A 144,179-nucleotide genomic window follows, 5' to 3' on the forward strand; every position below is an offset into this window, starting at 1 on the left:
CCATTCAGTGGACATTATGTTTGCTCTTTGGAGACAAGTCCACGTCACCTCAGGTCTCTGAAATAATCCACCAGTGCTTAGCACATGGTGCCCACGTGCTGCTGGAGACAGTGCCGCAGTCTGGGTTCCCTCAGGAGACAAACACCACACAGTAATTCAAACAAGGAAAGTTAATATAAGAGTCAGTAACTGTAACAGGATTGGGTACGAGGAATTGGCTGGTAAGAAGTAAAGAGAACTCTAAAGAATATATGAATAGCAGATATAAGGAGCAGCCATGACCCCCAAGGACTGGGATGGTGCCCTCAAGGGAAGAGGCCCCCCCAGGGCTGAGATCCAAATCTTGTTGGGGAGGGCGTGGCTGTGCTGAATGGAATGGCAGAGGAGTGGCTGTGGTGTCACGCAAGCTGCTCAAGGGGCGACACCTCACTGGAGGCACTCTGCTACGAAACCCCCTCAGGGGCATGTGGGGAGAGCTGCTGGCCACACAGAGTGATGAGCGTGCAACTGCCTCGGACATTTAGAACACACCTGCCCATGCAGTGATCAACTTTTGCTCAGCCTTTCTCTATTTTCTTTAGAGACTTTCAGACTTCTTTAAACTAATGTGTGACTCATCTAAAAATACAACTTAAAAATATACATCCACTTTTTATATTGGGTCATAAAAAACAACATCAAGGCTCAAACTCAGCGGCGTGTATTCAATCACAATTTGGGAGAAACCTTTGTCAGAAACTGCATTCTTTTTCTATTGCCGTATAACATGTTATCACAAACTTAGCGGCTTGAAACAGTCCACATTCGTGCTCTCACAGTCTCCGGGGGCCAGGAGCGCAAGCATGGGTAGCTGTGTCCTCTGCTCACCTGGCAGAGACCCCTCATCTAGGTGTGGGCTGAGGCTGCAAGCTCGGCTGACACTCAGGGGTCGCTTCCAGATCATTCAGGTTGTGGGCAGAACTCAGCTCCTTGCAGTCAGAGAGCTGAAGGCCCTGTTTCTTTGCTGGCTGTTGGCTGGAGGTGGCTCTCAACTCCCAGAGGCCACCCTCAGGTCCTCGACACCTGGCCCTCTCACAAGGACAGCTGACTTCCTCAAAGCCAGCAGGAGAATCTCGGTAGAGTCCGCTACCTCTGAATGTTATATAATGTAACATAATCAAAGAAGTCACTGTCCCATTACATTCACAGGTCTACCCACACTCAGTGACAGGAGATTATACAGGGCATGGACACCAGGGGGCAGAATCCTAGAAGGCATCTCAGAATTCCACCTGCCACAGAGACTAATAGAGTCTGTGAAAATTTATCTAGAGCAAGTCTGTCTTCTCCCCATTCTAGAAATCTCTCCGATCTTCTAAATGAGCCAAGATTCCCTCCCTGCCTTTCGACTTCCACCATCCTCAACCCCTCCCCACCTGTGGGATCCATAAGGGGCCTTCTTCTTTGGGATCAACAGAAAACCAAATCCCAATCTTGCTTCGGATCACGCAGAGCTCTACTTCATTTCTGATGCCTCTTTGTACACAGTTTGCAAGAAAAGAGGTAATGGGGTGTGTTTGTCTCCTAGGGCTGCTGTAAAAAATTACCACAAACTGGGTGGCTTAGAAAAACAACAATTTAGTCTCTCTCAGTTCTGGAGGCCAGAAGTCCAAAATCTATGCGTCAGTGGGGCAATGCTCCCTCTAAAGGCTCTAGTGGAGGAGGCTTCCTTGCTTCTTCCAGCTCCTAGTGGCTCCAGGTGTTCCTTGGCTCGTGGCAGCATCACTCCAGTCTCTACCTCCATCTTTACATGGCCTTCTGCTCTGTGTCTCTGTGTCTCAAACCTCCCCATCTTTCTAAGTCACCAGTCATTGGATTTAGGGCCCACCCTAAATCCAGGATGATCTCATCTCAGAACTCTTAACTTAATTACATGTACAAAGGCCCTTTTTCCAAATAAGGCCACATTCATAGGCACCAGGGTTAAGACTTAGACTATCTTTTGGAGGGTCACTATTCAAGCAATTACACGGGGAAACTTGCTTTAGAAGTCCAGTTACATCAATTGCAAAGGCCAGATATTCCCCTTAATCTTGTTTAAGCATGACAGGGGCTTTGACCAGTGAGTATAACTAAATTGAGAGCCGAGCCCAGGTGGTGCTGCCCTTAGAGAGTCATAGGACCAGGATCCTAACCCCTCAGGACGCTGCTGCTCTGCCTCTCCTCTGCACGCCACCCCCCTGAGTGTAGAGAGGCTACTCCACAACTGGGGCACACGGCAGAGGGGGGAGTCAGGTGAGCACCGTGGATGCTGGAGCTCTACTGTGTGCTGTTGGACAAGTTACTTAACCTCTCTCTTCCTCAGTTGTCACATCCATAGTATGAGATTAATAACAATAACACCCACTTTATGGAGTGTTGTTATGAAGATTAAATGAGTTAATGTATGTAAAGCAGGGAGCATTCTAAGATGCCCCAAAATTCCCACTCTGCTGGTCAACATACCCTGCATAATACCCTCTCCTTGAGGGCCTGGCGTATTTAGGTTGAACTAGGTGAAATTGCCATTTGGGGAGGAAAACTGGAGTCTATCAGTAGCTTATACGTTTCAATGGAATGTAAGTATCATACAACTGTTGGCTACTATGGTTAGCTGTGCCACATACAGCTCTAGACCCACACACTGATGGCTCCTCAACCACAGGAAAGGAAAAGGACTCCGCCCTCCCAGCTCCAGGATGCAAAGCTCAGGGAAAGCTCTGATTGGCTGAGTGTGGGTCATGTGCCAAGCCCTTCTACAAATCACTGTGGCCAGGAGGGGAGTGCTGGGATTGGTCTAGCCTAGATCACATGCATGCCCCTATTGGCTGTATCCCAAGCCCAAAGAGCTCGAAAACACCAGTTTCTTGTTGACGAATGGTGGATAGATGGATTGACTATATAATAAACACACAGGGGAAAAATCAAAGAATAGATTCCAAGTTACACAATGGAATGTAGGCCACTTCTTCTCAGAAGTTTCTACCAGTTTCTTTCATGTGGGTTTCATTCCAGAAATAATTTGTGCATCTATAAGCGGGCATATGAATATGTAGATATACATATGAATGCCCCCACCCGTTTTCACACAAATGATTGTGTGCTGGACATTTTCCACATCTTTGTCCCGAGCATTCTCCTCTTTGCTCTGTCCTGCTCCGAGCCCAAGGTGCAGCTGACCTCTGTGTCGTGAGGCTTCTTTCCCTCTGGCTTCTGGTTGTGCTTGGCCAATGGGAGGCAAATGAGGGGGGGTATTTATTCCCCCAGTGCCTCCCTGTGGGGCCCGGGGGGTTGGTTACCCCTCTACAAAACCTGCAGTTCCTGCCAGGGGCCCTCTCCCCAGCTCCGGTCATCTCTCTGAACCCCAGTGCCAGCTCCCCAATACCCTTCCAGGCCTAGGGTCATAAAGCCCCCACCATGGCTGGCCCAGGGCCCTGCACTCTCCCTCGTGGGTTCCCCTTAACCCTCCCCACACTTTGGTAAACAGTCTTCTATGAAGCCGTCCTCTCAAACCCTGCTCAAGTGCCCCTAATAGGTGGCCCACTCTACACAATTTTCCAACTGAAAAACAAGAAAGGAATTCTCCCCCTTATTACCATCTCCTCTCCAAGAGCCTCTGCATCTTTTTAGACTGGGTGCTCCCCAGGTCCTGAAGGCAGACTGCCAGGGTTTAGTCACAGCCCCGCCCCTCTCTGCCTGAGTGACCTTGGGCAAGGTACTGTGTCCTCATCCGTAAACGAGGATAGTGATAGTACCCACCTCCTGTGGCCGGTGGGAGAACTCAGTGAGCCCTAAAGCCCTTAGCACAGGGCCCAGACTTAATCGGTGCTGGATAAATGCACTGTCATCTAAGCCAGAATGTTATTCCATCCCAAATGTTCCTGAGGCCTCACTGGACAGCATTTTCCAGGGCACTTGTGTCCACTGTCCGGCCATCCTGGTCATGTCCCTCTTAACTCCATTTTACATCAGATTTGAGCGTGGAGTTGGGGTTTGGGGTGGTGACTAACTGAACATGTGCCCAGAGGGAGCCATTCTCTATCCCAGGTCAACTGGCTCCAACTCAGTATGGGGAGTGTGGGACCCCTGCTCCAGCTTAGTGGGTACATGCCAGCTGTCCACAAGGCTTCTGGGAAGACTGCACATTAACACACCAACACACATTCAGTTTATTTCACCTGCTGGGTCTTCTGACCTCATGGAAAGCCAGCACCAGGGATGTGGGACAGATACAAGAAATGGTGGTGGATGTGGAGGGAGTTGAGAGGGACAGAGTGTGAGGGTGTTACCGCACAAAACTGGGGTTCTGTTGCCCAATGTGCATAAAAAAAGCTAATTATTACGGCATCAGCTTTTGGGAAAAGAAATCAGCTTTATTTTGCAAGATCAATCTGCAAGGAGACAGGAGGCATAAGCTCTCAGATCTGTCTCCCCAATCCAGGGCTTGGGGCACAATTTATGGGACTAAGAGCAGGGTGGTCTGAAGTGTGGAGACAGATGATTGCAGGTGAGGAGAAGTGAGGTAACTGATGATCTGCACAAGTGTAGCCAAGCTTCATGCCTCTTCATAGGACACGTTCGCAAAATGGCAGTGTTACCGTGATCTGAGGGTGGAGTTTTTAGCTCCTTGACATCAAAAAGGTCACTTATAGGCCCAGTTGATGGGTTGGTGGTCTCAACTGGCCTGAACTGCACAAGGGGTCTCAGTTCCTGAAAAACCACTCTAAATTACTCTGTTGATAAGATGGGGTCAGTTGAACCAGTCCTGGAGGGCCTGCGGTTACAAGGGTAGGTGGGTGGTTCTGATGTTCTGGGGCAGGAGGGGGACCTGGGATGACCCTGGCCTCTTCGTTCTGGTTCAGTCCCCTAGAAAAGGGGGTTAATTCTGCCTCTGCAGCCCACCTCATGGGGTTCTGGTGAGAATGCACTTTGATAACCAAGCAGAACTAATTCTGCAAAACGAGGTAATGGAGGTGGGATTTTCCTTAGGGAGTGTCTAAATGCCTTTCATTCTTTCAAAGCTAAGGCACAGAGCCTCCGGCCTACAAGTGTTTCAAGGACCTTTGGAAGTGTTTAAGGCTTGAAAAAAAATTATAGGCTGCAAATTATGGAAATAGCACAATCAAACTCAATAAATGATTAATGGATATATTCGTTCTTCATTGTTAAATTGAGTATATAGAAAAATCTCACTACATTTGAAGATCTCACTACTTTTATAAAGCTAGATTTTCTCACGTTACAAGAATTCACAAGTATGTCAGTGATTGCCAGGAAATAACAGCTAATCGTAAATTAAATAAGCGGTTTGTAGCTAAATCATTTTAAGACCAAAATCATTGGCCCTGCCCAAGTACCTTAGAATTCCATCACGCCAGGTGATCGCATATTTCCAGAGTAGTCTCTACTTCCGCCTTTTCTCTTTCTTACACATCATGAACACCAACCAAAAAAAACAAACACTTTCTTTAAAGGTGAAAGATATAGAAGCTGACAAATAGAGTGAGGTTGAAAACCAAATAATTCGCTGGGTGCCTGCAGGGACAAAGACTTCAGACGTGCATTTCAATGGGACAGACAACTCTGAAGTAATAAGGCCAAAGGCACCATCGGCTGATTTGCATCTTGCGGCTCTTTCAATCCTGCTTTTCCCCAACCCACTCCCCTGCAATCAAGGGAAAGCAGGTATTTCCCAAACCCACATCTCGTAAACGCCAGAGATTTTTTAATGTTCAGTCTCCATCGTTGTCAAAGTCTACTTTTTAAGTGCCTTAAATTGGAAAAATCTTACATCTCTCGAGGGTTAAATCCACATGGGGCCATCTGCCTACTCCCACCGTGTGTGCAGAGCACACGTCCTCAGACTCAAGCCCCTAATGATCCCATTCAGGGCCTTGTGGTCCCCACCTGTCTCCCTGCAGCAAAGGAGTGTTTTTGCTGGTCCTCTCTAGAGCGCCTGTGTTCAAACATTCCAGTCACTTGAGCGGTTGATTTTATCCAACATGTTGATTCGTTAATGAAACTTGCAACAAAGCTTGTAGTTATTAATTAAACCATTTGAGTGAGCCCTCCAAAGACAGTTAACAGTCTGCTTGAAAGCCAAACTTCCTAAGGGCTATTTTAAAAAGAAACAGCTGCAGGGTATGAAGGAGAATAAAGAGGATTCAACTCTGTCACAGGAAGAGTCCAATCAGCACGAGAATAGGAAGTGTCCTCTTTAATGAGATGAGGCCCTCTGTCAGAATATGGGGAAGCTAGTTGATGAAGAGCAAACCATCCAGTTTTGGCACCCAGCAGCATAGTACCTTAATTAGATGCTAGAACAAGATATTGCAGGCTCCTCGACAAAAATGAGACAGGGAAGTGCTTCCTCCCTTAGGCTTTGTTAATTACCAAATTAGATCATTTTCCACCCATGATGGAACTCGGCCTCTCTGGCCACTTGGCACCCCAGTGGTGGCCGTCAACAGAGAGGCACAGCCTCTGGGGCTAGTGTTGAGCTAAGAGCCACCCAGAGGAAGACTCTACATTTGTTGTGGGAGGGACAAGGACAGGGCACCAAGATCTCAGTGTAGGGTCGGATGTAAGGGGCTGCTTCCATATCCCTTGCTGGGACAGCCAGCGGGCCAGCAGTAAGGGGACAGGATTGGGTGGACATCCACCTCCAACTCTGCTGATCCAGAGTCCAGATCCATTTCCAGTTCCAGGACAAAGTCATGCTGAAGAAAGACCCACCTTTTGAGACAAGGGACAAACACCCATGTTGTAGCACGTATTAGTGCTTCATTCCACATCCCCTCTGCACAGATACATGCACAGCATCCCCTACCACGTGGTACATTTGTTACAACTGATGAACCTATATTTGACATGTCATCATCCCCCAGAGTCCATAGCTTACCTTAGAGTTCACTCTCGGTGTGGTACATTCTATGGGTTTGGACAAATGTATAATGACACGTATCCCTCACTATGGTATCATACAGAGTATTTTCACTGCTCTAAAAATCCTCTGTGCTCTGCCTGTTCATCCCCCCTCCTCCCCTCTGGCCACCACACTGATCTTTTTACTGTCTCCATAGTTTTGCCTTTTCCAGAATGTGATATAGTTGGAATCATACAGTATGTAGCCTTTTCAGATTGGCTTTTTTCACTTAGCAATATGCATTTAAGGTTCCTCCCCAACTACTCATGGCTTGATAGCTCATTTCCTTTTAGAGCTGAATAATATTCCACTGTCTGGATGGACCACAGTTTATTTATCCATTCACCTACTTCATTCTCTTTCATTACTGAAACACTATATGATTTTTTGATAGAGTGGAAAAATATCCCCCGATTTATGTTTTTTGAGTTCAGATGTCCACATTAGCAAGTTTATTTACCACAATATTCATTTATTCTCAGTCTTATAAAACTCCATCCAAATTTATCTTCTTGACCTAAGCCAGTTTGGCTGGTCAGCAATTTGATGAGGTTCTTTTGGTGAATGTGGGTGGTCTCCAGGGACGAGAGGAGGCAGGGGCTCTATGTCCCTCTTCTCCCCACAAGATCACTACAATGAAATCAGGTCTCATTCCAAATTCTGTCAAACGGACAGACACTTGATAGCAGGCAGGCCCCAAAGCAGTCACGTACTTTGTCCTTTAAGCTCAGGAAGGGCCCCCTCTCCGTCCTCGGGCTCCTGGATGGGCACCTTGCAGGAGAAGCTCTCTCTGAGGCCAACTCGGTGACACTGATGGCTGAGCACCAGCCTTCCAGCCGGGCCAGACAGTGGGGTCTTCCATGAAGTGGCAGGCCCAGGCACGAACCAGGACAAGAAGGGGCTCCCGGCTCCTGGGGAGCGATTACACGGGAGAGGCCCTCTCCTTCCTGAAGGGGAGTCCACTAGAGACTCATGGTCCACTTTAGACAGCACATTTTTAGGGGAAAATGGAGTAACCCAGGGGAGCCAGCCCAAATACCAAGGAATCTGCCAACTCTGTGGAGGACTGTCAGAGGGATGGATCCCCAAGGAGCAGGGCCAGTGGAAGTTCATTCAACTTGACTCCTGAGTCTTTTTTTTTTTTTTTTGTGGGGAAGATCAGCCCTGAGCTAACATCCACGCCAATCCTCCTCTTTTTGCTGAGGAAGACTGGCCCTGAGCTAACATCTGTGCCCATCTTCCTCCACTTTATATGGGACGCCGCCACAGTGTGGCCTGACAAGCAGTGCATTGGAGCGCGCCTGGGATCCAAACCCGGGCCGCCAGCAGTGGAGCGCGCGCACTTAACCGCTATGCCACGGGGCTGGCCCCGACTCCTGAGTCTTTTTGACATGAACCTGGAAGTCTTTTATAGCTCCTTTCTAGCATGACACTGTGTTCCGGGCCTCATCTCATACATTCCCTGCCGAGGACCCGGACTCAGCCCTGCTTCAAGGAGTCCCCGTTCCTTCCCACGGGCAGAGGTATTTAGGAGCCACAGTGTGGCTACCAGGTGGACTCTCTAACAACTGGACGGGTCATTGTTTCTAGGCCTTTTCAGTGGACAGAGATTATGATTTCATACAGATGCTTCTAGTTATAAATCAGCACTACAGGATGTCGACCTAATTTTACCTAATTTACTGCATATCTTCATTCTTCCATGCCAAAAATCCAGGTTCTTACTGACACCAAAATCGTTACTCATTTATCCCATTACCACCAACTCTGATTACTGAAAACAGTTTGGGATTTTTAAATTTTTTGTAACTTTGCTTTGTTTCTGTATATTCCACTAGGAATATTTAAATTAGTGTGTGTGTTTTTTTAAACATTTATTTTTATTATTTTTGTGTGTGTGTGAGGAAGATCAGCCCTGAGCTAACATCCATGCTAATCCTCCTCTTTTTGCTGAGGAAGACCGGCTCTGAGCTAACATCTATTGCCAATCCTCCTCCTTTTTTTTTCCCCCAAAGCCCCAGTAGATAGTTGTGTGTCACAGTTGCACATCCTTCCAGTTGCTGTATGTGGGACGCAGCCTCAGCACGGCCGGAGAAGTGGTGCGTAGGTGCGTACCCGGGATCCGAACCCGGGCCGCCAGTAGCGGAGCGCGCGGACTTAACCGTTAAGCCATGGGGCCGGCCCAATTAGTGTGTTTTAAAGTCACTCAGAATAGTTCCTATGGTTGTGCCACCAACTGCATACACAGTTAAGGTCATTGGTTTCGTTTTACTTTCAATTTTCAGGGATTTCTTTTTTTAAATATAATTTTGTTTTTTAATTATGTAAAAGATTTACAGGATTCCAAAATCAAATCAATGAAAAGGTATCAGAGAAGTCCAGCTTCAAGTTCTGCCTCCTCCATCCCATTCCCTCTCTCCTCCTATCCATAAACATGTTTTATTTTATGGTTTAGCCTTCTGCTGTTCTCTCTACCTACCTACCTACCTATCTATTAATACTGGTATTTAAGAAGGTTTGTAACTTTGCTGTAATGATTACCATATATATCTGTACGTAATACCCGTAGTCTTTTCTTTTTCAGCTACTGTGTGTTGGTTCTCTGTGATCAATACCGAAACTGGCCAATAAGCTCTTCTTCCCTCTCCATTCCCCTGTATCTGATATGAATGTCGTTTTAGTTCCAGTTAACAATTATACAGCAATCAGCAAATAGACTCTTTTCATACAGACTTTCCAGTCTCCAAACTTTTGATAGTTGTTATATACCTACATTGTCAGAGCATACAGACATTATACACTACAGCATATCCCTTCTAACCATCATTTAGCCTTAGTTCTACAGATCAATACATATTCAGTGCTCCCTACTGGTCCTTATGCTGACCGCTCCAATCTCTGAAACTCTTTCTCTATCAGGTTCCCCTGGAAGGGTTCGTTGGAACATGCGTGTTCAACGCATGCGTGTTTAAACAAGCTTCTTTGTGGCCTTTAGACCTCAAATTTCCTTGCCGGCTAGTTTCACGTTCGACTTTGACAACAGTCTAGCACTGGAGGGACATGCAAGGCCAGAGTGGCAGAGCACACTTCCCTCCCTGCTGTTCGTCCTCATTTTTCACTCCTGCAGGAACCCAGCAGACCTCTGATGGCTCCAGGGCATCTCTGCACCCAGAGGCACTCCAGGCAGCTCAGCCCACACAAACCCTCAGCAACAGCAGGTCACTTCTGCAGACTGCGCCATGTCCTGTGGTGTCTAGCTCCAGCTTCGGGGTGGGGGAGTCCTTGGTCCTTCACTGTCCCCTCTGAGGGAGCAGCTGTTAACTCCTTATATTCAATTTTCCCTTTTCTCTCTCCTGACTGACAGCAGGCCAGTGTCTCTTCTCAAATTGCAAACAAACCATGCGCTCTACTGCGTGTGTGCTCTCCTGAGGTGGCTGATGTTCTGGCTTAAAAGAACACAAACTCTTTACCTGCCTTTCCTCGGGGCTGTGGCGAGTGGAGGGTAGCCTGTGTGGGGTCTTCTGTGCGCCCCTTTTCTCTGCAGCACATCCCCCACCCCCACCCCAGCCCAGCTACTCACGCGACATGACTTCCAATTGCACTTATGCAAAATCTAAGGTTTCTTTCCTTCTTTCTCAGGTATTGAGGCATTATAGTTAAGGGGAAAAATATTTAAATTCTTTGGGGAAGTCAAGTCTTGATAGAGTTAAAAGCAACTTAAAAATTGTAAAAGCTTTTACAACCCCAACTCTGACAAGTTACTTGTAATTTTATGAATAATCTCTTCATTGTCTATTCACGGGGAGGGTGACCAAAAGTCCAGGCAAATGACCATCTCAGATAAGGTAGTTTGGTGTCTAGATGAAAAATACACTTTACACATCTCAGTGCACACAATGGAACACTTTTTTAGATAATAGCCAAGTATTTCTCATAACTCTGGGTTTTCACAAGTCTTTGAGCACCGAAAACGTTTTATTAGCACGGTGGCCAATCTGCAGAGAACCAACAAGCCAAACCATTCCCAAGTGCTCAGAAAGATAAGGTAAGATGTATAAATTAGCACTGTCGTTTTGAAGACTTTATATAAAGAAAGAAAATAGAGGATCTTGGGTGCTTCCTTCGTTCAGGGGACCATACTGCTTGCCTGGCTTGCCTCCCGGCCATAGACGCTCTCCCAGCTAGCAAAAGTGCCCAGGCCCACCTCCCACAGAAAAGATCCAGGTTCAGCGGAACACTTTCTTCCTCGGGAGTCTTAGGTGTGGGAGCAAAGAGCATCCTCATTCCTGCTGGTCCAGAGCTTCGAATGAAGAAAAAGAACAGCCTGTTTTAAACTGCCCACCCCCCTCCCTACTCTGTAGCATCTAAATAGATTGTTTTACTCAAATAGATCATTTTACTGCTATGAACGGTTTACATTTAAGGTTTTTACAAGAACAGGGTACAGAGCAGTCATTCAATAGGCTCCCGTGACGCACTGGTCCCCCTAAATTTCCACTATGAGAAAAACGCACACTACATATGGATGTGGTTAATAACAAGTTGTATTTGGTGCCAAGGTTTTAAAAATCACTGTTTTGGCATTAAAATAGGTTCTTCTCTGAATTAATGGCCTATGTCTTCTGAGTTTTCTTTTCGAGGTTTTCTAGATTTTCCTCTTCAGAACAAAGAAATCTGAAAGTGCTATCATGCCACTCTTTCTAGAGTCTCTAAATTGGAAAAACAAAGACACTTATTAGTAATTTCTCACAGCACACAATAACATTTTTATGAAACAATATAATTTAAAAGTTTTACCAAAAAAAATTGATTATGTATGATCTCTAATCACTAAATCTTACCTCAAAAAATTAAGCATTCTGAGGCCGGCCCGGTGGCACAAGCAGTTAAGTGCTCGCGCTCTGCTGCAGCGGCCCAGGGTTTGCCGGTTCGGATCCCAGGCGGGCACCAACGCACCACTTGTCAAGCCATGCTGTGGCAGCGTCCCATATAAAGCGGAGGAAGATGAGCATGGATGTTAGCCCAGGGCCGTCTTCCTCAGCAAAAAGAGGAGGATTGGCAGATGTTAGCTCACGGCCGATCTTCCTCACAAAAAAATAAAAAATAAATAAAGCATTCTATTTTCTTGTACAAAAATGGGCACTTATTTCTAGGTGAAAAAATCGGTACTGTATTTATAGATTTTTCTTTATTGACAACTCAAATTTTAGTCACTAGTGTAACAAAAGTATCCTTCTATTTAAAAAGCTGGTCCAGTAAAACTCAAAGAACTGTCTTGTCAATGAAACTTCGGCATTGACAACAGTCTACGGGCCTTCTCAAGGGCCAGGCGAGCAGGGGTGTGTCCTCCTGGACCAGCCTCCCTCTCAGACTCCCTGACTCTCCCGTGTCCCTGGCTCCTTGTCCTCATGGCCCTCACCCCGCCTGCTGTCTCAGTATCTGCATGTCTGCAGTGAGCTCTCTGTGCTCACAGCTCCACGGGGCCAGGGTGCGATCCGACCCACAGACCGCATCCCGGCCCTGGACCCTGCCCGACACACAGCGGGCGCTCCGTAAACGTGTGTTGTGGGCAAACAGCTCAAGATGAAAGATGTGGGGCCCGGGGACAACTGTTCACGTGGGCACTTTAGGGGCTGTGGCCTGGGAGGTGCTGGAAGCCCGGGGACAACTGTTCACGTGGGCACTTTAGGGGCTGTGGCCTGGGAGGTGCTGGAAGCCCGGGGACAACTGTTCACGTGGGCACTTTAGGGGCTGTGGCCTGGGAGGTGCTGGAAGGCCTCAGGAGCCCAGTCTCTCGTGGGGCTGGAGGCTGGGGAGCCGGGCTCGTTCCCGCCTCACCTAGACCCCCCTTCCCTCTCATCACCGGGCTTCCTCAGCTTGACCCCGGGGGCAGCACAGGCACCACCCTCAGAGGAGGCTCGAGCCTCGTCCAGGGGTCTGGGCTGCAGGTCCCTCCTCTGTGGAGCCACAGCCCAGGGTTGCCACCGCCGCCCCACCGGCCCCCCAGGGCTGCTCTCCTTCGTGTCCCCCCAGGAAGCAGATATGGGGGCCCACAGCCAGCACCCAACAAATGTTTAGGAACCAAGGCGTGAAGTCCCGCCTTCCTCCTGCAGGAACCCATGTCTGTGTTTCACTGTTGAGAAATAAATTCTACCTTTTTTTAGCATGCTACGATTTTAAACCATTTGACATACTATACTTAAGAATCAAGATAAATTCTGGATAAACTTTTTTTAAAGACAGGATAAACCTCCTCCCTCTGAGTCTGAAGAGGAGTAGACTCAAATCCCGCACTGCCCTGAGCCACAGTGAGGGAAAGCCGCCTCCCGCGGGTCAGCTCTCCTCAGCACCACTTAGCACAGCCCAGCACAATGGGTGCAGCTTCCCCTCCATCAGAGGCGGGATTCGCTGCAACAAAGCTTCTGAGAAAAGAGAAAAGGGAGAGAAAGAAGTTCTCTAATGGTCACTGCACCTGAATTTGGGAGTGCCGAGACTTACACGTTTTCCTTTAGAGTGGCAAGATAGGACTCCGTGTCCGCCTCGGGGATATCCGAGTCCAGTCTGGACAGGTACCGATAGACGTAGGAGAACGTCTCATACGGGATGCGAGCAGGCCCGCCCTCGGGGTCCGCGGTCAGGATCTCACACAGGTGCTTCATCGCAGTGTTTAAGGACTAGAAACACCACAGACCAGGGCGGGAAACAATTACTACTTGGATTTGCTAAAATCGAAAGCAAAGATACCAGCAGAATAAACACTCAAGTGTATCTTTCAGAAATTCTTCAAAAAGTATGTTCTTCATCTAAATTAAGAACTAGGTGAATTTATAATTGCCATACAGAAAGAAAAAAAAAAGGAAAAGTTTGATCAGGATGCAATTGGCCTGAAAAAGTTTTAATTCCGAGGTTTTATATTAAAATGGGAATGACTTGCAAGGACAGAGGAAGCATCACTCCCATTAAAGATGGACTTTCCAAGCAAATGCAGAACCTCCAGTCCCTTCAGCCCCACGACATACCCAGGGGTGGCACAAACTGTCCTCCAGAAGGACCACTTGTAGAGGGTGGGGGCTGGCAGGGTGGTGGCCCCATGGGCCCTGCTGACGCCCGCCTGCCCGTCGGGCTCTGGGCCCTGTCTCAGCTCCGGAGCACACCATGCCCTTCTGCCCTGCACACTGCATCTCCCTCATGCTCGCCCCCTCTGCCTGGGTCAGTCACCCCCACCCCACCCTGGCCGACATCCTTGACTTTCAGCCTGAACGCCCATCCTCAGGGAAGCCTTCCCACCCCCACATGGCATAGGCTTCCAGAGCACACCCAACCTCCCTTTCAGGACACGAGGGCGTGAGGAAACGCATTCAGGGTGAGAGGAGCCATCGCCTACGTCAATCACACCGGGAAGGCCCACAAAGACGAGGGCTGGTTCTAATACTGGATTTTGTCTGCTCCCTGGTGACTTCACAGCAGCATCTTGGAGGAGTAGAAGGGGCCAAAGCTTGCACACACAGGAGCGCGTGCAGCAGTGTAGTGCGAGAGGCTCCTGCGAGCCGACTGTGAAATTTCCAGGACTTCTGTGAGATGGTTGATCTCACACTGGTAGCTTGAACTCAGCTGTGGTGGGAGTGTTTACACCACATTCATGGGCAAGCACTGCAAATAAGGGGGCCCCCTACTCCCTGCAGAGAGCAGGCTGTCACCATTTAGCAGGCTGCCCCCTCCAGGGAGCACAAAGTGCCGACAACATGGAATTGATATTTGCAGCAAGCCTCCGAAAACAGACGAGAATCCTCCTGGGAAGTTCCTGCGGGGTAAATCTGGGCTGCACTTAGAAGGAGGAAAGAGCAAGAAAACACCGGTGGGATGGGTACCGAGGATCGTTCCCAGAGGAAAGCTGCAGGGGCAGGGACCTGCTTGACTGGACAGCAACTGTGGGGAAACAAATCTGACGTCCTTAACGACGTGCGAAGGGCTGGAGCCAGGTCTTTTTAAAAAAAAAAAACCCCACAATATCATCTCCCGGCGTCTGTGGGTCAGGAGTCTGGGCACAGCTTAGCCAGTCCTCCTCGAGGCTCCAGTCCAGGTGCTGGCCAGGGTTCAGTTCTCATCTGGAAGCTTGACTGGTGATGGATCCACTTCCGACCTCACTTACGTTGTTGGCTGTAGGACCGAGGGGCCGAGCTTCTTGCTGGCCATTGGCTGGAGGCCACCCTAGGCTCCTAAAGGTGGCCTGCAGTTCCTGGACATGTGGCCCTCTCTGCAGGCCCCTTACAACGTCATGGCTTGCTTCTTCAAAGCCCCAGGAGCTCGACCAGGTTCTCACAGTAAATACCAGAGAAAAATCACCTTGTGCTTCCGGCAGGGGGAGGGGAAATGCAGCAGGACTGAAATGGGGTTCTTGCACAGAACACCACTGATCACCAGCACTTGCCATGGGTCAGGCACCGTCTGAGAGCTTGACTCGGCATCTCCTTTACTCCTCACAGCAACCGTGTGACCCGAGGACAGTGGGGCCCAGAGAGGCTAAGTAACTTGCCCAAGGTAAGCCAGCTGGGCCTGGAATGCAGGCAGTCGGCCTCCTGAACATGTCCCCAGACCACCACATTCCACCACTGCTAACAGCCACTGGGCTGGCTCAGGGAGTGAATGACAGGGGCAGACATGTCGCCACGTTCTGGGATTCCAGGCATTTGGCTGGAGGAGGTGAAGGGCTGAACAGAACAGATCCCCCCATCACCGTCAGATGGGTCTTGGGGGCGTCTGGAAAGCCACTTCCCATGCAACCTGGGACTGACAGCCCTAGCGTGTGGAATGCCGGGGGCGTATAGCACACTTCTGATGTTAGTCTACCTCTCGGGGCAGAATGATGCTCTAATGAGGAAAATCGACTGTATTCATTCTGCAGAGCAGCAGCATTTCTCTAAGGACACAGCACAAGTCAGACTGTCCTTGAGAGAGGGCTTGGGGAAAATAAAGTTGTGTGTTTTACAATACATGCTCCTTGCTTGAAACTTTTCAAAGACATGTTGTTGTGCCAAATTTTGCTTTTGGATCCGACACACGTGGAAGGAAGTCATCACTGAGTGCGGAAGCGCGGCGCCTCCGTAAGATGAGGTAGAGGAGGGGGCAGCTGGCGAGGAGCAGGCAGACGAGATCCAGTAATGTCATGTTCAAAAGCTTCCGAGGAAGAGGTATTTAAGGAAAAAATACATCAAAACATTCTAGTATCACTGCCTTCTGCAAAGGCATGATGACATTATCGGTGTTAACATTCATGACAATAAGATTTGCAGAAATTTTTATATCCAAAAGGATTCATAAAGCAACTTGCCTGGTTTTGTACTGAGAGTTCTGTTTCTTATAAACAGATTTCTCAATTGCAAAGGGTTGTAGGTAGTAAGGCTGCTTGCTCACCAGCCAGAAGAACCCCCTCCATGGCAGGCGGCCCCCCTCCTAATGTGCCTGTTGCCAATTTATTGTCAGGTACATAAGATGTCCTGGGAGCGGGGACAACAAGCTACACTTTGTTTTAGCCGCATTTACACCCGAGCTGTCATCTGAAGTTAACATGGAGACACGTGGAAAACACGCACGGAGGCGCCTACTGCTTCCTGAGCATCTGCGTCGTGCCGCTTCTGTGGAGTTTTTCACTTTGAGAATTTTAGCTGCTCTCGTGACAACACAGAGCCACCTCACAGCTCCCAAAGTGTCTCTTTTTGCTAGCAGGGAAATAAAAAGAACACGATCTTGACTGACCCCTTTAAATAGAATAAGAACAGAGTGGGTCTCGCTCCCTGAGGTGTGGCCTGACCTTGCTCAGGAGGGAGACCCGAGGTCAAGCAGTGGTACTAACCCCAAAATCTCATTTACTAGAAGCCTGTGATCCTTGTCTTTTTATTTTCTTATCCTCACATGGTTCTGGGCCTTGTGGCAGAGGGGTGGGAGACCACACTCTCCAGGCAGGTGGGACCCAGTCCTAGAGTGAAGCCCATCCCTTCAGCCCCACGCTGCCCTGTCATTGTCTGGGAAAGGAATGGAGGGGCCACCACGTCCAGCATCCACTGACTCGTGCGGATCAGATGTGAGCTGTGACAACCAGGGGGAAGGCGTGGGGGGTGAGCACATCCCACCTCCCCTCTCCTCCAGCAGTGGGGTACCTGGTGCTGGGGGAGGTGAGCCCAGGGGCCCGAGAGCAGCCCCTTCCTTGTGGGAGGCAGTTCCTGAACACGTCTGCAGCCTGAGGCTCACACTCACGGTAGGTGGCTGTATCTTTTCACTGGTCACGGGGGTTAAAAAGAATCTTCCTGGGCATTTCAGAAAGGGCTTTCGAGGCCTAGCTGGGGAAACGTGAATGGAAAGTGGAAGGATGCCGCCTCCACTCCTGGCCGGGGGCCGCCACTTTGGGCCAACAGGTGCCCCAATGGGTCAGAGACACCAAATCCAACACGCGGAAGCACAATTGTGCATGGATGATGCGCTAAGAACTCCAAAGTAACTGTTGTGAGGAGGCCGACACTGAAAGTCCTTTAGGGTGTAAGTCACTTTAGGATATAAAATGATATTAATGATAATCCTTAGGAGTTGTTATTCTCTGAGACAGGAGATTTCAGGCTCTCACACAGTGGTCTCAACCTGTGGGCAGCACACTCCTTGGGCTACAGCGTCACCAGGAGGGGTCCCTACATCCTGGGTCCAAGCATTGGTAGCAGCAGCTCTGGAGCCCGTGGACTAAGTTCGAATCCCTCTGGACCACGTGCAACCTGAGTCACTTCCATCTCGAAGTTCACCATCCCAGGACTGGAGAAAGGATCTTCCTCAGAGGGTTGTTGGAGGGTTAAAGAGCATAGCAAGGGCTCCAAACATTACTGCCCACGGCAAGAACCCTAGAAACGGTGCCCATTGTCCTAAGCAATATGTTCGGATGGAAAATTACATCACACACATGTATATTTGCAGTTGTAAACACAGAGAGATGCTCTTGTGATTAACAAAGTTCAAACACTTTTCAAAGCCCAATTAGAGTCGGGTTGCTTGTGATGGACTTTCTCAGTCAGTGTGTGGGGGGATGGGGGACATGGTTCACAATTTCTATGTTAAAAAAAAAGATCCCCATACTTAAAAAGCAAAACGAGGGGCTGGCCCGGTGGCATAGTGGTTAAGTTCACATCCTCTGCTTTGGCAGCCCGGGGTTCATGGGTTCAGATCCTGGACATGGACCTACACACCCCTTATCAAGCCATGCTGTGGCAGGCGTCCCGCATATAAAGTAGAGGAAGATGAGCACGAATGTTAGCCCAGGGTCAATCTTCCTCAGGAAAAAGATGAGGACTGGCAACAGATGTTAGCTCAGGGCTAATCTTCCTTACAAAAAAAAAAAAAAAGCAAAATGAAAATTGTGATCCACTGCTTTAATGCTTGGGACTATTGATGGCGCTGCAGAAATGTACAGATAAAAGTCACAACATGAAATGTGATCATTTCGCCAGGCAAGCACACGGAGGCCTCGGGGAACAGGAGAGAATCACTAACGTGCTCACACCCGCCCGCCTGGGGCAGCCCACTGCACCCCTTAACCCCATCTGCGGCTTCCAACGTGACAGCTGGAGCAGCACTCAGTGCTTCAGGGATACAATACAAGGTCAGCTCTGAGGGCGGAGGGGCGTCTGCCTCTCCTGTTCACTCCAGAACCCTCAGCACTCAGAACAGGGCCCAGCACAAAGCAGTGCTGACACACATGTGCGGAATGAATGAGTGAATGAATGATACATGTGACTCAGAAATTTACGCAGAGGTTATAGTCTTTGTAGAGACCTTAAACTCTATCCACTTGACTGTAGTGATGCTGAAGAGAAACTGAAGAGCGCGGAGAAGGCATCCACCACAAGCCATGCAAGCGCCGTGGACGCAGTGGCAGGAATGGTCTCTGGTGCCGACGCAGAGCAACCAGATGCCAATTCTACAGAAACCCACGTGGACGAAAGGGAACAGGCAGTAACCCACTACCAAGTACTCCGCATCATCTCACTTCTCCTGTTTCCTCCTTTTCAAAGGTTTTTGGTTTGGGGTTTTTTTTTTCAGCATGAAGAGAAATGCTAAGATTATCTACTACAAACTACACCAAGAATCTTCTCCTGGAGGTCACTGCGTCGCGTTCTTCGTGCACTGTCAAGCTAACCTGTGCACCTGTGGCCATCACGGGCACACAGTGGCGTCAACAAGGCAGGGCTCCCCCAGGGCCTCCCTGACCCGCAGACCGAGGGCAGACGGGGGGCACTGTTTGAACTCCGGTTCTGCATTTGTGGGGTGGGGGAGGCCAGGGCCGGGCAGGCACCCCAGGCTGTGAACCGGACTGGGCGGGGGAGGAAAAGCTCATCCCCAAGTCCAGCAGGACCAGAGCGGAGGACGGCCGTGGCTTCCCACCACAGGAAGGGGGCCACTGGCGCCGGGAGAGAGTCAGGGCCAACGGCAACACAACTGCAAAGGTGGCTTAGTTAGGGGACAGGGCAGGTCCCACATTGGCCGACGGGGAGAAGTACCATATTATAGGACGAAAAGAGAAACACGTGTGCTGTATTTCACGTCCCGTCCCCAGTACTCAGTTTACGAGGGTGAAGCGCTATCTTTAACAAAATGTCTCCATCTAGAGTCCCAGGCCACACACGCAGGAGAGTCCATCTGCCAATGCAGACTCTGCCCAGTTCCAAACCTAGAGCCTAATTTTCATGATGAAGGAGCACAAATTACAAAGATGGATCCCAAAAATATGAAAAATTCTACTTTCTCATTATCATTAAAATCTAAGTTTCACAACAAATTTCACAATGAAGTTTAGAGGCACAAACCATAAACATTAATTCAAATATTAGGCATCAATTTTATACAATTAAAATCTTGCTTTCACAGAGTTCTGGATGAATAAAGCAACATAAAATTTTCTCCAATAATTAAATTTGTCTTTGTCCTTCCCGATTCCACACCCCACTGAGACACTCCCCTGGTGACATCTGAGCATGTGTCTGCTACGGAGGCTCCTTGGTCTGCCAGGGTCCAGCCCTCGGCACGATCAGCCCAAGGCTGACCGCCCTCTCTATGGCTGACCAGAAACACTGCCTTGGGGCAGTTACACAACAAACGTGCTCATTATGCAATGACCAGTCTAACACCTAACTTTACTGGGGTTCCAGAGTTTCTCACTGGGGCTACTAACAGACCCAGTACATTGCACAGTGGATATTACACAGCAGAGAAAACGAATGAACTAGAGCGGTATGTGGTGACACAAATGAATAAATACAGAAATCTAATTGGGAATGAGAAAACTTCCAGATGATTACTAACAACATAATTATCTTTTCATAAAGTTAAAACCAACTAAAATTAAATAATGTATTTCTTGGAGAATACACGTGATAAAAGGGAAGCACGGGATTCAGGACAGCTGACGCTTCCGGCGGGGGAGGCAGGCGGACGGCGGAAGAGAAGACAGGTAGTTGCAGGTTACTGTCAGTGATCACACGGGGTCATAGTTCATGGGGGTTTATTACACGAAGTAATTTTTAAAAATTAAAGAGGCTCACGCATTGGCTGAAGATGAGTGTGCACCATGGGGCAAGGGTCATGAATTATCCAGTTATGTACTTTGGTGTCCAAAGAATGAGGGGAGAAGATAAACAAATGCTCATCTCTGCAGTCAAGGGAGCCTGTTCTCTCTTCTCACCCGCTCTCTTCACAAGCTTCAAGTGCAACGCTCCCTCTACTCAGCCCCGTGTCTCACAGAGCAACAGAGCTGGAGAGAGAGATCCTGAACTTCCAAAGGAATTTCTGCCCATGTCCCCCAGCCCCAGCACCGCTACCCGACCTCCGGTTCACAAACACGCGCACCTCGTGAATTCGAGGGGTGTCTGTGTCTCCATCCCTAAGTCGTTTGCATTGTACTTTAAGCAAAGTTGCACTGTATCTGTTAGTTACTAATAATAGATTTTAACTAAAGTATAAGATAATTTTATGCCTCTTTCCACGGATGAGAAAAACAGATATTATCAGCGTAACGAATTATGTGTAGTTGAATAAAAAGTCATGGATGCATTCTCTTCTAAAACCTAAATACATTTTAACAGTATCTATATATTTTATCTATTGTTAACATCTTTTAAACTGAGGTATTCATAAGTCTGTAACTTCTGTAAATTAAAATAACTATAAGCCTGAAAACACAATAGGCATCTGAAAAAAATCACTTTTCTAAGACAAAGTTACTAAAGTAATGAAAGTGTTTCCTTCAGGTACTGAAACACTTAAGGCATTCTTAAGCCAGGCCTGCAGTTACACAGAATTATGAAGATGCTATTTATAGGTACCTACCCCACCAAGCATGCTACATCCCAGCGCTAAAAATTTGATCCACTCGATTTTGTTTTCACAAGGATCCAATTGCAAGAGAGCTCTGAATTTTTCTACTGGCAGGCACAAGTTTTTCCATTTCTGCTCGAGATCTGCCAATTCCACATATTCCTTGTGGCTACACTGTTTAGAAAACACAGTATGACACAATTTATATAAGTTTAAAAAATCTGAGAGATAGTATAATGCTTGTGAATACTTAAACATACTCCAAGTACTCAACCCCACTCAGGGAAAGGTGAACTTTGACTTCATGACGCGGTTGGCCCTGCGGAGGGAGGGTGGGAATGTGCACAGTGGGTGAGTGGACAGGGCAGGGAGGGGGCAGTGAGCTAGATATTGATAATTTATTTCTTAAAAAAAAAGACTGTGAAGCAATTACAGCACTATGTTACGACTTAATAAAACGGGCCTACAGATATTGCAGATATGGTTCTCTACTGTCTGTCTGAAATACTTCACAATAAAAAATAAACTTCAATAAATAAAATTAAAATATTTCAAATCCAACCCCCTAACATGTTAACAGTTAAATGGGAGAAATCTTAAAACTGAAAATAAATGTATTCCTTCTACTATTGTAAACAAACGAAAACTGATAACTTCTGCTATCTGCTAATAGTATTCTGCGTGAAAAAGCTTTGAGCAATTTTAGTGTGTCTTTTCCCAAACTACCCCTTTCAACGGTTATTCATTTTCCCTTAAGATAGAGAGCCATGGAAAAATCTTCTTCTCAGAAGTCAATGTATCCTGCACAGAAGCACAGTACTTCAAAATGTATAACGGGAACAAGTCACTTTAAAAATCAAGGTTACACCATTGATGTCATTTTTAGCAATACGACCCAATCATTATGAACACCAAAGCTCAGGCTCTCTGCAGGGTTGGAACCAGACACCCGGGGGCAGCCGTCCTTCAGATTAAGAAAGTAGCAGATCATCACTTTAGTATGTTTTTATAAACACAATTTTTATAAACATGTATTTCAAGAAGAGACTTGCAACTCCCATTTCTAGCATTTCCTATTTTCAGACTTTTTTAGTCCAGCAGCATCTAGCATCTTAGTTTGGTACCGTATTTAAAAGAAATTATACTGCATTTTCTACAATCTAATCATGAATAGCTATTTTGGGTTCTTTAAACCGGAGAAAGGCCCCGGAATACAATGATTCCTTCTTTGAGTGAAGCTGGAAGGTTTATCTCAGGGAAAGCGGACTTGCAAGGATGGTGGCAGTGGTTCTGTCATGCGTCAGGCCATGCTTGGTCTCAAGTTAAGCTGACTGATAACACAGACTCTCCTATACCTGCTTGTGCAGAACCTTCAGGAGTCCTTGAGTCAGGCCCGTGTCTGTTTTCTGAGTGGCCAAGGGCGTTTCGAGTCTGTCTTTTACAGGAAGTGGATCTCCTCTTGACAAGGCTGAAAAATACCTAACAACAACAGACATCTCTGAAGGCTCGTCCTACACAAAAAGCACCTTAATTAATGAGGTTGCTCAAACGACCCAACACGACAGTGATTAGGGAAGAGAGCTCCGGGCATCGCATCGGAGGGCGGGCTTCAGAACCCTGGCTCCTCCACTTAGCTCCCTGATTAACCCTTTCTGTGCGTCTGTTTCTCTGTCTGCAAAGCGGGGATAATGACAGTCCCGGTCTTAGGGCTCCCGGGAGCACTGAGCGAGATACCCGTAGAGGGTTTAGTACGGCGCTCAGCAAGGGCTCCCGAAACTCCTGCTATTCTTATCAAGCTGACGCCATGAGTGGCCCTGAAATGCTGCCAGAGGAGGTGGAAAATTCCGGGCCCTGCAGTGGTCCAAGTGCAACGTCATGGTCCAGCCATTCCACTTTGACACTTGGGGCTTGGTTTCACCGTTTCTTGGCCTTGCTGCTCCTGCAGGGGCTCGACTTAACCATCTCTGCCTATCCAACTCTACGGCACCCGGGCCAGGGAAGTCACCCCTTTGCTCCACTGGGAACGGAGGGCTCTACTCGCCGGGCTAAGTCAGATGCCACCCCTCCCCGACCTCTCACTGTTCTTGCCTAGTATTTTTTTAGTATTTTTTCCCTTGATTGTTCCTTTCTGGGACACGGATATTGCTGCTTACCTTGGGGACAAGGCGGGGCATGGGAACAGTTTGGCGCAACAAGTCAGGAGAGGGTGGGGAGCGATGCAGGGTCTTCTGCAAAACTCACTCCCCTCGGGCACCTCGTGTCAGAGGTGACCGGCTGCTGAAGTCACATCATTTGCTGCTCTAATGACTAACACCAGGAAAAGAAATGACATATCCAGGAAAATGTACACAAAATCACCCACCAGGGCATGGGTGAGAATTCAAAAGATATGAGTAATTAGAATCATCTCTGAATATGTAACAAAACGTAGATAAATAGCTATTTGATAGGCTAAAAGAAATTTTATATCTTATCCCCTTTTTCTCTCTCCACTCCTCAAATTCAACTTTGTTTTCAGGCTTTTAGGACAACTGCAGTCATATTTTGTTAACTCACTGGTGTGAGGGAAAGTCAGACCGAAGGCAGCATGAGTTGGACAGAGGTGGACCTGAAGATCCAAAGAGCCAGGCTGAAGGATGGTGCTCTGTTTTGCCATATTGGTTCTAATTGGGTTTTCATCTATTTCATGGACTTTATTTATTCGTCACAACGGATCAAGCCCATCACCAAGGTCGATACAGCCTCTAGGTCAGTGGTTCTCAACAGGGGGCAGTTTTGGTCCTGCCCCCTCGCCAAGAAGGCACTGGCAATTTCTGGAGACATTTTTGGTTGTCACAACAGGGGGTGGATGGTGCCACTGGCATCCAGTGGGCACAGGCCAGGATGCTACTAAGGATCCTACAGTGCCCAGGACACCCCTACCTTCTCCCCACCCTCTGCTCTGACACATCCCCCAAAGAATTGTTCCTTCCAGGGGCTGGCCAGGTGGTGCAAGCGGTTAAGTGTGCGCGCTCCGCTGCAGTGGCCCGGGGTTCGCCAGTTCGGACCCCGGGCGCGCACGGACACACCGCTTGTTGAGCCATGCTGTGGCGATGTCCCATATAAAGTAGAGGAAGATGGGCATGGATGTTAGCCCAGGGCCAGTCTTCCTCAGCAAAAAAAACAAACGGAGGGGGGAATTGGCAGATGTTAGCTCAGCGCTGGTCCTCCTCACAAAAAAAAAAAAAGAATTGTTCTTTCCAAAGTGTCAATAGGGTCAAGGCTGAGAAAGCCTGCGTTAGTGGCAAGACCACCTTGTGTTATACTCTGCTAGCTCCCTGCAGGTACAGGGGAGTGAAAGCAGCCTAGCACTCAACCAATTCTTGCCTCCGTCATGCTGCGTGATGCACAAGTGCTCGAGGACATAAGGCACAGCCGACAAGCTGTCGCATCACAGCAGAGTAGACAGGCTGACTCACCTTTGCCGCCTGAAAACCTCATTTGAAAAGAACCCTACCCTGAGCGCCTCCTTGAGTCTTCCAGAGCAGTCACCTCCATATGCACCCTGGTTTTCTGCTTTGTTCTTAGTTTTTCTTCTTCCTGTCACTGCCCCTTTGTTGTGTTGTGTCTTCTTCCTGGAATACCCTCGCCTTGTCTTAACCCCAAGCTCTGCCTACGAAATCTTCCAGAGGCCAATTCACTCTCTTCTGAACAACATCCCTCCCTAACAGATCCTGTTCTGTGAGAGCTGGGACACATCCGAGCCCATTACACACACACCACTTAACGGATAATGCTTGGTTTTTCTCCTGAATTCCAAAAACGTTCTTGAGAAAAATTAGTTGCATGGAACATTCAGAAAGTTCTCAATTAAGCCTTTTAAATTAAAGTGCAGCTTAAAATAGTTGTCTCTAAAGTGTTACCACATATAATTTAATGTTCCAAGAAAAAAATGACTAAATCTTGGAGTATTCTGTAGAGTGCAAATAAACTCTTATGAGTCTTACTGTCTTTTATTTAGGCTTGAATAATGGTTAAAACCAGAGGCCATCAGTTTTTGGCAGGCACTTTGGGAGAATCTTCCAGAAGCAACTGACAGAAGTGTTTGTCGGAAGGCCAACGGCTGGACTAACAAGCAGCCTTGTGTGGTAGGTTCAATAAGTGCCCTAAAGATATCCAGGTCCTAATCCTGGCACCTGTATATCTTACTTTACGGGGTAACGGACTCTGCAGATGTGAGGATTTTGAGATGGGAAAATTATTCTGGATTATCTGGATGCGTCCTAAATGCAATCACTAGTGTCCCTAGAAGAGGGAAGCAGAGGGAAATCTCACACTACTGGCTTTAAAGATGGAGGAAGGGGCTATGAGCCTAAGAGTACAAACAGTGCAGCCCCAGAAGGTAGAAAAGGCAAGGAAACGGACTGGATTCTCCCTAAAGCCTCCGGAGAGAACAAAGCCCTGCCAACATCTTGACCAGCCTGGTGAAATTGGTTTTGGGCTTTTGGCCTCCAGAACTATAAGACAATAAATGTCTGTTGTTTAAAGCCATCAAGTTTGATGGTTATTTGTTATAGCAGTCATAGGAAACTAATTCACTTTGGTTACACAGTTTAGAGAAGGTCAGAGAAATCTGACATGCTGGTTAGTAAAAAAGGTAAGTTAAATTTATACTTATACTGATTTTTGTGATCATAAAAATTGAGTGTCTATGTCTGTTTACTGAAAAAGGGCAAAAAGCTTTCCTGTAAAATTAAAAAGGTTTATTTTAATGGTTCTAAGGTCTGTTGACTTGTAACTTTAAAATTATGAATGTCTGTTCCTGGAAACAGTTAGAATGTTTGCTGCAAGAAACTGTGAAGGCTCACATTTGCTGTGAACTAGGCTGGGCAGAGTTTAATCTTATAGCAGCCTTGAGATGATTACCCCAGTACGACCTCAGTCGTTCTGGTTCCAATAAACTCAACCAGGACAAAACCCTGGGAGGATTCTCTGAGGCCAAGAAACATAGCTATAAGACTCCTCTGTGTAAAAATCATCTTACAAATAAAATAAAGGGACTGTAATAATTTGATTTTATAACACAACGCAGAAACTTTTACCTAATGCAATTGCTTTATAAGTTTTAGTCTACCTGCATAAATACCTCTCTCCAACAATGGAGTTGTCATTACTTTGTAGATAAGTGAGCATTTTGCTGTTAATTTGTGGTCTCATGGTCAATAAACCATGATGCTTACTGGATAGACACTTAGATGTAGATACCACCAATGCTAACGTGAAAGTTTTGGCGGACACTAAATGTCCTGAGCGTTGGCCCACTGCTCCAGGAAGGAGATTCACCAGGCACGGCCGGGCACGTGGACGGGCCGGCTCCCCGAGGCGCTTACCCCGCGGACCACTGCAGCACGTCGGCGGGCTGGGTGCGGATCGCGGCCTTGGTGAACTGCTTCAGGATGTCCGGCAGTTCTGGGGGAATGTGGATCTGCTGCGCGCAGAACGTGGAATCGGGAAGCGGCATCGCTCCCCGCAGACCGGGACCAGGCTGGGAAGAAGCAAGGTGTGCTGGAGGGGAGGGCGGTGGGCCAGCCTCTAGAGCCCGAGGCGGGCGGGGGGAGCCGCGACGGCCGCGGGGCTCAGGGGCCGCACGCCCTTCCTCGGGTTTGGGGCCAGACCGGGGGCTGGGATTTAGGGTCAGGCCGTGGGTCGGGGTTTGGGACCGGACTGGGGGCCGGGGTCTGGGGCCGGGCCGGGGTCCTGGGTTTCGGGGCGGGCCAAGAGGCCGGCTTCGCGAGCCCCGGGCGGCTGGCGGGGGCTCCTACCTCTGCCTCCTCGGGCTCCTCGGGAAATGAGGGCCAACTGCCACTTCTGGCGACAGCCCAGACCCAGCTCAGAAGCGCACGCCGCTATTGTAGCGCAGTGGTATCCAGGCAACCGGGACGCGCACGGGCCCCGCCCCTGACTCCGCGCACGCGCACACGCCTCGGGCCGAGGCCCAATGGACGCCCGCGCGGGTCCGGGAGGCAATGCGCTTGCGCAGTCTGGCTCCGGACCCCTCCCCCCCACTTCCACTGACAGTTTAGAGCTGCACGAGATGAACGTTTCCCCCGGGAAAGAGGCCTTCTGATCGATTTCCCACCTCCGAATGTGAGCGGCGAATGCAAAAGGACCTCCCTTCCCCCTGCTCGGGCTACATGAAGCTTAGGGACGAGACGACTCGGGTCCTCCCAGGTAGGAAGCCGTTCAAGTCTGGCGGGCTGGTTCGGTGCAGGCAGCACGCGCCTCCCTGAAGGGATCTGGCCCCTGCCTTCCCGGAGCGCCTCGCTCATCCTGCACGGGCCCCCGGCAGCTTGTCCACGACATCCCAGCCTGGGCGCCTTCGCACATGCAGCTCCCATTGCCCACTCGGTTCCCCTTAGTGAACGCACTCTGCAGATCTCAGTTTAAAAGCCACGTCGAGTTTAGACAGCGGGCGATTTCCAGCTAAAAGAGTCTATTTAACTTGTTTTCCTAAGATAGGGTGGTTGAGCCAGTCGGATTCGGTCTTGAAGGAAATAAGTCACCTCTTCCGAAACAAGAGCTTTGGGTAGAAGGGTGGGAGAGACTGTCCCATTCCAGTGGATGCCGACCGGCAGCATGCAAGGTGTGAACCCTGGTGTAGAGTGTCCTGGCTGGCTGCTGCGGCCGCCCTTAAGAGCCACACTGAAGGAAAGAGGCCGCCACACCCACCTCCTCTCGCTCCCCTCTAGACAGGAAGATGGAGAACTCGAACGAGCTATTTCCAAGGAGGCCAGTGATAACAAGCCCTCCGTCCCTCCCTACAGGCATCAAGCCCCAACCATGACTCCTCTGCCCCGATAACTTACCTACCAAATAAAGACACACGTTATCAAATTAACAGCATTAGCAGAAACCGAAGACAGTCACTATTTAACGTCGGTAATGATATGGGAAAAGAAGGAATCTCATACACTGATGACAGAGAAGTCTTAATTAGTACATTTTGGGTGCAATTTGGCACTAAATATTTTTGATGACTTTGCAATCTTCTAGGAATTTATCCTACAGAAATACTAGCCTGAGTGTGTAAAGTAATAAGGACAGAAATGTTTACTATAGCATATAATAAAATGGGTCAACTGTCAGAAAACTTAAAAAAAACATAGCCTTGGTGCTGGCCAGTGGCATAGCGGTTAAGTGCACGCGCTCCGCTTCCGCCGCCCAGGGTCCCCAGGTTCCGATCCCGGGCACACACCGACGCACCGCTTGTCAAGCCACACTGTGGCAGCGTCCCATGTAAAGCAGAGGAAGATGGGCACAGATGTTAGCCCAGGGCCAATCTTCCTCAGCAAAAAGAGAATTGGCATCGGATGTTAGCTCAGGGCTGATCTTCCTCCGACACACACAAAAAAAAACCATAGCCTTATCCACACAATGGAATACATACAGCAAAAATATTAAAATGGAGTAGCTACTTATGTACTGACATAAAAAGATGTTCATGAAATATAAAATGAAAGCAAGCACCCCATAGAGCAGGGTGGGGAGCAGCCACCTGTCCTGTAACAGAAGGACCTTCGAACGTACATTTATGCAGAGCACAGTCTGGAAGCATGCACTAAACTACTGACAGCGGTTACCTCTGGGGAACGGCACAGGGCTTTCAGGTTTTATTTTAACCCTATACACATTATTTTGATTCCCGCTGATTCGTTTATTTACTTACTCAACAATATTTACTGAATGGCAAATATGTCCCAAAGACTGTTCTGGCATATACTAGTAATCCCCAAATAGTTTAAAATCTCTGAGCTTACATTCAAATGAGGGAAAACATGCAAATATAAATAAAATAGGTAAACTGTATAGTATGTTAATAAATATGAAAGAGAAAAATAAGGCAGAAGAGGAAACAAGAATGCGCCAGTAGCCGCAATTTTTGGTAAGCCTCACTAAGAATGACACTTCAGTAAAGGAATGAGGAGGATGGAGAGAGCCTGGATTAAGAACATTAAAACATGGCAAATAGCACGTGCAAAGCTCCTAAGGTTTGACCTGTTGTGGGAAAAAGGAGGCTGCCTGGAGCACACTGAACACAGGGGGTGATGGGTCAGAGAGGGTGTGAACCTGTGAAAAGTTCCATTCTGATTGCTTCCATCCTCTCAGTAAAATCAGAATAAAAATCATCAGCCAAGTGAGAAATGAGAAGGTGGAGCTTTGAGGAAAGAGAGGATATGAAGTGGTCCGTTAGAGACCATGTATGAACATAGCATGTTTTACTTTTTAAAATTGAGGTGTAATTAACATGCAACAAATGGCACAAATTGAAAATGTACAATTCGGTAACTTTTGACATACATATACACGTCAAACCAGAACCACATCAAGACAGTGAGCACATCTGTCTCTCCCGTTTTTTCATGCCCCTCTGAAATCCCTCCAAGTCCCTCCTCACCAACCCCACCCCCACTGATCTGCTGTCTATAGATTTCTGTAGGTTACTTTGCATCTTATAGAATTTACATAAATGAAAGCATGCAGTACACTTTTGGTCTACTTTCACTCAGCATAATTGAGATTTGTCCATGTTGTGTATATCAATAGTTAATTCCTTTTTATTGCTGAGCAATATTTCACTGTATAGGTAATCATTTATCCATTCACCTGTTGATGGGCATGAGGATTATTTCCAGCTTTGGGCTATCACAGATAAAGCTACCATGAACACTCATGTACAAGTCTTCACATGGACTTAAGCATTCTTTTCTCTTCGTAAATAACTAGGAGTGTTAAGTACACATTTTAACTTTTTAAGAGCTGCCCAACTATTTTCCAAAGAGGTTGTACCATTTTACATTCCCTCTGGCAGAATATGAGAGTTTCAGTTCCTCCACATGCTCACCAGCACGTGGTGTGGTATTTTTCATTTTAGCCACTCTAATACATATGTGGTGGTATCTCATTATGGTTTTAATTTTCATTTTCCTAATGACTAATGATGTTGAACAGCTTCTCATTTTTTAAATGGGCAAATGCATTTTCTTACTATTGTGTTTTGAGACTATTTTATATATTCTGAATGTATGTCCTTTATCAGCAATGTTTTGCAAATATTTTCTGTCATTCTATGGCTTGTCTTTTTGTTCTCTAAACAGTATACTTCAAAGAGCAGATGTTTTCAATTTTGATGAAGTCCAATTCATCACATTTTTCTTCTCTGGATTGTGCTTTTAGGGTTGTATCTAATCTAAATCTTTGCCTAACCCAAGGCTGATCATTTTCCCCCTTTTTTTTTTTGTGACGAAGATGCGCCCTGAGCTAACATCTGCCAATCCTCCTCTTTTTGCTGAGGAAGACTGGCCGTGGGCTAACATCCATGCCCATCTTCCTCTACTTTATATGGGATGCCATCACAGCCTGGCTTGCCAAGCAGTGCGTCGGTGTGCGCCCAGGATCCGAACCGGCGAACCCCAGGCCACAGCAGCGGAGCGCATGCACTTAACCACTTGCGCCACCAGGCCGGCCCCTCCCCCTTTGTTTTCTTCTAGAAGTTATACTAAAGTTTGGGGTTTTATGTTTAAGACTATAATCCATTTTGAGATCATTTTTGCATCGAGATATGGATCAATTTTTAATTTTGCATCTGGATGTCTAATTATTCCAGCACCATTCGTTTTGTACCTTTGTCAAAAATCAGCTATCCCTATATACGTGGGTCTATTTCTGGACTCTCTATGCTGCTCCATCAGACCAATGGACTTGTGCAGCTAGCAGAAGAGACTGATGCAGTTCAGCCAAGAACAAAGGGGTGAAGAAATGAGGTTCCTGGCATGAAGCTTCCTGTCCTAGAGTTACTGAACAAACATGGAGAAGCAGAAAGACCCAGGCACTGTTACATATGTAAAGGTAGACATTTCAGAAGATGATTGAACAATGTAAAGTGGTACAAAAAGGGACCTCCACCCAGGTTATTGGCTGTTGAGATACTGATAGTTTTAGTGAAGTGTGGGACTGAGTGGAAGTAGACTGCAGGAGGCTGAAAGAGGAACTGGGGGGGGAGGGGTGCCTAAATATACAAAACAGTAATTAAGGGTGCCGCTAGGTCATCACAGACTCCCCCAGGTGGATCCTTTCTCTGTGTTCCTCGTGGCATTTTATTCATCTCTAGAACAGAAACTTTTGCTCATTTTTCTGTTCTTTTCCACTCTAACTGGGCTCCTTGAAGGCAGACCCCATACTTCATTCAACTACAGTACTAAGTACAGTGCTGCAAACAAAACAGACACCAACAAAACATGAGGGAAGGTAAGGAGGGAGAATGTTACTTCCTCAGACCCTTAATCCACTTGTGATATGGGTTCTACGTCTGCAACAAGAGTGGCTGCACAGTGCAGGGTGGGAGGGGGAAATTAACGGCCACTTTCTGAGATTCACGCAATTTCCTTTGCTGTAAAATTTCAATTTCACAGATTAAAGATGCTCTATGGTTTAAATAGCATTTCGCCTACCACTACTGCATTTAAAATAAATAAAAACACACTTCATTAAAAAAAAATCATAGAAAAAATGAGAACTTAGAAACAAAGAAAAATCAGAAACAAAACATTCTCTTTATACAGGGCACTAAAGAGGAAAAAAACCTCATGCAATCCTTTCCTTTTTCTCTGACACATAAAGACACTTACATAAAATGGATTTGATTGGTTTTACTCTATCCAAGTATCCATCTAAAAGAGAAAACCCGGTGAAGCTCTGACATTTGGATCTTGTAGCAGAGGCTCGGAGGTGGGTGGCCCAAGATGAGGGGCTTTACTCGTTCCCGTGAAGATGGTCTATAATTACAGTGTGGGGAGGGAAAAGGAGGGATGTGTCCTCTGCAACTATATTTTTAAATTTATACTGAAAACCGAACAGAGGGGCTATAATAACATGTAACTTCAGTTCTTTTTCTTACATACTTATTATATCAAAAAATATCTGGATTATCTTACCTATGCTAACCAATAATGCACATGTCTGTAATTCTGAAGCAATCTTGCAATAAAGCAAAAACAAACAAACCAAAAAAACTAGGCTACAACTAACATTCACTTTATTCAATTTTGTTCTCTCGACTCAGGAGGCAACAACCAACCATATAAAAAAGGGAGCATTTTAGAATATATACATAAAATTAGTCTGGGTATCTAAGGTGTTTGCTTTAATAGAAAAATTGATGTCCCAAATGACTAAGTATTCTATTTAGCTTCTACAACAGTCACTTCCAGGCCTTAGAGTCATTACATTTTCATTTAAGGTACTATATTATTTTCACGACTACAAAATGAGGCACTCATATAAAACAGAAGAGAATGAGAACAGATATATACTGTCTTATCCTTGTGTTGTATTAATGCCAAGATATTGCCAGGGATTATTTGAAAGGAGCTCTTACTCATGATGGCTGTTTTAAAAATGACACAGGGCAGTAAACAAGCTGCAAGGAAACCATCTGATTGAGGGCAAATTAAATAAGGAGATACAAGACAGCTCAGCCAAGGAAGTCAGAGAACCTCCACAAATGAGGCTTTTAATAATACTTTAGTGGTAAGACATTTTACTGTTGTCTTTTCTTGATGGTGATTGAATAGGTAACATTCTAAAGGAGTATTTTAAACATAATCATTTAATTTTACAATGTAAAAAACTAATCACAGTAGGTAGAGAGCCGAAAATACTCAATCCTGAAAATGAGAATAAGTAGCTAACTTGTGAAGTTTAAAAAAGTGCCAGTGTTCTTATACTGGCACTACATTCTCCAGTGAGTGAGTGAGTGAGTGAGGGTGTGTGTGTGCGTTTGCAAATGCAATACAATGTAGAAATGTCCAGTCCTTCTCTGTTTTAAAAAGTCATCAATTCAACCTAAATTCAAGAATTACACTTTAATAATAGCATTTTGCCAAGACAGAAATGACATATCTAGGATCAAATCATTTGAGGAAAAGTTATTCTCTCTTACTTGAATAGGGAAAGAAAAAACACAAGACAAGAATCCACGGTAATAACAGTTATATTAAATGTCAAAATAAAAATTACTTTGTGTTTACATCTGGAATTGAGATGTCCAATCTCCACTGTTTCTCCAGAGAACTAACAGGAAAAATCACCTAAAAACATGGAGCTTTTTTAAGGCTAGCTATACATAAACTTCACATTGACATTTTCCTTTAGTTTTCATCTCACCTGTTAGCAATAATAGTTTAAAAATCAAACATAATTTGCTAATAAACAAATGCACACTCCATACTATGACCATTTGATAACAGGTCATGTAAAACTAACCCCAAATGTTGATTTGTCTTCAATTTATAAATAGTAAAAATGAAGCAAAAAAGGTCTTCTTTCCTAATTAACTTCCTTGAAGACTTTTAGCCCAATGCAAAACGAAGCAAAACTATTATTTAAAAAAATTCCACATGAAGAAGGGCAGCAATACTAGCACTCTCTGACCTAGAGGTTTTAAATATTTATAAGACTATTGGTTAATAATAAAATCTTGATGCTACCCAAGTAAATATTATGCCAGCAAATGCTTTCCTTATGAAAGTATCCAGCTTATTGAAAACAACAGGACAAAGCACAACTGAGAAACCAGGGGAAATCCTTCAGGAAGACAAGATAAAGTTATCTGCCAGTGAATGGAGGGCAACTTTTTGACCATTCATATGTTTTTTTCTTTTTTACAAAATATCTTATAAGATTCATTTAAAATTTTGTAGAATAACAATTTTTAATCTTTTATGTTATGTGCCTAGATCTCTTTCTGGTAAAACAGATAAATGTGTTTCAATGACTTTATATCAAGATCTACAAATGCTCTGGACAATTAAAAAAGAAACCTAAATTAACATAATCAAATTATAAGCCCAATTTGATAATATTTTCTCCCAAAGAGAACAATTTATATAGACATACACCACGATGGGTGGCATTATGTTTTAAAATGCACCTAATTTTTTACAGTAGGACTAAATTTCTAAGTAAAGGTAGGGCTAGCAAAGACCTTATTTCAAATACAAGAGAAAGGGCTGCTAAAAAGTGCCAAAAAGTGTAACACTGAATCCTGTGTCAAGCTCTTTTTTGATACTGATGTTTTAAAATATATTTTAAAGTAAAGTAATCACTCACCACCTTGGGAAAATTTGTTGAAATATAAAACAACCAGAACATATTGCTTTGATTTTGGTAGCTTATGTTTGGCTGACGTTCATATTTTAAAAAATCCTCAGATTTGAGTCTATGGATTTTAATACCATATGGAAATTCTTTTATGGTTTCTGAAGACCTATGCTGTCCATTTTCTCTGAGATCTTCTAAGTTACCATTCAACAACAAACACCACCCTTACAATAAACCATTATCATTAAATACTTGGATCACGTGCCCAACCATTCTCACTATTTCTCTAAACTTCTACCTTGAAGCTTTGGTTACAAGGGAAAATGAAGTTTGTAAGTGTTCAGTGTTCTGAGATTTTACAGCACGTTTCCAATGAAATACATTCTGTACTCCTATGTTAAAAGGCCAGCTCAGCCAGCTTCCTTCTGCACAAATAAAATCAGGTTGGTTTTATTTGTAGTTTTATTCTGTAAACAAAAAGCTCTGGAGACTTTGGAATTTACTCATGGAAAACGAGGAGAAATGTACTCCCTAATCCTCAACCACTGATGCACTAACTAGCAGGACTAGGTGTTCTAACCAGTCTTCTCTAATGCTGTCAATCTAAGACCACAAACCACATCTACATTTAACAAACATCTCAGTACGTCCTAATTCCACTAAGATGCAGTATCATTGGCAAAATTATTCTGTAAGATCGATGATCTGGCATGGCCACTGCTGCCAAAAAGAAAAAAAGATAGCTGTGTGTGGGAAAAGGGGATGGAGGGGGAACTAATGAAAATCTTCTTTTGGACTTTTTTTTTTCTCTAAGTATAGACATGCCCCTAACAAGCACAAAAACCCACTCCCAATGCTGATCACTAGGAATATTAAATTATCAAAATTAAAAATAATCTCGTCACCTAACACAAGATACTATACAATATTATAAACATAGACACATGAAAAAAAATCAGGCAGTAGAAAATGTACAACAGCTTTGGTGTTATACAAAATAACTTCCAAAAACGATTGACAGTGAAGCACAAAGTTCATGTTTTCTTACCACAGACACTCCACGCTGCTGATTTCTACTTGTTTCCTTTTACATTCTTGGTAAGGTCTGAGTAGCCAAGACAGACAGAATGTATGGTTTACTTAATAAGAACTGCTAGGAACACCAAGATGTTGCGCTCCAAAAGATGTCATTAAAAAGTCTTGCCTCTGCACTATGGCTCTGTGGTACGTTTCCTGTCAAGATCACAGCAGGTCCAAAATAAAGTGACAACTAGATTTAATAAATTAATATACATTTTGTTTAAAGATGTACAATGCACATTCTGTTTAATCCAAGGTTGAGGGTATCCAGGAACTTCTATTTACACATATTACAGATCTCGGACAGCAATGATGTCAGAAGATGGAGGACGGGCAGCAGAGCCTTGCAGTGCTGCTCTCTGAATGCTGAGAACACAAGTCAAATACATTTAACTTAAAAACAATGCTGAGAGATCACTGGGGAAAATCTCCAAAAAGAGAAGTCCACAAAAAGGGACACGTAAAGGCAAGGGGAAGGTCAAGGTAGTTGAGACAACCTCTTTATTCTTGGGACGACTGTGGAGGTGGTGGAGATGTGCCTTGTTTGCCAGACTTCCGTTCATAGTTCACGAGGCGTTGGCCCACAAGGTATCTAGGTTGTAAAAGCAGGGTGGTTACTCTCTTATATGATCTCACATAGTAAAACATTCTTCCTAAGAACAGCCAGTGATAGTTTTTAAAATACAAATCAGATCACTTCACTCCCACTTTAAACCCTTCAATGGTTAGGTAGGTAGAAGGGGAGTCTATAATGAACACCTGCAAAAGGCACAGAAGCAGGCACCTCACCTTGTGAGGTATGGGTTTGTAGGGAGACAGGAGAGCAGCAAAGGTCAGAAGGCCTCAGAAGCTGTGCAATGGAGCACACGCTCCAGTCCATGGGTTAGGGGATCTCATAAACTCAGACACTTGGAGGCCAGAGGTGGGGAAGGGAGAGTAAACTTATTCAGGAGATTTATCTGCTATGGATCATATTTTATAAAACAGCTTAGTGACAGATCCAAAGAAACAGACTGGAAACATGATAATCAGAAATCTGGGCAGGGAGGAAAGTAGGACCTGAAAAGTTCTAGCTCTAGAGAAAAGGAGAAATCAAAGGACAAAAGACTTCAACGAGGTCAAAGGGGAGATGGCAGAGAAGTGAGCGTATGTGAACAACAGAAGGTAGGAGGTTACAGTCCAAGAACAGGGTATTAAGTGTTCCCAACTTATGTGATGTGATGACAGGGAGGTTATGGCAGAGGGTGCAGGACTGTAGAAATAGACACAGAAGTTACTACGGTCGGAATGACAAGGCTGGAGGTCCTCCACCAGGACACTGCATCCCTGTGACAAGGGCAGAAGCTGTAAAGGAGAAGCAGCGATGTGCCTCACTAAACGTGCGGAACTGGCCTGGAGGCTGACCCCTGGGGGACAGTGCGTGACAAAGCTGATGGCAATGAGCAGGTGGGTACAAATGTGCTAGGTACCCATCTGGAGGGAGCAATGCAGATCAAGGAGCCCCCAGTAAGACCTTACGCATCTGACTAAGAGTGGGAGAGTAAAGCCAGCACGTGACAGGGCTGCCAGGGAGCTGGGGTCTTTGAGACTCAGTTTACTCATCAATAAAATGAGAACAACAGGCCTATGTCTTATGATTGTTGTCAGAAAGAGAAAACATGCAAAAGCCTCGGTAACAAAGGCCTGGCATGTGCGGAGGGCTCAGTGTGGTAACTTTCTCCACCCTGACTTTCATCTGTCACTTTTCTGGCAACACACATAAGCCTAATGAGATATTTTGGCAGTTTATGCCAAGTAGCTTAATATTTCACTTTTTAAAACATTTCACTAATCTTACTGCTTCTTCATCCATAATATCACTGTTCAATCCTTTTTTTTGTCTTACTGATTCTTTTCCTGAAGTTAACCACTCCTTACCCCACTGTTCCCCAACCAACTAGCGTTTTTTTAAAACTGTATTCTGTAAACGTTTTAAACAATAGCAACTGAGTAATAGCTGACATAATACACATAGCACTGACACACACATAATCTACAAACCCTATCAAGATATGCCAAGAAAGGGGTTAGCATTATGACAATCAAAAAGCAATAAAAAACACAGAGACAAGCAATGTTAACTTGCCCAGGATCAAAAAGTAACTCAGTGGCAGAATAAGGAGACTGAACCCATACGCAACTCTGTCTATTACGCTACCGCCCTCTCATGCCCCCAGTCCACCACGTGCATGCACACACACACTCAGCACCCCCTACAGATCCAACACTACTAGAGAGTGGATATACTACGGCAGGCAAGACATGCCCTCCATGGAGTCTGCAGTTCAACAGTTTTCTGCATGAAGAAATAGAAGGGAGAGATTAATAGAGTACACTGAGCTGCAAGAAAAGAGCAGAAAATAACAAGTAAAAAATGATGAGATGTGGGTGGGAAAGGACCACTGGGGAAGGGCAGGTGACAGGCGTGAAGAAGAAACAGCAGAAAGCTCCCCAGGGCACATCTTGTTTGCATTCTGTCTGCAGTGTTCACTCCTCTGCCAAAACAAGTAAGAAACACTGACTCTCATCACTGAAACCCCCTCGTCATCCTTCCATGGTTGACAGAACTTTGTACTCTGCCTAAGTGTACTCGTGCTTTTTACCGTCAGTAAACTCTTTGAAGAAGCCCTGAACACTCTAAATTTCATTCTTAAAAATATTACAGGGGGCCGGCATAGCGGTTAAGTTCACGAACTCCGCGTCGGTGGGCGGCCCGGGGTTCGCAGGTTCAGATCCCATGCATGGGCTGAGGCACCGATTATCAAGCCATGCTGTGGCGGCGTCCCATATAAAGGGGAGGAAGATGGGCACGGATGTTAGCCCAGGGCCAATCTTCCTCAGCAAAAAGAAGAGGATTGGCAACAGATGTTAGCTCAGGGCTAATCTTCCTCACACACACACACACACACACACACACAAAAAAAAACATTACAGGCATACCTCAGAGATACTGCCGGTTCGGTTCCAGATCACCACAACAAAGCGAATATGGCAATAAAGTGATTCACACGACTTTTTTGGTTTCCCAAGGCATACAAAAGTTATGTTTACACTACACTGTAGTCTATTAAGCGTGCAATAGCATTATGTCTAAAAAAAAAGTACATACCTTAATTTAAAAATACTTTATTGCTAAGAAAAAAAAACGCTAACCATCATCTGAGCCTTCGGCAAATCGTCATCTTTTTGCTGGTGGAGGGTGCCTCGCCTCAATGTTGATGGCGACTGACTGATCAGGGTGGTGGCTGTAGCAATTTCTTTTTTGTTTGTGAAGATTTTATTTATTTATTTTCCCCTCAAAGCCCCAGTAGATAGTTGTATGTCATAGCTGCACATCCTTCTAGTTGCTCTATGTGGGATGCGGCCTCAGCATGGCCGGAGAAGCAGCGTGTTGGTGCGCGCCCGGGATCCGAACCCAGGCCGCCAGCAGCGGAGCGCGCACACTCAACTGCTAAGCCACGGGGCCAGCCCTGTGGCAATTTCTTAATCAGACAATAATGAAGTCTGCTGCACTGACTGACCCTTCTTTCAGAACGGTTTCTCTTTGCAGCGTGGGATGTTTGACAGCATTTTACTCACAGCAGAACTTCTTTCAAAATTGGGGTCAATCCTCTCAAACCCTGTCGCTGCTTTATCAGCTAACTTTAAGTAATATTCTAAATCTTCTGTCATCATTTCAACAATCTTCACAGCATCTTCACCAGGAGTAGTTTCCACCTCAAGAAACCACTTTGTTTGCTCATCCATAAGAAGCAACTCCTCATCCATTAAAGTTTTATCATGAGATGGCAGCAATTCAGTCACATCTTCAGGCTCCACTTCTTTTTTGTTTTGTTTTGTGTGGAAGATCAGCCCTGAGCTAACATCCATGCTAATCCTCCTCTTTTTGCTGAGGAAGACCGGCTCTGAGCTAACATCTATTGCCAATCCTCCTCTTTTTTTCCCCAAAGCCCCAGTAGATAGTTGTATGTCATAGATGCACATCCTTCTTAGTTGCTGTATGTGGGACGCGGCCTCAGCATGGCCGGAGAAGCGATGTGTCAGTGTGAGCCCGGGATCCGAACCCGGGCCACCAGTAGTGGAGCTCACGCACTCAACCGCCAAGCCACAGGGCCGGCCCCCAGGCTCCACTTCTAATTCTAGTTCTCTTGCCATTTCCACCACATCTGCAGTTACTTTCTCCACTAAAGTCGTAAACCCCTCAAAGTCATCCATGAGGCCTGGAGTCAACTTCTTACAAACTCTTGATGTTGATATTCGACCTCTCCCCACGAATCACAAATGTTCTTAATGGCATCTAGAACGGTGAATCCTTTCCAGAAGGTTTCAATTTACTTTGTCCAGATTCATCAGAGGAATCACTATCTATGGCAGCTATAGCATTATGAAATATTATTTCTTAAATAACAAGACCTGAAAGTCAAAATTACTCCTTGATCCATAGGCTGCAGAATAGATGTTGTGTTAGCAGGCATGAAAACAACATTAATCTCATTGTTCATCTCCATCAGAGCTCTTGGGTGACCAGGTACACTGTCAATGAGCAATAATATTTTGAAAGGAATCTTTTTTCCTGAGCAATGTACTTAAAATATTCAGTAAACCATGTTGTAAACAGATGTGTTGTCATCCAGGCTTTGCTGTTCCATTTATAGAGCACAGGCAGAGCAGATTTAGCATAATTCTTAAGGGCCCTAGGATTTTTGGAATCGTAAAGGAGCACTGGCTTCGACTTCCAGTCATTAGCTGTATTAGCCCCTAACAAGCAAGCTGGCCCATCCTCTGAAGCTTTGAAGCCAGGCATTGACTTCTCTCTAGCTATAAAAGTCCTAGATGGCATCTTCTTCCAAAATAAGGCTGCTTCATCGACATTGAAAATCTGTTGTTTAGTGTAGCCACCTTCATTAATGATCTTAACTAGATCTTCTGGATAACTTGCCGCAGCTTCTACATCAGCACTTGCTGCTTCACCTTGCACTTTTATGTTATGGAGATTGCTTCTTTCCTTAAACCTGATGAACCAACCTCTGCTAGCTTCAAACTTTTCTTCTGAAGCTTCCTCACCACTTCTCTCAGCATTCATAGAATTGAAGAGTTAGGGCCTTGCTCTGCATTAGGCTTCAGCTCAAGGGAATGTTGTGGCTGGTTTGATCTTCTATCCAGACCACTAAAACTCTCCGTACCAGCAATAAGGCTGTTTTGCTTTCTTATCATTCGTGTGTTCACTGGAGGAGCAGTTTTAATTTCCTTCAAGAACTTGTCCTTTGCATTCACCACTTAGCTAACTGACACAAGAGGCCTAGCTTTCGGTCTATCTCAGCTTTCAACATGCCTTCCTCACCAAGCTTAATCATTTACAGCTTTTGAATTAAAGGGAGAGACATGCGACTCTTCCTTTCACTTGAACGTTTAGAGGCCACTGTAGGGTTATTAACTGGCCTAATTTTAATACCGAGGAGAGGGAGAGAGACAGGAGAACGGCCAGTCGGTGGAGCAGTCAAAACACATGCAACATTTATCAATTAAGGTTGCTGTCTTATATGGGGGTGGTTCATGGTGCCCGAAAGCAATTACATTAGTAACATCAAAGATCACTGAGCACAAGCACCATAACAAATGTAATAATAATGAAAAAGTTTGAAATATTATGAGAGTTACCAAAATGTGACACAGACACAAAGTGAGCAAATGCTGTTGGAAAAATGGTGCTGATCGACTTGTTCAACACAGGGTTGCCACAAACATTCAATTTGTTTAAAAAATGCGGTATCTGTGAGGTGCAATAAAGCGAAGCGCAATAAAATGGGGTATGCCTGTACTCTTAAGAGTCATCAGGGTAAATAAAATGACCACATAATTTGTTGTCCAAATCAAGGCACTCACGAGTAAAAGGGGGTGATGTCAAAATAATCACAAGCCAGCATGTGTAAGGGGGCAAACAAGGACAGATAGTTATAAACTCACTTTCTCTGCTAGACACCATTAAAGCAAAAGATTCAGCATTCCGTTAGGACACAGAAGGTCAAACGGCTGTTATCCCCGGAAAGTGTTTTCCTTGGCTGTCCTCAATCTCTCACTGAGGTCAGGTCGTAGAGTTTCCTCAAAACAGAGGGTCCCCAACACTTCTGCAGTAACTTTACAGCCTTTCTCAGCAATGGTCAGAGTAACCCAATGGCCTTTCGTTGCAACAAGGGCTTAGGCAGGTATTGCTAATTCCTAATGTAGGCTTCTTATTTTTATCTAAAAACTGAAAACTATTTGTATTTGAAATTAAAAAATCTTCTTGCCCAAACCAGTTTCTCTCAGTCTTTTTTGTCTCCATAAATGACAACTCCATATTTCCAGTTGCTCAGCCCAACTGAGTCCTGGATAACGCTCCCTTTCACATCCTACATCCAATCTGTTAACAAATCTTGTTAATTCTACCTCAAAATATATACAGAATCTGAGAACTTTTTCCTCTTATGATTTATCACATTAGACACAAAAATTAAGAAATGAAACACCTTAACAAGAGTGGCTAGATCAATGGAAGTCTAGACTTACTTGTCATTTTTAATATGTTCATAAAGGCGCTTAAACTGGCGGACCTGGAAGGACAAGATTCCCATCAATACCACGACCATCAGTAAAAATGGATAAATCCGCCGGTGGACCAAGTTTTGCATTTCTGCAGTTACACCTGTAAAACCGCAAAAAAAAAAAAGAAAATTCTAAGTGTATCAGAATGACAGTGAATGAAAATATGTTCTTTCCCTAAGAAGAGGGGACTGGTGGTTGCTTAACTGAAACTCACTGTGTACAAAATGGAGTGAGGCAAGGAGTGAAGTCAAACTGGAGCCAGTCACAGCCAGAGGAGAAGCCTTGTCAACTATGCCAAGGAGATGGACTGTGTTTTAAAGGCCACAGAAGAACCAAGGACAGGATGTTCACCAAAGAGGAACAATGAGAATCATTCTTTTGAAAGGTCATCGTGGCCGCAGTGTAGAGAATGAATGGCGCCTTCAAAGCAGGGAAACCAGATAGGAGGCTGCTGACATTAAGGTGAGAGCTGATGTATGCCTCAACGAGAGCCATGGGCAAAGGCGCCAGAGACGAGAGACTGGGTTCTGGAGATCAGATTAGTGGGACCTGGAGACCATTTTGAGTAGGAGAGAGCAGAGAGGCTCAGGTAACATGGATGACCTTCAAGGTTTCTGACTTATGTAACTTGCTGATGATAATGCTAGTCACTAAGAGGAAATTCAGGAGAAGAAAAAGATCTGGAGGGGGAAAATCTGTGACTATAATTTTGAACATATGCTGGGTTTAAGGTCCTGTGAGGATTCTTCAATACATAATTGATAAGACAACGTCTAGTTGTTGAAGTGTCACAAATTAGCTTCTCCTCTTTGGTTTTATGTGAAAGAACATGTTTTTAAGTAAATAAAACCACACTTTTCCTTAATTTTATAAGTATGAGTCACAGCACTTCCAGTCAGGAGAAGACAACATGAAGGAAAATCTGTTCCTGCCTATTTTGAGGAGAGTGTAAATGTCAATACTTTCTCACTGCCTAGAGAAAAAAACTGTACCAGAGCTTTATGATCCTCCTAATCTTGCCCTGAGTTGTCAAATCTAAGAAAAACAGTCTTTTGATATCATTCTTTTAGCTGGATTTATATTTACAAATAAAGCATTAGGAGCCAGCCAGACTATGACACTAGCAGTGACAAGAATGTAACGATGTTAATAAAGGTGCTCTCTCAAGCTCCCCAGCCAGCATTACCCACCTAGTAAAGGAACGACACCGGACGCTATGACGTACGGTACACACAGGGAAAGTAAGAGCACGGAGATCACTGGTGCTGCCAGTTTACGAATGATATAGTGAAGGTCAATGTTCCGAATGCCATTTGCATAAACCTGAGAAACACGGGGAAAAAGATGAGAACAAGGATATAAGACAAATTCCTCCAGGTTAACAGAGCCATCTCTACTGAATCTAAGCCACAAGGAGCTGAATCTACCAGCCCAAAAGGATTCAAATTAGTTATTTTTTTCCCAACTCAAGGCAAATTCTGGAACACAAACATAAGTATGGTGCCCATAAGTTTTAAAGAAATGCATTTACTTCCTTACATGTTGCATTTAACTGTGCTAAAGAATGAAATAATAAGACACTAGTCTAGAATCATAATTACACTAGGCTTGCACTGTACAATGCCAGATGGCATCCAATAATATTAGCTGAAGATCACATAACTTGAAGGAACTTCATACATATCTTGTGTAAGAGGGATCTGTGTTATTACCCAAGATTGCATTCATTTTATCTGAATATAAGAAAACATTATAAACAGGAAACATGTTTCTGAAAAGCTTGTATAAACCAAATTTTAACGAATCAAAAGGTATTTTATGTAAAACATTTAGAGTGAAAGAACTCTACAGTGAATTTTTTTTTTAAGTTCAAGAATTTCTAGAATATTTTCAGGAAGTTCTATTGGATAGTACTGCAGAGGAAAGAATGGAAGTGGGAAAACCTTGGGAATAACGGGAAATAAAGACGGCATGAAAAGAGGGACAAACAGAAGAGCATTGCTCTTGTTTTTTCCTCTGCACTTCAACCTCCCGTGGCCCACAATCACATGGCATGGGGCAACTCCACCCCTCCCTCAGAAGTGGGATCCCTCAGAAGTAGGCTGGAGCATTCATATGTGAATGACAAAGAGGCAGAACCCTCCAAAGGCACACTTCCTATCCCAAAGAAACCTATTAAACCAACAGCATTTAAATTAATACAGCAAGGCATCCCAGTGTTTCTCAATCGTTTTAAACTTACACACCGTTTGCGAAAAGAATGCATCAGAGAACAAAATATAAAGATCAACAGCCTCCAGCTGTGACTAAACCTTTATTCTCCACGTTCCTTTGCAAGGGCCAGAGTCTCCCCTGGAGACTCCAGAGTGGACTGGCAAGCACTCCTGTCATGAACGGATGTGCTGCCATGCACCCCATATCCGGCACACTTCAGATCAGCCCACACTTGAGAGAGGTGTCCAAATATATGGCAATTCCCTGGCTCTCCCCACCCCTACAAATCTCCAGGTACAGGAATTGGTGATTTTCTTGTGTATAGTGGGTGGAAAACTACCGTCGTTATTTCCTATACATCAAAAGAAAGTATTCCTTTACTGCTACAGAACTGTAACACCTCATTTATTTGGCACTGACCTAAGGATAAGAGGGTTGTCCACAAGTACATTTTCTAGATTAACTAAAACTTAAAGAAGTAAGTACCAAAATCTGTTATGCTGGTTATTTTGGATTAGAAATCTTTCTAAAATGAATTACCATACTTCCCAGCCTTATTATCAAAGTATAGAAGCACAATCTATCTTTTTCAAGGTTATCACCACAATGACCAAATTATCTGATGGTTCCATAATGCAGGAAGTCTTAGGTACTACATAGCTAGAATATTCCCCAAAACCTCTGCTTTTTAAATCTATTATTTTTTCTGCCTTTTCCTTTATTTATTGCCTCAAACAATAACCTCTTTTCTCTACTACAGGTTTAGAAACCTAAATACCAAGCCTTCATCAGAACTCCTGCCTGAAAAAAAAAAAACACCGGCTAATTTTTGCCTTCACTTTGGACAGGATTCTAGGTACTTTAAGCTACTGGTTAACCTTCAGATAAGGAAAGTCTTAAGAGTAGCTGATGAAAATTCATGGTGACAAAACAGCAAACTGCCTTCTCCTTTTTAAAAAAGATAGTTATATATGCTCATTAGAGAAAATGTAGAAAACTCAGAAAAGTGGAAAAATGAAACATAAGAATCCCATCAGCCAAACATAATCACTATCACTCCCAGTCTTTTTCTGAAAACCAATTTTGCTTACCTGCTCAATTACAGTTTTCAACCACCACTGAGGACCCATCAGTGTTATTGCTGCAATGATTTTGGCATGCAGGACTCCAAGTGCCCAGTCCTAGGGTAATAAAAACCATTTAACAGATTTTTGTTTGTTTTTAGCAATAAACTCAGCATAGAGGCTATACAATATTCTTGCATTATTTCGTTTCAAAACAGAAGTTCTGCAGGATTAGTAACAGTTTTACAGAAGACTAACATATGCTGGAAAATCCAAGGAATTTTTTCCCCCAACAGCTCAAGTTTAATGTTTCTATCAAAGCTCACTATCTTTCAGAAATCTACATTATTTTCCCAAAAGAATTATGAAAGTGTGGACATTAATGAAGATCTCAACAAGCCAACAAAAAAAACAGTGTCATGATTTTATTCCATCAAACTATCCTCAGGATGTTTTACTGGTTTTGGCTGAGCTAATTATGTCAAATTAAGACTTTGGAGCCATGTTTGGCCTGAAGAAACCATCCCAAAGGTTCACAGAGAGCTTCTTGATTGGAGCATTCACAGTTTTGCTGAACAGTTATTAGAACCTCTACTGCACCACAGCAGGCTCCTCACTGTGCCTCCGGCCTGCCCACCCCCACTCTCCACCACGGAGAGTGGAGTCATCACTACTCCCAACGCCCACCAAGTGATCTCTTCAAGTCAAATCAGATCATGTAAGACTTCCCTGCTTACAACCCTCAAGTCCTTAGCATGGCACACAAAAGGCCTTCATAACCTAGTCTCTGCATATCTTTTTAAAAAAATAGATGTATTAAAAAAAGTAACACGGAGGGGCCGGCCCCATGGCTTAGTGGTTAAGTGCGCACACCCCACTACTGGCGGCCCAGGTTTGGATCCCGGGTGCGCACCGACGCACCGCTTCTCCAGCCATGCTGAGGCCACGCCCCACATACAGCAGCTGCAAGGATGTGCAACTATGACATACAACTCTCTACTGGGGCTTTGGGGGAAAAAAAAATAAAAAAAATAAATAAAAAGTAACACATAACATTTAGATCTATTCTTATATAAAACTGAAAGCTCCAGAGAAGGCTGGAGCTCTCCATGACCACCAGCCCAAATCCTGATCCCTGCCCAGCAATAACCATGGCTAACATTTGGTATGTACTCTCCACATTTTTTCCCTATGCATTTATCTATATCTATACATATGTGCCCCATAGAAAATATATAGGATCATTTTCATATGGATTTTGCTCATACTGTTCTTCCTCCTCTTCACTGTCCATCATCTTGGAGCTAATGTTCCGATTTAGTGGTTTGGTTGGTTAGTTTTCTAAGCATCTTCTTCAAACGGGGTGAGAGGTTGATGCATGCACTGAATTCATGCATATCCTCAAATATTGTTCTTCGTCCTGACGGATGGCTGAATGACATTTTGCCTGGGTACAGAAAGCTTGGTTTTTGTCCCTTTTATTTCTACAGTGCTACAGATAAAAGTTCATTGCCGGTATGATTTTTTTTTTTGAAGCTTATGATTTCTCTCTACCCTTAGAATTCAGCAATTTTATGAAGATACACTGAAATATGTGTTCTTCTCATCAACTTCATCTCATCAACCTCCATTTCACCAGATTTGATGAGCCCTTTCAACCTAGAGAATTAGGTTTTTCTTCAACTCAGTTAAATTTTTCTTCAACCTAGAGAATTAGGTTTTTCTTCAACTCAGTTAAATTTTTCTTCTATTTTTGTTTCAATGCTCCTTCATTTTCGCATTCTGGAACCCATATCGTGGGTATGTTAAGACTCCTGGATGTATCTTCCAATACCTTTATCTTTTCCCCACCATTTCCTTTTCTTCAGTGTTTTTTTTTGTGTGTGTGAGGAAGATCAGCCCTGAGCTAACATCCTATGCCAATCCTCCTCTTTTTTGCTGAGGAAGATTGGCCCTGGGCTAACATCCATGCCCATCTTCCTCTAGTTTATATGGGATGCCGCCACAGCACGGCTTGACAAGTGGTGCATCGGTGCATGCCCAGGATCCGAACCTGTGAACCCTGAACCACCAAGGCGGAGCACTCGCACTTGACCGCTGCGCCACCGGGTCGGCTCCCCTTTTCTTCAGTTTTGCTCTCTGCCTCGCATAGGTGTTCCAGGCCTCCAACCTGAGGCTCAGTGGTGACTATCCACATCTTTAATTCATCTACTCAATTTGTTTGAAATCCATACTATATAGCGCCACAACAATTTCACTTTGTTTTATTGCTGTTGTGTGTGCATACACACATACTGCCCTCTACCTCCTGTGTTTTTATTCTTTTATTTGGATGCTCATGGCTCCATAAGCAGTTCCCTGTCACTGAGTAGGTGTTCTGATTGCTCTGCCTGACCTTTCTTTCTGTGGCTGCTGGGCCCCACTTAGATAAAGCATTCATTATTTCTCTCTGCAGGCTCAATGAGCCTCAGGTCAGACTAAGAATATTCTAAAGGGCTGCAAGAGGATCTTTTAGCCCTTTAGACCTTTGGGACAGCAAGCCAAGAGACCCCTAATGAGACGTGCAGAAAGCCTCCCTGCTTTTTCTGCACCCTCCCAGGGGACGGCAGGCAAGAGTCAACCTACCAATTCAGCTTCCTCGAGTCCAGAAGTCACCCAAGAGTGGTTAATGTTCACCTGAGGAGGTCCACAGATTGCCACGGTTCAAGCTCTTTCAAGATCCACTGTGTTCCAGTCCTTTTCCACAGGACAGGACACACCACACTAGTTCCTCTGCTAGAATTCCAAAAGAGCCCAGTCTCCCACAGATCTGCAGCTGCTCGACGCAGGAAAGGCAAGTGGCTTAGAGTCAGGAATGGTGAAAAGCAAGCTGTCCTTTCAAACTTCGGGGTTTTATCCAGAATATTAAGGATATCATGCTGTACATGTGTGTCTACAGCTTGCGTTTTCCTCTACTCAAAAAGCATCTTAGCGCTATCTACAGTAAAACATACAGCTCTACTTCGCTCTTTTTAACTGCTGCACTGAATTCCAAAGCAAAGATATACTACATTTTATTTAATCATTCTCTACTGACGGACATCTGGGTTGCTTCTAATTTTTTTTGACATTATAAAAAATGATATAATAGCAGGAGCAGCCTTGCTTGTGCCTCCTTCTGCACACACATCAATGTTTCTTTGCAACAGATTCTGAAAAGCGAAACTACTGGGTCAAAATATATAAGCATTCTTAAAATTGGATAGTTGCAAGTAATCCTCTGAGGTGACAACATTAGGTACTGTCAAGACCACCAAGAACACTCATGTAACTGAACAAGTTGCATTTACTATTACTGCAGTGAGGGAGAACACACTGTATGGGGAACTTGGAGCACTTAGTAAGAAAGTGTTAGGAAAGGCTTCTTACACCATTTCGACTTGTGTGAGGTGATCTGGGGAGGATTTAAGGAAGCAGGGCCCTGCTCTGTGTCAGATGCTATTAGAAAGCAGAGGTAACCTATAATTGGGTATCTTAACAAACCTTACCCAGAAGAAGGGACAGACTGAGGCTAAAACTGTAGCTGGTAACAAAGCAGCAGCCAATCATGTCACCCAGGATAAGGGGCTACGTTTGTGGTTTGGACAATGCTCTTGTTTTGCCTGTGTTCAGACATGACTACAGAGGGGTCTTGTTTTCGTCTTGATCCATCAAGGTCACAGAGTGGCCCTGTGTGATGCTGATGTTCTGTGAAATTGTTTCTGCCCAACAGGAGAACACCAAGGCCTAGCTGATAGTACCAGGCCAGCTCCTGGGTGTCTGGGCTCCTCTGCTCTTTTTCAGTGCTGCAGACTCACATACTATCTGTCTGCTGCATTTGCAGTGATCAGTGGGTTAAGGCAGTGTCTGCCTGACCTCTCCACTGTCAAGCTGTGTGTTCCCTTTTGAGATATCAAGTAATCTTTAAGGTGACACTTTGCCACCATGCAAATAACCACTTCCGCATTGTAGTGGTGTCAAAACATGCCCGCTAATTCCTCCCCCATGGAGTGGTAAGGGTCCACGTCCCCCTTCCCTTGAATCTGGGCCAACCTTTGCAACTTCCTTGTACCCAGTAGAATGTAGTGAAAAGCGATGCTGTAGGACTTCTGAGACCAGGTCATAAAAGGTGATGCCACTTCTGCCTTATTTGTTGGAACACACATTTCCTTGAAGTGCTGTGTAAGAAGCCCAACTGCCTTGAGGCTACCAACCTCAGGTAAGGAACCCCAGGTACATCCAGGCACTCCAGCCAACTGCCCAGATGGGGTGCAACCAAAACCAGCATCAACCCTCACACGTGAGTGGTGACGTCTCCAAATGACTCCAGCCACAGCTGTCAAATCACACTCAGCCATTGAGTCTTCCCAGTTGAGGCCTCAGATAACAGGGAGCAGAGATAAACTAATATACCCAGTCTTAATTTCTGACCCACAGACTGTGTACAAAATAAATGGTTGTTCTAAGCCACTAAGTTGTGAGGTAACGCTGCACAGCAATAGTAACTGAAGACCCATAAATGTTCACCTGAGGGGCTCAGCATCCACTGACTATCCTTGCTGGAATCAACTATTTTGTTAACTACTGCAATATTGTGATTTTCTAAGTCTGTAATTTCCTCTACTTTTATTAGCTGACATTATCCTGTAAAAAAACGGCTTTCCTTCAATCACTGATGCTATTTGTGTAGCTGTAATACAGTTCTTACAGAAAGGCACCATATGTGTTTAACTATTTCCCTTTATTACTCATTTTTCTCTCCGATTCTAATCTATGAGCACACTGGATTAGAGGCAGTTCCCTGCATGTGCATGCTCTGTCTCATTTCCTGGAATACACTTCTTCCCTCCTCACTCCCCTGTACTCTACCAGGTAGGTTATCCCTGACATTCTCTCCTACAGAAAACCACATCTGCAACTCCCAAAGCTAGATTAGACACCTCTCCTACACAGTGCCACAGCTCCCTGTGCTCGCTCCAATCACAGCGCATACCTGTGTGCCTGTCTGTCCTACCCACCAGCCTGTAAGGTCCTCAAGAAGTTCCTGCATTAGCCTCACTTCCCTCTGAGTTATACAGTACACCGTTTTGGCACACATAAAAGCACTGAAGTAAATATTTGCTGTTAAATGAAGTTTGTGGAGGTTCTTCATCTGGAAAGTAGAGGAAGTGAAATACATCCCAAATACTTTTCATTTCCAGAAAATTCATTGTAATATACTTAGAGAAGGTAAAAACAAGGCTGGAAAACCTTTGAATGACTGAAGTCGATACCTAGCTCTTTCCCCTAATATCTCTTAAGAGCTCGAGGTCTATGATGTTAACTTCAGGCTCTGCGTACTATAGAAAAGTTAAATTTCTTTTTCTGTGAGCTTTAAGATCTTTGTTGTGACCTACACAGGTTTCTTCAGAACACTCTTTTTAATAAGCCTATGACTTGGTGGAAAACATGCTGTAATTATTCAAAAGTATAAATTACTGCTTATAGCCTCAAAGCCAAAAAGAGCAGGATATCTAAACCTAACTAAAAGGTGAAAACACATATTAGTTTGTATCTTTAAATACTGGTGAAGCCTAATGAACAGTGACATTTTAACGTATAAACTAAGGTCTTGTAAAGGAGTTATATGACCTGCATATTTTGAAACAACAGATTAAAATGCATTATTTAATCAATTTTACAAGGGTTCCTAGAAAATAAAAAATTAAGTTCTTCTAAACAAACTGTTCAAAATCATTTTAAAAAATTAAGGCTTTTTCTGGGCCCAGCCTGGTGGCATAGTGGTTAAGTTCGCGTGCTCCGCTTCAGCAGCCCAGGGTTCACGGGTTTAGATCCCAGGCACAGACCTACACACCACTCCTTGAGCCATGCTGTGGCAGCATCCCACATACAAAATAGAGGAAGACTGGCACAGATGTTAGCTCAGCGACAATGTTCCTCAAGTAAAAAGAGGAAGACTGGCAACACATGGCAGCTCAGGGCCAATCTTTCTCATAAAAACAAAAAGGATTTTTCTGATTGCAAATCAATAAAGAAATAACATGAGTCAAAGACACGCATTTACCTGCCATGGGTAAAAAAGAGGAGTCTGATCCAAGGGAACCCTCAAGGGAGCAACAATAACCAGCTCAAACAGGAGCCCCAGCAGGAGAGGGACGACACCAGCCAGCAGCACCGCAACTATCAAAGTCTTCATTATCTATTAAGACATGAGAGGCATGTCACACAAGAGAGTCTTTCTGACTTTAACCAAACTACTTATTCCATTTGGAAGTTTATTCTTCTTCTTTAACCTGACACCTAACAGAATGAATATATTACCTTAAACAACTTACACACATTTTATGTTACATGTTTAAATGAGATTTGAATGCATAACTATAAAAGCTCATGCTATAATGAAAACATGAAATCAGTATCCATTGTTGTTACAAAATTATAGAAAATTAATTTTATTACATATATTAACCAGGTGGTTTTGCTGTTTTTTTCAATCTCATTCTCAGGAGTAGGCTTTTGTTTGTCCAAGAAAAGCTACTGGTTGTCCCAAGCCCCTGATCCAATGGTGGCCCACCCACCCCTGAGGTGCACTGGTATAGAAGAAGGGCTCTGCATAACCCTAGTTAAGGTAATTAATCAAGCTGATCAAATTGGCTCTCTCTAGAACAGTGAAGTCCAACACAACTTACTAGGATGATAGAAATGTCCCATATCTTTGTTGTAATATGGTAGCCATTAGCCACATGACTGCTGTATTAGCACAGCTCTAGAATTTCAACCAAGTGACAAAATGAAAATAAAGTAGACACAAAAAAAAGAAGAGATACTATGAAAGAGCCACTACAAAATCCTGACAAAGAAATCAGTCTTCAAAGCGGCCTTGATGTCTGATAACCCTCCCTTTCCTTAAGGCAGCCTCAGTGAGTACATCTGTTTCAACAAGAGACTAATATGGTACACCTGAAGATGCAGTACTTGCTTCTTTACATGGCAATTTCATGATATGGGAGAATATCAAATGAAAACTGGTATTAGCTGGTTTCTGTATTTTAAATATAGTTAAGTGTCTCATTATCTTATGCATTAATTGGCAATTAAACTCCTCCATTCATAATATACAATGAATCTCATGTTTTTCTTTCAACACTGGATATTAAACTTTCAGTGAAACTGAAATATAAATTCAGATACAAAACTAGACCTGATTATACAAATGAAAAGGCATAAGCAGCGACCTAAAGATATTTACCAGTCAAAGCCAACACTACAATCAACAAACCGCCAAACCTAGCCAATCATCTTACTGTGACATTTTTTCCTCCACCTTTGTGGCAACTAAGTTCTTTATTTAGAGTAATAATTTCCATTACTTACTACACTTTCATATTAGCAAAGACATTCTTGAAGTAGCAATAGACTGTGTAATTAAAAGAATCCCACTTAGATGAAAAACACTGACTTGATCCTGAAGTCAAGATTTTACACATTCAAATAGATGAAAAAATCAAATTTTAGAAAGAATATCATTAAAAGAAATTTCAACTTAAACAAATTGATTTTAAATTCTACAGAATATCTTATTCCTTAAAAACGTAATCAAGCTCCAAAATAAGTTTTCTAATTACATTTCTTACTCAAGGGTCTTACTGGATCACTTAATAGCATGATTTTCTTTTAACCCTAAATACACCCACAACTGTGGTTCTCAGAATGAACCAGAAAGCTACTGTCTTAAAGGAATATTCCTTGTAATTCAAAACATCAACTCGCTTGACACTATCAGCATAATGAAGAAACAAAAGTGAAAAGATTTAAAGAAACGACCGGAAAAATATTCTGTGAAGATCAGTCTTTATGGGTAGAAAAACCTACCATGAGGGACCACTCTTTAACCTTCTGGAAGATCACTCTGCGTCCCTGCGGCATCCACGCCACCAGCACCGTCACCGCCCTTATGGTTAGCCAGCAAACATACAGACCACAGGCAGCTGTGTAGAGCTCATGGATTTTGGCAGTCCCCGTCCAAAATGACATTAACCAACGGCCAGCAAATACTGAAAAGAGAAAGTCTGATAAATGAGACATGTGACTATGTAAAGAGAACTGTACTCCTGACACTCATTTTGTTCTATCAGTATTTTCAATCATTGTAAGTGATTAGTAAAAAGATGTCACGTTTTTATTATCAGTGTTTTCATTACAAACAAAAAACCAAACCAAAAGAAAAAACCAAAAACAAAAACCCCACAAACTCTAAAGAATGCAATTATTTGATTAAGACACAACCAAAACACAGTGAGTCACTGGGGACGACCTCTCCGGTGACACGCACTCTGATTTGCCATGCCAATTACTTGTTCTTTCAGGACTGAAAAAGCTTGAGGGGGTTGTGTTTTCATTGTTTTTACCACCAAATGAAATCATTATGCACAAAATAGGACAAAAGCGGAGAACTTATTTTCTATTATTTGTGCTGTCAATACTTCCAATATTTAGGAACGTTACAAATAATTTAGAGTAACTTTCTTCAATTGGCTTGTTCATCAAGACAGGAAACTAACCTTACTTTAGTAAGAAACAGGCACAATAACATTTTAAAACACAATAACCAAAGAATATTAACTAATTTTCTTAGGAAAAAAATAAGATCTAAATATACTGAAGCTTAGGAAACAGATTTGAGCGCTAAGGGATTGCCTCACACTGAGACAATTACAATACTCCTTATACTCACAAAAATCTAACGCTGAGGCAAGATCATTTGTATAGCAACTTTCTTCCTATGGTTACTTCTTAATAAGGCTACCTAGAACAGCAAGACCCAAATTTCCAGTGTATTTTTCTATGGATTGATTTCTCCTGAATACAGTACTATCTGTTATTTTTGAATATCTAAAAGGAGCTAGTGGCTGTGCTGAGCATTTTCCATACATTAGCTCATTAATCCTCCCAACAAGCTATTACCGCCATTCTGAAGATTAAGAAACAGAGCTCAACAACAGAACCTTGCCCAACCAAGGTAACAAAGGTGGAGGCAGAATTTGAGCTCATGTCTACATACATGACAAAGCTCACGCTCTTGACCACTGAATCACACTGCCTCCAATCAAACTAAACCAGCTCAACAGTCAAGCCTTACAAGCCATAATGTTGATAACCACAGACTTCCTTGTAACTTCGCAAAATAGTGTGGGTGTGAAAATAACTCATTTTTAAAGACAAAAACATGTAAACATTACATGAAATAAACGCATGTGCATGTTAATTTAAAGATATAAAAATCATCACTGTGGGGCCGGACCAGTGGTGTAGCGGTTAAGTGTGCGCACTCAGCTTCGGTGGCCCAGGGTTCGCAGGTTCAGATCCCGGGCGCACACCGACACACTGCTCGTCAAGCCATGCTGTGGCAGCGTCCCATATAAAATAGAGGAAGATGGGCACCGATGTTAGCCCAGAGCCAATATTCCTCGGCAAAAAGGGGAGGATTGGCATCGGATATTAGCTCAGGGCTGGTCTTCCTCACACACACACACAAAAAAAATTTAATGGCCACTTTTTATTTCAAACTTCACATACTTATAATCAAAAGTGTTTTTGAGAGGACAGGGTCAGTTTTTAGTCTGCAGTAACTTAACATCAGTTAAATTATAGCTACAGAAAAGTAAACTAAGGAGGGAAACTGCATCCTCTCACCTTAAATATGTACCATGACCCCAACCGTTTCTATGACTAAACATAACTACATTCTTTCCACTAGATGGTGGGACTGGATTAATAGGGAAATATTTAGTTAATCTTCAAAAAAATTAAAGTACCTTTACTGCCAAAGTCAAGTATTAAAACTAAGTTTCCTTCTTTTGTTAACTTTTTCTTAATATCTGTGATAAAAACATGAATGTGGAACACAAAAATCACAAATGTAAAACTGTCCAAAGTTCAAAATTCTCAGCAATATGTTTACTACATTGTACCCAATGGTTAATTAGACTTTGACATTTTAATAGGTATGTTATGAGGAGCAGCTAGCTTAAGAGCCAAGTTTTAAAGGTCAAAAATCACTATGTGGTAAAAAACCAAAATCTTTCTTTTTACCAGTTTAAGGTAAATCACAATTCCTATGGACTAGCAAATACATATATATTTTTAAGAAACTTCATTTGAAATTAAATTTCCTAGTTGCTCCTTCCTGGCCTTAGCTCTCATGGGGAAAACTCAAGTATTTAATACAAATTTGATTTATAAAACTATATTGAGTTAGTGTAATCAAGACACTAACTCAATATACATGTATATGCCTGCTAAGAGCTGAAAATTATCTTCCACTTGATTATTTAAGTGGCTAACACATGCCAGTTATGACTTAGAATTTTCTGGCTCACTATAAACACTAACGGGGGGGGGGGGGGGGGGGGGGCAGCAAGCTGTTCCTGCCACTTTGTCTCTGGCTTCAGACTCCACCCCATTTACCCCTGACCTCTGCAGAAGATGAACTACTATATTCATCCACAGCTTCTTACTTATTAGACAAAGAAACGTTGCTTAGCTGAAATTTAAAGACCAGTATTTGTGAATACCAGACAATAAAAGGAAACGGTCTGGCTTCATAAAGATCTCTAGCAATAGCAATCAGCAGACTGGAAAGATAATTAGGTACACAATGAGGGCAAACATAATTAACAACAAAAGACTGGCATGAAAATAGGATATAAGCCACACAGATGACTTTTTTTTTTTTTAAAGGCATTTTTTTTTTTTTTAAGATTTTATTTTATTTATTTTTCCCCCAAAGCCCCAGTAGATAGTTGTATGTCGTAGTTGCACATCCTTCTAGTTGCTGTATGTGGGACGCGGCCTCAGCATGGCCAGAGAAGCGGTGTGTCGGTGCTCTCCCGGGATCCGAACCCGGGCCGCCAGCAGCGGAGCGCGCGCACTTAACCGCTAAGCCACGGGGCCGGCCCCACACAGATGACTTTTTGAAGAGCCATAATCTAACAGTACAACGTCCATGAAAACTGAGTGACCACAAGTACTTTACTTGCAAAAATGAACCATAAATTATATCTTGACTTTGTTCCCCTATGCTGCAATATAAACGAGTCCAATGAGGCGGAGAGCTCTAACCAGATCAATATCCCATATTCAATCAAAAATGAGGGGAAAACTACTTCAAGTTTATATTTGATGAAAGATCAGATCACAGCAAGATATACCCTTTTAAAACAAAGTGACTTTTCATGATGTCATTAGCAGATAGCAAGGGTAAGCTCCTACCTGGTAGAGTAAGGCAGATGAGGCTGGCAATCAGTAAGGTTATACACATGAAGACAATCAACAAAAATATCTGTAAGGCAAAAATAAGAGTGCATAAACGGTTCACATGTGCTCAATGTAGTTTATGACACCCTTCAAGGAATCAACACAATTCTCCCAGTAAAAAAAAATTGCTTGTATTGGTATTTCCAGGTTTCCTTCCATTTCACATAAAAAGGAAATTTCTATTTTAGGTAAAATTACTTATAATTTCGGCCAAAAGGAAAATAAGTGTTCATTTTCGTATAATCAAACACGTCAGCAAGAAACAAGTAAACACATTTTTTAATCAGAGAGCACAAAAATCAAACATAATCAGCTTAAATTTTCCCTCACTATTAATTAAAACTAAATTATTCACTTCTTTATCAAATTCTCAAAAACATCTTTTCATGAAAGGAAAGCACACTCTCTAACAGCGCTGTCCAGTTAGAACTTTCTGTGGTGATGGAAATAGGTATGCTGCACTGCCCAATACAGGAGCCACTGGCACATGTGACCACTGAGCACTTGACATGGGGTCAGTGTGAATGACTAATGGAATTTTAAATTGTGTTTACTGAGCCAACCCTGATGGCCTATTGGTTAAAGTTTGGGGTTCTCCGCCTCGGAGGCCCAAGTTCAGTTCCTGGGCACGGAACCACACCACTTGTCTGTCAGTAGCCACGCTGTGGTGGTGGCTCACATAGAAGAACTAGAAGGGCTTACAACTAGAATATACAACTATGTACTAGGGCTTTAGGGAGGGAAAAAAAGAGAGAGAGGGGAAGATTGGCAACAGATGTCAGCTCAGGGCGACTCTTTCCCGGCAGAAAAAAAAAATTGTATTTACTTTGTGTGTTGCCTACAGGAAATGTACTTTTTGTTCTTTTTTCAGAAATACTTTTTTTATTGAGGTATAACTAATAAAATTGTTAATATATTTAAAATGTACAATGTGATTTGATATACGTACACATTGTGAAGGGGCTCCCACCATCAAGGTAATTAACACATCCATCACCCAACATATTTACAAATTGTGCTTACTTTTAATTAAATTTAAACATAAACAGCCACATGTAGCTGGTGGCTCCTGTAGTGAGAAGTGCAGATAAAAAGGGAACACACCACCAGAGGCTTATGCACCCCTATGTTCATTGCAGCGTTATTCACTATAGCCAAGAAGTGGAAGCAACCTAAGCGTCCCTCGACTGACGCTTGGATCAAGAAAATGTGGTATATATATACAATGGAATACTACTCAGCCATGAAAAAAGACAAAACTGTCCCACTGGCAGAAACATGGATGGGCCTGGAGGGTATTATGGTAAGTGAAATAAGCCAGAAAGAGAAAGACAAACACTGTATGATCTCACTCATATGTGGAATATGGACAGAGAAGGGAGACATATACATGGTGGTGGACAAACAAAAATGTACAACCCCAAATTTCACAATGTTAAAAACTATTGAAACATCAATTAAAAAAAAAAGGGAACACACTGAGAGAAGGGAAGCGGCTACCCTGGGCAGAAAGGTGCAACTGCTGCTGGCCTTCTAATCTTACCAGGCACAGGTCTTCCCACGCCCAGACAGCAGAACTCTGGCGGGAAGACTGAAAAGGACAGACGGTAACCCTCCGAGGCTTTGTCAGCTCTCACTGCTTGAGACACCCCCTTAGTGATTCTCTATCTAATCTGGGCCAGAAAGTACCTTTTCCTGATCCAAGAGTCTCACCTCTCACAGCTCCCCCGATCCCTCGCAGCTCTCCTGCATACACTTCACCCTCCAGATACACTTAATTCCCTGTGGCCACAAACCTACCATGTCTAACCTGCCTCCTGTCCTGGCAAATGACTAGAATGCCCTTCCCACTTGCCATTTTTTTCTCTGTCTGGCTCCTAACTTTAAAGACTTAAAGGCATCACCTCTCCCATGAATATTCCTGAATGCCTTCCAATAAAGTGTTTTGCAAAGCAAGAAGTAACCAACCATGTAGCAAGCTACTAATACAGCAAGGAAAATGAGGAGCAAGACCTGACCAGCGGATTTAACACCACGAAGGTCACTGGCAACCCTTGTCAGGAACAGTTATGGTGCAGTTTGGGGGGAAAAGTCTCTCACTGGGATGGGCACTTCCTTAACCAATGTGGTCTTCAGTTTCATCAGATGCAAACATGAGATTACTACTCATACCTTGCAGTACTGGGATGAGGATTAAATGCGAGAAAAACATTAAAATACTCATTCCACTTCCTGACACACAGTTGAAATGTATCAATAATGTTAATTTCTTATTTGCTCTAGGGTCTTTTATACTGTTCCTTTCAAACAGCAGGGAGCAATAACAGCACATGGAATCCCAACACTATGACCCATTTCTAAAATTTGATAAACTTATCAAATTTATTCTGTATATTATTCTGTATAATGAGAGGACTAAAAAACTCAGGTTCTTGTCAGGGGACTGTAAGACATGTCTACCCAGAGGACTACATCCTAATAGCACCAATAACACCAAAATTTCTCAATAGAAATTTGAAAACACTTGACTTCTGGTTAAGTTGGTATAATACCTACCCTGAGTGGAAAATTTAAAGGCCGGCGGTAAGGCTGGAAGCCAACAGGCCCTCCCTGCTGGAGTATGGCTTGGTGAGCTGCATGCAGGCCTTCCCCCACCACAGGGATAGCGTTGTTATTTCGAGCGTGCTGGTTATTGTTAACTTGTTGGTTTGCACTGTTCTCGTTTTCTTCCTGGTCTCCCAATAAATAGGAATGAAGATCCCTGTGTAAAAATTACATCAGTGAAAATTCTCACTTCAGAATAAAATGGCAGGGCCGGCCCCGTGGCTTAGCGGTTACGTGCGCGCGCTCTGCTGCTGGCGACCCGGGTTCGGATCCCGGGCGCGCACTGACGCACCGCTTCTCCGGCCATGCTGAGGCCGCGTCCCACACACAGCAACTAGAAGGGTGTGCAGCTATGACATACAACTATCTACTGGGGCTTTGGGGGAAAAAATAAATAAAATTAAAAAAAAAAAAAAAAAGAATAAAATGGCAGACATGAGACTGACTTTCTTAATAATTACTACTTAGGGTAGAAAACGTATAAGTAGAATCTATACATAGCACTATTACCTCAATCTGGTCTAAAGCCTGGTGCCTGCTTTAAATTAAAACTTTCCAAATTTAATGTTAATTAACGTACAGAATACCCCATAAATTCAATCTGTTTTATGTTTTCTTCAGCCAGTATCTGAGAAGAAATCACTAACTGAAAAAAACATTACAATGTACAAGATTCTCTATGGGAAGAGCTTAAGGAAAAAATACAGCTTCTTGTCTTCTCTACAGATGGCTACTGTATCTGCTGCAACATGCAGCTCAACTAAAACCTCCAAATCAGTTTAGGCAAAAATGAGACAGGGCGAGGAAGCGGCTCAGACTGGGGCATGGGGCAATCAGAGAAGGATAAAGCTTTCAATCAAATACAACCAAATGCACATTACACATTAAGGTATCTATAGGATGCCACATATTTTCTGAATAAACACTTAAATCACAAAGATTCAACTTTTAAATAGGTATATAATATACAAAGTTTGAAAAAAATAAATGCAACACGCTAACTAAACGACTGAGAAACCAAATCTGAAAAAAGCTCATTTACCAGGTTAGGACTTCTAAAATAAGGGTAAGTTGGTTTGTTTATAATGCACTAAAAGAATTTTATTTTTATTCTGTGTAATGAAATGAAAGATCCTGGGGCAGCAGCAAACCTCTATAAGAGGGTAAAAATATGCATACATTCTCCATAAAAGGATGAACAATGATTAGAAAAATAAGAAAAATTAAAAATTTTAGAAATTATTATTATATACAACTGCAGATATCACTAAATTGTCTCTTATTAAAACTAATTTTTTCTGCATGGAGCATGGAACATCCTTTTTCAGAAAGGTTATTAGACCAACACAAAGGACATGCCTACGAGTCACCTGCTTGTACTTACAGCAAGTATCCAGCAGTAACAGTCCATGCTCGCACAAGCCCCTTCAGCCACTGTCGCGTGTGTCCCTGCTCAAGTAATGCTGGCAAGACAACCTGAAGCAGAAGCAGCTCAAGAGACAGTTCACTCACTGGAGCATCACTAAGACAATTACAAAGAGCCGTAATTTACAATGTGAATTCTACTTCCATTATGACTATATCATATTAAACATTTAATGTGATGACAGCAAAACTCCTTGAAGAGTAAAATGGAACTCACTGTCTTTATCACCTCTCTTCCATTGAAGACAGCAAGGCTTACCCCTCAAACTCCACCAAAACTATTCCCAACAAGCGTCGCGAATGACCTTTATGTTGTTCAACTCGATGGTCAGGTCTTCCTCCTCACCTCACTTGCTATACTAGTAACGCGTTACACAATTAGTCACTCCTTGCTTCTCAAAACACTTTCTCCTTGAATGCTTTTCCAAGACCCATTGGTTCCCCTTGATCTCCCTGACCTGGAAACAATGAAGGGCCCCATGTGCTGTCCTCTCTCCCCTTATCTACACATGCTCTCTGGATGCACGAAACCTCGTGTGGCTTAAAATATCACCTTTCTATAAATTTCCATGTGCTGCTCAGACATGTTCCCTAACTCCTAACCTACATATTCAAAGTGCCAACTCAATGTTTCATGTAGACGTTAGACATCTTGAATTGATCGTGTTCAATACCAAATTCTCACTCTTCCTTTTTTAATCTTGATCCTCCACAGTCTTCCTCAGCTCAGTAAATGGCAACTACATCCTTCCAGGTGCTCAGGACAGAAACTCAGATTCCTGACTGCCTTTTTTTCACCCCATATTCAAACAGCCAGAGAATCCTGTTGACTGTACCCTAACAATATCCTAAATCTAACCACTTCTCGTTACCTCCACTGCTACTTCCTTCATCTCAGCCACCCTCACATCTCACCAGGATCATTGCATTATCCTCCCAGCTGGCTTCCTGCTTCTGCCCCGGCCACCCTGACCCAGTCTCTCCTCATCACAGTAGCCAGAGTGAGCCTTGTTAAATCTATGTCACGTCTCATCAATCCTCTGCTCAAACCTTTCCAAGAACTCCCCAAATCACTCAAGTTAAAGCCAAAGTGCTTACAATGGCTTACAAGGCTCTCCAGGATCTGGCTTTCCATGACCTCTCTGACCTCATGGCCAACCATTTTGCTTTCTTTCTTCTACCGCAGCCAAATTGGCCTCCCTGCTGCTCCTCAAACAGACCTTGATGCCACTGCACTTGCCTGGCCCCCTGCAAGAACACTCTGCCTTCAGGGATCCATGTGGCTCATCACCTCCTTCAGGGCTTTCCTCACTACCACCTCCTCAGGTCCTCACCAGTCACTTCTTCTAAACTACAACTCCATCCTGGCCATTCTCCCCATGCCTTTTCTCTGCTTCATTTTTCCCCTTAGCACTTATGACCCTTTGACATACTATATGTTTTATCTATTTTACTGGCTGTCTCCCCCACTGAAACGTAAGCTCCACAAGGGCAGAGATTTTTCTTGATTCTGTTTGTTCACTGTTAATATCCCTACTGCACAGAAAGTACCTGGCATATAATGGGCCCTCAATTTTGTTGAATGGAAGGACAGACTAAACACTGCTATACAGCACAAAAACTTTGCTAAACTTCTAAGTATAACTGACTACCAAAATGGGTCCATCCCAACAACATAAAGCCAGAATCTGTGCTTCCTGGTTCTCACTATGACCAGACCCAAATGCGTAAGGAGAGAGTGATGACTTACTCCAGTTAGGGGAAAAACTCAGAGAATAAGACCTTCCTTTAAATTTTTAGGAAAGATAGCAAAAGCTTGCCAGGCAAACATGGGAAAGAAGGTCATTTCAAACCGAGAGGGAAAAACAAGGAACAGCTAGGCATTTAGGGGGAGACTCAATAGAGGCTGAGCCTGGCTGGAGAGTGGAATTCAAGTCAGACGGTGCTGGGACAAGATGCTGGAAGGGTAGCTGAGATTATGCCAAGTCCTATATGTCATTCTAAATGACCGGATATTATGTAGATTATGGAGGAAGAGGCAGGGATGTTAAGGATGGATTATAAATGGAAAACCAGAGGAAGGCCTAAACTAAGGTAGTAAGTGGCAAATCAAATTGGATTAGACAAAAGATCTTAAAGAATTAGAATTAACAAGTTTTAAAGACTAAATAGAAGTAAATTTGAGGAAGAAATCCAATTTGCCTGGCAGATTTCTGCTTTAGGTGACTGAAGGGATAATGCAAAACACTGAAAAGGGAATATAGGAGGAGTGGGGGAGACTAGGTTTCCAGGTGACTTAAGTTTTTAAATCAAAAAAGATTTTCCATCTATAAGCCTTATATCCTATTTTTAATCCACAATTAAATGTACAACTATGGCTGCATTCTTTATGATGTGCTTTTCATATAAAGATGATGCTACTAACACACTCTCCTTAGGTACGGTAAACATTTCAACGCTGAACAAAGGCACGCTTCATTTGCAGAAGAATAAGTAAGTGTTCCTTTGGAAACTGTAACTGCTAAACTAATGTTTATGTGATTTAGAACATGGTAAAATTTAACTATCAGGTGATTTCAAATATCTGTAAGAAATAATTGTTTTAAATGTATGCACTCTGAATATCAAATCCCTAATGGAGTTAAATTAATAAAGCTTTTGAATTTCAAAACCTTACCTATAGAGCATGACATTGTATGGAAGAAAATTAGGCAGCAGACTCTTAATTATACGTATAGGAAGCCAAAGCATCAGGAGGACAATGGAGCCGAAGACAATCTGCAAGAAGAAAAACAGCACGACTCCAATGTAAATTACTCCCATGAGAGACAGACAGACTTCAGAACACAATACTCAAACAATACACAATCCAAGTCCACACCCACCAGGGCCCCGAGTGTTCTCACTGGACACACTGTACTTGGGTCACTCTGTGTAAAAAATGCGTTCTTGGGACAGCTGCTCCTCTCTCTCTCTCTCTAGGACACAAGGGCTCAAACAGGAGCCAAAAAGGATAATCACTGCATGGTACATGAGGAGAGAGCTAGAAACTCACAATGAAGGATCAGAATTGTCTGCAACTTAACACATCACCTGTAACCATTATAAGACATGACCCACATTAATGGCTATAAAAGCTTCCAAAGAGTACAATATTGCTTTTAGAATATTATTTTGGAAAAACTTAGATTTAACTAGCTAATTTCTTCTTCCAGGAGGAAAAGAAATTTTTAGATGCTTCTGTTAAGAATTTAATTTAGATGCTATTAAGTCTCCACTGCTTCAATGCAAATTAAACGTAATTCAGAAATTCATAATTTGGCAATCAACTATACTACTAAAGAACTAGAAGGTATTTTTGCCTTAGTAAATATTTTATTTATTTTATCAAGGTAACTGATAAAATAGCCATTTGACAACCAAGTCCCACAGGCCTAGCTAAACATAAATTACTCAATGTACTCTACCAGTCCCCCTGACCAAAAAAATATATGTATCTCTAAAGGAGAGCACAGTTTACTACAAAGACAATTAAAAAGTATGCTTACCACTGATAAAATAAATCTTCGGAGATGCCTATAAATGGGCAAGTGGATCATTTCTTGGACTGGATTAAAATCTGGATCATTCAAATTCCTTAGAAACCACAAGACACCAGGTCGAAGTACCTGCAAATACATTTTAAATGCTATAAATACTCACCAATGTCTTTAGGCTCTGTATATGAGTTAAAACATTAACAGAAAAATAAGTTCTTAAAATTACTTTGGCATCTTACAAAATGGGCCCCAGAAAATCCATATGGCTTTCCTGGGAAAAGAAATTCCTAAATCAGAATCTTTATGAAAACTATCCTGTGTTTGATGTCCTTTGATGCTTTTAACCATTCAATGAAAAAAAAAAAATTTATTAAGTACAATTTGTCAAGAAACCTAGATCTACCAGATGAAAAATAAATATATTTTTAAAAATTGTTGTGGTCCAAACTCGTTGCGTTACCCTGTGTAAAGGGTCTCATCTGTGCAAATTCTACTTCTCCATCTTCCAAACGAGGGGGTTATGAGATACGACCTGTAAGGTTCCATCTAACTCCCAAACACTAGAATTTTGTATCAACAAAAAACCACCACGCCAATGAAATGAAAAAATTCAGTATAAAACATTTTATTGCTTAACAATGTAATTTAGAGGTCATATATAATTACAATTTAAAAAAACACATTATTAAGTTAGTCCCAATCACTTGTTTCAAAGAAACAATAGAAGCTTTATTTACAAATAGAATTTACTAAACTTACACCATATGATTCAGGAGAACATTTTGGCCCCTAGCGCCCTCCCCAACTCCTCAAATCTCTCAAAGAGTAAAGTATACCAAGAGTATTAAGCCTTTGTGCTTCTGTGTTCTATTCACACTGGATTAGTCAGCCTTTCCGGCCCTGCACATTTCCATCACTATTCTCAATGGAGTAAGCTGACCTGATCAATGGTTGTATTCCTTCCCACAGTGTAAAATCAAGGAGAATGAGGACCACGTCTTTGTTTCTCACTGTTACCCCAGCATATAGCACACTCTCTGGCACAGAGTGAGCAGGCAGTAATATCTGGGGAAACAACTCACAGTGGCAAGTACATTTATCAGAATTACTCAGTTTTATACTTCCTATTAGAACAGAATGAGCATGAGATGTATACTAACCAAATATTGACCCATTTTCATTGTCTTCAAATCAGTAGGGACTGTATTCCAAAAACAGGATTAATAAAGGTACCCATCTGGCAAGTGAACTGGAATCATAAAGGACCCTCACTATAATTCTATACTTAAGATGCCTGCTTCAAGACTATTTTACATATTAGATCCTGCAAAACCATATCCTTTGGACATTTCCAGCATTACATTTCCTTGAATAAAGTCTAAGACAGGCTCACATCACATAAAATTCCAAAAATTTGTATTAGAGGATGGCTACAATATATACCAAATAAAATAAGTGCTTTTATTTAATTTTTTTCCTCAGTCTATCCATCTTTCAAAGCCATAACTAATTATAGACAGAAATATTAAAACCTGTCAATTTTTGAGACAAATGACTGAAAACAGTTTAAAGCAATTAAGCCAAACTCGTTTATCAGTTATTCCTCCTTAGAATAAAATAACAAAGAAAATGATTCAGTTAGGAAATCAACACAGTCTTTGAGACAGGACCGTGGTTAAAGCAAAAGTCCTTTTCATAAATGTATAGTCTCAGCACTGCCCTCCAGAACTTACCTCTCTCAGTAACAGAATGAAGGAGGCAAAGTAGAACACATACACCATTCCCACTAGCCAATGCAGAAACATGGTAGTACCTGGAGCTGACTGAAAGCTCAGTTCTCGATCTTTCAGAGTAGCATCAAACATTTCCTAAATCAAAACAGGACAGGTGAGAGATCTGTACCACTTACATTTGCCAAATTAAAATCTCCACCTTCTAAGAAGTGAAGAAATCACTATGCATGTAGGTTATGATGTTCTAGGACGACAGTTCTTTTAATGTCATTTCATAGTGTCACAGAAATGTAAGTGATATAAGGTTGGATATGACTTCAAAGACATATATGACACTTTAAAATTTTTAAATATAAGAAGCAAGATTGATAAACCAATTGTTGAGTAAGAACTTCACTAATACTGCTACTGTGAAAGAATCATTTTTGGTTTACATAATACCTTATTTTCTTGGTTATAGGTCTGCATTTATGTAAAGTTTTAATACTAAGATATGGAACAGAATGTTATCTCAGAACCACAGGCAGCTTTTCTACATATTAAATATTTTTGAAAAGTTAAGAAACTGATCATCACTGACAGCCATTAAAGATTATAATCAAGACCAAGGATCATGGTTAAAACAAATGGTTAGAGTTGAATTTATTACCACAATGACAGTCTTCTTATCAGATTGTTCTTTCTATGTACAGTCACGCACTGCATGACGACGTTTCGGTCAACAATGGAACGTATATACGATGGTGGTCCCATAAGATTAATACCATATAGCCTAGGTGTGTAGTAGGCTATACCATCTAGGTTTGTGTAAGTACACTCTATGATGTTTGCACAACGATGAAATTGCCTAACAACGCGTTTCTGAGAATCTATCTCCTTTGTTAAGCGATGCGTGACTGTATATAATGTCAGAATTATATTAAAATTTATATAAAATTTGCAAGACTAAAATGACTCAGAAAATTCTCCACTGGTTATTAGAAAGGTTCCAGTCAAAATACTCTGACATCAACAATTTGCACAAAACCTCAAAAAAATCAGGTACTCGGAGAGTGACGTCAGCATCATGGCGGAGTGAGCTTTCCCGTGAATTCTTCCCCCACAAAATACAACAAAAGTAACAGCCACAGACCAACAACGGAATCCCAGACAGTCAAAAGCTGGAGCGGAGGGATCCACACTGCCGCACATCTGAGAGCGGAACGTGCTGGGCCCCCGGAGGAAGTGGGGAGAGGTAAGGAGAACTCCGCTCCCTCCCCATCAGATCAGCGATCCGGTCCGCGCGGCTCCCAGAGAGGGGGGAGGGGCGGCCCTCGGCGGGAAACTGTAGCTCTTCGGGCTCTCTCAGCCAGTGGGAAACTCCCGCACAGAGGGCTCAGAGGAGCCACAGGGCTACCATCAACATCTGAGCAACCCAGAGAGCAGATAAAGAGGGGTAAACGACAAGCCTCCCACGTCAGGGACCCAGAGGGCAAAAGAGAGAGCTCCCCCCTCCCCGCAACCCGGAGTCTGCAGCTCGACCAGATCTAGCGGTCCGAGGCAGACCTGAATAAACTGGACTGGACCCGTGGATAGCAGTGGGGAAAAGAAACAAAACAAAACAAAACAAAACTGCGGATCGCAGCAGAAAAACTGGGGCAGAGCGCAGGGGGCTTAGACTACACAGCCCTTTACCACCACACAGTGGCGGCAGGTGGAAATTGCAACCAGAGACTTCCAGGATGAGGAAAATCAAAACCAACACAGGAACCACAATGCAAAAATATATGAAATCACCAGACCAGAAACAAAATGACAAGCACCCAGAAATCAACCCCGAAGACACAGAAATCCATAAACTAAATGACAGAGATTTCAAAATAGCTATCATAAAAACACTCAATGAAATACGAGACAACACAGACAAACAATTAAATGAGATTAGGAGTTTCTTCACAAAAGAGATTGAAATCATAAAGAAAAACCTATCAGGGCTGATGGAGATGAAGAACACAATGGAGGAGATAAAGGAGAATCTGGAATCTTTAAAGAACAGAGCTGACAATATGGAGGAAAGAATTAGTACTTTAGAGGATAGGAATACAGATATACTCCAGATGGAAGAAGAGAGAGAACTAAGACTAAAAAGAAATGAAGAAAGACTCCGAGAAATATCGGACTCTATTAGAAAATGTAACATAAGAATTATAGGTATTCCTGAGGGAGAGGAGAGGGAAAGAGGAACAGAGAGCCTATTCAAGGAAATAATAGCTGAAAATTTCCCAAATCTGGGGAAGGAGCAGGAAATACCAGTAAGCGAAGCCAACAGGACTCCTATATATATTAACAGACAAAGGCCTTCACCACGACACCTAGTGGTAAGGCTAGCCAGGGTCAACGACAAAGAAACAATATTAAGGGCAGCTAGACAAAAACAAAAAATAACGTACAAAGGAACTCCCATCAGGCTCTCAGCGGATTTCTCAACAGAAACTTTTCAGGCTAGAAGAGACTGGAATGATATATTCAAAATACTAAAAGACAAAAACTTTCAGCCAAGAATACTCTATCCAGCAAAAATATCCTTCAAATATGATGGAGAAATAGTAACTCTCCCAGATAAACAAAAGCTAAGGGAGTTCATGGCCACGAGACCGCCACTACAAGAAATACTCAAGAAGGCCCTCAGGCCTGAAAACAAGAAGAGAAAGGGAACACAAAGCTTGGAGTAAGGAGAAAAGTAGGTAGACAAAATCAGAGAAATAGTAGATCTTTACCGGAATAGGTTAACAACCACTTAAATACTAAACTCAAAGATCAAAGGAAGAAATTCACCAAAAATAAATTTAACCTCATCACTGTAAACACACAGCCACAACACAAGATAGAATAAGGTATAACAAGAGCAACTTAGAAGGGGAAGAGGAAAGTGACTGAATTGACTTAGTATAAGGAAATAGGAGGCTATCAGATAATGGACTATCTCATACAGAAGATTTTTCGCCCAAACCTCAAGGTAACCACTAAACAAATAATCAAATTAAAACCACATATGATAAACAAAGAGAAAACTAGAAGAATCATAAGACAGAACAACCAAACTGAATTGGCAGTCCAAAACATATGGGACAAGAAACAAAGGAAATGCAAAAGAACCAGAAAATAAGTGACAAAACAGCAACATTCAACCCTCATATTTCAATAATTACCCTAAATGTAAATGGATTGAACTCTCCAATCAAAAGATACAGAGTGGGGGCCGGCCCGGTGGCGCAAGCGGTTAAGTGCGCGCGCTCCGCTGCGGCGGCCCGGGGTTCGCTGGTTTGGATCCCGGGCGCGCACCGACGCACTGCTTGGCAAGCCATGCTGTGGCGGCGTCCCATATAAAGTGGAGGAAGATAGGCACAGATGTTAGCCCAGGGCCGTCTTCCTCAGCAAAAAAAAAAAAGAGGAGGATTGGCGGATGTTAGCACAGGGCTGATCTCCTCACAAAAAAAAAAAAAAAAAAAAAAAAGATACAGAGTGGCAGGATGGATTAAAAAGCAAGACCCAACAATATGCTGCCTTCAGGAAACACATCTTAGCACTAAAGACAAGCACAGGCTCAGAGTGAAAGGATGGAAGACAATACTCCAAGCTAATGGCAAACAAAAGAAAGCAGGTGTTGCCATACTCATATCAGACAAAGTAGACTTCAAGATAAAACAGGTTAAGAAAGACAAAGAAGGGAAATATATAATGATAAAAGGGACACTCCATCAAGAAGACATATCACTTATAAATATATATGCACCCAACATAGGAGCACCAATGTACATAAAACAACTATTAACAAACCTAAAAGGAGAAATCAACAACAACACAATAATAGTAGGGGATCTTAACACCCCACTTACAGCAATGGATAGATCATTCAGACAAAAAGTTAATAAAGAAATATTAGACTTAAATGAAAAACTGGACGAGATGGACCTAGTAGACATATACAGAGCACTCCACCCAAAAACAGCTGACTACACATTCTTCTCAAGCGCGCATGGAACATTCTCTAAGATAGACCATATGTTGGGAAACAAAGCAAGCCTCAATAAATTTAAGAAGATTGAAATCATAACAAGCATCTTTTCAGACCATAAGGCTATGAAACTGGAAATGAACCAGGAAAAAAAAACTGGGAAAGTGACAAAAATGTGGAGATTAAACAACATGCTACTGAACAACCAATGGATCATTGATGAAATTAAAGGAGAAATCAAAAACTATCTGGAAACAAACGAAAATGATAGCATGCCATATCAAACCATATGGGACGCAGCAAAAGCGGTCCTGAGAGGGAAACTCATAGCGATACAAGCCCACCTTAACAAACAAGAAAAAGCCCTAATAGGCAACCTTAAATTACACCTAACAGAACTAGAAAAAGAAGAACAAACAAAGCCCAAAGCCAGCAGAAGGAGAGAAATAATAAAAATCAGAGCAGAAATAAATGATATTGAGACCAAAAAAACAGTAGAAAGGATTAATGAAACAAAGAGTTGGTTCTTCGAGAAGATAAACAAAATAGACAAACCCTTAGCCAGGCTAACTAAGAAAAAAAGAGAAAAGGCTCAAGTAAATAAAATTAGAAATGAAAGAGGAGAAATTACAACGGATACCATGGAAATACAGAGGATTATAAGAGAATACTATGAGAAATTATATGCCAACAAATTGGACAATCTAGAAGAAATGGATAAATTCTTAGACTTATACAACCTCCCAAAATTGAACCAAGAAGAAATGGAGAATCTGAAGAGACCAATCACAAGTAAAGAGATTGAAATAGTAATCAAAAACCTCCCAAAAAATAAAAGTCCAGGACCAGATGGCTTCTCCAGTGAATTTTACCAAACATTCAAAGAAGATTTAATACCCATCCTCCTCAAACTATTCCAAAAAATAGAGGAAGATGGAACACTTCCTGAATCATTCTATGAGGCCAACATCACCCTGATACCGAAACCAGACAAAGACAATACAAAGAAAGAAAATTACAGGCCAATATCGCTGATGAACATTGATGCAAAAATCCTCAACAAAATATTGGCAAACCGAATACAACAATATATTAAAAAGATCATACACCATGATCAAGTGGGATTTATACCAGAGACGCAGGGATGGTTCAACATCCGCAAATCAATCAACGTGATACATCACATCAACAAAACAAAGAATAAAAACCACATGATCATCTCAATAGACGCAGAGAAGGCATTTGACAAGATACAACATCCATTTATGATAAAAACTCTCAATAAAATGGGAATAGAAGGAAAGTACCTCAACATAATAAAGGCCATATATGACAAACCCACAGCTAACATCATACTCAACGGGGAAAGACTGAAAGCCATTCCTCTGAGAACAGGAAAAAGGCAGGGCTGCCCACTCTCACCACTCCTGTTCAACATAGTACTGGAGGTTTTGGCCAGAGCAATTAGGCAAGAAAAAGGAATAAAAGGAATCCAAATAGGTAACGAAGAAGTGAAACTCTCACTATTTGCAGATGACATGATTGTATATATAGAAAACCCTAAAGAATCTGTTGGAAAACTGTTAGAAACAATCAACAACTACAGCAAAGTTGCAGGGTACAAAATCAATCTACAAAAATCAGTTGCATTTCTATATGCTAATAACAAACTAACAGAAAGAGAGCTCAAAAAGATAATACCATTTACAATTGCATCAAAAAGAATAAAATACCTAGGAATAAATCTTACCAAGGAGGTGAAGGACCTATACAATGAGAACTACAAGACATTATTGAGGGAAATCTACGATGACATAAAGAAATGGAAAGATATCCCATGCACGTGGATTGGAAGAATAAACATAGTTAAAATGTCTATATTACCTAAAGCAATCTACAGATTCAATGCAATCCCAATCAGAATCCCAATGACATTCTTCACAGAAATAGAAAAAAGAATACTAAAATTTATATGGGGCAACAAAAGACCCCGAATAGCTAAAGAAATCCTAAAGAAAAAGAACAAAGCAGGAGGCATCACAATCCCTGACTTCAAAACATACTACAAAGCAATAGTAATCAAAACAGCATGGTACTGGTACAAAAACAGACACACAGATCAATGGAACAGAATTGAAAGCCCAGAAATAAAACCACACATATACGGACAGCTAATTTTCGACAAAGGTGCTAAGGACATGCAATGGAGAAAGGAAAGTCTCTTCAATAAATGGTGTTGGGAAAACTGGACATCCACATGCAAAAGAATGAAAGTGGACCATGTGCTATCGCCATTCACAAAAATTAACTCAAAATGGATCAAAGACCTGAAGGTGAGACCTGAAACTATAAAACTCATAGAAGAAAATATAGGCAACACACTATTTGACATTGGGTTTAAAGGAATCTTTTCGGATGACATGCCTACCCAGACTAGGGAAACTAAAGAAAAAATAAACAAGTGGGACTTTATCAGACTAAAGAGCTTTTATAAGACAAATGAAATCAGAATCAAGATGAACAAACAACCAACCAGCTGGGAGAGAATATTTGCAAAACATACATCTGACAAGGGGTTGATCTCCATAATATATAAAGAACTCACACAATTGAACAACAAAAAAACAAACAACCCGATCAAAAAATGGGCAGAGGAAATGAACAGACACTTCTCCAAGGAAGATATACAGATGGCCAATAGGCACATGAAAAGATGCTCAACATCACTAATCATCAGGGAAATGCAAATCAAAACAACACTAAGATACCACCTCACGCCCGTTAGAATGGCTATAATCACCAAGACAAAAAACAACAAATGTTGGAGAGGATGTGGAGAAACAGGAACCCTCATACACAGCTGGTGGGAATGCAAATTGGTGCAGCCTCTATGGAAAACGGTATGGAGATTCCTCAAAGAATTAAAAATAGAGATGCCCTATGATCCAGCCATCCCACTACTGGGAATCTATCCAACGCACCTGAAATCAACAGTCCAAAGAGGCTTATGCACCCCTATGTTCATTGCAGCATTATTCACCATAGCCAAGAAGTGGAAGCAACCTAAGTGTCCCTCGACTGACGATTGGATTAAGAAAATGTGGTATATATATACAATGGAATACTACTCAGCCATAAAAAAAGACAAAATCGTCCCATTTGCAACAACATGGATGGGCCTGGAGCGTATTATGTTAAGTGAAATAAGCCAGAAAGAGAAAGACAAACACTGTATGATCTCACTCATATGTGGAATATAAACCAACACATGGACAGAGAAAACTGGACTGTGGTTACCCGGGAAGTGGGGGTGGGGGGTGGGCACAAGGGGTGAAGGGAGTCATATATGGGGTGATGGACAAATAAAAATGTACAACCCAAAATTTCACAATGTTAGAAACCATTAAAATATCAATAAAACTGGAAAAAAAAAAAAAAAATCAGGTACTCAAGAAAAATTAATATTAAGACTCCACAATGATACATCCTCAGAAAAAAATAAGCAAATTATCAAATATTGACCTTCCTTTAAAACGAACCCATACTAAAGACCTCCTTTCTTGCAGCCTTTAAATTAGATTGTATAGTAATGAATAATAAACTCACCAGGGAACAGATATCCAGCCACCAGCCACAAATGAGAGGGAACACTCCAATTTCCACCACCACTAACAAAGAGACCTTAAGTAAAAATAAAGGTCATCAGTAGAACCCAAATAGGGAGAAATCATTTCCAGCTTTAACTTAATAGGAATTACCTTAACAACAATATAGCAGACTCCCAGCAAGCGACGAGACCTATGAAATTTAACAAGAGTTGCCAAGCCCTACAGCATCTAGTCAAGGAAAAACTGATCATTTAAAGGTACAATGAAACAGGTAACTATTTAGGCGACACTTAATATTATTTGACAGACAGAATTAATTTATTTCAAATCTTGTCTGCCCTCATCCTCACTACAAATACCTACAACTTTTACTAAGAGGACAAGGGGAGAGAAATAGTTTCGTCGTTAGCAGAAACAACTCTAATATTACTGAACACCCAAGTTGGCTCATTAAAGGATACATGACAAATTATCAGTGTTATTGCTAAAAGTATATATCCTACTATGGTTGTGATTAGGCCTTCAAAATGAGATGCTTGGACCTGGAAATAAGAAAAAAATAAGTAAAATTTAATTTTACCACATGTTCTACACACCCCAGTTTAACAATGTATTAAACAATCCAGGTAGACTAAAAGTGAACCATCGAAGCAATTTATAACTAGAAAACAACCATAAAATCCCCTTTGGATGACATCTCTGCAAACCAGACTCTCTGACTGACTGCTATATATTACAAAAGAATGAGGAAAAATTAAAGAGTAACTCTACTCAAGCAGACAACATAAGAGTAGAGTGAATTAAATTATACAAAAATAAGGGAAAAGCTGTAATACTACAACGGTCTATACGCCATTCTATACTGAAGGAGATCTGCTACAGGCTGAGCACCGAAAGCAGCAGCAGCTGCCCAAGCAGCCCGCCTGCCAGGTACATCCTGGCCACCTCACTTCCTACCACTGAAGAGACTGTTTAAGTCTCCCCTGCTCTCCAGAACTGTCCCATTCTCAATTTACAGAGAGTAAGAGTTTGGATAGTGACAAACACTGCCCATCTTTTAGGCTCCTGAATTTCAGATAGCAAGTGGCAACAGTTTCGAAAGTAAAAATTTATCAAAGTATTTATCTGAACCTTTCAAGTTCTCACATTCCACTAGTGAGAATTCAGAGAGCCGCATTAAATACTGCAACATGTCTCTTTGTCCTTTCAGAACACTTCAGAATGTGATCTTTCAGGATTCATATACACAGACTGAACAGAATATTCCAGATTGTCAGCTCTTCTTTAAAAGACTAAATCTTTCTGGGGTCTCCCCAAAATAGCAGTAGTTGTCCACTCAAATATTTATCTACCTCTGAAAAATGATAAAATGCCAAAATTAAAGCAAATTCTTTAGAAACACTACTGCCCATCATTCCAAGTCAGACCAACCCTTTTTTTTTTTTAGCTGCTTCATGTATTGTTACTTTTCTAAATTCACTATGGGGCACCCGGGGAAAAGGGAGAGAAGGGAGCAGGGGAGTTATAATGGAACAGGTTGAAAATCAGCCTATAAGAAAACTTTCCCAACTTTGCCTCTGGTCTCCCCAACAGGAAGGAAGAGAATGCATGTGGGATTCAGAGCACAATTTCCTTAGCTGGCAACATGACATAATGTGTCTTGAGCCACTGCTAGTTTAAAAGAAAAGACGGAGACGATGCTGGATAACTATTCCTTTGTATAAGGCAGACTGAGAAATGAAGTAACTCTTTACCAACATTATTCCTTACTCAAGAAATATTAACTTTGGGGATAATTAATGAAAGTAAGTTTGTAAAAGGATTATACTCACGTGTTCTTCAAATCCCAAACCAACAAGGGAGAAATGACCAATGTGGTAAGGGCAAAATGCTAAAAGGGGGGGGAAAAAACTCAATGAAAACTTTAAAACCAAAACAATGAACCCTCCTCGTACCAACCCCCACTAAAAGGAACCAGGGCTTCTTACAGAAACAAAATATTCCAGAACTGGGGCCAAAAATGTACTGCCTGGAACATTCTCTATAACCAGAGAAAAGTTATCAAGGTCTAATAGGCTCATGGCAAAAGAACACAGGAACCACTGTGAAGAGGGTTTCACAGGACCAAAGAGAGGATGATATGAGCATCAAAAAGAATAATGACCAAAGCTGATGGAAACACTGAATACACACAAATCCATGAGTTCATAATACTCAAAAACGAAAACCACAAAAAGAAAAAAAGCAACATAACAGAAAACACTTTCATCACCAGTGGAAACAGCACATCAATTCCTTACCCTGAAAACTGATAATTAAAGGGAAAGAACTGCACATCTGTCCTGCTTCTTCTGAATAAACAAGTTCTGGTTAACTAAACAGTTCTAGCTGATAAGAACAAGTTCTTCTTCATAGAAAAGCCAGCTGATAAATGTAACAAACGCCAGAATTTGAAAATCACCATTTTGCAACGCCTAATAAATTATTTCGGGCAAGTATCATCAAGGGATAATAAAATCATTAGGTGGAATGTTGCTGGAACACTAGACATTTGCATGATACTAGAACACCACCCCCCACAGATTACTTTCTGATGGTTAAGGGAGAAATGAAAGCTAACAATAGAGGCTTCAAGATACCATCACCTGAACCATGGATAAAGGTGGATAACCAGACATCATCGACCTCCTGATGCGTCATATTAATAGGCAAAGCATGACCAGTGAAGGTTTTGTCCCAAACGTATTGAATCTGAATCTAATCAGGCCCTCAGGTCTAATTTCCAGTTTAAAAGAAATATGGAGACAAAGGAGCAAGGTAGTAGACATCAGCAAGCAAGTGGACAAATGTAGAACTTGAGGTACTTGCAAGATAGCTGAACTAGTCTCTTCAACAAAACAAAGCAAAATAGGGTGGGGGTAGATGAGGGGAGCAAAGAGAAGAATATTCTAGATAAAAGGAACTTAAAACTTAACAATCAAAAGTAATTTGTAGATCTTATTTGGATCCTCATTCAAACAAACCAATTGTAAAATAACATTTAAGGAGACAATCTAGGAATTTTTAATATGATGGATTATTAGGAAATATTAAATTCTGGTAATACTGTAAAGTGTGATAATGATATCATGGTTAAATAAGAAAATATCCTTAAAATTTTCATAGTAAGAATTTTTATAGTCTCTTTTCCTCAAGTCTTTCTTGCCATGTTAATAAAATTTTAATTCGTTCTTAACTATAAAATTTAATTATCTTTCCTTTATGACAAAAATAATTGAACAGCGTGGCTTATTCGGGAACAGGGGAAGGGGACTCAATCATTAAGACAAAAGTCACAGTGAATCCATAGGGATCTGGCCACCAAACCTTTCTGATCAAGTATTCCATGGGTATGAATTTTTTTGAACAGGTATTCCCAATATATTTAAATTTATTTATAAATTATACTCATGTATTATTTTACACTAGTATATTACATGCATTATAAAGCACAAGAAATTTTAAAGGGTAAGAAAATATACAGAATTTTTCTAATTTTGTTCTCACACTCAACTTTGAGGATAACTCTAGTAGGCTCCTGGGAGAGGCAAACTTTCAAGTTCCAACTCTATTTACACATGTAAATAGTAACCTGAAGCACCAACTGTAACAACCAATTTCTATCCCATCACGCAGCAACTACTAAATAGGTACTCTGAAATTAGGGTTGGTTTCTCAGGATCATTCCCTTCTACTGGGAGACAGCAGCACTGGAAGGTTATATTTCTGCAAAGTACATGACGATAAGAGTCCCAAAAAACGCCAGTGGAAAACGCAGTAGAGCAACCCAAGTAGGAAAGAAACATGAATGTACTTAATCCCAATGACTATGTTCACCTAAAAGGAAAAGTATATTCCTAAAAGGAGAAAAAGTTCTTGTTTCATCTCAGAAGATCCTAACTATAATGTATATAAGTTTACTAAGACAAAATTTTCTTCATAGTATAAGTTTAGGAGATTGGATTAGAAAAAAATTTACAGAGGCCGGCCCCATGGTGTAGCAGTTAAGTGCGCGCGCTCCACTGCTGGCGGCCCGGGGGTTCAGATCCTGGGCGTGCACCGACGCACTGCTTGTCAGGCCATGCTGTGGCAGCATCCCATATAAAGTGGAGGAAGATGGGCACAGATATTAGCCCAGGGCCAGTCTTCCTCACCAAAAAGAGGAGGATTGCCATGGATGTTAGCTCAGGGCTGATCTTCCTCACAAAAAAAAAAAAAAAAGAAAGAAAAAAATTTATTGAGATGAGATTTGCTTTATATAAATGAGAGTTCTTATTTCTGTAATTCATGTTTTAAAGGTGACTTATTCCTCCAAACATTAATTTAGCATTAATCTTTTCTAGCAAGAGCAAAGATTAAATTCTACAGATGATTTTTTTCTCTCAAAGAAAACCTAGTCAAGATCAAAACAGTTTCACACTCCGTATCAATTATTTTACATAATAAAAAATAAATGCAGAACGCTCTGCAGACAAGTTTTCTCCCCTATATGCAAGGGTTAACAAAAACTGAGCTTCCTATTAACTTGTACCACCTTAAATATTTACACTAAAAATGAAGAATCAATGGAACTTTTTAAAGATGTTTTATTTCAGCAAGATACCTTAAATTTCTTTTGTTTATAGATAATATTCAGAATTAATTTTTTGTCTCATCCTCAAACTACATATCCAGTGTCTTTTTGACCACATGGATTCCTGTTGAAGACAACTGCTTTCTGGGCCACAATGTGGTCCCCACCACAGAGCAAATCAATTGGAATTCAGTGGAAGAGCCTTGGGAAATCTTTTTTTTTTTTCTTTTTCTTTCCTGAGGAAGACTGGCCCTGAGCTAACATCCGTGCCCATCTTCCTCTATTTTACATGGGATGCCGCCACACATGGCTCACCAAGCAGTGCGTTGGTGTGCACCCGGGATCCAAACCGGTGAACCCTGGGCCGCTGCAGGGGAGCACGCACACTTAACCGCTTGCACCACTGGGCCGGCCCCGCCTTGGGAAATCTTTACTCCTCCCTCCTCAGCAAACTGAGGGGTGACTCACATTCACTAAGGAAGGAATTTCTCAAAGATCATCCCCACAGAGAGATCTGTAGCCTGAGGCCTCTCTATGAGACACAAATCAGAGTCTAACAATAACCTGATTCTATCAGACTCCACCTTCACTCCCAAGAGACACAGGAATTGAATTCTAACGTCTTGGTTTACGTGACTCAGTTTCCCTTATCTTTCCCAAAGCAGAAAAACCCGTCAACTGTGTCTCCTCAATCCTGCCTTCCTTTCTCTAATTATTCCCAATGGGAGGGACTCATGCGTGTTGTCACAGAAACCTCATAGCTGCAGTTATGAAAGTGTTTGGAAGTGACTTGACGTGTACCAGAATCTGGTTCTAAGGGGAATTCACACTTGGGGAAGGTTCACTGTCTTCCCTCAAGCCTACAGCCATCTCTGGTAACAGCTCCCAAGCCAGGGTCACCGGTAAGGCCTTGGTCAGGACGCTGGGACGTCCTGGACGTAGGAAACAAATTTTTAGCCACAAGGAAGAGCACTCATAATCAGCACAACATTAATTCCAGAGGTATGATACTGCACATTCTCAAGTTAGTCTAAAATCAGCTTCTACAAAAAGAGACAGAAATGCCCAATAGAAGCAGAGACAGTACATAACCATACTCATTGTTGCTTAGGCAAAGAATCTGTATACCTGGGGCCTTCCCACACAGGATTATTATCTAACTCTGTTTCATATATTCCTATGTTTAAAAACAAAACCCCATAACAAGGCTCCTAGAAAACTGAACTCCTACCATAACACCATCAATAAAAGCATAAATACCACTTACCAAAAACAAGAATGAACAGTGTGTTTAAAGACACCACCCAGAAGACGTGTTCCTAAAGGAAGAGAGTATTAATAAAACATCAAGTCCTATTTAATATATGGTTAATTGGACTACTCCACTTATTTAGTTAGAAAACTGAAATTTTCACTCTGTAATGCTGAGATTTCTTCAAAGAAATTATGCGCTACTTTTCATTAGTTACAAAACTAAACCTAATAAAACTCAAAGTTCATGTTACATGCAGAAGAAAAATCAAAGAAATCAATTCATAAACATGTCCTCTTCAGAAATTAATAATCCACCACAAACTACACGGATTCTCATAAATAACTGCTAGATTTCATTTAAATCAAATGACACCAAAAAATTCCAAATGGAGAAAAATTTGAAAACCATATTACTTCTAAACATACAATGTAAACTGCACAATGCTTCTTTCACTGTCCATTTTGTTCTCATGACTTCTGCAAGGTCGCCTGATCTTCTCTGGTCCCTTTTCTCCCTATGGTGTCCTAGCTTTCTTTGTTCATCTCTCAGACTACTCATTCTCACTTGGCCATTGATCCACTTCCACAGTTACGTATTATTACCCCCAAGACGACTGCTACTCATCTATTCCTCCAGCCATGTCACATATACTTTAGTCATGCTCCATGCTGACACTCACTAGAATGCCCAAGCCCATTTGTTCAGGCCCACCACCTCCCCTTCACCATCAAGTTAAATGATCCTTCCAAGCTGGGCCAACATTGTAAGATTTTCTTTTTAGAAAGATTATTCTGATCAGGTCCTCAATCTGCCAAAAATCCAAACAGCAAGAAGGGTGATTAGTTTGTCTAGGAGATGACTGCTACATTCCTACCCTCCATGCCAGTTCATATCACTTGAATTTTTTCAGCTTCTCTTGCCTTAAAGGCTCCCAAACTGTCCTTATCCCCAACACCTTTTGTGCTGCAATCTCTAAGTTCTCTTCTCTAAAAATTCCCTGCTGACAAGCTCTCCTCCACTAAGACCTGGCCAAGCCCTCTTCTGTGCCTCTTGTGTCCTATGCATACCTTTTGTCACTGAATCTTTAACATGAGTCTCCTCCTTTACATGTTCATTTCTCTCTACCAAACTATAAACCACCTTTGAGAAAAGGGGCCCTACTTCATTATCTCTGAATCTCCCAGTAACTATCACAAGAGCTGGCACACGGTAGATACTAAAAATAATTTTCAATGAAGTCATCCTATAAACAGCTGTTTCCAATAACTAGAATGAGCCTGAGTAAACACCACTGCCTCAACAACTTCTGTCACTCATCTATGAGGGACTGGTGAGGTAAGGGATATAAATGAGTATGGAGCCAAATAATACCTTCTATACTGACCATGAATAGGAACTCACTAATATCACATTCTCACTAACCTGTGAATTACCACCAGACACATTCCTCAATAGCCTCACCCTACTACCTTCAACTTCCTATTCTGGCTCCCATCTGGAGCCAGCCCAAGAAGGAAGCCAATGCTGTAGACAGCAGAGGAGACAGACAGAAATTATTTGGGTCTCTGATGACATTGCTGGGCCTCTGGATCAAGCCCTCCTCAAGCCCATCCTTGCTCTGGAGTTCCTCTGACACTACTGTTTCAGTCAGTAGGGGTTCTACCACCTGCAGCCAAAGTCATCTTGATACCCAAGCTATGTAAAGAATCCCAAATGGCAAGTGATTTTATATCACAGACCCTGAAAAGAGCATCGTTTCTCCTTTAAAGAACAGGTTCTTTGAAGAATTGTTCCTTATCTTTGAGCTGCACTCTTTACTCACAAGCTAATGATAAGCGGGGTTCAGGCAAGAGTGGAGGCCTATGACGAGCCTGGGGCTCTCACCGTGAACTTTGCAAAGCTACTCTGTTCTCACCAGTTCAGACATTAAACACCGCAAGCTGGAACTTTAAAGGAAGACCAAGTGTTTCTTCACTACCACTAACTTCGTGTTTCATTTTCTTTTCTAAAAATAAAATATTTAATAATTTCCTTTTTAAATAGTATTACCTTTATGCTCTGCCCATATTTTCAATACACAAAACAGATTTTCTTCAACGTATCAAATAATCAAAAATCAAAGGGTATTTTGACCTTTAGTATAAAAAGCCGGCAGATATTGTAAATTTGAAACCCCTGAATCACTAAGACAATTAAGTCACAATTTTATTATTAAAAAATATTAACTTTACTTACTAGAAAAACTAGTGATCCATCAAGTCCTAGCATCTAAAATAAATAATAATATGCATTAACTCAAGACACAACAGAATTTTTTATTCTATTTATGACAAAAGCTCATTTTCCTTTCAATCTCTTTAAACATAATCCTTACCTGCTACTTTCCAACGCGGCCTATCATTTTTCAGAGTAAAAAACTGTTTATGGCAGTTGTATATTTTGGGTCTCCTTTTATTCCAAATCATATCATAAACTCAAAAAAATCCACCTTGAGTTTAGTTCTTATATTAGATACAGAGCCAGGCAAGATTTCATGACACAACGGTATTATTTTGTCAATCAAAGCATCAGAATAATACTTCAATTTAAATTGTTACTTCATTTTTCCAAAGTCCACAATTTCAGGTTAAACATTCTCTAACTGAAGCAAGGTTTGTATTAAAGGTCAGAAGATAGAAAAACAGTCATCAATAGATCTTCATCATAATATTTTCACCACAAACATCACTTAATTTTCTCTAGAAATTAAAGTTCTATTAAAGTTTTCATCAACTCTAACTACAAAATTTGTGTATACATCTAAATATGCCCAACTCTAAAATATACTTTAGGATTAAAGCACTAGACTGCTTGATAGAAAGAAGTCTTACTTACTCTTTCCCACGTAAGCTCTTCTGCAGCTCGGTCCCATTCTAAAGCATTCCAGTTCATGTCATCTGGAAATATAACAGTAGTTTAAAGATTACTGATAGAACTTGAACTGTAAATAACAAAATGCACTCTTTCAATTTGGTGTTTTGTAAGCTGTTGTTGAGAAGCTAAACCACATCTAAAATTTTTCCATACTGAGTATCTGCTTGTCAGACAATAAATAAGAATATATATAAATAAATACAAAATATAAAATAAGGTGATTCCAAATTGTGATAAGTGCTAGAAAGGAAAAAAATAGGGTTATGCAAAAGAGAGGAATGCAACAGCTCTGAATCAAGAATGAATCTGGTGATTTGAGAAAAGGAAGCCAGGGGACTAGAATGCTCTGGGTGAGGAGGAGGGTGGTAGAAGACATAGTATGAAAGGCAGACATGGATCAGATCATACAAGAAGAATGTGAGGCCTGAATTTTCTTTTGTTCTGTAGTACAACGGAAAAGCCACTGAGAGATTTTAAAGGCAGGAGTGCTATATGAATACCATGTGGAACAAGAGGGGAAGAAGGCAGACCAGTTAGGAGCTCTTGCATTAGACCGAGAGAGAAATTACGGCCCACACTAGGGTAGCAGCAGGCCACATTCTCAGAGCCTTTGAACATATGCTCACCTCTCCCTGCAAAAGGCCCCTGCTCCCATTATACAACTCACTTCTCCTCACCCTTCACGTCTCACCTCAAATATCACTTACTCTGAGCTACCCAAGGAATCTTATTTAAAACAGGTCTCTCCCCAAAAGCATCCTCAGAGAAACCTGCACCTCATTTATCACAATGTGTAATGATAAATTTGTTCACTTGGGTACTCCTACTTCTTCACTAGACCAGGAACTCCATTAAGGCAGGGACTTGGTATCTGAGCGCCTGGCACACGGGAGACACTCAGACGTCAGCAATGCCAAGTGGATTCAGAGCCAGTTCAGTGTTTGACAGGACAACTCTGGGGTAGGAGGAGAGAAAAGGAGGCGGTGAGCTACTGACAGCTGACTGGCAGGCCTGGTCTTGATCTTCTTTTACATTCTGGAGTTATACCGCTAGCAAACAAGAAATTAGTTTCTTTCGGTGGCATCTGGCTTGCAGCTAACACTTCAAAAATTCTTTGATATTAAAAATTGCACTGACTCAATAGAAATGGCAAAAGAATAAGGTAAATCTGTATCAAATTCCTTAAAAAAAAAAAAAAACTAGGATCCATTCCAACTCACAAATAATTTCTTCCTATCCATCCTATAGAAGTCCTCTGTAAAGTAGGATTTTAAAACACAGAATGTGCCCTACTTCATAGAAAAAAAAAAAAAGTTTATATATTTGTATATTGATAAACGCGAGTTTGCCAAAATAAAGTAAAAACAGGTCAGAAATAGCACTTGAAATCCATTAAATTTTGAAAACTCCAGTCCTTCTCCCCAAGGCAGGTGGGGCATGGACTCATGGTCACGAGGGAAAGGGGAAGACAGGCAGCAGCCATTACCCTGGGCCCCATTGTTGGCATCGGCTGCGTCCTCCCCTCCCGCGTCATCTTCCTCCTCGTTCTCCTCCTCCTCCTCTTCCGCCTGGTCGTCCTGGGCATCAGGGTTTTCCCCCACCACTGCATTCTCAGCTGGTGGGTTAGCAGGCTGGTCAGGGGCAACATTTTCAGCACCATTTCCTCCTGCTGGAGCCTAAAATGATGGAAGGGCCCAGAAATTTAGCTAACTTGTCTCAGTTTTGCTCTATGTCCAAATTGCACTCCCCGTTGTAAAAAAAACTAAACTAGCAAACAAATACAAACTCTATAAAAATTCTAAAAAACATCTCTCAAAGTCATCTTTTCTAAATGTATCTGATTTTGGATCAACCTGGTATATAAGCACATAAACTCACTTCACAGTATATCTATCCATTCAATATAATTCAGAGATTAACATTTCACAAAGCATCATAGAAAATGGGTTAACAAATCTAGCTATCTAGAATACATCACTCTGTAACTCTTCTTTTTTTGTCTGTGAGGAAGACCAGCCCTGAGCTAACATCCAATGCCAATTCTCCTCTTTTTTGCTGAGGAAGATTGGCCCTGGGCTAACATCCATGCCCATCCTCCTCTACTTTATGTGGGATGCCCCCACAGCATGGCTTGACGAGCTGTGTGTCGGTGTGCACCTGGGATCCAAACATGCGAACCCCGGGCCACCGAAGCGGAGCGCATGCACTTAACCGCTGCACCACCGGGCCAGCCCCAGTGATCTTTTTTTTTTTGTGAGGGAGATCAGCCCTGAGCTAATATCCGTGCTAATCCTCCTCTTTTTGCTGAGGAAGACCGGCTCTGAGCTAACATCTATTGCCAATCCTCCTCCTTTTTTCCCTCCCCAAAGCCCCAGTAGATAGCTATATGTCATAGTTGCACATCCTTCCAGTTGCTGTATGTGGGACGCGGCCTCAGTATGGCCAGAGAAGCGCTGCGTCGGTGCGTGCCCGGGATCCGAACCCAGGCCACCAGCAGCGGAGCGCGTGCACTTAACCTCTAAGCCACCGGGCTGGCCCCGGTGATCCTTCTTTATAAGGCATTTCCTATCTTTACTGACCTCCTCAGGCATGAAAATATGTTTATTTATGTATCCGTTTGTTTACACACATATAGACACATTCTCAGTACTCAGTTAAACACTTGAGGAAAAAGTTTCTAATTTCTGCTTAAAAGGAAAGCTTGTCCATATGAACTTCATCAGTTCCCACATGCATCTCCTTTGGCCCTTTCTGAATCCTGCTACCTACCAAACGCAAAGATATAGTTGCAGTTAATTAAAACACTGAACTACCATGGAGTTAAAGAAGATTATAAAAAGAGAACTATACTAAGTGCTTAAAAATATGAGGTACAATGATAAAAGTAATACTAGATAAGAACAGCGTCCTTTCTTTTTTTTTTCTGGTGAGGAAGATTAGCCCTGAGCTAACATCCATTACCATTATTCCTCTTTTCGCTGAGGAAGATTGGCCCTGAGCTAACATCTGTGCCCAACTTCCTCTACTTTATATGTGGGACGCCTGCCACAGCATGGCTTGGCAAACAGTGTGTCGGTGCGTGCCCGGAATCCAAACATGTGAACCCCAGGCCACCGAAGCAGAGTGTATGAACTTAACCCCTACACCACCAGGCCAGCCCCCCGTGTCCTTTCTTTATAATGCCATTTTTTATATGTGTGGTTTTCAAAGGAGTAGCTGCATTCTTAATTCTCCAGAGAAAAAGCTATGACAGAATTTGATGAAATCAAGCTACGTACTGACAAAAGCAGAAATTATCGTTTTGAGTATTTCATGGTCAATTTTTTCATAATGAAAACTTTATGAAGTGTAAATTGTTTTCATATATAAGTAGCTAAGTTTTTGGACATTTCCAGCACCATAATTTCTCAGCAAGCAAGATACTAAAAATCATTTATTATATCCTCCTTCTCTTCGTAATACCTCTAGCAAATGCTCTTGCATCTAAGCATGTCATCTCTCATAAAGAAAAAGTAAAACTGCACAAGATTGTTATCAACAGTGTTCCCATTTTTGTACTTTTTGTCATGTTCCTACTGAGAGCAGCAAAGGCAAGACATTTTACACACAAAGAAACCAATGAATAGAGAGGCTAGAGAGCCTCCTTAATGTTGTGCAGCATGTCAGAAGCATATGCAATGCTACAGTTTGTATCTTAACTTCCATGCCCGCATTAAGCAGTTAACCCAGGCAAAGGGAACGAAGAGCACTTTAGGATACCCCTGATACTGCTCCCAATCTCGCCAGAAAATTAAGAGGCAAAGTCACAGCAGCATTCTTTGATTTTTCGTATCTCCTTTAATCTTCTCCCGAACCCTTTTTCATGACCTGCTTTGCAATGAGACTCCCTTCCTTCCATGGCAGTCAAGGGTTTGGGTCTTAGAGGGTGACAATAATTCTCACATCCTACCCAAATAAAATCAATTCGGGGTTGGAGGGAGTTACCTCATTCTGGTGGTGCCCAGGAGCATTGAAGGGTGGAGCAGCATGCTCCAACCAAATCGGCGCTCCTCCGTGGACGATCTGCTCTCGCAACCACACCAGGCTGATGAACGCACACAGTGTGCATGTCACCACAAAGCAACCCTGCAAACAATCTGCCAACAAGTTGTCCCTATTAAAAAAAAATTATACAGAATTACTGCAAAGAACACTTCAAATTAAGAAATGGAAAATAACATTTCATTTTACACTAAAATCTCAGAAAGAACAGCTAGAAAAGTAAGTCATAATTTTCTGGGTGAAAATCAGTTTTTCAAAAAGAATTATTTCAGAGGATAGTGAAAATCTATCTATCTTATAAGCTGACCAAATATATTTACTTATATATTTGTACTATATGTGTTTATATTATAGTAGGCAAAGAATAACATCAGAACTACACAGAAATTAGCTGTCCACAGCCTCTCTTTGGACATGGCTGAGAAACAGAAGGGCAGCAAGCAAACACCAAAAACAGCCAAACACTTAATAAAGGCGAAGTATCCAATGTGTGTAATTCACTAAAGGTGAACGACGCTGTCCAACCCTTACTAAGAATTTCCTTACCTTATTTTACTCACAAGTTTAACAAACTTGGTTAGCTGAGCCCACACAAATCAACAAAATCAGCAAATCGGAAACGTGACGAGAAGTACCTCCAGAGAGGCCCAATAACAACATAAAGAAAGGAAGGCTGAGTTTTTCAGCATGCGATGTGTAAGACAAAGAAGTCTGTAGTACGTTTTAGAAATGTATCACTTAAAAAGCAGATGAAATTTTGAGGATAAATGCAAATATACCAAAAGTATATTAGTTCCTCAACAAATTCAGACGGACCAAGTATGGTTCCTTTATAACCATATATGAAAATACACGGAGTACTACAGTACTGAAGAACCCCTTGGTTCTTTTCCTCTCTGAAGGGGCTTATCCTAGTCTATGTCTGACCTCTGAATAATCCAAGGGTAACTCAAGAATCTTGGTAGCCTTTGGAAAATCCACTATCATAATGCAACAACTTTTTTCTTCTCCACAGAAACCTGGAATAAAGGTCAATTTGGGAGACCTAGGCCTAGTAGCTCCAAACTTAACTGAACTCATGTGGCCCTCAGTTATTACCCAGCCCTAATCAAAAGAGGACTCCTAACCACCACCTTACTAAGGAACCCTCCAGACCATTAAAACTTTGATAGGTTGGGACTAAAAGACTCCTTCTTTGTCATCAGCGATAAGAATAACAACTGCTTGTTGACAATTTTAAATGGTGATACGCTCTTTGTCAGGTCCTTTTCCCTCACACCTTGAATCTGGGCTGGTTCTGAGAATTGCCTGGACGAGAGGCAATGTTGCCAGAGTTCCAGAGCCTAGAAGAGAGCCTTTGAGCTTCCACTCTCACCGTTTTAGAATGCTGCCCTGAGACTACCACGTAAAAAAGCCCTGCCAGCCTTCTGTAAGATGAGAGGCCATATGGAAAAGAACCAAGGCACTCCAGCCAGGGCCATCTTAGACCATCCAACCCCAGTGAAATACATGAGTAACAGAGGCAAGCCCAACAGATGAACCGATCACCTGAGCCCAGCACAAAGAGCTACCCCTAGAATTAGGAGCAAATAAAATGGCTGTTGTTTTAAGCCACTAAATTTTGGAGACAGTATGTTCTGCAACAGTTAATTGATATGCTGTGCCTAGAGACGGCCTGAAGAACTGAGCTATAGAATATGTAGCAGGTACTAATATATTAAGAAATTTAAAATTTCAGAAATAAAATTTATAGAGAAAATGAAACATTACTCAGGAAAAAAAAAAAGTAGTTTAGTTAACAAGTACTTTCAGAAAAACTGGCTCAATTCCTCAAACTGTAAAAGGCAGCACTGGAATTATAAAACCACACCATGGTTACAATTTCTTTCAACTACCCCAACTATGCCTCCAGCGTTCCTCTCGTGTCAATGAACAGTCTGATGAAGGCAATTCAGGTGGTCCACTAACCAACCAGGTCAGAGAGAAAAGGGGAGCCTGCCAATGTAAGGCAAGCCTGAGCCTGGGTGATGATTCTGCTATACATTAGCATAGTGCTCAAAATTTGCACCTAGTTGTTATGTATGTTTGTGAATTCAATCTCTCAAGAGCCCACCCAAATCCCTGAGGTGTGATCTTCCTCATTTTGCTGACGAGGAAACTGGGGCTCAGAAAGGTCCGATGATTTGCCCAAGGACACCAAAAAACTGCCAGATGCAGGAAGTTTTTTATTCCAATGCCATTTTTTAATTCCTTCTGTTACAACCACCTACCTCAATGCATCACCTAAGTGACCACATGTGCACTCCCAGATGTTCCATAATTCCACTAACAAGAAGCAAGGTGGTAGCAATAGAACACTACCTCAATTATACGGCATTTTCACTGATGTGCTTCCATAAACAACTGTTTTGCACATAGCCAAAGCCTACCAATTTAAGTTTTGGTAAATATTAACACATTCAGCCATTTAAAACAGAAACCATTAAGGAAGTAATATATCTCTGCTTCATTAAACAGCACAGATGGGGTGGGCCGGCCCCATGGCGTAGCAGTTAAACGCGCGCTCCACTGCTGGCGGCCCGGGGTTCAGATCCTGGGCGCGCACTGATGCACAGCTTGTCAGGCCATGCTGTGGCGGCGTCCCACATAAAGCAGAAGAAGATGGGCACGGATGTTAGCTCAGGGCCAGTCTTCCTCAGCAAAAAAAGGGGAGGACTGGCATGGATGTTAGCTCAGGGCTGACCTCCTTCACCAAAAAAAAAAAAAACCAAACAGCACAAATGAGAACTCAAGTCACCTTTTCTAGACAACTGAGATACTGACTGGCTGCTACACTGTACTCTCAAAAATTACAATGATATATAGAATTTTAGCCTTGAACTAAACAGAACAAGGCTGCCCTGTTTGAAATAGTTTTCTATTAGTTTATAGATGTTAAAATATAACTTCCATCCCTCTGAGCACTCACTCCTTGCTTTTTTCTGACCTCTCTCACTACTTCTAATATGCATCTTTGTTTCATATACAATTCCTAAATGAAAGCCAGAGGTGAACTATGTCACATACAGACGTACTGAATGACAGGTGAGCCATTTAAGACTGATTTTTCTTGCTTCTACACTAAGCCTCTGTTCTAGATGGCTGAGATAAAAATCTGATGTTTAGAAACAGAAAGGTCGTCCTCTTTGTTTCTACTGCATCACTTCACAGAAGGTCTGCATTATTATACAAAGGGTTACCTTCTCACACCCTTTCCAAACTTTCAAGTGTGCCCAATTACTGCTTCTCCTGGTCAAGGCCACAGCCATTAGTGCTCTATTTTTAAGGTCCTTGTCTACTTCTAAACATTACTTTATCAAAGCTGTTCTTCAATAATGAAAACAAAAAACAATTCTAATGTAAATAAGGTTCAAGTTCAAAACCTTTCATCTATTTCTTATACTGCCAAAGACACAGACATAAACTAAATAACTTGCCTGTTCTATCCAAAAAAGGTATAACCAGCAAGTAGGAAACCAAGTTACAGACACAGCTAATGTTTCTAAGTATTTTCAACCATTATTAAAAATAATGATGCAGGCCAGCCCCGTGGCTTAGTGGTTAAGTGCGCGCGCTCCGCTGCTGGCGGCCCAGGTTCGGATCCCGGGCGCGCACCGAGGCACCGCTTCTCTGGCCATGTTGAGGCCGTGTCCCACATACAGCAACTAGAAGGATGTGCAACCATGATATACAACTATCTACTGGGGCTTTGGGGGAAAAATAAATAAATAAAAATTAAAAAAAATAAAAATAATGATGCAGACATAAGAGACTTAAAAGACTTCCCTCTTGATTTCTTTTCTATCAGAAATGTAACATGTTCTCTGCGTCTCTTCTATTGTCTCTTGGCTTATTTTTATGGTAATATACGCCAAATGCTTCTGTTCCATAAGAGAGTCTTATATTGTTCTTTGCCTTTACTAGCATAAGAATCAGAAACCTAAGGCCAGTTCAGTAGAAAAGAAGATTTAGCAAATATGGGTGCAATCTTTTGCAGGCTTAATATTCTAATGATCTTGATATAGTTCATCTTTTACAGCATTTCTAATTCTGACATCAGTAATAAATAAAACACATGTAATATGTCTTTCCCAAAAAATGCAATTACACTGCTTAATGTCAAATTAAGATACAATAAAACAACTACAGCGAACAAGGTTTTAGAGTCCATATCCTAATACTCATGAAGAACATTTAAAAAATAAATTTGAATTCAAATGTCTGTTATTAAAAACACATGTTTAAATGAACTCTCAACTATGAACATAATCTTGCACTGCACAACAGCCTATTTAACAAGCTGTCCCACCATTACAAAACTCCTTTATGACAAGTATGTTCTAAAACAAACATCACTTATATATGTCAGCTACTTCTACTGTAGCTATAACTGTTAGAATAAGAGACATAAATTATTATTTGTCCTTGGAACAGAAGGACTTTTCAAATTATAACAAAAATAAATACATGGAGGAAAAAACGAGCACCATCTACACTGTGCAGCCTTCCACTGTCACCAGGTCCGATACTCACGTGGACAGCATGTCTAGTGGCAGTGTCAGTAGTGAGCTCACGGAGCCGGTAAACAAGCACTTGTAGATGCGGCCTACAAAAAAAGAGCATGATGGCACACAGTCACAACTCTCGTCATGAACATACAGTCGCTCAATTAAACAGAAGTAAAGTGGAACACCACAAATGTCACTGAAATAAGCATTTAGTCTTTGCAAGTCTGAGTCTCAAAATACTAAATTAAAAAAAAAACATGGTCAAGCATAAAAATAGCGACAAAGAGTAAATGTTACAAAATAATGTTTAAAGTTTAGATGCCCTCTAGATTTACTTGTTTTTACTGAACGAGCTTAGATGTTTGAAAAGGAAAAAAACAATCTAAAGATCTCCAAAATCATAGTATGGATCTTTTTTTTTAACCTAGAATTCTAACATTCACTGAGTGTGCTCATGAAAATAAAGAGTTTCAGTTTTGGGGGTAGAGATTTTTGAAATTGAGATGCCTTTCAGTACAGTATGTGCTCCAATGCCATGAACAGCAAACTAACGACTAGTTTTTTAAAAACACAGATTCAAGGGGGAAATCTTAAAACTGGCCATGGAGGGAAAAGATGAAGTATGGGTGAATGCACAGCCATCCCCTTATCCTCTTGGTCAGAAAAGGCAGGAAGAGGTTTGGAAATGGGGCCCAAGAGGAAACAGTTTTCTCTCAACCACTTCTGTTTTCTCTCAAACCAGTACTCGTCTTTTAGTTGAAGCATTCCCTACAGCCTTGTATCAGAAATTTTCGGTGACTTCAACGGCTGTTTTCAAAAGCCAAGTCAGGCCCCGTGGCTTAGCGGTTAAGTGCACCGACACACCGCTTCTCCGGCCATGCTGAGGCCGCGTCCCACATACAGCAACTAGAAGCATGTGCAACTATGACATACTACTATCTACTGGGGCTTTGGGGGGGAAAAAAGGAGGAGGATTGGCAATAGATGTTAGCTCAGAGCCAGTCTTCCTCAGCAAAAAGAGGAGGATTAGCATGGGGCTGGCCCCGTGGCTTAGCGGTTAAGTGCGAGCGCTCCACTGCTGGCGGCCCGGGGTTCGGATCCTGGGCGTGCACTGACGCACCGCTTCTCCAGTGATGCTGAGGCCGCGTCCCACATACAGCAACTAGAAGCATGTGCAACTATGACATACAACTATCTACTGGGGCTTTGGGGGAAAAATAAATAAATGGTTTAAAAAATAAAAAAATAATTAAAAAATCAAAAAAAAAAGAGGAGGATTAGCATGGATGTTAGCTCAGGGCTGATCTTCCTCACAAAAAAAAAAGCCAAGTCAAAATGGAAAGGTAGGAAAAGATTTTCTGTAACAGAAATTACTTAACATATGTATATAAAATATTCAAAGCAAGAGCCTGTAACAAAGTACAAGTGACAACAAACCCAATGTCTGTAGAAAGGAAAATGGATTCATAAATTATAGGCCTCCCTACTACACAGTGCAATGCATCCATTAAAAAATAAGGTAGTTCACCAAGTACTTGCGTGGGAAGACAGCCAGGGTACATTGCTAACTTAAAGAAAAAAGTTACAGAATATGTAGTGTGTGATATAATTTAGATTTTAATTGCGTGTGTGTACACGTAAACAAGAGAGAACAGAAATCAAGCCTGTTAACTGTGTTACTTAAATCCCCTAAGTCATTACTTAATTTCTGACTGTTTGATCTACTGATTTCAAAGAAGTGTGTTAGTCTTCCACTATGACTGAATGCTTTACAAATATATTTCAAAGTCCTGTTTTCTGGTGCATAAAAGTTCTGAAGTTTTATTTTATTAATGGACTATGCCTTTCATTAAAATGAAATATGCTTTTCTGCATCTAAAGCTTTTCATCTCGAATGTTATTTGGCTGATTAATATCGCTCCTGCAAATTTTGTCAGCATTTGCTAACAAATTCCTCTAGCATTAACCTGGGCTGCTTTGTACCTCTCTCTCATAGTGGAATGCTTTTATACCTACACAAATGTGAGGCTCTACCCTGCAACAGAAAAATCTAAACCCTTAAGACCACAGATGTTGCAACCACATCCTTTCCTCTCTTTTACCTCCCTCTCTCTGTCCTCCCTTCCTATCCTTCCAGTCTTTTGCTGGACTTTCCAAATTTCATTTTCTGTTTCCAACTCCCACTCCTCAAGATGAAAATCGATCATCCTATTTCTCTTCTTCTAGCAGTTACCGTTAAGTTTTCTTTTGTTGCTTTTTTATTAAGGTAAAATTTACATAAATCTTAAGTGTTTGGGTGAATTTTTACACCGTTATGCATCATTTAACAACGGGGATACATTCTGAGAAACTCATCGTTAGGCGATTGCATCGTTGTTCAAACATCAAAGAGTGTACTTACACAAACCTAGCTGCTGTAGCCTACTACACACCTAGGCTATATGGTACTACTCTTATGGCACCACCGATGTATATGCAGTCCATCCTTGACCTAAACGTCATTGTGCGGTGTATGACCGTATATGTATATACCCAGAAGCTGCCACCCAGATCAAGATATTCCACATTTTCAGCTCCCCAGAGGCTCCCTCAAGCCCCTTCCCAGTCAGTATCTCCAGCAAAAGGTAACCACTATTCTGATCTCTATCACCATAGGTCAATTTGGCCTATTTTTAAATTTCATATAAATGCAATCATATAATCCATACTCTTTTGTGCCTGGTTTCTTCTCAAAGAAGTGAAATTCATCCATGTCATAATAGTCAGCTCTTTTGTCACTGCTATGTAGTATTCTACTGTATGGATAAACGACAATGTATCCATTCTACTGTTATTGATAGGCATCTAGTTGGTTCCACTTTTTAACTATTAATAGGAAAGCTGCTGTGATTCTTCTTATACACGTCTTTTACTGGACACAAAGCCCATGTTTCTGTTAGCTATATTCTCAGAAATGAAACTGCTGGATCATAAACTATGTGTAATATTTAGCATTGGTAGATACTGCCAAACAGTTTTCCAAAGTGGTTATACCATATATACCCCCGCCATCAAGGTATGCACGTCCCAGATGCTCCACATCGTAAGAAACATTTGGCATTCTCATGCCTTTTAATTTTAGCCACTCTGCTGAGTACAGCAGTATCTTCCTGTGCATTTCCCTGATGACTCATGATGCTGAGCATCTTTTCATGTGTTTACTGGCTATTTAGATAATCTTCTTTCCAGAAACACCTGTCCAAATCTTCTGTCCACCTTCTAATTGGGTTGTCTGTCTTTCTCTTACTGATTTATAAGAGTTCTTTATACACTCTAGATACAAGTCCTTTGTTGGATATGTGTAATGCAAATATCTTCTCTCACTCTGTGGCTTGCCTCTCTCTCTCACAGGTATCTGAGCATGAATAAAAGTTCTTAATTTAAATTAAGTCCAATTATCAGTATTTTCTTTTATGGTTATTCCCTGCTATTTTATAAGTTTTTTGGTTTAAATGTTCACCTTCAGGCTTATGATCCATCTCAAATTACTTTTTGTGTCAGGCGTGAGGTAATGATATGGTTCATTTTCTCCTTGTGGCCATCCAGTTGATGCTATACCATTTATTGAAAAGACTATCTTTCCTCCACTAAACAGCAGCGGCACCTCTGTTGTTAATCAGGTGATGAGGCTGGTGTGCGTCTAGTTCTGGACTCTATTTGGTTACCTTTATATCTTTAATGCATAGTTACACTATACTTTCCTATCTGTATTTAGAGCATCTATAATCTCCCCACAATAAGACAAGTTAAAAAGCTCTCATTTCTATCTTCCCTTCACAATTTCTCCCATCTTGGGATTATCTAGAATTTTAGCTCCAAGCTGTTACCTAAGAATTATTAATTATTGGGATTAACAATAATTGCGATTTAACTATAAGAAGCACTTGTTTGTAGCTCACACCTTTCTCTCTGATTACTTGTTCATTTCAGTAAAGTACATTCTCAAACACTTTTTTCATAAATAGTTTCAGGTAGTAAACTTCCCAAGCTGTTGCATCTACTGAAATGTCCGTATTTTGTCCTTCCATCTGAGAATTTATGGGTAGAAGATTTCAGATCTAAAAATTTTGTCAAATTTTAAAGTTTTTGCTGTCTTCCAGCATTCGACATTGCTGATTTTAAGTCTGATGACAGTCTGATTTTCATTACACTTCTGAAAGTGTAACATCTATACACCACCCTACTAAGCAATGGAAAGCTTTAGAAGGTGTCTAGGTTTGTGAATCTCTTAACTTTATCATGGTCAGCTCTCTCTTTTTCAATCTAAAAGATGTCTATCTCTTCATCTCCATTATCTCTTTTACCTTCTGGAACTACAGATACTGAAACAACTGGATGTCGCCTCCACCTCTCATACTTGCAAACTTCTTGTCTCTCTGAGTTACATCCTGGAGAACTCCTTGCTCAATCTTCTAGCTCACGAATTCACTCTTCAAAAGCACCTATTCTGCCATTTGGTGTATCTCCCAAGATTTTCAGTTTCATAAATTTTCAAGTTCATTTTATTTTAAGGAGACATGAGGATATTAAGTATACTCATTCAAAAATCCTATTCGCATGGAACTCCAAAGAATCATATATCTATATACTCTGGGACCATATACTATCTACCCCTCTTCATGTCTTTAAGAACAACAAAGAACCCAAAAGAGATCAACTAAGGGTTAGTATACCAACCTCCCAGAAAGCTTTCCACATTTGAAAGATAAGCCTCCCAATTATTCAGGAACATTAGATACGTAAGTGTCTTTTAAAAGGGTGAAAAACTCTCAGAAGAATCCATCTTTTGCAGTCCTTAAAAGCTCTAATATGTTTCAAGGAATAAAACTCAAGTTCCTTCCAATTATGGTTTGATTTTGCTTTTTCAATTCTTTCATGACTGACATTATTAGCCTCTATACACTGTGTTTTTCTTTCCCACACTCATTCAAGAAACTGACCTGTTAAAAAATAGTTGTTGACTCAGGTGGATAATGTTTTTTAAGTCAGGCTTTCTTAATATCTGACATTATAATATCAAATAATTAAATATCATTCAAACAAAAATATGATGCAATATTACTTTATAGTATTAAATAGTTATGCAATGTTGTATAACTCCAACCACAGAGGAATGAATACTCACATGCTGTAAGGGGAACAACTCCCAACCATGCAAAGGCCACAAGTGTATAATGAAACCAATATCGTATTGCAGTGCCAATACTTGTAACCAGTCCAGCAAATATGTCCTGGATTGGAAGCCGTGAAGGCATATCTGGGGAGTAAACTATAAAAGGAAAAAAAAGTACATACAATTTCATGAATATTTAAAAATAGCTTAATGTATAAATATAAAATATGCATGTAGAGCTATCTTAACTTTCAATATTTGTATTGCACTTAATATTTTTTCTTATAAAAAAAAAGTCAGTCAAATAGTTACAATAATACATTTACCCAGAAGTTATTTACGAGAACAAATCACATGTGAAATGTAGAAGCAAACAAAAAAAGGCCTCTGAATGGAGAAAGGAAAGTCTTTTCAATAAATGGTGTTGGGAAAACTGGACAGCCACATGCAAAAGAATGAAAGAGGACCATCTGCTATTGCCATTCACAAAAATTAACTCAAAATGGATCAAAGACCTGAAGGTGAGATCTGAAACTACAAAAATCATAGAAGAAAATACAGGCAACACACTATTTGACACTGGTCATAAGGGAATCTTTTCAGATGACATGTCTACTCAGACTAGGGAAACTAAAGAAAAAATAAGCAAGTGGGACTTCATCAGATTAAAGAGCTTCTACAAGACAAATGAAACCAGGATCAAAATGAATAGACAACCCACCAGCTGGGAGAAAATATTTGCAAAACATATATCTGACAAGGAGTTAATCTCCATAATATATAAAGAACACACACAACTGAACAACAGAAAAGACAAACAACCCAATCAAAAAACGGGCAGAGGAAATGAACTGACACTTCTCCAAAGAAGATATACAGATGGCCAATAGGCACATGAAAACATGTTCAACATCACTAATCATCAGGGAAATGCGAATCAAAACAACACTAAGATATCATCTCACGCCCATAAGAATGGTTATAATCACCAAGACAAAAAACAACAAACGTTGGAGAGGATGTGGAGAAAGGGGAACCCTCATACACAGCTGGTGGGAATGCAAACTGGTGCAGCCTCTATGGAAAACGGTATGGAGATTCCTCAAAGAATTAAAAATAGAGATGCCCTATGATCCAGCTATCCCAATACTGGGAATCTATCCAATGAACCTGAAATCAACAATCCAAAGAGGCTTATGCACCCCTATGTTCATTGCAGCATTATTCACTATAGTCAAGAAGTGGAAGCAACCCAAGTGTCCCTCGACTGATGACTGGATCAAGAAGATGTGGTATATATGTACAATGGAATACTACTGAGCCATAAAAAAAAACAAAATTGTCCCATTTGCAACAACATGGGTGGACCTGGAGGGTATTATGTTAAGTGAAATAAGCCAGAAAAACAAAGACAAACACTGTATAATCTCACTCATATGTGGAATATGGACAGAGAAAACTGTATTGTGGTTACCAGGGGCAATGGGGGTGAGGGGTGGGCACAAGGGGTGAAGGGAGACATGTATACGGTGATTGACAAACAAAAACGTACAAGCAAAATTTCACAATGTTATAAACTATTAAGACAACAATAAAAAAAAAAAAACAGGCCTCTGAGCAGGAAAAAAGATTCAAGGGAAGTTCACATCCCTCACTTATAGCCACAAACTTCATGCAAAGCTAATTTATACATATTTTAGCATTAAAACAATATAACTATCTGGTTTCCCAAATTATAAAAGATTAGATAAAGCAAACAGGAGCAAAGGTGAAACTGATGGCATGTCATCAAGAAAGAACCCTCCTCCCAAATACATGCCTTAGACACAGCAGTCAAAAAGCACAACAATCTCCAGCACCGCCATCTTATGTGGGAGCAAACAGTCCACTGGCATTTGTTAACCAACCCTCCACCACAATAATCAACATTCCAAATGGTAAATTCAGGTCTTCCCATGTCTCTGCAAGATGTTTTAGAAAGGTTTCCTTTCTAAACGGTTCCAATGAAAACCACTGCTCTACCACACAGCTATCTCAGAAAGAACACACAGGAAGAACAGATGCCTCTTTCCCCAGTGAGACCAAAACAAGGAATTATGATGTATAAAGTTTTAAAATCAATAATCTAAAATTTATGAGCACTATTACAAATGCTATAATTATAAATGCAGCTATTCACAACAACAAACATTAAGGAATAAACAACAAATAGCAACTTTTTAGAACACACTCACAAAGATCGCTTACTTTAAAAGGATATTCAATACACAAGAACAAGTCATTAAACCAATAAATAGTGTTCTGGGTTTTTTTTGTAAGGAAGATTAGCCCTGAGCTAACATCTGGTGCCAATCCTACTCTTTTTTTTTTTGCTGAGAAAGATTGACCCTGGGGCTAACATTCGTGCCCATCTTCCTCTGCTTTATATGTGGGATGCCTGACACAGCATGGCTTAATAAGCGGTGCACTTGTCCACACCCGCGATCCGAACCTGCGAACCCTGGGCTGCCGAAGCAGAGCGCACAAACTTAACCACTATGCCACCAGGCTGCTCCCAATAAAGAGTTTTTGAGAAAGATAAAGAAAACAGCATTTGACTGTCATATGAAAAATAACATGTACAACCATGAGTTTTTATTGGTCTCAAAGTAAAAAAGGTCACAAGTATTTCCTATCAATCAAACTGCATGAAGATATTCAATTATTTAGTCTTATATAGTTTGCTATAAACTGTAAGCTGTAGTTTTTATGCCCTACAGAAAATTAAAGACAACAGAATAACAGAATTGACATTTTTTGATGGTGATGAATATAAAGCTCCAAAAGTGAAATTGTAATGACTTTAATCATTTATACTTATCGCATAAAAACAAAGTAAAACTAGTACTAACTTACAGCATTTACACTCAGCAGCTCAAGGTACTTTAAAAAAAAAACAAACTTTGGGGGAAGAGGGTAATTTACTAGCATTCCAGAATGAAAATTATGCTTCAAATTCTTGTTAAATTGCCAGTATAGTCCTCTACTTATTTAAGATCAACAACATTAAATATCAATTGGTACAAGAATTATATAATTGAAATTTTAAAGACCTGCAAAATATTTACCATAGGCTTACAAAATATTGAGCTTAAAAAGTCTCTGGGCCAGCCCCGTGTCCTAGTGGTTAAGTTTGGCATGCTCTGCTTCAGTGCCCCAAGTTCGGTTCCCAGGCGCAGACCTACACCACTCCTCAGAGGCCACGCTGTGGTGGTGACCCACATACAAAATAGAGGAAGACTGGCACACATGTCAGCTCAGGGCGAATCCTCCTCAAGCAAAAAGAGGAAGACTGGCAACAGATGTTAGCTCAGGGCGAATCTTCCTCAGAAAAAAAAAAAAAAAAAGTCTCAAAAAAAGGTAAATTAAAACTTTGTCTTTATTACTTTTATTCCAACCTATATAATTTTAACTCAAAAGATACCCCAAATTTGAACAATGATGGGCTATCTGATAAAATCAAGGCACCATTATTAATTTTTCTGGGTAAATAATGGTATTATAGTTATGTTTTTTAAAAAGAACCCCTACTTTTTAGAGATACATACTAAAACACGTACAGATGAAATTATAAATGATAGGATTTGTTTTAAAAAGGATGGAGAGGTTGGAACAAGAGCACAGGTGATGCTATATAAAGACTATGAGTTGAAAACGGGTCAAACTGAGTGATGTGTACACGTGGGCTCATTATACCTTTGTATACATTTGAACTTGTCCATAATAAAAAATTTAAAAACAAAGAAAAAAGAACTACCCCACAAATTAAATCACTCTCCATCTCACACGTGTATGTGTTAAAAGCTGACATGTAGTTTTTAAAAATATTTTCCAAATGTTATAGCAGTACTTTCTACTACTTTCAAAGACAAATTAAGTTGAAAATAGTTGCTTTAAAGCTGCTGAAATTTCTTTATGCAGCCAGCTATAATCCTAAAATGCAGTGACAACTTCTAAAGAACTTACTTGGTGTGAACGCAAATCTGTGCTTGCATAATTCACAGTATTCTTTTCGACTGTGTTTCAGCCACTGAACTAAGCTGCAATTACAAATACATTCATAAGTACAGTGTTTATAACAAAGAAACTTTAAGGTTTCACTGAAAACTAATGTTCTGTTTTATTAAAACTTTACATATCATAGAGTTTTTACAATTTTGACAATTTCAAATTTAGAATACTCTTCTTAACTTTTTATAACTGACGGCTTCTAAGAGTACAAAACTATAACAGATAAAGACAAAAACGATATGTTTTTCTACTATTAAAAACGTTCAATTAATCTAAACTGTAATCTCCTCAAAACTAACTGAATATGCAAGACTCTCCAAGCATTAACATCAGCTCTAATACTGGTCTGATAATACTGCTACCCTGGTGGCTAGGTCTGAATCCTGGTTCTGTCACTAACTGGCTGGCTATGTTACCCAGGACAAATTACTTAACCTTTCTTTGCTTCAGTTTCCTCATCCGCAAAATGATGATGATGATGATGATGATAATAATAATAATAATAATAATACTTCAGGTCATGGTTTTGTTGTAAGGATTAAACGAGTTAAGATGTGTAAAAGCACTGAGCACTACCTGGCACAAAGCACTTCATAAATGTAAGCTATCAGCATGCCAACCAAAACTAGAAAACAGTAACACTTCCAATGAACAAAATAAGTGCTTCAATGTATAAATAAACAAACGGGTACTCAGGTACTCACGTGCACCTGGAAGACTATATACCAAAATGATACAGCATGGTAATAAGGAACAGGGGTAATTTCCAAATTTTCATTAACAAAATTTTTAAAGAATAACTAATTATAGCGGAAGTTCATTGAAACAATCCCCCTTGTTACACAGATGACAAATCTGAAGCTCAGACATAAAATTTTCTAAAAGGATGACTCACCATTCTTGATGGATAAACTTAATACTGCCAGTACATACACAAGGGTGATAAAGAGGTTTCTCAGGGGTTCCTTCTGACCGACACACTCTACATATGTCTGTTAATGAAAAAGAAAAATTAAATTATTTTTGGTTATAACTTAAAAAGAAAAAATACCACCAAAAACTAAAATATTGCACGTTAAAGCAAGAATCTATCACTTGGTAAAACATTAATCAACAGCACGGAGAACTAAAAAGTGTGATTAGGATGATTATCAAGTATATATCTGAAAGTAAAAAGTTTCCTAATATATAAAAAGGGCAACTATTCCTTTGTATGAGAGCTCTGTAAAATCAAAGTTGAAAATAACAACGGAAACTAGACTTCTGGTGGTGAACACAATGTAGTCTATACAGAAGCTGAAATATAATAATGTACACCTGAAATTTATATGATATTATAAACCAGTGTTACCTCAATAAACACACACAGACATAATAAAAATAAAAAATAAATATTTAAAAATAAAATTTTTATTTAAAACTACACTCCACCATAACTAACAAATGCTAATAGAAATATGCATAATCAGGTCACCCATTAGCGTCCTGACAGTTTTAAACTCCAGTCCTAACTTCAAGTCCTAACTAAATCCAGTCCTAACAGATTAAACTCCACAAAAACACATCTAAGGACTTAAACACAGTAACAGCAGCGGGCAGGCACGAAAGACATCCCTTTAGCTTCACCTCACTCCATGAGAGGGAGAGAAAGACAGAGAGATACACATGAACACACAATTAGGGTCGAGGGGCACCTCAAGACCATGAAGGCGCCAGGCCAGAGAGAGGTGAGCCAGTGGCTGCCTTAAGCAGAAGCTACTGGAACCCAGGGCTGCTGGGCACATGGCCAGATGGCAGCAGCTTACCGCTCCCCAAACCCCGCCCCAAGTGGTTCTCGGGGCACATTTGTCTGTTTTCTCGCCTGAGGTGGCCTGTGACTACGGAGAAGGAACCGCAACCGATCCCTCCTGCTCTCTCACTCCATAATGCTCCTCCCACAGGACCACCTACCAAAACCTGGTTGTGACTTTTATTTAGACTGTCTTCTCTGTGACACCTCAGGGCCAAGTGCCGACCCCAAATGAACAATCTGAAGGGCGAGAGGCCGTGTACAGAAGGGGCAGGGACTTAATGCAGGCTTTTGATCTACTCTCTTACAGGAAATTCCTCATTAATGAGGAATAACCGAAAGTCAAGCCCACCACTAACGGATTTAATGGGTCCCCCGCATCCACTGGACTAGGGTGCGCACACACCGAGCAGTGCAGCATGCAGTCCCAGACATTTAAGAGCATCACAGACTTGTGACTGCTCAATCTCGGGCAGCCAAACACCACTTGTCAAAATTGAGGGACACGAGTGGCCTGATTAGCAAAGTAGCCCCCTGGTTATCAATAAGCCAGACAAATCACTCCACCAACACCGAAAGGCCATGCAGCACCATCCAAGGAAGAGCTGTAGATGTGCCAATCCCGTCTGCGCCGGAGCCAGGTGGTTGTCCGGGTAGAGGCAAATTAAAGGCACACTCCACTGCTGTGCCTTTCAGTTTCAGCTCTGGAACCAGACCCTTCAGCTACCACCACCCAAAGGACTCTGGTTTCCCAGAAGCTGCCACCGGGTCACTGGAATAATGCTGGAGGTCAGCATCATTTATAGTCAGAACTACCCGGGATCTGAACCTCTTCAAACCTCCCACTTTCACCTTCATCCTTGATTAATGAAAACATCCTTGGCGAAAGCTTTCACTCTGGTCCGTCTTGACCGGTCTAAGACCCTGAGCTCTAGCGGCGCAACACCAATGTCGCAGCCATCCCGCCTCATCAGCCTCCGCTATCAAAGTTCTGACACAAACAAAATAGAATCGTGCTCTCATTCCACGATTCCCAGGGGCAGTATCCAGACAGCTCATGCCTGCTTTCAGCACTGTAATTTTCTCCAAGTGCACAGTTCAGCCCAGAGAAACTCACCTAAGAGGCAGGAGGACGGCAAGACGCAGGGGGCAGGACGGGGACGAAGGCTCCCCTGCAGTAGACCAGCTGTGGCACCGAAGATTCGCACAAGCATTTTAACTGCATTGAATTCAATACCCTGCATTGAAGCCGGGATTACTACAGCTGCCAGCACCAGACTTGCCCTGCAATGGATCCTCCTTAAAGAATTTAAAGTGCACTTATTCCAATTATTGGACCTCGAAAGAGTCCAGTGTTGTTTTTCATCACTGCCCTCCTGGGTCGGGAGTAGGTAATTTGCGTGACTGCTGCCTTCCTTGGTTGGGGTAGTTGATTATGAGGCTCCCTCTATGGAAACGAACCCAGATTCCCCATCACCTGGATTCCCAGTCACTGTGGTCACTAACATAGACACTAGGACTTCCACTTAACATAGCTGACAGGGCCACGGGAAGCGCCATAGATCAAGGTTCTACAATCACCACAGCCACTGGCCCCCACGGGGAAGGATTAGTTCTAGAATTACTAGTTAGCCAAGTAGGAGAGAAAAGGCACTCAAAGCCATTTTCAGGAGGCTGTGGAAGTAGGAAATAGGGTGCAGCAGCAACAGTGTGTCAAGGACACAGTGCAGAGGGAGGCAGCGGGGACACCTACGAGGGTGCAAACAGTTGCTGGGTAGGCTTGTCCTGCGATTTGGACCAGCCCCACAAGGGTAACCCAGCTCCCATGTGGCATGAGGGAGCTGCAGTGAGGGCCACACAGCAGCCAGCTGGGGGGGTGCATTCACCCCAGGAGGCACTGCAGCTCCCAACATTCCTGGCATGGGGGGTAGGGGGGGGACAAGCAGGGACTGAAGACAGGGGACCTCCACTTAGAGGGATGGAGAAACACGCATGAATAAGACGGGACAGTGATTTTCAGAAGACCCCATCCTTCCCAACGACAAACCAAAACATAAAACTAAGCAAAGCAAACAACAAATCTAAACCAGGCCCCAGGGCTCTGTTTAACAGAGAGTCTAGAATAGAGAACTGGGACTTGCCCAGCCTCTACAAGGTCAAAACTATGTTTACTGTAACACTAAGACAGACGCTGTCTTACTGCAATAAACAAAAAATTTAAAAAAAAAAAAAAAAAAGACAGACGTTGTCTTTACTCTCATTGTCTTGCCAACAGAGTGGAGTTTTCCAGATGCCACATGAGAAATCTGATTGAATGTAGCCACAGATGAAAAAATCCAGCTGCCTCCATTAAACTAGACATTTAAGAGATTTGCAAATATAAAACAAATCCACTCTTCTCACCAATATTTTGGACTTGGAGTATATAGTTATTTTCATGAAAAAAATTATATTAACATGGAACATGTGTGTTAAGTAAATTAATGAATATTTTCAAATTTTATTTTTTTTTTTTGAGGAAGACTGGCCCTGCGCTAACATCTGTTGCCAATCTTCCTCTTTTTCTTTTTTCTCCCAAAAGCCCCAGTACATAGTTATGTGTCATAGTTGTAGGGTTGTAGCTCTTCTATGTGGGACGTCACCTCTGCATGGCTTGATGAACGGTGAGTAGGTCGCCCAGGATCCAAACCAGCGAACCCCAGGCCGCCAAAGCGGAACGCACGAGCTGAACGGCCAAACTTAACTGCTGCGCCACCAGGCTGGCCCCGTTTTATTTTTTTTTATATGGCAAAAAAAAGCTCTTCTGAGTCTTTACGTTTTTAAGAGTATAAAGGGGTCCTGAAACCAAAAGAATTCAAGAACCACTGCTCTCCAGTAGTGGTTCCAATCTTTTTTCTTGCTCATGAAACCTCTGAAAAAATTCAGAGAATAACTATGGTTCTCTCCAAATATACACATACAAAAAACTTTCATTATTTTATCAGGAGCTTCACAAGCCTCCAATGATTCTATAAAAGGAAAGAGAAGGAAACATTAAACTTCTGAATCACCTTGTTTTAGAACCACGGAAATCTTTTACATAATTGTAAAACAAAATTATATTAAAATGGAAGGCAAGTAACCCCCAAATCAAAAATGAATCAAATAACCCCATGTATATCAACCTTACCACAGAAAAGAATTATTTCAGAGACTTTAAAACAGTAATATGAACATACGTCCCTAGCAGGTTAAACCCTACCCCAGAAGGAACTACAAAGAAATCCTAAATAGAATTCAGTAATCACCGTGTTAACAGCAATAATACTGATAGTCATTTTAAAACTTGGAGGATAAAGCCATAAGTAGAATGATAGTGCTACCGTGGTTATGTGTTTTTTTTAAGAAATTATCTCTTAGAATACGTATTTATGGATGAAAAATGTATCTGGGATTTGCTTTCAAATAATCCAGCAGAAGTGTGGAGGGGAGAGAGGGAAAGGGTTGAGATGAAAGAATCACCGGCCATTTACTTGTATCTGTTGAATCTAGATGCTGGCTATATGGAGGTTTATTATATTATCTATTTTCTGAGTGTTTGAAATTTTCCAAAATAAAACTTTAAAAAAAACAAAGGTTAAACATGCAATTTGCAAATAGCACAGCTGAACTTTTATTTTACTGACACTACCAAGTTCAATTTTATCAATGAAGTTCTTTAGCAAGAGGGCTTAGCATGTGATTTATTTAATACACACATACAAATTTGAAAACTCACGTTAGCAATTTTCTTATTTCACTGGTCTTTTAAAAACGTGATAAAACTTTCACTGGCTATATCTTCATCAGGGGAAGAAAGTAGAATAAGATTTAAATACTATCTGTCTCAACACTCCTAAAACTCTATTTCTATGCAACCAACAACCCAATTCTAATTTAAAACCATTTAATCTAAACGACCCTAATATGGAATTTGGTCCAAAAAACAGTATCACCAATCTCTTTTGCAGTACTGACTCTTTTTTCCCACATGATGATGTGACTGAGTTTTGCTCAAGAACACCTTTATTCCCCTCAACGGAAAGGCAAAGACTGTTGGTATAAATCAGCTAGACCAGTGATAAGCCCTAGCTATAAAACACTTGTAAGACAAACATTCAGCTGTTTAGCAGGCCCCAAGCCCTGCTTAGACTGTGTCATGGGCATATCCACACCTTATTAGGGAACTGGAGGCCAGGAAAAGCTGCTGAAGAGAGAGGCTGCACCTGCTCTTGCTCTATATCCTCAACCCAATTTCCTTAGCTGGTCTGTGTATGGAGTAGAAGGAATGGAAGCTTCTTCCCTGCCAATCCATGTTCCAGTAGAAAAATCTGAAACAAGGCATAGGTATACAGAACTAACATTTATTCTGGAAGGATACATAAGAAACTATTAGCAGTTGCTACCTTTGGGGGATTAGGGTCAGGGAAAGAAGTCCTCTCCTTATTTTATATGTGTAAGATGTCTACAGTATGTATTTGTGTAGTATTTTGCTAGTATTTTACTTTTATTTTTTTTATAATTTTTTTTAAGCAACTGAATTTTTATTTATTTATTTATTGTGTGTGTGTGTGTGTGTGTGTGTGTGTGTGTGTGTGTAAGATCAGCCCTGAGCTAACATCCATGCCCATCTTCCTCTACTTTATATGGGATGCCACCACAGCATGGCCTGATAAGCGGTGTGTCAGTGCGCGCCCAGGATCCGAACCTGCAAACCCCAGCCGCCAAAGCGGAACGCACGCGCTTAACCGCGTGCGCCACCGGGCCGGCCCCTAGTATTTTACTTTTAAAATCAATAGTTTCCTATATACTTATGTCCAAAGACATGTACAGAATATTCATAGCAGCACTATCCATAATATCTCCAAAATGGAAACTACTCAAATTGCCTATCGACAGTAGAATGGATAAATAAATTTCGGTATAGTCACACAATTGAATAATATATAGCAATAAGAATAAACCAACTAAAAATGCAAATCACAGTTTGGATTTATCGCACAAAACGATGTTGAGTTAAGAAACCAGAGAGAGTGTACCTACTATACAATTCCACATGTAAAAAGTTCAAAAACAGAAAAAACTAACATCTATCATTAGAAGTCAGGATAGTAGTTACCTCTACGGGAAAGAGGCAGTAAAGACTACAAGAGGACTGAAGAGGACTTAAGGTTCCAGACCAAGATGAAATAGACGCATTTCTCCCTATTCCTCCTGCCAAGCACAGCTAAAAACCTAGGACATTATATATAAAACAAACATAAGACTCTAGAAGGTAAAGAGAAAATAGACCAGCGAGGGAGCTGGGGACCCAAGGAACCACATGGCAGTGAGTTCTCCAAGTTTGCTGTTTGCTTCATCTATCCTGGACTGGTGGCGGAGGTGGAGAAGCTGGCAACCTAGAAACACCAGTGAGAACATACAAAAAAATTCCTCCCCAAAAGCTGGCATTTCTAGCCAAAGGACCAGGAAAGGGGAGCCTAGCAAGACAGACAACTTTTAAACAATAACTGTCACTGTACCCCAGCCAAACACTACAGGAAAAACACGCAGCCTTAACACCACCTCTGCCAGCCAAGGCCAAGCGGCGAAGAGAGACATTACCTAACTCTATTTCAGTTACTGAGGCCCAACTAAATTATCAAGCAAGTTAATGAGAAAATGAGGATTAAAACCTATTCTCCAATTCCAAGAGCACTCCTTTTGACTTTACCATACTTCCTCCCGAACCACCTTGGTTGTATGATACAGTTTTCTTGAATGTTTTATTTTTTTCACAATTTAATGCCAATATTCTATATATCTTTACTATCTACTATTCCAACTTTATTATATTCTCTCATTTGTACAGTAAACTGCTCCCTCTAGTAAAACACATTACATTATCGAAATATAAGGCTAAAAATAACTAAGTAGTACAGCAGCTAATTAAAAAGTAGTTTTATTACTAGTGTAGCTGGACATTTCCTCATTTTACCAAATTCTCTTTGTCAATTATCTGTTTAAGTCCTTTGGCCAGCTTACTAATTGGGGCCTTAACAACAAGAAAACAGTCCAGAAAAAAAAAATCAGCACAAGATTTGAAGAGATACTTCACCAAAGAAGGTATACAAGTGAAAAAATGAAGTCATTAGGGAAATGCAAATTAAAATCACATTAAGACAGTGATGGTTGCACAATGTGACTATATTTAACACCACTGAATTGCACATTTAAAAATGGTTAGCATGGTAAATTTTGTTATGTATATTTTACCACAATATAAAAAATTTTTAAATCACAGTAACATACCACTACAGACCTACTAAAATGACAAAACGAAAAAATATATATATATACTCTTACCATACAATCCAACAATCCTATTCCTAGGTATTTAACTTAGTAAAATGAAAACTTGGGTTCACACAAAAACCTATGTGAATATGTATAATGGTTTAATTCATAATTCCCCAAAACTGGAAACTGACCCAAGCATTCCACAACTGGGGAATGGATAAACTGTGGTACATCTCTACAATAGAATATAACTAAGCAACAAAAAGGAATAAACTACTGATATATGCAACAATGTAAATAAATCTCAAATGCATTATGTTAAGTGAAAGAAGGCCGACTCAAAAATCTACATACTGTATGACTGCATTTATGACATTCTTGAAAAGGCAAAACTACAGAGATGGAAACAGATCAGTGGTCGCCAGGGTCTGGGGGTGGAGTTGACCACAAAAGGGCAGATCACTACCATGACCTCTATAATCACTACAGGAGTCCCCAGTACCTGCAATTAGCTGCCACTGCTGTTTTTAGAGCCAAAAGTAGAAAACGGCTTCACCCTTTCCCTCCAAATTCTGATCCCACAAGTGCTTCTCGGAATGCAACTCAAGCCTAATCAGCAAGGAGGCCAAAAAATGAAGTTTTCAGGCTTTCAGGAGCAACAGCACAGGTGAATGTTAATTTTGTAATGATCAGTAATCTAGAGAGATAAGAAAATAACTAAACTTTGGGATACATGGAGAATAACCTTAAATCTATGTTTGCAAGGCCAAATTACCAATCCACTGCTTCAGGAGCAGTAGGCAACTGCAAGTTCAGCAGTCCAGGCAGTGGCTCCAACAGTTTCAAAAGGAGTGTGCCAAGCATCAGTGTATTTGCTTCAGCTCCAAATTCAGTACCTGTGCAGCGATAAGAGACTAAACTCTTTTAAGCATTTTTTATAACATATTTGTCAGTAGAGGGTGCTGGAGGGACAACCCAGGAGGAAGGGAGCATTTCCTTGCTGCTGCTGCACTGTCAGCAGGTTTATTACACTGACCACCTTCCAACAGCCCTACTGATAAGAACCCGACACACTCCAGGTCTTGCACCCACAGTGGTACTCCAACTCCCTCTGCACGCCCACCCATCAACCTTCGCTCTCCTGCACCCTGGAGGGTTGTTTCCTGCTTACCCAGAAACCGTGGACTAGCTCTGGCTTGGACAACTCCATACTCCTCCAGTGAAGAGGGAACCATCCCTTTCAAGTCTGTCCCTACTTGATCGCTCTCCCTCTCGCCCAGGGTACTCTTCACAGTATTCTTTACATCTTTATAGTTACCCTCTTATCATAGCTTAATAATTCTTCCAACTTCGGTTAAATTATTGTGTTTTCTGTCTCCTGACTAGACCCAGACTGCAAAGAAAATAGAAGATTTAAAAAAGAACCAAGTGGAAATTTCAGAACTGGAAAATACAAGGAGTGTGGGCTCACTCCGGGACTTAAGCTCAACAGCAACAGCGCCTCAAGAAAAAGCACTTGTACAATTCTTTGGAGTTGCCAGCTAACTAGCTGCTTTTTTCTTCCCCCATGAAACACTATTTTTACTATGGAAAAGAAGTTGACAGTTATTCTGATAGATGTGGGTATCTGGCAGACATTTTGTCACACAAGAATGAAGTGAGCCTAGGAGCCAAGGAAAATAACTGACAGTATTTGCTGCCAATCATAAAAACCAAACTTTCAAGCAAAAATCAGGATTTTTAGAAAACTTGTATCCACCACAATGAGCATTATAGCTTCCCAATACCTCAAGACTTTTCAAGATGAGATAGGTGGTGACGTAAATGAATGTGAACTCTTTATATTATACATGAAATGTGTCAACATTTGGAAGATCTGCATAACTCAATGATCCAATATCTACCAATTATCAATCCTTGATGTTATAAAATCCAGCATGAGTAAAAGACAAACCAATGGATTTTTTTTAAATAGCTTTACTGGGCCGGCCCCGTGGCTTAGCGGTTAGGTGCGTGCGCTCCGCTACTGGCGGCCCGGGTTCGGATCCCGGGCCTGCACCGACGCACCTGCACCGACGCACCGCTTCTCCGGCCATGCTGAGGCCGCGTCTCACATACAGCAACTAGAAGGATGTGCAGCTATGACGTGCAACTATCTACTGGGGCTTTGGGGGGAAAAAATAAATAAATAAAATCTTTAAATAGCTTTACTGAAGAATAAGTGACATACAATAAAATGTACTTAAAGGGTATCGCTTGATAAGCTTGGCAATGGTAAAATTGTTACCACAATCAAGATAATAAACGTATCTATCACCGCCAAAATTAACTCTCGTCCCTTTGTAATCCTTCCATCCCACCCTTCTCTCACCCCTATTCCTAGACAACCATTGATCTGCATTCTATTATTATGGATTAACTTGCATTTTCTAGAGTTTTATGTAAGTGGAACATACTCGCTTTTGTCTGGCTTATTTCACTCAGCATAATTATTTTGAGATTCATCTATGTTGTTACATCAATAAGTTCATTTCTTTTCATCGCAGACTAGTATTCCATTGTATGGACGTATCACAATTTGTTTATTCATTCATCCATTGATGGACATTTGCTTTGGTTCAAGTTTGGGTATTTTACAAATAAAACTCCTATGTACATTCGTATACAAGTCTTTGGCATACATTCATTTCTCTTAGTAAATACCTAGGTATACCATGGCCAGATTATACAGTAAGTAAGTGCATATCTAACTTTTTAAGAAACTGCTACACTGATTTCCAAAGCGGCTGTACCACTTTACATTCCCACCAGCAGTATATGAAAAGTTCCTGTTGCTCCACATTCTCACCAACATTTGGGATGGTCAGTCTTTATAATTTCAGCCATTCTAATAGGTATGTAGTGATATCTCATTGTAGTTTTAATTTAACAGTTTTACTGAAATATAATTTACATACTATCAAGTTCAACAACTTAAAGTGTACAATTCAATGGTTTCGAATATATTTAGAGTTATGCAACCATCACCATAATCTAATTTTTTAACATCATCCCAAAAAGAAACCTTGTAATTGTTAACAGTCACTCTCCATTCTGTTAGCCCTAACCACTAATCTACTTTCTCTTTATATATATTTGCCTATTTTGGACATTTCATTGGACATTTCATGGACAAACTGGATCATATAAAATGTGGTGATCTCTCTTGATTGGTTTCTTTCATTAGCATAATATTTATGAGGTTCATCCAAGTTACAGCATGTATCAGTATTTCATTCCTATTTATTCCCAAAAGTATTTCCTTTAACGATATACACATTTTGTTTATCCATTCATCAGTTGATGGACAATGAGTTGTTTCTACCGCTTGTGAACATATATTTTGAATTCTCTTTGGTATATACCTAGAAATGGAATTGCTGGGTCATATGGTAACAGCTTAACTTTTTGAGGTTAATCAGCAGCACTATTTTACATTGTCATCAGCAATGAATGAAGGTTCCAATTTCTCCACATCCTCACCAAAATTGATTATCTGTCCCTTTTGATTACAGCCATCCTAGTGGGTGTGAATTATCTCACTGTGGTTTTGATTTGTACGTACCTAATGACTAATGATGCTTAGCATCTTTTCATGTGCTTATTGCCATGTGCATATATTCTTCGGTGAATTGTCTGTCCAGATCTTTGGGCCATTTCTTAAATTAGGTTATTCATTTTCTTATTATTGAGTTTTGAGAATCCTTTATCAGATATATGTTTTGCAAACATTTTCTGTGGCCTGTCTTCATTCTCTTAACAGTGTCTTTCAAAGAGCAGAAGTTCTGAATTTTGATGCCATCCAATTTATCAAGTTCTGTTATGGATCATGCTTTTAGTACTGTACTTAAGAAATCTTGGCCTAAGCCAAGATCACAAAGATTTTCTCCTCTATTTTGTTCTTTAAGTTTCATAGTTTTAGGTTTTTCATTTAGGTCTAACCCCCCTTTAAGTTAATTTTCCTATATGGTGCAAGGTATGGCTCGAGTTCATTTTCTGCCTATGGATATTCAATTATTCCAGCACCGTTTGTTGAAAAACTACTTTCTCCATTGAATTGCTTTTGTGCCTTAGTCAAAAATCACTTATCCATATATGTATGGGTCTATTTCTGGACTCTCTGTCTTGAACCATCAGACCAATGGATTTTAATTTAAGTTGATTTAATCTTAAAAAGTCGATCGATATGTTTTCAGATATAACACTGCTTAAGAAACTACCACTTGTCAAAAGAAAAAAAAAAAAAGAAACTACCACTTGTCAAGTTTTGCCATAATAACAAAGAATATCCAAAATTACCTGAAAATACGCCTCCCTTCTCAAACTATCCATGTTGAAACCAAATCTTCTTCATATACTTTAACCAAAACATATGGCAACAGAGTAATTGCAGAGGCAGAGATGAGAATCCAATAGTCTTCTAATAATCCAGACATAAAAGAAATTTGTAAAAAATTAAAACAATGCTATTCTTGTCACTAAAAGTTTTTCATCTTGGAAAATACATTCATCATAAAGTTATTTTTGTTAACATGTATCGAATTTAAAGTTTAGTTTTCATTTCTAATACAATGTGTGTGTGTGTGTGTGTGTGTGTGTGTGGTGTGTGTATCCCACACACAAACAAAAGTCCTTTGGGTCCTCAATTCTTAAGAGCGTAAAGGAATCCTAAGATCAATGATCTTCAAACTATTCCATTCAATAAAAGTGCCTCTAAGGAACTTTACAATGTTTGAGAATGGGGGAAATGAAATTTATGCAGGAAACACTGTTGGCACAGGGCCTAAGCACACAGTAAGTATTCAATATTTGATAAGTGGAGGAAAAAAAAAGACAAGGAATCTCCAAATCTTATATCTCAAAAGTGCTATAAGTGAACTGCACACTAAAAAAGGTAATTTTATTGTGTGTAATTATACCTTATTAACCTGTCAGTAAAAAATACACAGTTAGGTGGGAGTAGGGAAGAAGAAAGACAGCAAAGTTAAAAGGATATCATAACGAAGTTAAGTTACAAGAAGTAAGTGTATAGAAAATGCTTCAACGTCTTCCAAGCCTTTAAGAACTCATCATGTCTGTTATAGACTGAAGTGTCTCAATTCCCTCATCTCCAACAAAATTCACAGTTGAAGTCCTAACCCCTAGTACCTCAGAATAACTATATTTGGAGACAGGTTCTTTAAAGAGGTAATTAAGTTTAAAAGAAGAGGTGTTAGGGTGGGCCCTAATCCAATATGGCTGGTGCCCTTATAAAAAGAGGAGATTAGGACAAAGATACGCACAGAGGGAAAACCATGTGAAGACACAGGGGGAAGACGAAAATCTGCAAGCCAAAAAGAGAGGCCTCATTAGAAACCAACCCTACGAACTTGATCTCAAACTTCTAGCATCCAGAACTGTGAGAAAATAACTGTCTGTTGTTTAAGCCATCCAGTCTTCTGTGGTACTACCTTATGGCGACCCTTGCAAACTAATACAATGTCCAAAACTAAACTTATCTCTTCCCATTCTCAGTTGATGAGACTACACTAGAAATCAAACATTTTTAAATCTTCCTCCCTACATCACTTCATCAATCACTATATTCTATTAATTCTACCCTAATGTTTCTTCTTTCTCATTCCTTCTACTCCCATTGCCATAATTTAAACTCCTATAATATCTTGCCTAGCCCACTACCATAGCATTCTAAAATACAGACAATTAATAACAGTTTTCCCTTAGAGTCTTACTTCCTATTTCCTTTTTAAGAACTGTTTCTATTCTATCTATATTATACTAAAACTAAGTGATCTTCATGTCCTTACAAGAGAAAAGTAAAACCCACTAAAACAAGCCTGGTCTGGAAGAGGATACCCCGGTAGCCCAGTATTAAATCACTCATAGCATTCCAGCCTAGAAGGTATTCTAGTTCAACCATGTAGCAGACACCTTTGGGATGTCTGCCCAGATCAAGAATGGACAAAGCCAGCCATGATTTTTATCCTTTTTTTTTAAAATTGAGATATAACTGACATATAACATTAGTTTCAAGTATACAACATAAAGATTCAAAATATGTATATATTGTGAAATGATCACCATAGTAAGTCTAGTTAAATCCATCACCGCTCAGTTACAAATTTCTTTTTCTTGTGATGAGAACTTTTAAGATATACTCTTTTAGCAACATTCAAATATACAATACAGTATTATTACCTACAGTCACCATGCTGTACTTTACATCCCCAGGACTTACTTTATAACTGGAAGTTTGTACCTTTTGACATGATTTTCATTATTACGTTATCTTCCCCATCACCACTCAGCTATCTGGATCATGGCACCTGACCCAAGACGGGCCAACCCAATTCTAGCTCCCAGAAATTTAAGAGTTGATCAGGAAGAAGATGCATTACAGGAAGTAGCCAGTGACAGAGTGGCAAGACAATTCATGTCTCACCTCTCTGCTCAAAACCCTCCTATGCCTCCCTATCTTACGAAAGTAAAAACCAACATAAGCCCTGCATACTCACTCCCCCTTTGTACTCCATGCTCTCTCTGACCTCATATTTTACTTCCTCTTCCCTCAACTCATTTACTCCACTGCAGCTACACTGGTCTCCTGGTTATCCTTGAACATTCCTGGCATACTCCCATCTTAGAGACTCCATAGTGGCTGTTCCCTCTGCCTAGAATGCTCTGCCCACAGAGCAATTTGCATGCCTAACTCCTTCCCCTCCTTTGCTCCTTCTCAGTGAGGCCTTCCTTTACTGCCATATTGAAAACTGCAACCCCTTCCTCATATCCCGACACTCCTTATTCCCTCCTGATTTACTGTTCTCCTCAGCACTTATAACCTTCTAGTTACGCCATATAATTTATTACGTTTATTTTCTGTCTTCCCTTCCTCCTATATCAAGCCAAAAACAAGAATGTGAAGCTCTAGGAAAGAAGAGATTTTGTCTGTTTTGTTCCCTGCCTAGCCCAAGTGCATAAAATAGCTCCTGGCTCCTAGCAGGTGCTCACTAAACATTTGTCAAAGAAGTGCCTGCCTGCTCGGTCACGAGCATGCCAAAGCAGTGAAAGCTGATCTGTGGCAAGAAGAATGAAGCAGACATGTCTGGAAGCAGAGATAAAAGATCATGCGGTTCTAGAAAGAACAGTAACTAGCGGTCTGATTCTGACAACTTCCCATCCTTTTAATTCACTTTTTCCAAACCTTAGTCGCCTCAAGTTTTTGCCATGGTGAACAGAGAACATGCTCAACTCAATACTCTTCAGCTTCACACCTTCCCAACAAACGTTTCATAAAGAACAGCTGCTGTGGCCTTCCATTAAAAAACTGCTGATAAGACTTTGTATTATGTTCTGCTAATGTAAGGAGTAATTCAGCAAAAGGAAAAGAAAAATCAGCTCTAGGTATCACTGGGCTGAAATGAGAGCACTCTACTATGGCAAAATGTTTAATATGTTGATGGGAGTCTCATACATCAATACTTGCTTGCAACATCTATTCCAACAGTGAGTGCTTGTCCTTTCAAAAAATGTATATCCTTGAGCAAAGGACAAATTTTTTTTTTCCTGAAACTGAAATATCTCAATGCATTGCAGGATCAGACTTCCAGTCCATAAAATGAGGAAGCTGCATACCTAAGGTCTCCTCTAGCTCTGAAGTGTAAAGATCTGAAGATGGAGAGCAGTTTACATAACACATCTGCACTCATACAAACTACATACAAACAATAAGAATGATTCACCCATCCTCTGTATTATGAGAATGGATTATAAACCTGTTGATTTTACAAAAATAAAATTTAATACACTGAACACTTTAGAGATCTTTAAAATCTAGCAAACATTATGAAGGGCCAAAATCTATCTCGCAAATAACCAATTTTCTAACAGAATTCAGTATTGTTTACTACAAATACAAAATATTCTGAACATTGTAACATCATATATGCTACCACTAGAGGAGCAACAGCTATTTTTAAGAGAGGGAAGGGTTATACTATATTCACATGGTTGGTATTTTAGTAACATTCTTAGTCTGTGCGCTCAGTTAATATACTAAAAAACAGAAAAGTAAACAACATTATCAGTGTTTTTAACAAGGGGTGATAAAATTAAAAGATTTTTAAAAATTTAATTCTCTTTATGTTTAGCCATATTTTCCAAGTCTTCTACCTAAAAACTGTTTCTTTTACAATCAGATAAAACCCCAGTTGCATTTAATTTAAGCAATAATCTACAGTGACTAATTTAGCAAATAGAACAGTTGTTTCCAAGCTTTTTTTTCACTGTCATTTTTATCATAAGATCCTCTGTAATCCTACCTTTCCTTCCAGTGTTTTTTCAAACAAAATTTAAATTAATTTTGAAAATTTCAGAAGACTTCCAATTTGGAATCTTGCAAAAATAGCCATGAAAAATTTAAAACTCACTTTCATTTCATGACTAATAGTTTCATAAAACAATGCAAAATAAGGTTCTGTCAAATTATGTAAACAATTCATCCACTAAAGGGAGTGACAAAAATAAGTTATTACAACATTGGACACTGGGTATACACTTATAAATACCTAATTTAACCATGGAGTCTACAGACCTGAGTTTCAATCTTGCCACTGACATCTCCTAGCTGTATGACCTTGGGCAAGTTACTTAATCATACTAACCAGCAGTTTCCTCAACTGTGAAAAGGGGATAGTGCCCACCTAGAAATGTTGAGAGAACTAAGTGAGATGTGTATAAAGTGCCATACATCAAGTCCTCAGTAAATGTTAATTATTTCAATAGGGAACAGTGTTCAAGTCAGTAAATAAATATCATTTATACCTTACCCTGATTATAATTTTACAAGGAAAAAAATATGTTTAAATACTAGAAGTACATTGAACATATTTCTTTCATGATTCCATATAAACGTCAAGATTCTGCAGTTCCTGAATTACCACTATCACACCATCAATGTATGGAAGCACTTAGGTACCCAGACTGAAATGGAATTTATTATAATACGCCAGTACACATCAAGTGATAAATAAATACATGCCTTACAAGACTGAGTCACTAAAATGCGAATCCAAAAGGATGTGAAATCTATGTGGATGGAAATTTACACACACAAGGACCACCTGTCAAAAAGTATTCCTCATCCTGTCAGCAGTTTCACTTTACTATTTTTTCCAAAGGAGTCTCCTGTGGCGATTAGCATCACTCACTATGTATAAGAAACACAACTGGGGCATAATAAAAGGAAAACTATTTGTAACCAGAATGTCTAGGTTGAAATCTCTCTTACTAGTGTGTGAAACCTGGACAAGCTATTAAAATAAGTAATCCTGAATTTCCGCATCTATACAAGTTAGTAAAGCTTACCGACTCCACGGGGCTGTTATGAAGATGAAATGCGAATGCATGCGAGTATGCTTTGTAAACTGTCAAGTGTCACAGGCAACTGTCCTCACAGCTGAGGTTCTTATCATCTAAAGAAAGACTTTTTAAATCGAGTTCTATCAACTCATAACATATACACACAATACCAAACTTTTTATCACTCATTATTGCACACCATGACAGTAGTGCTCCATGTTTTTCATCCCAAACCACCAAAATCGCAATCCACAAAGTTGAAAGACGCTTATCATATCCCCACATAAATAGATTCAAAGCATAAACGTATTTTCACTGATAACCAAAACATCAAGAAACAGGACAATCTAGTAATTTCCTCTACAGATTCACTAAATTACTTGACAGACTCTAAAAAGATAAAACCGTTTAAAAATCACCCACCCTCAGTGGATAAGCAAATGCACTGCAATACTCATAGATGTTTATACCCTACGTATTCAATTTTCAAGGGTCAGCTTGTTCCAAAACACACGCACTCACGAAACAAAACAAAACACACAAGACCCTGCGTACTGGGGTCAGGGATTAAACACAAAATGACGACACCAAAACAAAAGGATCCTAAAGAGCCTCCCTCCTTCCCACCAGCTCGCTGGACCTTCCTCCTCCCCGCTCAGTAAATACATTCTGCCGCGGCCCGCAAGCCGAGGGCAAGGTTTTCCGACAGGGGTCAGTCCGCTCCACTCGGCCGTCACCTGGCGGGGTATTTTTCGCGAAGTTTCAGAGTCAACAAAGAAGTCCTGCCGAGAGTGGGTAGGGCCCGCAGGGCAAGAGGCACCACGACCGAAAGACAGACAAAACCGAGTGGGGGAAGGGTGAGAAGACGCCCCCGGGCTTCCAGCGGCGGCGGCGGCCCCCGGGCCTGGCGGGATCCGCGGCGGCCCCCCCGGCCCGGGCCCCGCAGCCCAAGCCCCCGGCCCCGCAGGGCCCCGGCCATCCGCGCGCGCGGGAAGCGGCGGGGGCGCGAGGGTCACCTTCCGCTCGCGCCGGCGGCTCGGCGGGCAAACGGCCCGGGCGCCGGCCCCGCCGCGGTCCCCGCGCGCCCCCGCCCGAGGGGAGGCCCCGCCGCACGCCCGGGGACCCTGCGCGCCGCGGCCGGGGCGCGGGCGCCGCCGACTTACCTTCCTCGGCGGTGTCCATCTTGTCTGGGGGGGCAGCGGTGACGCAGCCGCGAGCTCCCGCGGCCGAGGCCCGAGCCTTCCGGCCGGGGAGGGAGGGGGGGAGGAGGGAGGAGGAAGCGGAGCCGGGCCGGGCAGGTGCGTGTGCTCAGGTGGAGAGAGGCCGCGAGAGGAAGGAGAGGGGGAAAGGGTAAAGGGAGAGGCTGACGGAGCGCGCGCGCCACAGGGAGGGGGAGGGGCGGGGAGAGCGGGGGAGGGCCGGGGCGGGGCGCGGGCCGGAAGGGGCGGGGCGCCCAACGACGGCTGCCGTAACTTCCGGCGGCCGGGGGGGGGGGCGGGGCGGGGCTGCCTCACCCGGGCAGGGAACGGCTTCCCTCTGCCTCTCCCCAACGGTTGCACGGGCCGCGAGGTGGACGGGGGGAGGAGCCGAACTCGGGTGGCACCGAGGGAGGCGACAAAGAGGGCGCAGAGCCGAGGGGGCGAGAGCAGCAGGAACGGGCGCCGGCCCGGCCAGCGTGCACGACCAGGGCTGTGGGGGGCTTAGGAATGGCCTGCGCGCTGGGGAAAACACAGGTTCTGCGGCCGCCCCCCCGCCCCGAGAGTCGGGTGCCGCTAGTCTGTGGGGGGCCCGGGAATATGCATTTTTGCTCGACACCGGGTAGTTCTCATGCACGTTTTGAGGAAGTACTAAAACATCACTGCGGTGTAGGAAGACAAACACTTTAACTTTACCAAAATTCCTCCCGGGGGACTTCTGCATTTGGATGGAAAGACGACTTCAGTAAACCGCTGTGGCTGAGTTGAGACATCCGCCTCCAAGCGGAATCGGTTCAGAGGCGGACAGGGCTTGATGTTCTGAGTTGTGGGCGCTAACCTGGCCAGAGCTGAATTGCTTCGGCAAGGCCGAGCTGTGCCTGCACCAGCACACCACCTTCCCTCACCATAATCCTTGGCTTTTTCTCTAAATGAACTATTTAGAAAATTCAGATGAGACGGGCCACCACCTTAGAATTGCCTGCGTAGAAGTAAAGATGTCTCTAACCCCAATAAAAACTATTTTAAACAATATGCAGATGACTTTCAGAAATAGATTGAAGAATTCTAGCAATCTCTTTTCTACCTGTGTGAGGGAAGGAATTGGGAAGACCCCTCCTCTAAGCCTCATCAATCAGAAACCTTAGAATAAAAATAGTAAAATGGAGTCCTCCAGAAAGAGAACAGCTTTTGAAGACTAACGTCACTGATTTAACTAATGTCACTTGTTACCCAAGGCAAGCAAGCAAATTCTCGACACAGTAATGAAGACCCACTGATTTCCAGGGCTGACCTTGAGAATTGAGCGTATTTAATCCTTTCCTTAAATATGTTTATATCTCCCAAGAAATTGAATTTGAAAGAGGCTCATTCCCCAACCCCCATCCCTCCCACCCACCCCCAACATGAGCTCACACCCCATAAGGCCAGTGGCAGAGCATTCCTCACTCAGCTCAGCCCAGGGGCATGGTTCAGGACCACCAGACCCAGTCTCAGATGCTGTATAGCATGAGGGGGAAGGATTCTGAGAGAGAGAAGTAGACTCTGAGATTTGCTGAAGGAAGTACTAGTAGGGCAGGTATGCAAACCTCTTGGCAGCAGAGCCAGTTAGGATTGGAGGAATGTGTGTGGAGATGGTGGGGGTGGCAGGCTGTCTCCTTTTGTCTTTAGGTGTCTTCCTTAGTGATGCTTAAAGGAAAGTTGCTTCTAGAATTGAGAATTGCCCCAGCCTTTCTTCATTTGGCCTTTGGAGGTGAAATATTAGAGTAATAAGCCAACATTCATTTCATTAGGTCCCTACCATGTGCCAGGCACTGGTCCTCACGAACAACCCTTTGGGATACAGAAGTCAGTCAGACCTCTCTTGGTTGCCGTTGACAGGAACCCAACTAAACTGGTAGGCAAAAGGAAGGAATATACTGTTGACATGAATGAATTGTGACAAGGGTAGTCGTGCACTGGGCCTCAGGGACTGCTAGAACCAGAGTCCCTTTCTCTGCCCCCATCCCTAAGCTCTGCTTCTCTCTGCACCTTAGCTTCATGCTGTCAGACCAGCTTCCTCCACGTGGCTGGAGATAAAGGCACTGATGGCTCTCAAAGTCTCATCTTCAGCCTTACCATCAGACAGCCTCTGAGGGATGATCGCTGGTTTTATGTAAAAAATTCCCAGAGAAAGACAGTTAATTGGTCTAGCTAGGTGCCCATCCCTGAACCAAATGGTTGTGCCAAAGAAGTAAGATCTGTAAGAACATGGACACTATCATTGAACTACATTATTGGAGTGGAGAAAGAACATTTCCCACAAGAATGGGGAGGACAAAACAATAGACGTCCATTATATTAGAATTCTCATTGTTTTCAAATGAGAACACCAATATTATATAGAAATATTTTCATTTGCCGTACTTTTATCCAAGGAAACCAGTGTTAGAAATGGTACAGAATTCCTGTCTGGAAAAAAACGTTATTTTGATCAAAAGAGACACTTGAAGGTATAGCATACACATGTTCCAGCCTCATTTGTGTGTGTGTGTGTTTACTGTGCCCTGAGGATACTATAGTAATGCTGAGTTTCCATATAGCAATAAAATGAGCAAGAGGGGATATGTAGGAAGAGTATAATTTTATGAGCACTGACTATAACAATAAGCTAACAATAACAATAATTAACCAAACTCCCTATTATGTCCAATGAATATCAACAGCAATCCTGTGAAGTTAATGTTATACCCATTTCACAGATGAGGAATCTGAGACTCACAGCAGATGATAAGTAACTAGCTCTTGGCCTTAAACGTAGATGAGGAACTAGAATTAAGTCACAGGTCTGTCTGATTCCAGGCCTCCAAAATTTAAATCTCACTGGTTTGCCATCAGCAGCCACTCTCTTGGCACTACCATTAAACGCTCAGCTTTTTACTGTGAGCCCACATCTATGTAGAAACCCTTGACTTTGCAACAGTTGCACAGAATTGCTAAAGAAGAAGCAAAGATATATAATTAGGCAAAGTGCCTTACTATAAGCTTAAAATACTAATGTTAACAAATTTTTGAAGGCGATTTATGGCATTATCTTAACACTAAAATCTTCCCTTCCCTTTCAGCTCATCTTCCTTTCCCTTCCATCTTTCTTTTCTATTTCTCTTCCCTTCCTGCAGTGAGACACAACAGTGATATGGGAAAGAACATGGGGGCTGAAGGGAGAGGCGTGCAGGTGACAGAGAAAAGAGAAGACTGGTGTGGTTGGACAATTGCTTACATTGAACAAATAGGTAAGGATGTTGAGAATAATGATGGCCAGATTTCTCACTGTTGGAGAAAATACTAACATGGAAAGAAGGAAGGCTAGAAAGAACCTGGAGATGTTGGACTGGAAATGTAGGTATTGTAATGAACTCGCTTTAAAAAATGTAAATATATATAGAAATATATATGCATGTGTGTGACTGTATATTACATTTTAGATATACTAGGAGAATATATTGTATTTGATATTCCTAGTATATATACTAGGAATATATATAAGAGATATAATATTTATATTTTAATATATAATAAATATACTTTCTAGTTCTGTCCTCTGAGAGGATCTACATGCAGTGATACCCCAGTAGCTATAAGCACATTGAATATACAGATTTTGGTTTCTATTACCACGGTCCACTAAAAGGAACCAAGACTGTGTGATAACATAATGATGGATAAATGTCATTATACATTTGTCCAAACCCATAGAATGTACAACAGCAAGAGTGAACTCTAATGTAAACTGTGGGCTTCAGGTGATTATGATGTGTCAATGTAGGTTCATCAATTGTAACAAGTGTACCCCTCTGTTGGGGGATGTTATAATGGGGGAGGCTATGCACATATGAGGTAGGGGGTACATGGGAATCTCTGTACCTTTCTCTCAATTTTGCTATGAACCTTAAACTGCTTTAAAAAAATAAAGTCTGAATTTTTTTTTAAGTATTCATATTGAAAAAAAAGGAACCAAGACTTTGAAGAAATGTCAGATTTTAGGGCTGGGGCAGGAAAACTATAAGATGAGCCTAGAACATCGTGTGGCAGAAATAAAGGAAGTGCTCAAAGACTGATAGGGGCATGTTTAAAGGACACAGAAATCATCTCAGAGGGGCTCCCATTGGCCAAACTGGGGACAATTTGAGCATCAAGAGAAATATTTACAGTAACAGATTATAACCTATTGAATAAAATAGGAATCCATGAGCTCATAGTGATATAAATAAATAAGCAGAGAGAAAGAAAATCTCTTCCTTTGCAGTATAATATCAACAATAAATGTAAAAGGAATGATATAAATAGAAAATCATTTGTCAACCAAACAGTGGTTCAGGCTGGGGTGGTCAATGGAGGCCAGGACTGGGTGAAGTTTCGGTGAGGAACAGGATTTTACTATATTGTTGGAATATTTTCCAACAGTTCCAAAAGAATAATAGGAACTTTACAGTGAAGACATCAACATGACTAGATGATCAAAGTTAACATCACCAGTGATGGGACAGATTGACATAATGAGAAAAGCAAAGCTTGCCAAGAACGCATGCCTGAGTCTGGGCATGGGAAATAAAACCTTGTTCTGTTTGTGTCAATCTCCTAATTCTTGCAGAAAAAAATAAAAGAAACACAAATCACGGTCGACTTCTCCAGGTCTTCCTAAGTGACAGCACCCTGAGTGTTTATCCATGTGACGCAGACCAGGCCTTGAAAGTTCCTTCTTAAGAGACCAAGGGTGGAAAAAGAGAAGTTGGGAACCCCTTCTTGCACCACACAGAAATTCAGATCGAGTTGCCACATTTCTGACCTCATTGCTCAATGAAGCCAGATAAAGAAGACACTTTATTCAGTGCCCGTGTACACAAAAGCTCACCCACAAACAAGGCATGTTCTTTGTTTGTGTGACTACTGGGAAAGGGCAGAATGTGGGGAGGGCCACAAGGGACTTAACACAGCCGAGGACTCTGAGCTCTCTGCTGCCACGTCAAGCAAGGTCAGTAAGTCCTGGGCAAACACGGTTGAATCCTGAGATGGAGCCAAATGTCACCAGGTGAGCAGGTGCCCAGCAGGGACCAGAGCCCATTAGAGTCAGCAGCTGGCTCGAGCCGTGGGATTGCAAATAGGGTCAGAAACGAGGCATAATCTGACATTCCCTCATTCTGCCAACCCACAGGAAATGGAGCGCAAACACATGCCCCTTCATTTCCTTTACAGTAGGTCTCCCTTCCAAAGCAAATTATGATCTATGACTTATAAAGGGTTGCAGGCAAGTTGGGAAATACTAGACTTCTCTACTATAGGATTTCTGGGTGCCTTTAGTCTACTAAAATGTGTAGAGAATCTACAAGAGGGGAATATGGTCACCAGTGGCGTCTGCATGTCCTTGGCCACTAAACCCTTCCCTAAGAGGCTGTCTCCCACCGCTGGAGTCGCCAAGCATACAGTCTGCAAAATGCTGCACCACACAAGTCCACAGACCCCAAAGATAAATGAACTAGGGGATCCACCCTTGAGAGCAAAAAAGCATCTAAATCGGCCATGGAACCTTCCACATCCAGAGATTCCTGTAGCCCAGGAATTCCTTGAAGCTGTGTTGGATTTCCCAGGCTAAGTCAGATCGCCCCAGGCTGGCAATAAATCCTGATTCCGAGGGTGACTGCTGGGCTTCCCCGTGTAAGCCCGTGGGCTCAGCTCCTGAATGTCATGGGAGCTCCGTGGCAGTCAACACGCATTTTCAGGAGGGAACTAGGAACTTCTTAATGTTCTTGCCTTTGGGATGTGGTATAGTGGGCTAAATGGCGGCCCCCGAAAGATATGTCCACGCCCTAATCCCTGGAACCTGTGATTGTTACGTTATTTGGAAAAACAGTCTTTGCAGATACAACTAAGTTAAGGATCTTGAGATGAGATCATCTTGCTTTATCCAGGTGGACCATAAATTTGGTGACAGGCATCCTTATGAGAGTGAGGCAGAGGGAGATCTGAGACACACAGAGAAGGCCATGTGAAGACAGAGGCAGAGACTGGAGTGGTGCAGCCACAGCCACGGAACGTCTGGAGCCACCAGAAGCTGGAAGAGGCAAAGAATGGATTCTCAGAACCTCTGTAGGAAATGTGATCCTGCCAACACCTTGATATCAGGCTCCTCGCCTCCAGAACTGTGAGGGAATAAATTTCTGTTGTGTTAAGCTACCAGGTTGTGGTAATTCGTTACTGCAGCCACAGGAAACTAATACAGTGGTTGGGGAATATTCATGCTCACCACCAGTCTAGACTTCAACGTTGACTTGCTGTTGCAGAGGCTGCGCCATGTCTCCAGTTTCAACCCCCTCTGCCACATATGGCTACATGCATTTGGGGGCAGCTCCCTGGGCCCCAGGGGAATATCTCTCTAACTGATGAGTCTCTTGCAATATACATTTCCATTTGATATTTTGTCTCCTAACCTGAAATTGTGTAGTTGCCCTAAAGTGCAGCTGTTCCTTAGAGATTTTAGCTTAGATATTTGGAACCCTAAGGAACCTTGAGCGATTATCTGGCACCTCTCACTCCTGTATTTATCGAAACCATTAAGCACTGAGGCTGTATTTCTTTTGTTATCTTCTTGTATGTCTTCATTAGCATGAAAAAATTACTGAGTGCTTATTCTGTAGAATACGCTGTGTTAGACCCTGAAGATAAGGAGGTCAGGCAGGTTGAAGACCTGATTCCCGTCCCCAAAGAAGGTTACCACTGAATTAGGGGCTACTGCCTAGTTTTACTGGGACAGAATCTTTTCACAACCTCACTTGGGGAACCCAGGTAATGATTACCATTCTGACTAATTAGATGTGACTTTGGTGTCTAACCAGAATTTCTAGATTACTTAGGTTTAAGTCTTCTTTTTGACCACAAACGTTAAAGCATATGAATACACATACATGTTATTTTTGATTGTGAAGTTCTCCATGCCCCCTTCTCCTGGCAGCAATATCTGCCTTTCTTTTAGAGAACTGTTCCTCCCTCACTCCAAACACAGAGTTCCAGAGGAGCTGCTAGTCTCCCCACTGGCCCATTCCCCTTTCCTCTTCTGGCCCTGGGGAGAGCATGCCATCTAGGCTGGACCAAATGTTTACTCTCTTGGTGCCCACGGATGATTTGTTTCCACTGCTGTCCCCTTCAATCCACCCACCATCCTTCAACCTCACTCTGAGTCCAGGGTTCTGACACTTTAGTTCAGTTACATCAACACAGCTTTGATATTGATTCTAACAATTTTTATTTTTATTTTTATTTTTGGTGATTGGCCCCGAGCTAACACCTGTTGCCAATCTTCCTCTTTTTGCTTGAGGAAGAGTGGCCCTGAGCTAACATCTGTGCCCATCTTCCTCTATTTTGTATGTGGGATGTCTCCACAGCATGGCTTGATGAGTGGTATATGTCCGTGCCTGGGATCTGAACCCATGAGCCCCAGGCTGCCAAAGCAGAGCACGCTGAACTTAACCACTATGCCACCGGCTGGCCCATCTAACAATATTTTAATTTAACTTTTGACTAGTTATTCAGAAGCTCTAAAATAATAACATCCAACAATAATGGAGCCCTTGCTGATGCCAGGCACTGTCCAGTGAACTTGATGCTTATTAACTCATTCAATTCTCAACACTCTGATGAGGCAGGAGTTGAAGAGGAAGACACTCAGGTTCTGTGAGTTACCCAGGTCCCGCATCTCAAAGTGGCCACACTCAGCATCTGGCTCCAGGGCTGTGCCAGGAACACATCTGGGCTCACAGGGTACTCTGTGAGTCCCCATCAGAGGTGGCCCTTCTCCCCGTATCTCTGAGTTCGGATGGGTGTTTAACCTCACCCCTTTCCCTGACTTTCCTCCCTGTGATGCTCCATGTCCCACTTCTGGGGTGGCCCTCACAGCTGTGTCCCTACACTGCACAGTGCCTCGCCTCCTTGTTAATAAGACCGCAGGGACCACTCTCTTGACTGTCTAACTTCTGGATATTCATTGAGAGACTGAATTTACAAGCAGACAATGGCCAGACCATATATGACAGTAGAACGTGACCCACAATCTGCAGCAACCAGTCCAGGAAGCCAACCACAACCACTGCAGCATTTGGCCCAGAACGGTCAGCACTTAATACCTGACCGCTTCCCTCATTTTTGGCCCCACTTCCAATTTAGGACCAACCAGAGAAAGCCAAATGTGCACCCTAACCAATCACATGGGATGCCTGCTTCTAGTTAGCCCTGCTCCAGCTTGCCCAGGCAAACAGCCTCCGATCAGAGCATATCTGAAGCCTTCCCTTTTTCCACCGTAAAGCTTTCCCACTCAGTCTGCCTTTGAGTCTCTGCCAAACACTTGTCCATAGCTGACTCCTTTTGTAAGCAAGCTCTGAATAAATAGTCTTTGCTTTTCTTGTGTGAGTGGTCTTTGTTTATCTCCACATCGTTTTAGTCGTAACTGGTCCTTGGGTCTTTTTGTTGGTGCCCTGCCCATCCCTGCCCTCCAGATAACCTTCACCACTCTCTCTCAGGCCAGTCCCCCAGCCTCAAATCTGTCCCATTTCAACAGGAATGATGCTGCCCAACAAGCATCAGCCTTTTTTGCAGTGACTCATCAATTTCCTCATCAGGCCACTTGATTCAATGGCAGGTGAGACCTCCAATCACTGCCGTGACACCCACAGAGCCTCATTTTAGCCCCAGTACAGGGAAACAGTTGCCATGGTGATGGATGCCGCCGGCGGGCTCTTTGCAGCCAGCCCACGCCAGGGAGGGGCCGGGCCTACTGCTCCTTCTGAGCTGCTCGACCCCCAGCCTCACCTCCTCCCAGCGCCCACCCCTCCAGAGCAAAAAGATGCTGGGGATGGGGATTGTCCATGTCATCACTCTTGGATCCTTGGCTTCGCACATGCCCCACGTTGGCTGTTAATAGTTGGAGTCACTTGGTTGTGTAGCTTAGACTGTGTTGCTTAGCAACGAAATAACAAACAACGTAAATCAAATCTCCATTGAATCTGCAAGAATGCCTTGTTTACATGGATGCCATCTCAGTGGGCAGTGCCAAGGTGGGGGTGGGGGTGGTCTAAACCTTTTTAAAAGGAGAATTAACACATACAGTAAAAAGTGCACAAAGCTGAGGTGCACATCTTGATCACTGTAACCGACACCCAGATCAAGATATAGAACATTTCCCAGACCTCACAGAATTCCCTCCTGCCCCTTCTCAGTCAATACTCACTCCCCAAAGACATGAATGTGACTTCTGTCACCATCAATTTGTTCTGCCTGTTTTTGAACTTCATATGACTGGAATCTGACAGTATGGACCTTGTGCCTCTAATATTTCACTCACCACTAGGTCCATGAGATTCTCCCATGTTGTGTGTGTAGCTGGAGGAGGAAGGGATGCTGCTTGAACACTGTTCCCTCCGTCTCCAGCAACAGGACTGTCAGGGCTCCGAGCTTCAGCCTCCTGGCTTCTCTGCTTCACCCACGCCATTGAAACTCCCTGGATGGACGGCCATCTGAACCAAACCTGATCTCACCATGCCTCCTTGGATACTGGTCCATCTCTGCAAGTGGATGGGGCTGCCCTAGCCTCTGTTCCAAGGACTCCTAACCTGTTTCTTCCCAACCAGTTGGTGTGGCTGAGTCCCTGCATTCCTTGTTCCCAGAACCGCCTGAGTGAGGGCGTCCCAGAGCCGTGGCCGCCCAGACAGTTCACTGCATCAGGACCTCGGGCATAGAATTCTCTTTCTTCCAGACAACTTCTCCTTCCTTTCCAGTTAGTTGATCCTTTTCTAATTTTTTAAACCACTTGTGTTTGTTTGTTTGTTTGTTTTGTGAGGAAGATCAGCCCTGAGGTAACATCTATGCCAATCCTCCTCTTTTTGCTGAGGAAGACCGGCTCTGAGCTAACATCTATTGCCAATCCTCCTCCTTTTTTTCCCCCAAAGCCCCAGTAGATAGTTGTATGTCATAGTTGCACATCCTCCTAGTTGCTATATGTGGGACGCCACCTCAGCATGACTGGACAAGCGGTGCGTCGGTGTGCGCCCGGGATCCGAACCCTGGGCCGCCAGTAGCAGAGTGCGCGCGCTTAACTGCTAAGCCACGGGGCTGGGCCCTAAACCAGTTGTTTTGAAATGATTTTAGACTTACAGAAAAGTTGCGACAAGTACAGATTCTTGTATACATTTCACCCACATTCACAAGTGTTAATATTTTGCCACTTTTGCTTTGCCATTTTTTCTCTCTATCCATACATGAATATCTTGTATATATTAATTTTTCTAAGCTGTTTGAGAGTAGATTGTAGACATGATGCCTCTTTGCCCCTAAATACTTCCTATATATTTCTTTTAAAAAAAGGACATTTTCTTACATAACCACAATACATTTATCAAAATGAGGAAATTAACATTGGCACACCAACATTATATAATCTACAGACGTTATGAAAATTTTGCCAATCATCTACTAATGTCTTTTTTTCCGAAAGTTGCAGTTTTTTTTTTTTAATATATATTTATTTAGTGTGTGTGTGTGTATGTGCGCGAGGAAGATCAGCCGTGAGCTAACATCCATGCCAATCTTCCTCTTTTTGCTGAAGGAAGACTGGCCCTGAGCTAACATCCGTGCCAGTCTTCCTCCACTTTATATGGGACGCCGCCACAGCATGGCCTGACAAGCGGTGTGTCGGTGCGTGCCTGGGATCCGAACCGGGCCGCCAGCAGTGGAGCGCGCGCACCTAACCACTACGCCACGGGGCCAGCCCCCAAAAGTTGCTGTTTCTAAAAATTATTTTTTATTGTCGTAAATTATATATAATGAAGTTTACCATTTTAACCATTTTGAAGTATGTAATTTGTGGCATTAAGTACATTCACAATGTTGTGTAACCATCACCACTGTCTTAGGCTGTTTGGGCTGCTATAACAAAATACCACAGACTGGATGGCCTATAAACAACAGAAATTTATTTCTCACAGTTCTAGAGGCTGCAAGTCCAACATAAAGGCGCTGGCAGATTAGGCGTCTGGTGACAGTCCACTTCCTGGTCCTAGACAGTAGTCTTCTCGCTGTGTCCTCACATGACAGAAGGGGCAAAGGAGCTCACTGGGGTGTCTTTTATAAGGACAGTAACGTCATTCATGAGGGCTCCACCCTCATGACATAATCACCTCTCAAAGGCCCCACCTCCAAATACCATCACATTGGGGATTAGGTTTCAATGCTGTATATGAATTTTGGGAGACACAAACATTCAGTCTATACCACCTACTATCCATCTCCAGGACTTTCTCATCATCTCAAATGGAAACTCTGTACTCATTAAACAATAACTCCCCAACTCCCCCTCAGATCCTGGTAACTACCATGTATTCTGTCTCTAAGAATTTGACTATTCTAGGTACGTCATAAAAGTGGAATCACACAATATTTGTCCTTTTTTGACCAGATTATTTCACTTAGCACAGTGTCCTCAAGGTTCATCCATGCTGTAGCATGACTAATGTCCTTTATAACAAAAAGAGGGGAAAAGCTTTTTTCCTGGTCCAGGATCCAATCCAGAATCCATATTGCATTTAGCGGTCAGATCTCTTTAGTCCCCTTTCATAAGGAACAATTCCTTAGTCTGTCTTTGTTGTTCATAACATTGACATTTTTGTAGGGTACAGGCCAATTATTTTGTAAAATGTCTCTCAATTTCATTTGTTTGATATTTCCTCATAGTGAAGTTAGGGTTGTGTATTTTTGGCTCAAGCAGCACTGAAGTGATGTTGTGCCCTTCTGTTGCATCATGTCACAGGCACATGTTGTCAATTTGTCCCATGACTGGTGATGTTAACTTTGATCACTTGGTAAGATGGCTGCTAGTTTTCTCCACTGTAAAGTTACTATTTCCCCTTTGGTAGTTAGTATCCTGTGGGGAGATAGTTTGAGACCATTTACAAATCTTGTTTCTCGTTAAACTTTCACCCACCGTTTCAGCATCCATTGATGATTCTCCCTGACACAATTATTACTATGGTGGTTCCAAATGGCATTATCTAATTCTATTATTCGTTCTACATATTTTACTTTTCCATTTAAGGAAGAGTTTCCCATCCTCCCCATTTATTTATTTTTTCATTTATATAGTTATATTAGTATGTACTTACAGATTCTTACTTTAGACTAGGATTATAATACAGTAAGAATAGTTATAATTCAATACTATCATTATTGTTGGTCAGATTATCCCAGATTTATCCAATGGGAGCCCCTTCAAGCTAACTTCCTTTTGTCCTTTTGATAAGTTCCTATTATTCTTTGAGCACTTCCTCATAGTCTGACAGAATATGTTCCAGTTTATCTCGTATATTTCCTACCTGAATTCTGGAATTAGCCACTTCTCCCGGGAGCCCTGGTTCCTTTCAGTGGAGAATGGTATTCACAAACCCAGATCTGGGTGCTGGGTGATCTTCGAGGCCCTCTTAGGTGGTAGAATTACTGGAGTTGTCTTCATCTGGACACACCAGCATCAACTATACTGAACTTCACCCTGTACACGTGCCTTCATACACCTGTTCTGGTCATCAGTTGACGGCTAAGTTATAGATATTGAAAACCATGAGTTCATTCCAGGAGGTGGATTATAAGTGCCTTATTTTCTTTATTTTTTTAATGTATGTATTCATGTATTCATTTCCTATTTTTGCTATAAAAATTCACCACAAACTTAGTGGCTTAAAACAACAAAAATTTATTTTCTTACAGTTGTGGAGCTCAGAAGGCTGAAATGGGTCTACTGGCCTGCATTCAAGGTGTTTGCAAGACTGGGTTCCTTCTGGAGGCTCTAGGGGAGAATCTGTTTCCTTGCCTCTTCCGTCTTCTAGAAGCTGTTTGCATTCCTTGACTGGAGTCCCCTTCCTCCATCTTCAAAGCCAGCAGATGTATCACTCCGACCTCTGCTTCTGTCCTCACATTTCTTCTCTGACTCTGACCCTCCAACCTCTCTCTTCTAAGGACTCCTGTGATTACTTTGGGCCCACCTGGACAATCCAGGGTACTCATCCATCTGAAGATCCTTAACTTAATCATATCTACAAAGTCTCCTACCCCCCCCCCCTTTTTTTTTTGCCTTGTAACATATTAACAGGTTCTGGGGATTAGGAGGTGGATGTCTTTGGAGGGCCATTATTCTATCACAATGTATTTTATGTATTGTTAAATAATGAACATAAATTATTTTGGTGATAAAAAACAGTTATAAGAAAGAAGGCACAGAGGGACAGGGGCCCTCTCACCCACCCCTGCAACTCTTGCTGGCATCTGCCACCAGCTCCTGAAGCATCCCTGCCACTTTGGCCAGAGGGCAGCAGAGGGAGCAACTTGCGACTAGGTGGCCCAAGCTGGCGCCAAAGGCCAAGCTCCAGGGTTTCCGTCCCGGTGAATGGCAACGGGCTGCCAGGGGCTCTGCTTCCAACCCCCAGCTGCCCTGAGGAGGCGTCCTCCCTTTTCCAGTCTCTCAGATTCCTCCAGCTGGCACGCACTTTAGAGGCAAAACTGGGACGCCGTGGGGCGCTGGGACGCGGTTTCCATTCGAGTAGAGGATTGCAGGCACACGGTGGTGGTGTTTAATCCATCTGCGTGCATCTTATGCACGCAGCGTCTACAACGCTGTCGCCCTTTACAACCCCTCCGCTTCTTCGCGCGCGCCCACCCTGCCGGGCAGGGGTCCCGCGTGGTCCCGGTGCCCCCCGCCTCCCACGCTAGCTCTCAGCCGCCTTGTTCCTGCTTTCTCCGGACCTCCCGCTTCCCTATTGCTCCGACACTCCGATTTGCTTTACTCGCCAATACAAATACTGCCGTTTTTCAAACCTCCCGCCCCCTGCGGTCCCTTTGATTCTGAGCCAGGCCTCGCTCGGAGAGTCAGGACGGATTCCGCTGACTCGGCACCCCGTATTGGTGCGCCCCCTTTCCCTCCACGCCCTCCCCCACCCTCCGTCTCGGGCGGCCCTTGGGGGGCATCGCGCCCACCCAAGGACACCGCCCCTCTTGGCCCCTGGCGGCGCCCTCCGTTCTCGTTTCTCCCCCCGCAGCCCGAGGTCGGCAGCGACGCCGGAGGGGGCGGATCCAGGCGCCCCCGCCGCCACCCGCGCCTCGGAGAAGCCCTGTTTCGGCTGGGGGTCCGGTTACGGTTGGTTTCGGGGTCTCCCGAGGAGGCTGGGGTGCGCCGGGCACCAGACAGCTCCTTTGGTGTCGGGTGCCACCCTTTTCCTAGAACTGCAGCCCCTGGGGACTGGGCAGGGCCCAGGCCGGCCTCGCGGGCAGCCTTCCCCCAGAGGTGCCCTCTGCCGGCTGTAACCCCTTCCCACCCCATCCGAGAGGGGAAGATGGAGGCTTGAAGAAAAGGTGAAGGGCCAAGTGCCGGAAGCTGTTTCCAAGGCGATTTTCTTGCGCCTGGAACAGAAATGATACACAATACACAGCCCTCTGAGGACTAGAATACCCCCTGACCGTCCTCAAAGGACAATTATTTTTAACCTCTTTATTGAGGTATAACTCACGTACCATAGCTTTCATCCACTCAAAGTGTACAGTGCAATGGTTTAGTTATTCACAGGGATGTGCACTCACAATCAATTTTAGAACGTGTTCCTGTCTGTAAAAGGAAACCTACACCCATTAGCAGTCACTCCCCATTCCTGCTCTCCCACCAGCCCCTGGCAACCTCGGATCTCCTTTCTGTCTCTATTCTGGACATTTCGTGTAAGTGGAATCATATAATATGCGATCATTTGTGGCTGCCTTCTTTCACTCAGCATAATATTTTCAAGGTTCATCTATGTTGTAGCGTGTATCAGTACTTCATTCCTTTTTATCGCCAAATAATATTCCATTGCATGGATATAGCACATTTTATTTCTCCATTCATTAGTTGATGGACATTTGGGTTGTTTCCACTTTTTGGCTATCGTGAATAATGCTGCTATGAAGGTCCATGTATAAATTTTTGTGTGAACATATGTTTTCATTTCTCTTGGCTATATACCTAGGAGTAGAATTGCTGGGTTGAATGGTAGCTCCAAGTCTAACATTTCAAGGAGCCATCAAAGACCTACTTTTATATATTTTATGAAGAGGGAGGTGGAGCCATTTCAAAAAGCAATTGAATAGATTGCAACAGCACTGGATAAATTACCTCCCAGTTGTTGATAGAGAAGCTTCTGTACAGAAAGCCTACTATATGGAGACCTACGAGAGGAATTGCTCACTATGTTGAGAAGAGTAGGACAGAACTCAGGGAGGACTGGACCCAGGGAGGACATCCTGCTCCCAGTGAGAAGGGAGACAGACCTCCCAGCTCCCAGCTATAACCTATTACAGAGGCTTTATAACACAGAGAGTGCAGAAGTCCACAGGACCGCCCAGTGGTGGCTGGTTGGGGTGGGGGTTCTGGTGAGGCATGGGGAGGAGCACAGCTTTACAGCTGAAATAATATTTACCTCCATCTCCAAGAGACTTTGCAGCAGGGAGGGGGGAGAAGCATGGATTAAAGCCCAGCTGTGTGATGCTTGATGATCTTGGCAGCCGAGAAAGGAGGATGGGAGTGTGGGAGACAGGCCCAGGAGGGTAAACTCAGGCCTGACACTTCCATGTGTGCTAGGGAGTTTGGACTTGAACCTATAGGCACTTTCTTCCCAGGGAATTCTTGGAATTAGCCCAGACTGCAGAGGTGGTCAGATGTCTGCATGGCCCTGGCCCCCATCGGAGCATCCCTTTCTATTGCCAGAGTGTGATGGGTTTGGCAGCCTTTGGTGGCAGAGGGCCGAGCTTAAGCTGTGTGCACAACGATTATCCCGGCCTTTCTCTGTGCCTCTGCTCCCGGGACCGACCAGCATTCCAGCTCCAGTTCACATTCATGTTCAGGTGTGCCCACATCCTCTTGGGAACTGGGTCCTTTCATAATGTTACAACATCGTGAAATGTTCAGACATCAAGAAACCTCAGGGAGTTGACATACAATCAGATAATAATAGTGCACTTAAAAATAGCTAATGGATTCCATGTTACTTTTCTCTTAAATGATGGTTAAAATCCCCATGAAAATCACAGGGTCCGATTTCTCTGACTCATCTATAAGTGGTTTCTGATAGTTTTAAAATAAAGATTAACTACAGCAAAGCTGAAGTGAATGCGAGCTTCTGATCCAAAATATAGCTTTAGGGCTGGCCCCATGGCTTAGCGGTTAAGTGCTCGTGCTCCGCTGCTGGCGGCCCAGGTTCGGATCCCGGGCACGCATCGACGCACCGCTTCTCAGGTCATGCTGAGGCTGCGTCCCACATACAGCAACTAGAAGGATGTCAGCTATGACATACAACTATCTACTGGGGCTTTGGGGGAGAAAAAAAAAGTCTAAAAAACAAAACAAAAAAAACCAAAATATATCTTTAGCCTAATTTCATCCAGTTTACAGTTTCAGAGCCAAGAGCTAATTTAATTAATGTTTAGATGAACTTTTAAACGTCACAGTATTGTTATACTGTGGTGCAGTATTGTTATGGACCCCCAACAAATGGTGTCCCTGTGTCTCCACTCCTCTGCAGTGTAACTTGGCTGCTCTTCCCTAAATCAAGAGGTGTGACCTATTTCTCTGTCCCTTGACTCTGGGCTTGCTTTAACCAGCAGAATGCAGCAGAAGTGACATTGTGCAACCTGAGAGTAGGCTTTAAGAGATACTGTAAATTTTCAATCTCTTGGGATCACACAGAGACCACATGGAGACAGACGCTCAGCTGACAGCCAGACCAAGGCCCCAGAGGTGTGAATGAGGCCATCGTAGACCTTCCATCTTCAGCATTTCCACCAGCTGTCTGAACCCAGGCAAGACCAGCAGAAACTTGAGAAACAATACATCGTTGCTCTGAGTCACTAAATTTTAGGAAAGTTTGTTATGCAGCAATAGATAACAAATACAAATATCACCCTAAATGGTGACAGGTGGAGGCCTTTTCCTATATAGATAGGCCTTGTCTCTAAAAACACACGTTTCCCCACTTTCCAGATCAGTAAGGTAGAGTTTTCACCTTTGAAATAAAGAAAGCAGAGTTGTTCAAGAAAATCTGTGAATTTAGGTTTGAACGCAAAAGTAAAATAATGTTGACCCATTAAAAAAAAAAACTGAAGAGTTTTATTCTTCAGACTAAGGGCTAGTTAGGGAGAAAGAAAAAGAAATTGATCAATGGGTTCATTGAGTGCTTCTTGTTTTGTCCTTACCAATGCTTTGCTCACTTCCAAGCAGAAGGAATTTGAGCCTGTTGTCTTTGCACCTGGCTTTGATTAGCAAAATTATGCTCTCCCTTTCTGCTCTTTCAATGCTGATGCTTCCTTCACAGCAGCTCTCACCGCAAGGTGTAGACACCGTGTTCTCACCCGGACACATGACCTTTCTCTCCTGCAGGAATTTAAATTAACACTTGTCTCCCAATATCAGGATTTCAGGAAGGACCTCTTTGCTGTTTTATTGAAACAAAAACACATGACTGGACAATACTCCATTGATGGGGTTCTCTCGAAATTAAGGAATTTGATAACAGAATTTATTCCTCTGTTTGCCAGAACACTGAGCAACAAATACCTAGAGAAAAAGAGCAAGTTAAGGAATTACTGTTTAGATTTTTTTATATTTGTCTCTTTATCTATTTTAAATTTACATACTGTAAAATAGATGTTTGATTCCGGTGCACAGTTTTACCATATGTGTAGGTACGTGTATCCACCACCACAGTCAGGATGAAGAACATTTCCATCACCCCAGAAAACTCTCTGAAGTGCCTTTTATTGTCAAACCCTCCCCCGGTCCCCAGCTCCTGGCAACCACTGCAGTGTGCTCCACTCCTAGAATTTTGCCTTTCCAGAATGTCATATAAATAGAATCATGTATGTAGCTTTTTGAGACTAGCTTCTTTCACTCACCCATCCATGTTTTGGGGTGTATAAATAATTTGTCCCTTTTTAGCTCTGAGTAGTATTCCATTGTATAAATGTACCACTGTTTATTTATCTCTTCACTCATTGAAAGCTGTTTGGGTTGTTTCCAGTTTGGGGCAATTATGAATAGAGCTGCTATAAATGTCTCTTCATTTAAATTCATAAAACTGTAATGCTGTTTATTTCAAAATTACTTTGGCAGCAGAAGTATTAAACCATAGTTGATGATACTTTGACTTTTATTTAAAGTGTTTATTCTAGTAGTTTTGGTGGGTTAAAGGAGCATTTCCTTTGCATTATCACTTTTCTTAAATAAATATCTTTTTTTTTTTTGAGGAAGATTGGTCCTGCGCTAACATCTGTTGCCAATCTTCCTCTTTTTCTTTTTTCTCACCAAAACCCCAGTACATAGTTGTGTGTCATAGTTGTAGAGTTGTAGCTCTTCTATATGGGACACTGCCTCAGCACGGCTTGATGAGCAGTGACTAGGTCCTAGCCCAGGATCGGAACCAGTGAACCCCAGGCCACCGAAGTGCAACGTGCGAACTTAACCTCTATGCCACCAAGTTGGACCCCAATAAATATCTTTTATTAAATAACTACCCTTGGGCCGGCCCCGTGGCTTAGCAGTTAGGTGCGCGCGCTCCACTGCTGGCGGCCTGGGTTCGGATCCCGGGCTCAGATCCCAGGCGCGCACCAACACACTGCTTCTCCGGCCGTGCTGAGGCTGTGTCCCACATACAGCAACTAGAAGGACGTGCAGCTATGACATACAACTATCTACTGTGGCTTGGGGGGAAAAAAAAAAGATTCTTTAAAAAAATAATAATAAAAAAATAAATAAATAACTACCCTGATTTACTATATCCCCACAAATTAAGACAGCTCAAGGCAAAGATCAAGTCCATATAATGGACACAAATAAACTAAAATGGTGGTTTGGAACAGGGCAGTCGTACACATGATCTGAAGATGGGGAGATAGAAATAAAAATTTTTAACAATGTGATGCACTTTGTTTGGACCTTAGAAAGTATTCAATATATTGGGGTAAGAGATGCCATGGATTTGTAAAGTTTTTTGGTATTCTTGAGAGTAGTTTTGGGGTACAGAAAGAACTGTGCAGATGGGGCCGGCCCCATGGCTTAGCGGTTAAGTGCGTGAGCTCCGCTGCTGGTGGCCTGGGTTCGGATCCCAGGCGTGCACCGACACACTGCTTCTCAGGCCACGCTGAGGCCGTGTCCCACATATAGCAACTAGAAGGATGTGCAGCTATGACATACAACTATCTACTGGGGCTTTGGGGGAAAAATAAATAAATAAATAAAATTGTAAAAAAAAAAGAGCTGCGCAGATGTTTACTTTGGCTTTACATTTTAATTTTCAATATATGAAAGTTACAAACCCAAAATCCTTATTCTCTCATTAGTTATTAAAGTTAAATCACTATTGTCATTTTTCATATTATGCATCCAGCAAATCTGAGGCATCAGTTTTAAGAGGTATTTGGATCGTACTTGGTCTCATTCACTAACTTAGTTAATTAACCATCTTCAAACCTTTTTAATTGCATTCATAAATGTAACATAACTGATTTCCTTCTAAAGTATTTCTGTTGTCTGAATTAACAACAAAAAACATTCCTGAATTCTAAATAATTATAGGAAATCTAATAAGTTAAATTTACAAAGGAAGCAAAACTTAAGTTCTCTTAATCATTTCAACATGGTAAATAAACCTAGTAAGACTTCATCCTTGAATCACAAGTCTAAATTAACTATACACATTTTAAATTGGAGACACATGGCTGACCTTCCAATAGGTCACATTCTCTTAAGCATTCCAAGAACATAAAATACCAAACATATACATATCCTACTTAACAAATTTCATGATAATACCATGGTTTGATTCTCATAAAGTTTTTGATACTTAATTCTAAATCTTCCCCTACTAAAAGATATTTACCCACAGGAGAGGATAGTGACTAGTGCAGTTAACTGAGGCTACTCAGGCCAGGGCTTCAGGCAAACATGAGTCCTGATGCTGCAGAGATCTAGAAGGAATCTTCTCACAGCCTGACAGTCACGTAGAGCCCTTTCTACAACTGCTTTATCAGTGACTCAATAACCTCAAGAAGGCGTGTGGGTGTGGCTCACATTCCTCTGCTCCAGTTACACACGTTCCTTAATTCGAACACTTTTGACTTAACAGGGATCCTAAAATATGTAAATGCCTGTTCCTTTTGACATGAAAGAATTTTAAACTTGTTGGGGTCTTGCCTTCTCTTATTTTTTCAGACCGCACACAACTCTTATGGGTATTTAAAATGCTATCCAGTTGAATTCTGTATATCATACATGCACCGATTTCTGAGTTTGTTCCACTGGCTGAGGCCTGGTGAGAAGCCTGCATGAGGTATGAGGTCCATGTCTGTGAATGTGATCTTACTTGGAAAAAGAGTCTTTGTAGATGTAATTAAGTTAAGGATATTGAGATGAGATCATCCTGGACAATCTGAGTGGGCCCTAAATCCAATGAGTATCATTACAAGAGAGAGAAGAAGAGAAGACCCAGACCCAGAGAAGGCCATATGAAGATGGAGGCAGAGATTGGAGCTATGCAGTCAGAAGCCAAGGAATGCCTGGAGCCTCCAGAAGGTAGAAGAGATAAGGAAGGATTCTTCCCTAGAGCCCTCAGAGGGAGCGTGGCCCTTCCGGTCTCCAGAACTGTGAGAGAATACATTTCTGTGGTTTCAGGCTACCAAATTTGTGGTATTTGCTGTGGCAGCCCCAGGAAACTAACACAAGTATGTTCAGGGGCACACCCGGGTGAGGTAGGTTTAGGCATGTGTATTAAGACTCTTGAGTTGCAAGTAGGGAACCACAGTGACCTTATCTTATGTGTAAAGGGGGCACTTCTTGTAAGGATATGGTTTGCTAGAACTGAAGGTCAAGAAAGAAAGAAAGGATCTGGGCTCAGAAAGGGAAGGGAACCAGGACCCAGAATGCTGGAGGGACCTCTCTATTTATCTTTGTGTCCGCTTCATTGTTTTTTCTCACTTTAGACCTGCTTCCGTGTTGAATATGGCCACTCCACAGCTCCTGCATGTTTGTTGTTATTCCAGCCACACAGAGAAACTACCTAGTTTTCACTCACTCAAAAACCAAAGGCTTGATTGGGTCAGGCGTCCACCCTGGTTTGGCCCACTTGACCCTGCAGGTAGGATCTTGAAATCTAAACATGGCTGCCGGGTGCCTATGTCTGTGGATCAGGAGGCTGATTCTCTGAGAAAAGCAGGTGTTGAAGTGATACTGAACCTCCTAATCTCAAGTTCGTGTGCCTGATGTGCAGTAAGCCAAACACTGAGACATCACTGCTTAGAGATGGAGAAAGGTTTATTCAAATTGGCCAAGATGAGAAGGCAGGAGCATGGGTTATCTCAAATCCTCCTCAACAAGAGAAGAAGGCATGGGGTTTTACACAACTAAGGGGTGTGGCAAGAGGAGTTTCAGAGAAACAAAGGGGTAATCTGTGTTTCTTTCACTCCAGATAAGCCTGTGGGCAATCAGACTTCTGGGCGTCTGGGGGCTGGTTATCTGGTGCTCCTTGAAGGCATTCTCTTTATTCTGTAAAACAAGCTAATAAATCCTCGTGACCCTTGAGTTACCCCTCAGGTTAAACAGGAAAACAGCAAGTTGACAAGATTAACTTCTTTTCCTAACAAGGTCGGAAGGTAATCTTATGGAATATTTACACTAACCCTCAGGTACCCAGCTTCAGGACCATGTCTCCTTGTAGCAGCACTCTTGTTTGGCTGTGCTGTGTATCAGTTAGCTAGTTTTCCCGCCAAAAATGCTGCCTAAAAGTCCCCAAAATGAGGTACCTGAAAACAAGAATTATTTCTTTTCACAGATTTACAGGCCAGCTGATGGAGGCTGGACTTGGTTGGGTGGTCCTGTTTCAAGGGATGAATCTGTCTGGGGCTCAGGTTCAGGGGACAGCAGCTACCCAGGAGAAGCTCTTCTCATGGTAATGGTAGAAGCACAGGAAGGCAGCCCCAAACAACAGGTACACTTCAAGCTTCTGCTTGCATCATGCTTGCTGGCATCCTATTGGCCAAAGTAAGTAACGTGGCCGAGCCCAGCATGGGTGGAATGGGGAAGTGGCCTCCTCTTATGGAGGTTGGGTGGGTGGGAGACGATTCTTGCACAATAAGCTTTACCACGTGGTACAAGATTTTTAGTAGTGGAACCAAGTGATCAAACTTAATACCACTCATAGTGGGACATCTAACATGTATCTCCTGATGGACTAGAACATGAAGGTCTTAAAACAACCTATGAAGACTCTTGCCAAAGTGTTTAAACTGAACGTCATCAAGCCTCTGAATGTAACTTCCGGTTCACAGGAAATATGGGGTGCGGGAGTAGAGGAATACTTTAAATGGACATTGTATTAGTTATCTATTGCTGTAGATAACTACAGTTATAAATTGCCCCAAAACTTAGCTACTTAAACAACAACGAATAGTATCTCATGCTGTGGTCCAAAAAAGCCATAATGCCTTGTATGACCTAGTCTTAGAAGGCACAAGCTGTCACTTCTGCTACATTCTGTTTATTAGGAGTGAGTCACTGGGTCTGGTGCAGTGGCGCAGTGGTTAAGTTCAGGGCACTCTGCTTCTGCGGCCTGGGTTCTTGGGTTTGGATCCCGGGCACGGCCTACGCCACTCATCAAACCATGCTGTGGTGGCAACCCACATACAAAATAGAGGAAAATCGGCACAAATGTTAGCTCAGGACCAAGCTTCCTCAAGCAAAAAGAGGAGCATTGGGAACAGCTGTTAGCTCAGGGCTAATCTTCTTCACTGAAAAGAAAAAAAAACAGTAAGTCACTAAGTACAGCCCACACTCAAGGGGAAGTTCCATCTTTTGAATTAGGAGAATCAAAGAATTTGTGGACATGCTTTAAAGTCACCACTGGGGTTATTTTAGATTAAAAGACATAAAGGAACCAAAAGCAATGTGTGAATCTTGATTGGATCCTGGATTTTTAAAAAAGCCATAGAAGTCATTTGGGCGACAACTGGGGAAATGAAATAAAATAGATATTAGATGAATTGGGGAATTCTTGATAATGTTCATGTGATAGTAGGGTTGTGGTGATGTGGAAGAAGGTCCTTATTCTTAGAGGGTGCACAAAGAAGTATTTAGTGGTGAAATGTCGTGAGGTCTGCAACTTATTTTCAAACAGGTCAGGAAAAAAAGAGAGAGAGAAAGCAAATGGAGCAAGATATTAACACTTGAATCTCAGTGAAGAGTATATATGTCTTCATTGTACTAATTCTTGACTTTCTCATATTTTCAAAATTTTTCAAAATAAAAAGTATATAAATATATTAGGATATTTTGGGGTCACATTGAGGGTGAGTTTCTCAAATTCAAGGCTGAGGAATTAGGTTGTCATCCTTGGTTTGCCCATAAGGGAAATTAGAACTTGGTTCCATTTACTTTTAAGTAAATGCTCTTCTTTTATCTAATATTCCTGGCAAGTGGGTGCCACATTAGCTTCAAGGAGCTCTCTTCCTGAAGGAGGCACAGGAAGAAATTCCTGGTGTATTTGTGGGGCTCCTTCTGCTAAACCAGGCAGCGAAGCCATGTTGAAGACATTAAAGACTTATAGGAGAGGCAGAACAAATCATAAATTGGTGTCAAGGACAAAAGCCAATGTACTTGACAAAAAGCAGAAGTTCCAGGACCTTCAGTGAAGGTCTGAGAAAGAAAACGGGTGCAGGTATAGGGTGGGGAAGGAGAGCCCCTCAAACTTCCAGCCCAGGATTTCAAATAAAACCCCCAGGAAGCCTCCGTCTGTTAGGCACGGACGGACTCCTGGAGGAAAAGGAGGGGAGAATTGTGGTTGAGGTCAACAGCCAAATGAAGATCTCAGGATTATGCCTTCAAAACAAGCCCGCATCCCCTACCTTAGAGGATGGAAAGGGAATCCTAAGTATTGTAATTTGAGGTTAATGATAAAATGAATAGATTAATAAAACATTATTTCAACATCCCATCATGATTTAATAAGTCTTATTGACACACAAAAAACCATTTCATCCATTTAATAACATGTGGTATTTTTAGCAACTAGATATTGATTTAAAAATCACATTTGATTGAAGTATACTAGAAGGAAGCAGATAAAATCAGAATGTGGGAACTTCTACAGGAAAACAACCTAACGGGGAGACTATTCTAGATTAAGAGTGTTAAGAAAAAAGAAAATCTCACAACTTGGAAATAGAAAATGGATGACTTACTGTCCCGTCCTTTCAATGTCATGCTGGGGCACTGTCTAACACTCTGGGGGTGTCCACCTCTGTTTCAGACTATTTAAGATTAATTAAGATATTTTACAATTCTGCCAGGGAAGAAGATAACATACAAAACTGATAGTTATGCAAATGATTCTTATCTGATAGCAATTGAGATTAATTTTGTCCGGTACAAATGATTTCTGTCTGGTTGCAAAGATAATAAAAAATGTTTTGATTATCGGTTTTATTGCCTTGGAGGTTGTTAACCAGTTTCTTAAAAAATCTAATTTAGCAATCATTTTCCAATGCTTCAGTTTCTCCAAGTGTCTTTTAACCAGCTTAACCATCCTGCTGCTACCCTCATTAATGGTTAGTTAAATATTTGATACCTGCTTACTTTATGTTTATAGGAAACTCATGTTTTTGCCTTTTGAAAATTCTACCTTGAAAAGAGACTTGAAAAACTTCACATTGAATGCAGTGGACCTTATATGGATCCTGTTCGTCAAAAACCTGATGTAAAGGCATTTTTAGGGAGATGAAGGACAGTTATAAGATGACCTAGGTCTTAGATGATATTAAGGAATAATTTAAATTTCATTAGATGTGAAGATGGCATTGTGGTATGAAGGAAAAGTATATGAATGTTTAATATATGAATGTTTAAGTGTATTAGTTATCTAGTGCTTTGCAACAAATTACCCAAATCATACCTATTTTAAATGTAGGTTTTATTATTATTTAGGTATGGCAAGGTCAACAGATTAGGAGGTAACTACTTGTTATACATTCTGTTGACACAAAATAACCAATAACCATTCTATAGATAAGAGAAATAAGGTGAGTTTACTTGAGCCGGATTGAAGATTATAACCCAGGAAGGCCTTAGAAAGCATTCCAGAGAAGCATGGTTTTCAGCACAGTCTTATATCTTTTTAGAACAAAGAACATGCATTAAACACCCAGGATACATTTTCATCAAA

The 144,179-nt window shown here is 42.0% G+C and overlaps 2 protein-coding genes across 3 annotated transcripts; both read right to left on the reverse strand.

Annotated features, from left to right (window-relative positions):
• Positions 1 to 11,269: 11,269 nt before the first annotated feature.
• Positions 11,270 to 27,214, reverse strand: ROPN1L (rhophilin associated tail protein 1 like). Its single transcript, XM_058564349.1, has 6 exons — positions 27,091 to 27,214; positions 26,659 to 26,813; positions 22,645 to 22,768; positions 21,302 to 21,463; positions 13,442 to 13,617; positions 11,270 to 11,652 (listed from the first exon to the last, which is right to left on the reverse strand). Exons 2-6 carry the CDS (start codon positions 26,787 to 26,789, stop codon positions 11,589 to 11,591), a joined length of 657 nt encoding a protein of 218 aa, XP_058420332.1. The 5' UTR covers positions 26,790 to 26,813; positions 27,091 to 27,214; the 3' UTR covers positions 11,270 to 11,588.
• A 6,087-nt stretch (positions 27,215 to 33,301) lies between these two features.
• On the reverse strand, positions 33,302 to 119,044 carry MARCHF6 (membrane associated ring-CH-type finger 6). 2 transcript variants are annotated; one of them, XM_058564350.1, is made up of 26 exons: positions 118,858 to 119,043; positions 101,108 to 101,204; positions 100,168 to 100,241; positions 96,175 to 96,318; positions 91,036 to 91,108; positions 86,407 to 86,575; positions 83,909 to 84,098; positions 82,384 to 82,445; positions 81,745 to 81,777; positions 79,522 to 79,573; positions 75,475 to 75,533; positions 74,104 to 74,184; positions 73,793 to 73,861; positions 73,641 to 73,715; positions 66,041 to 66,175; positions 64,317 to 64,436; positions 63,446 to 63,546; positions 60,728 to 60,865; positions 59,296 to 59,500; positions 56,695 to 56,764; positions 53,296 to 53,477; positions 51,488 to 51,622; positions 45,433 to 45,522; positions 43,318 to 43,450; positions 42,092 to 42,227; positions 33,302 to 36,098 (listed from the first exon to the last, which is right to left on the reverse strand). In XM_058564350.1, the coding sequence occupies exons 1-26, from the start codon at positions 118,874 to 118,876 to the stop codon at positions 36,008 to 36,010; spliced, it is 2,733 nt and encodes a 910-aa protein (XP_058420333.1). In that variant the 5' UTR covers positions 118,877 to 119,043; the 3' UTR covers positions 33,302 to 36,007. The 2 variants fall into 2 exon arrangements, with proteins under 2 accessions (XP_058420333.1, XP_058420334.1); XM_058564351.1 differs by lacking the exon at positions 96,175 to 96,318 and having other exon boundaries at positions 118,858 to 119,044.
• Positions 119,045 to 144,179: the final 25,135 nt, after the last annotated feature.

This window comes from Diceros bicornis, chromosome 20, assembly GCF_020826845.1.
Source record: "Diceros bicornis minor isolate mBicDic1 chromosome 20, mDicBic1.mat.cur, whole genome shotgun sequence".
Taxonomy (NCBI): Eukaryota; Metazoa; Chordata; class Mammalia; order Perissodactyla; family Rhinocerotidae; genus Diceros; species Diceros bicornis.

What these genes read in the sequence shown, in the direction of transcription:
- ROPN1L (XM_058564349.1), bottom strand. Translation starts at nt 26,789, where the DNA reads ATGCCGCTTCCCGATTCCACGTTCTGCGCGCAGCAGATCCACATTCCC. An exon ending in GTGCTGCAGTGGTCCGCGGG is followed by an intron (nt 22,769 to 26,658) that starts GTAAGCGCCTCG and finishes TGTTGTTGTTAG; the next exon opens with GTATTTTTCAGCCTTGTCAA. An exon ending in TGAAGGTTCTGCACAAGCAG is followed by an intron (nt 21,464 to 22,644) that starts GTATAGGAGAGT and finishes TTTTCTAAACAG; the next exon opens with TGTAGCCACAAGGAATATGT.
- MARCHF6 (XM_058564350.1), bottom strand. An exon ending in TAACACTGATAATTTGTCAT is followed by an intron (nt 73,862 to 74,103) that starts GTATCCTTTAAT and finishes TAGATGCTGTAG; the next exon opens with GGCTTGGCAACTCTTGTTAA. An exon ending in GAACATATTAAAAATGACAA is followed by an intron (nt 36,099 to 42,091) that starts GTAAGTCTAGAC and finishes TTTACAACCTAG; the next exon opens with ATACCTTGTGGGCCAACGCC.